Here is a 128975-nt window from a genome sequence, read left to right as displayed (position 1 = left end):
AAGACCTGCTATTGGATGTAGTAGACAAATATTTATTTTTTGTTGTTTTTTGGCCACACCCAGTGGTGCTCTGGATTTAGTGCTGACTGTGCTCAAGGATCACTCCTAGGAGGCAACGGGATCTAATCTGGGTCAGTCATGTGCAAGGCATGTTCTGTGCCATCCCCAGTGTGCTCTCTCCAGCACCCAGATACTGTGTGTTTTATTTATTTTTTTGGTTCCTCAGTGGTGGCTCAGGAGGCCTGGGGATTCCATTGGTATATCTCGGCCAATTGGGTCAGTGGTTATGTGTGGGCCTGGCTCTGCAGTGTTAAGGGGTCACCCAGACCACCCCAGCAGAGCACGGGCCTCAGCACTGCTCAGGCGACTGTGTGGTGTGGGATGGAAGCAGGTTTGGCTGCATGGAAGGCCCATGGCATCTCTGCCCTGAGTAGACAGACACTCTCATTTCTTTATTCTTGGCTTTGGGACCGTACCCCAGTGCTCAGTGAGCTCCTCCTGCCTCTGCAGTGAGTGCTCAGGGGAGGTTGCTGTGCCAGGAATTGAACCCAGGGCCTCACGTATATGAGTCAAGTGCCCTAACACTAAGCCACATCTCTCTGCCCCGTTCACAATGGTTGGAGACTCCCCCTGCACTAGTCTCAAGTTTTCCATCTCAGTCACTTAATTTAGGTCCAGACTTTTCATATTGGCTCTTTTGGGAGAGCAGATTTTTTTTTTAATTGAGGCACCATGTTTACAATTCTGATAATATCAACGCTTTATTTTTGCAGTTCTGTAGCATATGCCCAGCACCACAGCAAAGAGCCCCTCCTACCACTGCTGCTAGATGCTTCTCCCCACTGCCCCAGCCTTAAGGGCTGTTCCCAGGATGGTTATTGATTTCCTTTCTTCATTTTTGCTGTTTTTGGGATACCCAGGGGCCCTCAGAGGTCTGTTTCTGGCTCTGAGTCATCTAACTCTCGGCCCAAGCCTTGCTTTGCTTCTTTTCATTCCTCAGATAAGCAAGGTCACTTCACCATTTGTCTTTCTTTGAATTCACTAATGCAACACCCTCTACATCCATTCAAGTTGAAGGGAGATGTCAGATTTCTTTTCTCAAAGCTGAGTAGTAATTTCCTGCACTCACAGACCACAGTCTCTTTCCCATCTCTGTTTGAGGACACTAGCTTGTTCCCAGATCCTGGCTATTATAAATGCCTTTAATAAACACAACTCTGTAATTCTTACAGGGTCTTTGCTTACAATTTCTCTTTATTTTTTGTTTTTTGAAGGTTTTTTTTTTTGCATTTGGCGTGAGGCATCTTTCTTATATGACCCTTCACTTCACTCAACATACATTACCTTAGTTCTCTGCTCTATGTCCAACAGCTAATTCAATGTCTTTGTCTATTAAATTCACATTTGACCTTTGTCAGGGATGTTTTCCATTGACTGCTCCACTCCTATGGATGGGCCACACTTTTCTGTTTCTTTGTGTGTTTTGTCATATTTTTTGAGAACTGAACATTAAAACCAATAATTTAAGCAACATTGGTGACAATAGCGTTCATGTCTGTGGTTCAAGCTTTAGCTGCATCTTCCTGACCACTGTCCCTCCAACACATGCACTGCTTATTAATCAGTTTTGTGATTCATGGATTTGCCATTGCTCAGCTCCCTTGTTTTGTGTCTAGATTCCACAGATGGATGGTAATAATGACTCTGGTATCTGCCCTTCTCTGACTTGTGACTCCCTCCAGTTCTATCCCACATTGTGGCAAACTGCAAGATTTCATTCTTTTCTTACAGCTGTGTATACAGACCACAACTTCTTTATCCATTCTTCTGTCACTGGGAATTTAGGTTGTTTCCATACCTGGCGATTGCATTAAGTGCTGCAGTGAACATAGGTGTGCCTACATCTTTTTGAATGAATTTGTGTTGTGTGCGTATATGTGTGTGTGTGTGTGCGGGGGGGTCTATAGACACTAAGATGGAGCTGCTGGGTCAATGTGAGTTCTACTTTTCCAGAGGCTGAATCAGAAAACATTCCCACCAGCAGTGAACGAAGGCTCCTTTCCCACTGCATTCCTAACACACATTTTTCTGTTATTTTTGATATATACCTTTCTCACAGTCTCATTGTGATCTTGAAGTGCATTTTCCTGATATTTAATCCTACATGTGGCAACTCTGGAAATCAGATGAATCTCATTGTGAAATGTTATTGTTTATTGTTGCTATTAATGTTGGTTTTATGGATTATTTTCATGAGCTGCATCTGTGATGTCTCTGCTCCTGGCAGTATATGGACTTTGAAGTCAACAGCAGTGCTCCTAGTTATCTATTACTTGACTCACCCAGGTTTCCCTCAATGTCCTTACCCAGGTACTGGTGTGTATGGAATTCACATTTTAAGTGTTCACTTTGCAAATTTCATTTATTTTGGGGCCACATCTGGCGATGCTCTGGGATCACTTCCTGCTCGGGGAATACTATGCGGTGCTGGGGTTTGAAACGGGTCAGCTGAGTGCAAGGCCTGTGCCTTCCCTGCTGTATGTATCTCTGGCCCCCACTGGCAGATCTTTAAGTATCACCGCTTGTTCTCACAGGACCATCAGAGGGACCTTCTCAGGTGTTGTGTGTGGAGGCTGAAAAACTGTGCAGTTGCGCAGACACCACAAAAAGGAAAGTCAGTTTCTCAGAGCTTTCTTTGGACATCTCAGGATTTTTCTCTTTTGGGGGAGAATTGGGGCTCCTCCTGGCAATATTCAGCAGAGATACTTCAGTGCTAGGATCCAGTGAAGTACTGCTCAAACTTAGCAGGGTGGGGGCATGTTATGGGACTTTAGGGGTCATGTACTTGGATTGAACTCGGGCCTCAGACATATGAGCTAGTCCATTCCAGTCCCTGTTTAGTCCTTTGATCTCCTTATCTGGCCCAGTGGCCACCAACACTTCAGGAACATGTTGATTGTCAACAATTTCAATGTTTTACCATATTCTGCTACTGGGTCCACTGATTTCACACTGAATTAATCCAAATAAATACAAAATTCCTAGTGAATTAAGATCTTGCTGGGAGCTGCCAGAAAAGGCAACTACTGGTACTTCCCCAATGGAATTATGTTGTTGTTTACAAATCACCATACCTCGTCTTTATTACCCAGAAGTGAGTATGTGGGGAAAAGAAGTGTCAGAAGGGGGACTATTAAAACACTACCTAGTTCAGTAAGAGTCAACAGTTTTCTTGAGTGAATGTGTTTTTATTTTTTAAATCTTTTGCTAACTTATAAAATTAAGAAATTTGATTTTAACCTTTTCTGGTCAGGGTAGTTAATTTTATGGAGAAGAAAGTTGTGGAGGTTTTACTTTGATTTTCCAGAAGTACTTTTCCTACAATAATTTTTAGTTAATTTTATTTGGGGTTACCTGGATGTGCTCTGGGGGAAAGGAAACAATATGTAGCACCAGGTATTTGAACAGGAGTCAGCGGGATGCAAGGCCTTCACCGCAGTACTATCTCTCTGGCCCCAAGTATTGATCTTTAAATGTCAGACCAACTCTTCGACCTTTGAATTAGCCTCACTTGGAAAACAAAATCTTTATTTGTTTTGGCTTTTATTTACTAAAAAGTTTGATTAGAACTATTTGCATTCATGTTGATGAAAGGTAATTTGGTCTAGTTTTCTTTTTTCAATCTCCTGTTTTTGTATCAGGGTAATGCTGTCCATATAGACAGAGCTGGACAGTATTCCCTTTAATATTTAATTTCTAGAGAGTTGTGCAGAGTCAGTAGTACTTTTTTTATTTTTTTATTTTTTGTTTTTTTTTTGCTTTTTGGGTCACACCCGGCGATGCACAGGGGTTTCTCCTGGTTCTACACTCAGGAATTACTCCTGGCAGTGCTCAGGCGACCATATGGGATGCTGGGATTCGAACCCGGGTCGGCCGCGTGCAAGGCAAACGCCCTACCCGCTGTGCTATCGCTCCAGCCCCCAGTAGTACTTTTTTTAATTTCATGTGAAATTTTATAGGAATGAAGGTTATTTTTATATATATGGAAAAGGTTTGGGCTACAAATTCCATTTATTCCATTGAAATAGAACTTTCCAGATGACCTACTTCTTGATTAAATTGTTTAACTTGAGTCCTTCAAAGGTTTTTCTATACAACTTGCCAAAACTACCATCATACATCTTAAAATAAACTGTGTGGCCTTTTCACTGTAGGAACCTCTCAGACCTTCTCTGGAGCAGCCTGGTGGTGGAGGGAGGGAGGTAGTACAGTGCCAGAAATTTTAATGTCTGGCCTGCATTATCTCCTATAACTGCCTATAAAACCTTGAATGATGTTGCTTTTCATGGATCCAGAGAATGGTCTTTTGCTTCCTAGAACTTTACCAATATTATTTGGTAAATAATTGACCAGTTTTTCTATTTAGTGTATATTTTATTTTGTTCTTTTGTGATTGCCTTTTCCCCTGGGTTTAGTTTTCTATATTTAAGTTTGTTAAGGTAGATAAAACCATTGGTCAGTTTAAAATTTTTCTTCCTTTCTAATACAGACTTCCTCGGGGGTGGGTGGGTGGTGGACTCCAGGGGCCATTCCCGATGTTCCATGCTCTGGCCCAGCAAAGTGCTCAGGGACCACACATGTTGCTGGGGATAGAATCTGGGTGAGCCCTACACTAATTCTAGTCCCTATTTTTACATTTAGTTCAAAAATGGCAATTTCCAAGCTATTTTCCTCTTATTTCTTTCTTCTTTTTTGGTGGGCCACACCCCAGTAGTGGTCAGGAGGCCATGTGTGATACCCAGTAGTGGTCAGGAGGCCAAACTGTGATTGCAGCTCAGCAAGGCAAGCTCCTTACCTCCTGTCCTGTCTTCCTAAAGCCCTCACTTATTAGATTTTAAATTGTAGACTAAATATTTATTGATGGTATTTATGATCCATCTTTTAGTTGAAGAATATCTATAGCACAGGGAGCTGATTATTTTTTACCCTGACACTCCTATTCTATGTGCAAGAATGGCAGCAGAAGAAAAATTCAAATATTAATTTAGAAAATATAGAAAGAGTAATCACATCAAAACAAAATTTTCCATGTCTTTCTGTTACAGTTCACTGTCCATATCTTTCCTTAATAAATTTCAGTATCACTAATACTAATTAGTCTAGCTTATGTGAACACTTTATTTCAGTTGGCAACAAATACTTAAATGAAACACCAGACCTCTCGTTAATGTGAAAATTCTGTGTATTGTACCCATTTTCAGTTACCTCTGGTAGGGTTCAAACCCAGGTCAATAGCATGCAATCCTAAGTGCAATACCCACTATGTTATCTCCTCAGCTCTATTTTACTTACACTGACAATATAGGGAATACTGTCATTATGCTCTCAAGGAAAAAGCACTACTGACAGACACAAGTGACAATATATAAACAATGTTGCAGGGAATGTTTGTCAAGCGATCAGCACCAAAATAAGATGCTGTATAAACCTGCTTTAAGCAGCATACTGTTTCAAGCAATATTTTTCCTCATGGAACAATAACATTAATGTCAAGAACCCTCTACTGAATTCATCACTAGATCTACCTTCATGAAGTTTTGCTTTATTTTTAAAACAAAGCAAAACACCTTCTAGTATCATGAATTCTTGCCTTTATCAATGTGCAAGATAGTCCCAAATAATAATAGTTATCTTCTTTTAGACTTTTAAAAAATGCTTTAAAAGTATTAATGGAAATGGGCAAACCCTCATCTATGTTTGGTGAAATCAAGAGCATTAGTTAATAATGTTTCAATCTTTATTCATCATGGTTTTGGTAAGCAATCAGGCCTCAGACTTGGGCTGATCTAGAGAATGTTCCTTAGATGTATGTGTATACATAGCTGTATATCCATGTTTGACTCTGTAAGTACAACAGAGACATGTGTAGACTATCATCTGGATAAATATAAAATATTTGTAAGGTGGTTGGTACAAAATGAGTATACTGGTAGCTATTAGAGCATTCAGTAAGGTGATAATAATGTCTATGATGCATCTCCCATTTTACATTAGATTAAAATGATTAGTTTACTACTTCAACCTGTTACCATATCTTCTAGATCTATATTTTTGTTTTTGATTACACACAAGCATTCACTGCAAACAGTAAGAACAAAGATATGAAAAGAAACATTTATAAATCCAACGAACACCTATTTAAATTTGGGAAGAAATGCACATAATATTCAGAATCTTAAAAATTCCTGCTTTTCAAGTTACCTGGATTGATTTCTTCAATGTTGTCCACATATCCTTCCTGAATTAATGATCAGGCTTAAAATCTTGTTTGACTTATCAGATTCATCAAAATGTTTTCATAGCATATTTCCTGAATCTTAGTCCTCAAAATTTGACTTCAGTAATTGGAAGCAAAACGCTATTCTGGTATGACTGTCAGTATTATATGCTACTATAATATTGATTTGAGTGAATGTCTCTCTTTAAGATAATAATCCTCGAGCTAAAATAGTAATCATTAATATGCTTGAGACGTTTTAAACTTTCTATTGTAATATGCATGCAGAAAGTGCATGCATTCAAATTGTTCAGCATAATCTGTATCATGCATATTATCAGATCACAGATTAGTAAAATTACATAGCATATGTGAATGCAGTAATCTCAAAGTAGAGTGGATAGTTGAAAAATATCCAAATGTCTGGATATGAAGAAGTACCTTTCTAAGTAATCCACATTAGAAGAAAATAACGACGTTTCTATAAGTAAAAGAAAAGATGCAAATGTCAAATGGGCTCATGCAGCAGAGGTGCTTTTGGGGAATTAAGAGGTTAAGCGAGATATCAGGAAAGAAGAAGGTAAAAATCAATAAACTGGATTTCACAAAATCAACTGCAGAAGATTAAAAGGGAAGATTAATGAGGTTAAGAGTGGAAAATATAAAATGGGACTGAGCTGTAGCTAAATGGCAGAGAGCATGCTTGTCACATGTGTGCCCTGGGTTTGATCTCCGCACAACAAAACAACCCCCCCACCAAAACAAAACAAAACAAACACAAATAGTGATTTGAATATGATTGAAGTCCTCATCAATATTAATAAAGAATGAGAGTATATTAATATCTAAAAGACATACAAAATGAGAAGAGCATATCACTAACAAACTTACAACAATGGGTTTGATGTTTCAAATAAATGTTCATCAGGCTAGAATTTTGAGGAAATGATAAAGTCACAAAAAAAGTAAAACTACATAATTCAATTTTTATAAACTTAAAAAATCAGATAAATACATTTTCAGAAGGCAAACGCTTTGTGATAAAAGGGAGGTCTGTGCTATTCTAGTCATAGTCTTTTTCCATGTCAGTCCTATACTACTTAGATAATATAGGCAATTTGATGAATATAAGTACAACAATGTTTTTCTATATTCTTTAGCTTAAGACAATAGCTCCTACTCCAGGAATCTCTGGATCTACTAATGGTAACAAAGTTTAGTGAGAATGGGTTTTATAAATTTTAAAAAAGAAGTTTGCTAATAATTGAGGATCTAGAGGAATTTCATTAGCACAGCTAAATTCCTCTTTATAAAAATTATTTTTATGTTAGTTTGGGGGCCATACCCAGCACTGGGGATTAAAGTGGAGTTGGCTGTGTGCAAGGCAAGTGGTGTAAGCCCTGAGAAATCCCTCCCTTTGGCCCTGCTAACTTCCTACTTAGGCTAAGACTGTTAGTAATTGAACTTTTTAAAAAAAGTTATCCTTAGGGCATTATTTATTGGATCACAGATAATACCACTCTTTGTGATACATATCTGAAGTGTTAAGAAATAATGATGCTATATATAACAGTTCCATGTTTCTCCACTTGCTATCTTTCCATATATCCTTATGGCCCAATGCAGTGCTAGAAATCAAACTTTTTTATATTTTTTAGCTCTAACAATTATGTAAATTTTATAAATAACTTCCCATGGTTCAGACTGAGAAACCATGAATGCTAATTCTGAAAGATGAAAGCAGAAATATAATACAATACTGACACAAAGACCTGAATCACACAGTGTGCATCTGCAATCCCAATAAGTAAATAGATGAGGAAGATCTAAGAATATCTCGGCATATTTAGATTTCACTACAGTTTTGGGGACCAATATGTAACCATCCCCAGATTCTCTCAAATTCAACATTTCATCCACGAAGAAAAAAAAGTTAAAATGGAAAAAAAAAGGTTCTAAGAAGCCAATAGTGTAGTGTGACTAGGCTCTCAGTGAGAGAAAAACACATAAAAATATCATTGAAAAGTCCTCTGAAAATTTGAGTATAGAAACCTCAGTTCTGGTTTTAGTATATACAGTATAGGAATTTAAAAGAATATTTTTTGTAGTTACTTACCTAATGAAGTAGAAGATCTGATCCCAGCCTTCCTATCTCCGCAAAACACATCAAAAGAAAAACCAAAGACAGTCTTTAGAAATGCTCAGCAGTCAGAATAATAAAGAACTAAACTGGCCTCCATTGTAATTATCTAGAATCAACATCAGTATTCCTTTGCTGTCCCAAATGAATGAATCTTTCAGTGTCCAACCCTGTGCCCGTCCTTGTTTTCAGTCTTTTTTAAATGCATTACTCCAGAACATGGTTACAGCTCTGCTCAACATGAAGTTAGTCTGGGCTCACTGCTCATGTCTACAGATACATACAGCTTTTTATGGTAAGGTGTCCCAATGTGTGTTTCTGGGTGAAAACATACTAACAGGGTACTTGTTCACCAATACGACCAAGGCTCTGTGAGTCTTACGTCTTACTAGTGGTCACTCATCTGGACCTCAGATTGACATCTGGAATGAGTCCCTCAGCGTCCTCAGACAATTTTTCTCATCATTGATCCAGACAAGCACCCTTCCAAAAAATAAGCATGTTCATGGCCAGGCTTATTCTGGGTAAGTTTACTGCATTATAAAACAACAGTAAACATTTTATTTAGTATATGACTAATGGATCTTAGATATCATCATCATGATGATATAGTGACTAATAAAACCATGGCCTTAAATTAGTCTAGTAAAATTATATAAAATTTACTGGGGAAATGATAGTCACCTAAAATTTAAAATATATGAGGTAAGAAAAATAATATAGTAAAAACATCAAAAATAAAACTAGATTGAGATGGAGCAAGAGTACAGAGGGTGTAATATTTGCCTTGCACCTGGCCAACCAGGTTCAATCCCTAGCACCCCATCAGGTCTCCTAAGCACTACCAGGAATGATCTCTGAATGCAGAGCCAGGATAAGCCTTGAACACTGCAAGATGTGACTCTAAAAAAAAAAAAAAAAGAAAATACAAGTAGCAGCGTAATTGTTCTGAAATCTCCAGATAGATTTTAAAAACGCACATAACATACTTGGATTTTTCTAGGGTTTTATTTTTAACTAATGCAAAATGGTAAAAATAAATATGGCAAGGATTCTCCCCTAATATTAGTTTACTTGGAACACAGACTAGAAGGAGGGAAGAAAGAATAATGAGGATTCTTTGAAACATGTAGGGATACTCAGAGAAGAAAAATGTAAAACTATTATTCATTGGGTCTCTGAGAGAATAATTTACAGACTGACATTCTGACATCATTTACAGTTTATGAAACACAAGAATTTCAGAAGCACAAAGTTAGCTGCTTACCTTTCTTCCCTAAGAGCAACTAGTTCATTTGAAGGAAAATTAACTTGTTTCAGATTTTGACCTGTGGGAAAACATCAAAAGAAAATAGGTCAGATAATGTATTAAGCATATAGCATAACACTGGTTCTATTTTCACGAATCCCTGAGACCTCCCTGCTCTTCTAGCTCTTGTAACAAATCACAGTTGTTTTTTCCACTTCCACTGCTGTAATTTCATTGACTTACTTGCTTCCTTCCTGAATTATTTATTTTGCAAATAGCCAAAATCCCATGCAAATAAGTGGTATAGCAGTTGTCTCTTGAATGGAAAATCCTAAATTGTATTCCTTGTACTAAAGATAGAGGAGGGGACCATCAGTTTAACTGGTTTTGTGAGAGTAATCATCTTATGAGGAAGTCACTCAATTAGATCACAGCTTCTCCTCCTTCCAGTCTGCACTATCAACCAGTACATACAGCTTATACCACACTAACATCATGAACAATTTATCACTCACACTCAGCTTACAGACATTTGATTTGATTTTGATTTGGGTAAGTTTACTGCATTATAAAACAACAGTAAACATTTTATTTAGTATATGACTAATGGGAAAGATTCTGGGAAATCTGATTTTCCCAGAATCTTTCTCATGTTTTACATAAAATAATATTGATGGTGAATAGTTTCAATGATAGAGTTGTTTAATAAGCTATAAACCAAAAACTGAGTGATTAGATTATTTTTTAATAAAAATCAAAAAAATATGTGATTAGATCTTTTAAGTGATATGACCCTAAGTCAGTCACTTAAAAGACAAAATATGTAATGATCTATCTTGTGCAATACAGTAACATAATTGGACTACAGTCCTAAGCTAGAAGCTATATATGTTATACTGAAGCCATAATTTAATATATACCATTCTTCATTTTAAGTGACAAATAACAATTTCGTAGAAGAATAATACATAGAAACAAATTTTAGTTCATTAATTCTTGCCTTTTTCAACATGCAAAATAGTCCCCAACACCTTTTTTTGGTTTTGGGTGACATCCAGCGGTGTTCAGGGATCACTTCTGGTGGGCTCAGGGACCATATGGGGTACCAGGGAACACCTAGATTTTTAATGCATCCACTCTTAATTACTATTGTAAAACATACATTACTTTTTAGAAGCTATACAAAAATCTCCTTTAAAAGAGTGATTTTTGTCATTTTCTTGATTTAGCTGATTTCTCAACTTTGATTTTTATCAATGCATTATTTACAAGACAACCATATGTTACAAGAAATAATTTTTAAAAAGCATAATAAGCTATCTATGTGGGTCCTTTCTTCCTTCCTGAGGAATGCTTGGAGAGCTATAAATTTTCCCCTTAACACGGCTTTAGCTGCGTCCCATAGGTTTTGGTAGCTCGTGTCTTCATTCTCGTTAGTTTCTAAGTATCTTTTGATTTCTTCCTTGATTTCCTTCCTGACCCACTCATTGGCCAACATTGAATTGTTTAGTTTCCAGGTGTTTGATTTGATTTTCCGTGTTTGTGAGTGGTTAGCTTCTATCTTCAGCGCATCGTGGTCTGAAAAAATGGTTGATACAATTTCTATTTTTCCGATTCTATTGAGGTATGTTCTGGGGCCCAGTACATGGTCTATTTTAGAAAATGTTCCGTGTGCACTGGAAAAGAATGTGTATTCTTTCTTTTTGGGGTGTAAGGCCCTGTATAGGTCTATTAGGCCTCTCTCTTCTATTTCTTCTTTCAGAGTCAGTGTTTCCTTGTTGAGTTTTGTTCTTGTGGATCTATCTAGAGGCGATAAGGCCGTATTGAAGTCTCCGACTACAATTGTGCTGTTAGTGATGTCCTCTTTGAAGTCTGTTAGGAGTTGTTTTAAATATTTAGCCGGTCGTTCGTTAGGAGCATATACGTTTAAGAGTGTGATTTCTTCCTGTTGTACATATCCCTTGATAAACAGAAAATGACCTCATCTAATCTTTGATAAGGGAGCAAGAGATGTGAAGTGGAGCAAGGAAAGCCTCTTTAACAAATGGTGCTGGCACAACTGGACAACCACATGCAAAAAAATGGGTTTAGACCTTGACCTGACACCATGCACAAAAGTCAGATCAAAATGGATTAAAGACCTCAACATTAGACCACAAACCATAAGGTACATTGAAGACAAGGTCGGCGAAACCCTCCACGATATTGAAGATAAAGGTATCTTCAAAGGTGACACGGAACTAAGCAATCTAGTAAAAACAGAGATAAACAAATGGGACTACATTAAACTAAAAAGCTTCTGCACCGCAAGAGAGACAGTGACCAGAATCCAAAGACTATCCACAGAATGGGAAAGGATATTTACACAATACCCATCAGATAAGGGGTTGATATCAATGGTATATAAAGCACTGGTTGAACTCTACAAGAAGAAAACATCCAACCCCATCAAAACAATAGGGCGAAGAAATGAACAGAAACTTTACCAAGGAAGAGATACAAATGGCCAAAAGGCACATGAAAAAGTGCTCTGCATCACTAATCATCAGAGAAATGCAGATCAAAACAACCATGAGATACCACCTCACACCACAGAGACTGGCACACATCCAAAAGAACAAAAGCAACCGCTGTTGGAGAGGATGTGGGGAGAAAGGGACCCTTCTACACTGCTGGTGGGAATGCCGGCTAGTTCAGCCCTTTTGGAAAACAGTATGGACGATTCTCAGAAAACTAGAGGTTGAGCTCCCATTTGACCCAGCAATACCACTGCTGGGAATATATCCCAGAGAATCAAAAAAGTACAATCGAAACAACATCTGCACATGTATGTTCATCGCAGAACTGTTTACAATAGCCAGAATCTGGAAAAAACCCGAGAAGAGAGAGACAGACATAGAAAGACTGCACTCATCTATGGTATATAGAATATCAGAGTGGGAGACTAATACCCAAGAACCGTAGAAATAAGTACCAGGAGGTTGACCCCATGGCTTCGCGGCTGGCCTCACGTTCCGAGGAAAGGGCAACTCAGAGAAGCGATCACCAACTACATTGTAGTTGAAGGCCATGTGGGGGAAGGGAGTTGCGGGCTGAATGAGGGCTAGAGACTGAGCACAGCGGCCACTCAACACCTTTATTGCAAACCACAGCAGCTAATTAGAGAGAGAGAACAGAAGGGAATGCCCTGCCACAGTGGCAGGGTGGGGTGGGGCGGAGATGGGAGTGGGGAGGGTGGGAGGGACGCCGGGTTTACGGGTGGTGGAGAATGAGCACTGGTGAAGGGATGGGTTCCCGAACTTTGTATGAGGGAAGTATAAGCACAAAAGTGTATAAATCTGTAACTGTACCCTCACGGTGATTCTCTAATTAAAAATAAATAAATTATATAAAAAAAAGCATAATAAGTATATTGGGTTAACATTTAAAATATGAAATACTACATAAATAAAAGCAATGAGTTATTGATAATTATAGTCATACTAGAACCCAAAACACACTAGTGGTCAAATTTTAGATCAAAATCTCTCAAGCTACTGATTAGCAAAGAAAATATTTATTATCTAAATAGTATACACAAGAATAAAATAGATTTACTAGTAAGGGTAGAAATTGCAATAAAAAAGATACTTTTTAGTTCCAGTTAAACTTAACATAGAGTGAAGATTGATTAATTCCTCCTTTGAATAATTCTTTCAGATATTGTCTGAAAACAAAAGTGCAGAGCAATCTCTGAGGATCGTTGAATTTCTATAGTTTCTGTTGTAATGTCCCCCTTTTCATTTCTGATTCGGTTTGTTAGGGTTTTCTCTCTCCTTTTTTGGTGAGTCTCGATAGAGATTTATCAATCTTGTTTATTTTCTCAAACAACCAGCTCTTGGTTTCACTGATCTTTCGGATTGTTTTTTTGGGTTTCCATCTCGTTAATTTCTGCTCTGAGTTTTCTTATTTCCTTCCTCCTGTTCAGATTGGGCTTCTTTTGTTGGTAATTCTCCAAGTTCTTAAGCTGTGAGGTTAGGTTACTTATGTGGGCTCACTCCTCCTTCTTGAGGAATGCTTGAAGAGCTATAAACTTTCCTCTTAACACAGCTTTTTCTGTGTCCCATAAGTTTTGGTAACTCGTGTTCTCATTTTCGTTTGGATCCTCAGAGATTACTTTGAAAATCTTTATGCCACAAAACATGAAAACCTCAAGGAAATGGATAAATTCCTAGATTCCTATAGCCTCCCAAGACTTAACCAAGAAGACCTGGAATACCTGAGCAGACCTATCACCATCAAGGAAATTGAAATGGTAATAAAAAGTCTCACCAAGCACAAAAGTCCTGGCCCAGATGGACTCACTAGTGAATTCTTCCAAATCTTTAAAGAGGACTTACTCCCAATCCTCTTTAAGCTTTTCCAGGAAATTGAAGTATCAAAAAAACTTCTAAACAGTTTCTATGAAGCAAATATCACCCTGATACCAAAATCAGACAGAGATACCACAAAGAAAGAGAATTACAGACTGATATCCCTAATGAACACAGACACAGAGATCCTCAACAAAATATTAGCAAATAGAGTCCAAAACTCATCAAAAAGATCATACACCATGACCAAGTAGGATATATCCCAGGGATGCAAGGATGGTTTAACATTCGCAAATCAATCAACATAATTCATCATATCAATAAAAGAAATAATAAAAACCATATGATCATATCAATAGATGCAGAGAAAGCATTTGACAAGATCCAGCACCCGTTTATGATGAAAACTCTCAGCAAAATGGGCATCGAAGGAACTTTCCTCAATATAGTCAAAGCCATCTACCTCAAGCCCATGGCAAGTATCATTCTCAATGGGGAAAAACTAAAGCCTTTCCTCTGAAATTGTGCACAAGACAAGGTTGCCCGCTTTTGCCACTCCTATTCAATATAGTCCTGGAAGTCCTGGTCATAGCAGTTAGACAAGAAAAAGATATCAGGGCATACAGATAGGAAAGGAAGAAATCAAGCTATCACTATTTGCAGACAATATGATACTATACTTAGGAAACCCTAAAGACTAAAGAAAAGCTCCTAGAAACAATAGGTCGATATAGTAAAGTGGCAGGCTACACAATCCATGGCTTTCTTATATACAAATAATGAAAGAGAAGAAAGAGACATTAAAAAAAATCCCGTTCACAATTGTACCTCAGAAAATCACATGATTTCTTGGAGTCAGCTTAACCAAAGAGGCGGAGAACCTATACAAGGAAAATTACAAAACACTACTTCAAGAAATAAAAGAGGACACTAGGAAATGGAGACACATCCCCTGCCCATGTATAGGAAGAATTAATATGATCAAAGTGGCAATACTTCCCAAAGCACTATACAGATTTAATGTGGCCCCTATCAGGATACCCATGACATTTTTCAAAGAAATAGACAAAACACTCCTGAAATTCATATGGAACAATAAACCCCCACAAATAACTAAAGCAATCCTTGGGAAAGAGATGGGTGGCATCACCTTCCCCAACTTCAAACTCTACTACAAAGCAGTAGTAATTAAAACAGCATGGTAGTGGGCTAGAAACAGACCTGTAGACCAATGGAACAGAGTTGAATATCCTGTCACAGACCCCCAAATATATGGCCCCTTAATCTTTGACAAAGGAGCAAGAAATGTGAAGTGGAACAAGGAAAGTCTCTTCAACAAGTGGTGCTGGGAAAACTGGATAGCTATCTGCAAAAAAATGAACTCTGACCTCTGTCTAATGCCAGGCACAAAAGTCAGATCAAAGTGGATTAAAGACCTCAATATCAGACATGAAGGTACACAGAGAAAAATGTAGGCAGAACTCTCCATGACATTGAAGCTGAAAGCATCTTTATGGATGAAACGGCACTGACCATTTGAATGGAAACCAACATAAACAAATGGAACTACATCAAACTAAGAAGCTTCTGCACTTCAAAAGAAACAGTGACCAAAACAGAGAAAGAGCCCACAGGATGGGAAAGAATATTTACCCAATACCCATCTGATAAGGGATTAATATCCAGGATATACAAGACACTAGTATAATTGTACAAGAAAAAACCTCCAACCACATCAAAAAATGGGAGAAGAAATGAACAGAAGTTTCCTCAAAAAAGAGATACAAATGGCCAAAAGGCACATGAAAAAATGCTCCACATTGCTAGTCATCAGGGAGATGCAAATCAAAACAACAATGAGATATCATCTCACACTATACAGACTGGCACATATTCAAAAGAACAATAGCAACCAGTGCTAGCGTGGATGTGGGGAAGAAGGGACACTCTTTCACTGTTGGTGGAAATGCTGACTGGTTCAGCCTTTCTGGAAAACAACATGGACAGTCCTTCAAAAACTAGAAATTGAGCTTTCATATGACCCCGCAATACCAGTTCTGGGAATATATCCCAAGAATGTAAAAAAGCACAGTAGAAATGACATCTATACCTATATATGCATTGCAGCACTGTTCATAATAGCCCAAATATAGAAACAACCCAAGTGCCCTAGAACAGATGACTGGTTAAAGAAACTTTGGTACATCTACACAATGGAATACTATGTAGCTGTTAGGAGAGATCAAGTCATGAAATTTGCTTATAAATGGATAGACATGGAGAGTATCATGCTAAGTGAAATGAGTCAGAGAGGGACAGACATAGAAGGACCACTCATCTGTGGAGTATAGAATAACATCACATGAGGCTGACATCCAAGGACAGTAGATAGATACAAGGGCCAGGAGGATTGCCCCACTGCTTCATGACTGGAGGGGAGAAGGCAGATGGAATAGAGAAGCGATCACTAAGAAAATGATGGCTGAAGGAATCAGTCGGGATGGGAGATGTGTGCCGAAAGTAGGTAATGGACCAAACATGATGACCTCTCAGTGTCTGTGTTGCAAGCCATAATGCCCCAAAGTAGAGAGTATGGGGGATATTGTCTGCTATGGAGGCAGGGGGAGGGTGGGAAAAGTGGGGAGGTATACTGGGGATATTGATGATGGGGAATGTGCACTGATGGAGGAATGGGTATTTGATTATTGTGTGATTGTAACCCAAACATGAAAGCTTGTAACTATCTCACGGTGATTCAACAGAATTTAAAAAAATTAAAAAATAAAGTGCAGAGCAAATAAGAACGATACAATATGAGGCAAGAAAGTTATCCCATAATACTTAAACCTGACAGATGATCCAAGTTTGGAAGGAATTGAAAAAAATTAAAAAGATCTAGAGAATGCTTAGAAATTATGGCAAGAACATGTTACTAGATCTATTTCATCTGAAAAAAATTATAAAAATGAACCAGGTAAGAATATCATAAATCAAACCCACAATATATTTAATCAAAAGTAAATTGAAAGGAGCAAAATGACAGAACATCAGGTACTTATCTCATGTTCCCTCAGACAATGATTTAAAAGTGCCTCTGGTCAAAAGTGCCTTTGTGGATGCTTTGGGATTTAGGTAGGTAGGAAACCCTCTTATTTGTGCAACCCACCACAATCTCAGCGTAAGGAAAGCTGCCTTAAGAGAGCCTACCTATTCCAATGTTGACTCACTGCAAATTAGTCTTGTCCATTCAGTGACTCCCCCTGTTTCCCTGCAGTCTTGTCACCAATTCCACTCCCGAGAAAACCAGGAAGAACTGCCTTCTTTGTGACACAGCCTGCCAACTTTAAATCTGACTGAAGATGTGGAAGCAGCATTAGGACTTGGCTCCAGTGCTTTGCAACTGGAATCCTGCTCTATAGGCCAGGATTCATCCTGATCACTGGGGATGTTCAGGGATTTCTGGTAATACAACCATCAGCCTTGGTCTCGATTGTAGAAGCACATTATTATGTGGTTCTGGTGTCATACTTGCTTACCCTGCCCACCTCACTGTGATGGGCCTCAGAGCTGGTTCATTGGTCAGCTTTGACTGTAGACCTGAACCACCCCTATGACTCAGATACCCATTTTCTGTAGCTGTCAGGGTTAAAAGGAGAATTGTGACAGGAGCAAGAGAAAAAGATTCTTTAAAGAAAACTCCAATAGGTGATTAGCAGATTTCTCAGCAGAAGTCCTATTAAGAGTAGAATGTTATATTCCAATGTTAAAAAAATGCCAAATAAGGTATTTTTTGCCTGCAAAATGTGTTCACTAATGAAAGCAATATAGAGACTTCTTAGACCAACAAAAGCTGAAGAGATCATTGGGGCTGGAGAGACAGTACAGTGCATTCTATTCCTGGCACCTCATATGATCCCCTGAGCACTGCCAGGTGTGGCCCCCAAACAGTAATAGGCCAACCTATTAAAATATAAAAACCACAGGCATATTCAAATTAAGAATAATCAAAAACTGGGATGCTGATGTAAAATTACATTGACTTTAGTTAAAAACGAAAAGTTAGGAGATAATAGTATTAAAATAACTTTGCATAATTTGCTAATGATATAAATATAAAAAATACATTGTAAGATCAGTAACAGAATGCATGCATGTAAACAAGGACATGTTGAGAGTTAAAGGTGGGGTCTGGAGAGATTCTGTGTTTTCTTCTCCACCCACAGACTCATCACCATACAGTCCTATATGGAAAAATTCTCTCAATGGATTTCAGAAAGAAGTAACTAATTCCTTCACGTGAGAATGTCCATCCTAAAATGAGGAGAAGCAGAAATTAGGTCTGGCCTAGAACTCCACCCTTGGTAGGTGCTAGAAAAGAAACAAAAGACCATAAATGGAGCCCTAAGTCCTAGAGCCACCAAGACTGAATATTGAACCTGATGCAGTTTATCTCCCCTGTGTGTAATCCCTAGTAAAATGAGGTCATCCCCCAGTCATTACTAGTAAAGCAAGCTGTGGAAAGGCAAAGATTCAAAACAATCATTTGTGAAGATGTCATATGAGATGAGCCCATCCAGCAATCTCCATGGCAGCATTCACACTCAAAACTGAATAAAATACTTTACCTATATGTAAAGAAATTTACTTAATATGCAGAGCCAATTTTGCCAATACCTCTACAGACCAGAAGGGAATGGATGTGATTATCCAAAATCTTGTTGACAAAGACCCTTAGCCAATAATTGTCTTTCAAGGTTATCACTCACATGTGAGTGATAAAGTTTTCAGATAAACAAAAACAGCTAAATGCACCCATTGCTTCTAAACTAGCTCTGTGAGAAACACTAAATAGTCTTCTAATAAAACATAACAAAACCCCACCTGGATTCATAAAAATCATAAAAGGGGGGGAAGGAGATTGATAAGATCTTCCCAAATAAACTTGAGAATCACTTGCTTTATTTTTAGGAGGGACACATCCAGCTGTGCTCAGTGTTTCTTCCTGGCTCTGTGCTCAAGGATCACTCCTGAGAGTCTGAGGGGACCATGTGCAAGCAAGCACCTTACCTGCTTTATCTCTCTTGCCAAGACTTACTTGCTTTACATTTTAAAGGGGAAACAACATTAAAACGTTATATGCCCTACTATATGTTAATATAGAATCTAAACACATTTAGATGTAATGGCAAAAATAAAACAAGTACCACTACAATGTATATGGAAACATGAACCCATCAAGGACTAGCTGCATATGAGACACACATGCATCTAAACTATTTTAATGTTTTCTGCAGATGAACAGAACAGAGAATATTAGAGATTCTTTCAATAAAAGAATATTGGAAAATAGGAAGCAAGTGTGTGCTTCAGTCTGGGCAGGCCAATGGGGCTCGTCAGGTGCTGAATTTCTAGGTTCATGGACTTGGTGCTGGTTGGCTAGTATAAAAAAAGTTGAAAACCACTGGTCTACCATCTTAATTACAGCTGCCTGTACATGGACCAGAAGGCAGAACAGGTGCAGGCCTGCAGGTGTGAAAGGATTGAGTGCTGTTCTAGGTAGAAATAATGAATAGACCTTTCAAACAACTAGATCATGATCCTGCCATGGTGCTTCTACCATTCAAATCTTTCCATCAATGGGGAATTTACATGGTAAATAACAAAGTACTAAGAAAGTCTTTAAAAAGTACTCCACTTAAAATGATGAGCTCGTTATTGTGTAAATTTGTCCACGTGTCTTAATTCAGTCACAAGAAGACCATAGTGCCTAAAAGGGGAAAAAGGAGGGAGAGAGGGAGAGAGAAAGAGAAGGAAAGAGAGAGAGGAGGAAAAGTATGTTCCATAGAGGCAGGCTTGGGGTGCAAAAAGAAAACTGGGTATATTAGTGACAGAAAATGTACACTGGTGAAGGGATAGGTTTTGAAACATTGTATGACTGAAATCCAATCATGAACAACTTTGTAACTGTGTATCTCACAGTGATTTAATAAAAATTAAAGAACATATAAATGATAAAGAGCCTGTAATTAACGGATTTAAGGCAATATGTGTCAATTTGCATGAGCTACAATTAGGTTATGATAGAGGGACATAAACACAGACCCATTGATAATACTGTGCTTGAGGAACACAATGATCTTTTAAACACAATAAATGGAGAACCAAGATTCTGGAATATATAGAGAGAATCTATTATCTATCTTGGTTATCTCTGTAAAGCTTGGCTTGACTTCCTCTTAAAGTAGCTGTCTCAGTGAACAGTACATGTGTTACCTGACTTAAACTCACTTAGATGATTACCTGTTGAAACATAGAACATCTTTCTGCCCCCACTTCTTCAATGCAAGTACTAAAAATCAAAACAAATACTAAAAAATTGACCAATTATGTTCTTTAATTAGATAGAGACCTATAAATTGACATAAATATCTGGATGTTTAGCATCACGGAACCATTGATAAGATAATCATCAGTAGGTAGGCGGTTGCCCAACCTGGCATCCCAAATGGTCCCCTGTGTACTGCATTAAATAATTCTTGAGTGCAGAGCCAGGAGGAACCCCTGAGCATCACAAAAAGCAAAAAACAAAACAAATCACAACAAAAACCTCCCCCCAAAAATGCCCCCATCTAGACTCTCTCAAGCAATGAACTAACAGGAAATAAATGACTTCCTCTTGCTCTGTATAAAAATACCTGTCATTGCATATTTCCTCCTGCCCTGCAGTGATCTGGACATTGGTAGCACCCTTGACATCTATCCCTTCACCACATCTCCCTTATGATGAATTAGAATTCATATCATTGACCTGTCAAAAACAAAATAAAATAACACACTGCACATAACAACTTACCACAGATGGTTTCTGCGTATGAGCACAACAAGGTGAGCTGGAGATTCTCCTGATAAGAGGTGCAATACTTAGGATAAATGCATCAGGTTGGAGAAACTAATAGTGAACTAGAGATTCTCCTGATAAAAGATGCCATATTTAGAATGCCAGAGTATGTATACATCAGTTTGAACAAACTAATGGTGAACTGGAGATTCTTCTGATAAGAGGTGCTATACTTAGGATGTCAGAGTATGTATGCATCAGGGTGGACAAAATAATGGACTACATGAGTGGATATAATCTAGGTAGAGATGATGAGGACAATTATGAAAGTATAATACTATGCATGACAGTATCAAGGTATCTCTGACATGAAATTCCTTCTATCAAAGGATTATTGACATAGAAATACATTCACTCAAAAATACTAATGAAAGATAAAAATGCATTTCAATAAAAATAAGCTTGTTATCATGCAGATGTATCCTCCTGTAGATAATACAACATCGAAAATCTTAAACCAAACACAACCAAAACTAGACCAACATTCATTATTTCTATGCCATAATAAGTTATGAGTATATAATTATAAAATTAGCATATCAATACCAAAATGTAGCTTAACAAATGGAATCCTTCAGTCTTCATTTCTTCTGGGACAATGATCTATAGATAATGCAAGAGAGCACACCAACCAGGAACATATAAAGACCCATGAGACACATTCACCAGAAAACACATTTCTGTAATAAAGAGCATAGTGACTCGAACACACACACACGGCCAAAGTGAGTGAGGACTTAGAGAAAAGACTAGGAGATAATATCGTAAATATAAAATAGGGAAAATGTAAAGATAAAATAGGAAATATTTTTCTGCTTACAGCAGCTAAATAACACTGTCGTTTAATTTCCCTCCCAGCACTGAAAATGTTTAATAAACTTTTCAGGGATTGATGTCAACATGGAGATGAAAAACAGTGACAAGTACAAGCGCCCAATTGATCAGATCAGGAAAGGTAATGAGAAACAGCACAGAAAGGACTAAGACATAGCGTATGAATTTGAAGAGTGAGATGTGTTAAAATTTAACAGCTTCCATTAAGTGATTAGTCATTAAGTAGGGTCATCAACAAACTTTAGTATGCTGTTTCCTCAGGGATATCGAAGTACACACTGATCCTATAGATAGACTGATTAGATTTGAACATTGTTGAACTCAACCAAATGTTAAGTATTTTCTAATGAATATAATCACTCTTCTAAGTCCTATGTGTATGATGCTGAAGTATCCAGAAAGAAATAATTTGATGAGGAAGCCCACCATTATAATAAGAGGATGTTACCTGTTGGAGAACCAAAAGAAGCTTACAATTTAGTGAAAAAGTGTGAGACCCTGGACGGCCTCACATCTCGCCAGATCCCAGGTTAGTCATCCCAGGGAGCTGTGCATGTAAAAAAGAGCCTCAGGACTCACCGGAGACCAGGAACACAAGAGCAAAGCAGGCAAAGACCTTCACAAAGAACCCAAATAGTCAGAGAGGCCAAGCATGAGTCTTCTCCTGTAAGTCCAGTTTGCTTAGGGGCAGAAACCTCCATGGAGGTGCTTTGAAAGTTTTGCAGAAGGGATGGAATTACAGAAGATCAATCTACCCACATTCTGTGTAAACAAGACAGATGCACCCATTGTGGTTTTTGTTTGCCAATGTCCTTGCCAGATTGGGCCTCAGTGTGACACCCTTGAGCTAACCCTTTATGATCAGCATAGCTCCTTCAGAAGCAATGCCTGGGTTTCTCATCATTGACCCATGCAAGGACAGCTGCATATGAAACACACTGCATGGAAGAGCTTACCAGAGAAGGATGCAGACTGGAGGTTAAGTAGATGGATTGTATTGGAAAGGTGCTGGCTAACATGGCCAGATGCAATGAGTGGAGGATGCACATTTGTTGGGGGGCCGGGGGCCACAGCAGGCAGAGTGCCTAGGCAGAAAAAATGAAAACACATGTCACTAGAAATATTACGTGGCCCTTCCCCATGACCCAACCTTCCTGGAGCACTCCCTCAGCCAGTGGGGAGGCACAAGGAGGGATAACACATGCTTCCACGCAAAGCGGGCATCAGTGCAAGGGAATCCTGCATAATCAAGAGCACAAAATGGCACATCCTCCACCCACCTAGTATAGACATCCCAGGAGGGCACACTGCATGATTACTCTGTCATGGAAGTCATAAACGTAGCATATCTGAAACAGGTTATATCATAATGGACCCAGACAAAAGGAGTGTACTGGCAGAAACAATCACAGATGGTGACCTGAGCTAAGAGAACCATGGGATGAGGCAAGGGAGCTCTCCAACCATATCCTTGTGCAGAACCAGGAGCTCCTACACAAAACATTCATTTTCCAGGCATCTACTTGGGCTTTTACTACACTACTCTATACACATCACTCAGAACAACTGTGATACCAAAACAATTCTGGGGACTGCACGGTAAGACAGGTTCCGTGTGAGTGGAGAGACCCAGAGAGCATCTGGTCAGAATGCAGTGTGGACACAAGCAGCTCAGAGCAGCAAAGGAGTAGCACCAAGGTATGTCATACAGGTTTGTATTAGGAGTCAGAGATCAAAGAATCTCTATGGAAACTGCGGGTGTGCCCAATTCTAACAGGCTTGTGTGGTGATTAGACAAAGCTCAGTGATCTATAATAGGCCCCATGCAACTGCATCATTGAGCAGGTCCTCGGAAACACAGATCTGTCCACTTCTCTCACTCCATGCAGGACAGGATACCCATTGCAAGGAGCCAAATCATTTGAGCACTGTGTTCAACAAAGGACAGATACCATGCGCACACAACAAAACAAGGATATGTGATGGATGGACTGATGAATTCAGGCATGTTGGACAGAGATGCCCAACCTGGGCACGAAGCAAGATCCTCTGGTGTGACCAGAATCATGTACCCAAAGATAATCAAAGCTCATGCCAATGTGGAAGACATTGAAATGGCCTCACATCTTGACTGGCTCCAGGGCCAGTCATCTCTGGGGTCTGTGTCTGGTCCCAGAGGTTCACCTGAGACCATGATCAGGTCAAACCCAGCATAGGTCTTCGCATTGCAAGACACTAAAAGAAACCAAAGTGGTCAGAAGTGGCCGGGCATGGGGGTTTTGCAGTAAGTCCAGGCTCGGTCACAAGGTAGAAACACTGAGCATGTCTGGCAGCAAGAACATGCCTTAAAAGCCTTGCCAAATGGATGGATTGACAGAAGGTGAATCCCCCACATACTGGGTCCAACCAAACACATTCAGTAATTGTGGCATTTGATTCCCATCATCCTCGCTGAATTGGGCATCAATGTGACACCCTTGAGTTAACCTATAAGAACAGCATAGCTCCTTCAGAAGCAATGCATGGTTTCTCATCATTGACCCATGCAAGGTGAACTGCATATGGAACTCACTGTTTGGAAGAGTTTACCGGAGATAGATAAGGCTTGAAGCATACAGATATGGACTGTAGAGAGCCTGTTATGCCAATGCCAGAGGATGCATCTCTTCAGGTGGGGGCGCTTCTGGATGCAACTTTTAGGGTGGTAGAAGGTCTCCACTGGACAGTATGTAGGTAGAGGGTAAGGACAGATGTTCCAAGGAAATAGTGTGTCTCTTCCCCAGGCCTCCACCATTCTTTCTGGCACACTGAGTCAGCCAGCATGAGACTCTATAGAGGGGTCACAATGCCTCCACCCAAAGCAGCAGCTCACTAAAAGGAAAACTGCACCCATTGAAAATACAGCATAGCATGTCATTGGCTTACCCAGTTGGGCACATTATGCTTGGTGACCCTGTCATTGACAGTTATGGACTTAGCAAGCAAGTAGATGACTATTGATATCATCATGTTCACTGAGCAATGGAATCCCCAGTGTCCTGGCAGGAGCAACTTCAGGCTGCAGAGAGAGCCAGAATCAAGCTGTGTTGAGACAGGCAACACAGCTCTCCCTCCATGACCTGGGGAGTAGTCAGGGAACTGAGAATACTCAAATATTCAAAAACTGAGAATACCCAAAATACTTATTTCCAGGAATTATTCAGGCCTTTCCCGCATGCTCTCCACTCATCACTCAGATAAGTACGCAGGGACACTGAGCATCCATCCAGTGTTAACCAGTTCTTTTAATATGTAGGTGATCTTGGTGTCCATTGGAAAATCTGCTTAAGTAGGGGACCACTGTAGACTGATCCAGCCAAAGACTGAATTGACATCATGGACTTCACTAACACCACCAACACTGATACCATAGATAGTATCAGACTCCATAGCAAGGCCAAGTTACATCTGGGGATAACAGAACAGGACATTTGTCCAGAAACCTAGTTATGCAGTGATGACACAACAGCCAAGGTAGCTGTGCATGGGGACCAAGAAGAATCATATGAGCTTGAATTTGGACCATGGTTACACAGCTCTTATGTGGGAAAGAGTGAGATTGCCCAATTCCAACAGTCTCCTTTGGTGACTAAAGAATAAGCAAACTATTCAACATGTCTTGTGATATTCATTTCCTGGAAAGTTTTATGGAAATAAATCTCTGTCCACCTCCCTCACTGCATGTGAGAGATAACACAGGCTGCAGAAAGCTGAATCACCAGAACATTGTTCAACTGCACAATCGTCCCCTGGTCTACCTGACAGGAGTGAGCCCATGCATTGAGACGTAGTACAGGATTGAAGGATCCAGGCCTCCTTAGAGAACCAAATGACACACCACAGAGCAATAGCTTCCTCTGGAACAGAATCATACACCCACATATAATCAAGGCCCTGCAAATGTGGGAGACATGAGCAAACCTCACGTCTTGGCTGTCTCATGGCCAGATATCTCTAGGCTCTATGCAAATTAGGAGGGCACAAGCAACTCACCTGACACCAGGAATGCAGGAACAAAACCAGTGTAGACCTTGAACTGCAAGACACAAAAAATAACCCCAAGTGGTCAGAACACCAAGCATGGGTCTTCTCCTGTAAGGATAGTTTGCTCCAGGGCAGACACCCTGCACATATCTGGCAGAATGGAGGTGCTCTGAAAGGCTTATAGAAGGGTTGAACTGACAGAAGATCAGTTCCCCATATTCTGTTTAAACCAGACACGTGCACCCCAAGAAACAAAGCAAAATGGTGTTGTTTGCCATTGTCCTTTTCAGATTGGGCCTCAGTGTGACACCCTTGAGCTAACCCTTTATGATCAGCATAGCTCCTTCAGAAGCAATGCCTGGGTTTCTCATCATTGACCCATGCAAGGACAGCTGCACATGGAACACACAGCATGAAAGAGCTTACCGGAGAAGGATGCAGCTCTAGAGCCTAAGCAGGTAGAGTGGAGAAGGGCTGGATTTCATGCGAGGGCAGTGGATGACAGGAAGAGGCATCTGTTGGGGTCCCAGGGGGCCACTGCAGGTAGTTAGTGCCTAGGCAGACAGGATGAGGACACTTGTCACTGGAAATATTGTGTGGCCCTTTCTCATGTCCATCACTGTGCCTCCACCTAGAGCACTCCCTCAGCTTGTGGAAAGACACTAAGGAGGATACTATGGGCCTTGACCAAAAACAGGATAAGTGCAAGGGACCTTTACCATTAAGAGCACAACTTGATACATTCTTGTCCTACCATACATGGACAGTACAACTGGGAATGACATGAATGATAGAGACTGCCCCGATTTGCTTACAAAACAGGTTGTTCCAGTGTGATCAGAATCATGCACCCTAAGATAATCAAAGCTCTACCCATGTGGGACACATGGGAATGACCTCATGTCTTGGCTAGCTACAAAGTCAGTCACCTTTGGAGTCTGTACAGGTGAGGAGAGCATAGAAGCAGGAAGTCAAGGTAAAGCCCACATAGACCTTCACACTGCAAGACATAATAAGGAGCCAAAGTGGTCAGAAATGACCACGTATGTGTCTTTCCATAAGACCAAGCTCACTCAAGAGGCAGAAACCCTGAACATGTCTGGCAGCATGGACTTCCCTTGGCTTTTCCAATGGGATGGACTGACAGAAGATCAATTCCAAATGTCAGACAAACACGTTCACTTCTTGTGTTCTTTTAAATTTTGCATCAACCTCATCAATTGGGCCTCAGTGTGGCACCTTAGAATTATCTAATGATTAAATAAAATCAGCATAGCTCCTTTAGAAGTGATGCCTGGGTTTCTCAACATTGACCCAGGCAAGGCCAGCTACATATGGAACTCACTTCATGGAAGAGCTTCCACAGATGGATAAGGCTCACAGTCTCTGGGGGTGGAATGGAGAGAGCCAGAGGATGCATCAGTTGGGGCTGCAGGGGCTGCACTATGGAACAGGATTAGTCAAATAGGGTAAGAACAGATGTCCCAAGGAAAGTGTGATTCCTTTCCCTGTGCTGTGGGCCCCTCTCTCAGCCTGGAGAACTCAGGAAGCCACTGGCAGACACTAAGTAGGAATCACTACACCTCCACCCACAGCGAGGCTCACCATAAGAGAAAATTTTGCACCCATCAGGAGCACCACATGAAGTTCATCAGCTGATCCTGCATAGACATACCAGCTGGGCACATTACGCATGATGGCCTTGCCATGGTAGTTCATGGACTTAGTATTCAACCATGTGACTGGTGATGGAGCCCACCAGAGTCCTGGCATGATGAACTGCTGATTGTGACTAGAGCCAGAGTGAATCTTGGGATGAGGAAAAACATGTCTCCCACCAAGATCTAGGGGGTGACTGAAAGACCCTACATCAAAATACACATTTCTGGGACCTGAGCCAGCCTTTAATGAGAAGTTCTCCACACATCACTCAGATGAGTTCCAGAGGCACTACGCATCATCCAGTATCAATCAGCTAACCTACAACGTGGGTGATTTTGCATTCCATTGACAACTGCCTAATGTAGGGGACCATTGCTGATTGTCCAGCCAGAGAGAAAGTAACCATCATAAATTTGACCAACACCACTAACACTGACATGAAAGACAGTACAGGGGACTCTTTCAAGGTCAAGTTTCACTCTGGAGAGAGAACTAAATGCAGTTGTCCAGAAACCCAGTTGTGCTAAGGAGACACAAACAGCACTAGGGGCTGTCAGTGGAAACGAATGGAATCACACAAGTTTGAATTTGGACCTGAAAGAACTGAATAGAAATAATTCTTTCTAGTTCTATTATGTGGAAAGAACAAGACGTGCCCAAAGCCAATAGCCTTGTTTGGTGGCTAGAAAATAGGCAAAGTACTAAACAGATCCTATAACAATACATCTTCTGTAAAGGTCTATGGGGGTAAAATCTGTCCACTTTCCTCACTGCATGTGAGAGAGAACACTTGCTGTGGGGAGCCGAATCATCTGAACACAGTTCAAGTGCACGGCCAACTCCCTGTATGCAGAGTCAGGAGCGAGACATGCATTGAGACATACAAGACAGGCTTGAAGGATCCAGGCTTCCTTAGAGAACTGACTGACATACCACAAACCAATAGCCTCCTGTGAGACAGAATCATACACCCACAGATGATTGAGACCCTTCAAATGTGGGAGATATAAACTGACCTCATATATTGGCTGTTTCATGGGACAGTGATCTCTGGGGTCTGTACACATGAGAACACAAGCAACTTACCTGAGACCAGCAATGCAGAAACTAAGTAAGAGTAGACCTTCGCACTGCAAGACAAAAAGGAACCCAACTGGTCAGAGAGGACAAGCATGGATTTATCCTGTAAGGACAGTTTGCTCAATGGCAGAACCCCGAGCATATCTGGCAGCATGGAGGAGGTGCGTTGAAAGGCTTGTAGAAGGTTAAGATGACAGAAGATTAATACACCCACATTCTGATTAAACCATACAGATGCACCCACTGTGTAATTGTCATCATCCTTGCTGACTTGGGCCTCAGTGTGACACCCTTGAGCTAACCCTTTATGATCAGCATAGCTCCTTCAGAAGCAATGCCTGGGTTTCTCATCATTGACCCATGCAAGGACAACTGCATATGGAAAACATTGCACAGAAGAGCTTACCAGAAGAAGGATGCTGCCCATAGGCTAAGCAGGTGGATTGAATTGAAGAGGTGCTGGCTAACATGCCTGGCAGCAATGAGAGGAGGATACATTTGTTGGGGTGCCAGGAGGTGAAGCAGGCAGAGAATGCCTAGGCAGAAGGGATGATAACAAATGTCACCAAAATATTGTGTGGTCCTACCTCATATCCCCACCTTCCTGGAAAACCTTCTGCACCATCAAGAGCACATCACAGTGTTCACCCACCCAGTATAAACATCCAAGGGCACACTGCATGAAGACTTTCATGAAAGTCATGGATGTAGCATATCTGAAACAACCACAGATGGTGACCTGAGCTGAGATAACTGAGAGATGAGGCAAGAGAACCCTCCTACCATGTCCTCATGAGGAACCGGGGGCTCCTACACAAAATACTCATTTTCCAGGAGCTGACTCGGGCTTTTCCTGAAGTGTTCTGCACATATCACTCACACCGACTTTGGAATCAAAGCATTTCTGGGAACTGCATGGTAAGGCAGGTTCCAAGTGGGTACATTGACATGGAGAGTAACATGCCAGAACACAAAGTCCTGCAGCATGGAAACAAGCAGCCCAGAGCAGCCAGTGAGTGGACACCACAGAAAGTCACAGGGTTTGTGTTAGAAGTCAGAGATCACAGAATCTCTGTGAAAAGTGTGGTATGTGCCCAAATATAACATGCTTGAGTGGTTACGAGCGCCTAAGCTCAGTGATCAACAGGTCCCCAGGAGACACAGCTCTGTCCACCTCCCTCAATCCATGCAGGAAAACCACCCACTGCCAGGGAACTGAATCATCTGATCACTGTGTTTGACACAGGGCAGTATCTATGATTAAACTACAAAACAAGTAGGTGTGATTGGCTTGATGAATGCAGGCACTTTGGACAGGGAGGCCCCAACTTGTCTGCAAAACAAGATCATCAATTATGACCAGAACCACGTGGTCAAAGATAATCAAGCCTCTGCAATGTGGGAGACATTGGGACAGCCTCACATCTTGATTGGCTCCAGGGCCAGTCTTCTCTGGGGTCTGTGCATGATCCCCAACACTCACCTGAGACCACTGACTCAGGAAAAACCCAGCATAGACCTTCACACTGCAAGAAATACAAGGAGGAATCCAAGTGGTCAGAAGTGGCCAAGCACATCAGTTCTGAAATAATCCTAGGCTCGTACACAAGGCAGAAAGGCAGAAATCCTGAGCATGTCCTGCAGCAAGGACATGTCTTGAAGCCTTGCCATAAGGATGGATTGACAGAAGATCAATCCTCCATATGCTGGGTCCAACCAGACATGTTCACCCATTGTGGCTGTTTTTTTACTATATCCTTGCTGACTTGGGCCTCAGTGTGACACCCTTGAGCTAACCCTTTATGATCAGCATAGCTCCTTCAGAAGCAATGCCTGGGTTTCTCATCATTGACCCATGCAAGGACAGCTGCATATGGAACACACTGCACAGAAGAGCTTACCGGAAGAAGGATGCTGCCCATAGGCTAAGCAGGTGGATTGAATTGATGAGGTGCTGGCTAACATGCCTGGCAGCAATGAGAGGAGGATACATTTGTTGGGGTGCCAGGAGGTGAAGCAGGCAGAGAATTCCTAGGCAGAAGGGATGATAACAAATGTCACCAAAATATTGTGTGGTCCTACCTCATATCCCCACCTTCCTGGAGAACTCCCTCAGTCAGTGGGGAGACACGAGAAGGGATAACACGTGCCTCCACCCAAAGCGGGCATCAGAGCAAGGGAACCTTCCACACCATCAAGAGCACAACAGCACATCCTCAAACCACCCAGTATAGATATGCCGAATAGGGTCATAGAAGTCATGCATGTAGCATATCTGAAATAGGTGATATCACCCCGGAACCAGGCAAAAGGAGCCCACCAGTGTCCTGGCAGAAAAAAACAACAGATGGTTACCTGAGTTGAGAGGACTGAGGGATGAGGCAAGAGAATCTCCAACCATGTCCTCATGAGGAACCAGGGGCTCCTACACAAAATACTCATTTTCCAGGAACTGATTCAGGCTCTTCCTGAACTGTTCTGGACACATCTCTTAGACAAATTCTGATATCAAAGCAATTCCAGGAACTACATGATAAGGCATGTTCCAAGTGGGTACACTGACCTGGAGAGCAACTTGCCAGAACACAAAGTCCCACAGTGAGGAAACAAACAGCCAAGAACAGCAAATGAGTGGGCACTAAAGATTGTCATATGGGCTTGTATTAGGAGTCAGAAATCACAAAATCTCAGGGCTGGAATGATAGTACAGCGGGTAGAGCCTTTGCCTTGCAAGCAGCCAACTTGGGTTTGATAACTGGAATCCCATATGGTTCTCCAAGCACTGCCAGGAATAATTCCTGAGTTCAGAGCCAGGAGTAACCCATGAACATCGCCGGGTGTGACCCAAAAAGAAAAAGAAAAAGAAAAAAATCAGAATCTCTGTGGAAAGTGTGGTATTTACCTACATCTAATATTCTTGAGTGTTGATGAGAGTCTAAGCTCATTGATCAACAGGTCTCATACAACTTCATCATTAACAGGTCCTTGCTTCCAAGAAGACACAGTTCTGTCCACCTCTCTCTCTCCATGCAGGACAACCACCCACTGAAGGGAGCCAAATCATCTGAACATTGTGTTCGACACAGGGCAGTCTTCATGCCCATTCTGCAAAATAAGTAGGTGTTAATTGCTGGAAGTATGCACGTGCTTTGGACAGGGAGGCCCCACCATGTGTGAAAACCAAGACCATCAATTGTGAGAAGAAACACGTGGCCAAAGATAATCAAGCCTCTGCAATATGCGAGACACTGGGACAGCCTCATATCTTGACTGGCTCCAGAACCAGTCTTCTCTGGGGTCTGTGCATGACTGACACTCACCTGAGACCATTGAATCAGGGCAAACCAGCATAGGCCTTTACACTGCAAAAAAAGCACAAAAATGAATCCAAGCGGTCAGAGTGGCCAAACACAGTCTGCAATAATCCTGGGCTCATTCATGAGGCAGAAACTTGAGCATATCTGGCAACAAGGATGTGCCTTGAAGCCTGGACAAAAGGATGAATTGAGAGAAGATCAATCTCTCTCATGTTGGATCCAGCCAGACATGGTCATCATTGTGGCTTGTTTTTCTTAAGCCATCATCCTCACTGATTTGGGCCTCAGTGTGACACCCTTGAGCTAACCCTTTATGATCAGCATAGCTCCTTCAGAAGCAATGCCTGGGTTTCTCATCATTGACCCATGCAAGGACAGCTGCATATGGAACACACTGCATGGAAGAGCTTACCAGAGAAGGATGCAGCCCAGAGCCTAAACATATGGACTGGATTAAAGAGGGGCTGGCTAACATGCCCGGCAGCAAGAGAGGAGGATGCTTTTGCTGGGGTACCAGGGGCTGCAGCAGCAGAGTGCCTAGTCAGAAAGGATGAGATCACGTGTCATCAGATATACTGCATGGCATTTCCCCATACCCCCACCTTCCTGGAGCACTCCCTCAGTCAGTGGAGGGACAAGAGGAAGGATAACACGTGCCTCAGCACAAAGTGGGCATCGGTGGAAAAGGACCTTCTGCATCACCAAGAGCACATCAGTGTTCACCCACCCAGTATAAACATCCAAGGGCACACTGCATGAAGACTTTCATGAAAGTCATGGATGTAGCATATCTGAAACAGATGATATCACTCTGGACCTGGCAAAAAGTAGCCCACCAGTGTCCGGGCAGAAACAACCACAGATGGTGACTGAGCTGAGATAACTGAGAGATGAGGCAAGAGAGCCCTCCTACCATGTCCTCATGAGGAACCAGGGGCTCCTACTCAAAATACTCATTTTCCAGGAGCTGACTCGGGCTTTTCCTGAAGTGTTCTGCACATATCACTCACACCGACTTTGACATCAACGCAGTTCTGGGGACAGCATGGTAAAGCAGGTTCCAAGTGGGTACATTGACATGGAGAGTAACATGCCAGAACACAAAGTCCTGCAGCACGGAAACAAGAAGCCCATAGCAGCCAGAGAGTGGGCACCACAGATTGTCATAAGGGTTTCTGTTAGAAGTCAGAGATCACAGAATCTCTGTGGAAGTGTGGTATGTGCCCAAATATAACATGCTTTAGGGGTCACGAGCGCCTAAGCTCAGTGATCAACAGGTCCCCAGGGGACACAGCTCTGTCCACCTCCCTCAATCCATGCAGGAAAACCACCCACTGCCAGGGAACTGAATCATCTGATCACTGTGTTTGACACAGGGCAGTATCTATGATTAAACTACAAAACAAGTAGGTGTGATTGGCTTGATGAATGCAGGCACTTTGGACAGGGTGGCCCCATCATGTCTGCAAAACAAGATCATCAACTGTGACCAGAATCACGTGGTCAAAGATAATCAAGCCTCTGCAGTGTGGGAGACATTGGGACAGCCTCACATCTTGATTGGCTCCAGGGCCAGTCTTCTCTGGGGTCTGTGCATGATTCGCAATACTCACCTGAGACCAGTGACTCAGGAAAAACCCAGCATAGACTGCAAGAAATACAAAGAGGAATCCAAGTGGTCAGAAGTGGCCAAGCACATCAGTTCTGAAATAATCCTGGTCTCGTACACGAGGCAGAAATCCTGAGCATGTCTGGCAGTAAGGACCTGCCTTGAAGCCTTGCCAAAAGGATAGACTGACAGATGGTCAATCCCGCATATGCTGGGTCCAACCAGACATGTTCACCCATGTGGCCTTTTTTTTACTATATCCTTGCTGACTTGGGCCTCAGTGTGACACCCTTGAGCTAACCCTTTATGATCAGCATAGCTCCTTCAGAAGCAATGCCTGGGTTTCTCATCATTGACCCATGCAAGGACAGCTACATATGAACACACTGCACAGAATAGCTTACCATTGATGAATAGATCCAAAGCATAAATTGGTGGACTGGAGATAGCCATATTTACAACATCAGAGGATGCATCTGATTGGTTGGGGGGCAGGTGGGGCCACTGGATGTATCTGTTAAGGTTATAGAAGACTGCTCCACGTGGATATTGCCTAGACAGAAAAGGAAAGGACAGATGTCTAAAGGAAATAGTGTTTCTCTTCCCATGGCCTCCACCTACTTTCTGGCATCTTGAATCAGCCAGTGTGAGGCACTACAGAAAGATCACAAATGCCTCCACCCAAAGTAGTGACTTACTACAAGGAAAACTTATACACCCATGAGACCGCCACATGGCATGTGATTGGCTCTCTAGTTGGCATATCATGCATGATGACCCCACCCTCGACAATCTTGGACTAGGTAGCAAGTACATGACTAGTGATATCACAAACTGCATATAGCCCAGAGTCAGCTTGTCAAGAGGCAATACAGTCACCCTCTATGACCTGGGGAGTGGTCAGGGAATTGAGAAGCAAAAAACTCATTTGCACAAATCAGTCATGTCTTTCCTCCATGCTATCCACACTTCATTCAGATAAGTCATCATGTGCACTGAGCATCATCAGATGCTAACCAGTTCTCTTAACATGTGGGTGATTTTGGTATCCAGTGGACAACTTGCTTAAGTAGGGGGCCACTGTAGACTGATCCATCCAGAGACTGAGCTGAAATCAGAAATTACCAACAACACCAACACTGATATCATAGATAGTGTTAGGGACTCCATGGCAAGGCCATGTTAATTTTGGGGTGAACAGAACAACATTTGTACAGAAACCCAGTTATGCTCAGGTGACACAACAGCCAGAGTAGCTTAGAATGGGAACCAAGAAGAATCATATGGGCTTGAATTTGGGCCAAGGTTACAAGTTCTTCCATGGAGAGAGTGAGATGTGCCCAAATGAAATAGTCTTATTTGTGACTAGAGAATAAGAAAACTTTTTAATGTGTCTGAGACATTTATTTTTTGGAAATTTCTATGGAAGTAAATTTGTCCACCTCCCTTACTGCATGTGAGAGAGAACACAGCTGCAGGAAGCGGATCCATCTGAACTGTTCAACTGTTCAACTGCAGGCCATCTCCTTGCCTCCGGAAACATGCATTGCCACATATAGTACAGGCTTGAAGCATCCAGGTTTCCTTAGAGAACCAACTGACACACACAAAGCATCAGTCTTTCATGGGACAGAATCATGCACTCAAAGATAACCAAGGTTTCTAAAATGTGGAAGACATGAACTAATGACACATCTTTGGCTGTCTCATGGGCCAGTCATTTCTGGGATCTATGTACATGAGGAGAGCCACAGTGACTCACCTAAGTTCAGGAATTCAGGAACAAAGCAAGTGTAGACCTTTGCACTGCAAGACACAAAAAAGGAACCCAAGTGGTCAGAGAGGCCAAGCCTGGGTCTTCTCCTGTAAGGACAGTTTGCTCAGTGGTAGAACCCTGAGCATATCTGGCAGCATGGAGGTGCTTTGAAAGGTTTTTAGAAGGGTAAAGCTGACAAAAGACCAATATACCCACATTCTGATTAAATCAGACAGATGCACCCATTGTGTTATTAATTGTCATCATCCTTGCCAGATTGGGCCTCAGTGTGACACCCTTGAGCTAACCCTTTATGATCAGCATAGCTCCTTCAGAAGCAATGCCTGGGTTTTTCATCATTGACCCATGCAAGGACAGCTGCATATGGAACACACTGCACGGAAGAGCTTACCAGAAGAAAGATGCTGCCCATAGGCTAAACAGGTGGATTGAATTGAAGAGGTGCTTGCTAACATGCCTGGCAGCAATGAGAGGAGGATGCATTTGTTGGGGTTCCAGGGGCCACAGCAGGTAGAGTGTGCCTAGTTAGAAAGGATAAGAACACACGTCACCAGAAATACTGTGTGGCCCTTCCCCACGGCCCCACCTTCCTGGCGCGCTCCCTCAATCAGTGGGAGGCATGAGGAGGGATAATATGTGCCTCCACCCAAAGCGGGCATCAGTGCAAGGGAAACTTGCGCACCATCAGGAGCACAACAGCACATCCTCAACCCACTCAGTATAGACACCCTAGCAGAGCACACTGCATGCTGACTGCCATGGAAGTCACTGATGTAGCATATCTGAAACAGTGATGTCACCCCTGAACTAGGCAAAAGGAGCCCACCAACTGTCCTGGCAGAAACAACCACAAATGGTGACCTGAGCTGAAAGGACCGAGAGATGAGGAAAGGGAACTCTTCAACCATATCCTCATGTGGAACCAGGAACTCCTACACAAAACACTCATTTCAAGGAAATGACTTGGGATTTTTCTGCACTGTTCTACACACATAACTCAGACCAACTGTGACATCAGAAACAGTTCTTGGGACTCCATGGTAGAGCAGGTTCCACATAGATGTAGAGACCTGCAGAGCAAATGAGTAGGCACAAAGGAGAGTCATATGGGTTTTATTAGGAGCAAGAAATCATAGAATCTCCATTGACAGTGTGGGATGTGCCCATAATAACAAATTCCATGTGGGGACTAGAGACTAAGAGAGATCAATAGGGCCCCTTCAACTCGTCATTGATCAGGTCCTTAGGAGACACAGCTCTGCCCACCTCCCTCACTCTATGCAGGACAGACCACCCCCTGCAGAGTGCTGAATCATCTGAGCATTGTGTTATAAACAGGCCAATCTCTATGCCCACACAGCCAAAGAAGTTATGGGCTTGATGGGTGCATGCATTTGGACAGGGATGGCCCACCTTGCCAACAAAGCAAGACCATCGAATATGGCCAGAATCACATGGCCAAAGATAATCAAGCCTCTGCCAATGTGGGCAACAGGGGACGGCCTCTGGGATCTGTGCCTATGAGGAGAGCCTGGCAACTCACCTGAGATCAGGAACTCAGAGTAAACCCTGCATAGACTTCGCACACAAAAAGGAATCCAAGTGGTCAGAAGTGGCTAAGAATGGGAGTTCAATAAGACCAGACTTTCTTTTTATTTTTTTTTGCTTTTTGGGTCACACCTGGCGATGCACAGGGGTTACTCCTGGCTTTGCACTCAGGAATTACCCCTGGCCGTGCTCAGGGGACCATATGGGATGCTGGCATTTGAACCCGGGTCGGCCGCGTGCAAGGCAAACGCCCTACCCGCTGTGCTATCTCTTCAGCCCCAAGACCAGACTTTCTAATGAGGCAGATACCCAGAGCATGTCTGGCAACAAAAACATGCTTTGATAGCCTTGCCAAAAGGACGGACTTGCAGACTATTAATTCCCCATGTTCTGAGTCCAACCAGAGACATATGGCATTTTTTCCCCTATTGTCCTTGCCTAATTAGTCTCAGTGTGAAAACCTTCAATTAACCCATAAGATCAGTATAGTTTCTTCAGAAGCGATGCCTGGGTTTCTCATCACTGACCCATGCAAGTGAGCTGCATATGGAACTCACTACTCGGAAGAGTTTACCATAGATGGATAAGGCCCAAAGCATATGGGATGGACTGGAGAGAGCCTATTATGCCAATGCCAGAGGACACATCTATTCAGGTGTAGTGGGCTGTTGGATGCATCTGTTAGGGTGGTGGTGGGTGCTCCATTGGACAGTGCCTAGGCAGAAGGATAAGGACAAATGTCCCAAGGAAATAGTGTGACTCTTCCCCATGGCCTCCAACCTTTTTTTCTGGCACACTGAGTGAGCCAGTATGAAAAACTACAGAGGGATCACAATGCCTCCAAACAAAGCAGCAGCTCAGTAGAAGGAAACATCCTGCACCCATTAAGAGCACCACATGGTATGTCTTTGGCTTATCCAGTTGAGCACATCATAGATGATGACTCTGCCATGAGCAGTCATGAACCTAGCAAGCACAAGCGAGCAGGTGACTACTGATATCACCACGGGCCCTGACCAATGGAGCCTCTAGGCTGCAGAGAGAACCAGAGTCAACCTTGAAACAGACAACACAACTCTCGAGTGGTCAGAGAACTGAGGAGCAAAATATTCATTTCTAGGAATCAGCCAGGCCTTTCTTGCAGGCTCTTCACACATGGCTCAGACAAGTTCCCAGGGGCACTGAGCATCATCCAATGTTAATCAGTTCTCTTAATATGTGGGCGATTTTGGTGTCCATTGGATAACCTGCTTAAGTAGGGTGACCACTGTAGACTGATCAGCTAGAGATTGAGCTGACATCACAGAGTTCACCAACAACACCAACACTGATATCATATACAGTATCAGGAACTCCATGATAAGACCATGTTAAATTTGGGGAGAACAGAACAGAACATCTGTCCAGAAACCCAGTTATGCAATGGTTATGTTCTTAACACAACAGCCAGAGTTGCTGTGAGTGGAGATTAAGAAGAAAGATATGGGCTTGATTTGGGCCAAGGTTACACAGCTCTTATGTAGGAAAGAGTGATATGTGCCCAAATCCTCTATTGACTAGAGAAATAGTAAGATCCACATAAGGACCTAGGAACTGCATCCCTCACGAGGCCCTCAGAAACCATATCTCTCTCCAACTCCCTCACTCTGTGCTCTAGGAAGCTGAATCACCTTAACAAGGTTCATCTGCACAGTTTTCTCCTGCCTGGAGGGACAGGAGTGAGTCTATGCACTGAGACATCCAGTACAGGATTAAGCAATCCAGGCCTCCTTAGAGAATGTACTGAGATACCACAAACAGCTTCTGTGGAAAAGAATTATGCACTCAAAGGTAACTGAGGCTCCTAATATGTGGGAGACATGAGCTGACCTCATGTCTTTGGCTGTCCCAGATATCCTGGGGTCTACGCTTGTGAGGAGAGCCCCAGGAACTCACCAAAGACCAGGAACACAGGAACAAAGGAAGAGAAGATCTTTATACTGTAAGACAGAAAAAGGAACCTAAGTGGTCAGATGTTGGATATCAACCCTAAGTGTTTTAGGCTTCACCAGTGAATTGCCCCTTTCCTCCACCCCAGAGAAGCTTACCATGCCCTTGCTAACATCCCTAAGTTGGTTAAAGTCTATCTTCAACCTTTCCTTTGTGTTAGATATTAACCCGAAGTGCTTTAGGCTTCATCAGTCAATTGCCCCCTTTCTTCCTCCCTGAGAGGTTTAACATGCCTCTGCTAGCATCCCTAACTTAGTTAAAGTTTATCTTTAACCTTTCCCTTGTATTTTACCTCTCATTGTCACAGTTCCCCAAGTCAGTCTTGATTACTTGTATGCCAAAACTTTCTGGTAATTCTGAACTTGTATTTGTACAGCTTTGTACTTGAAGTGTTGTATGTTTGTACCTGCTTTTCTATTTCCCCTATAGCCTTTTTATATTTTACTATAGAACAGTGTTCTTTGGTTAAACACAGAAAGACCATTAATGCTGTACTCTTAATATTTGGGAATTGATGGACGCTGAAATATATCTACTCCTGGGTATAATTACTTGGTCATAACTACTTGACTTGGGCTTCAGTTTCTATAGTCCCTAATACCCAAAAAGGGAGGTCCCGCCATGGGACTGGGATGGACCCGAGTGGCAAAACTACCTAGCATCGATATGGGACAGTCTAGAAAGCATAAATGCATGCTCTTGATGCAAACTGTTACAACCTAAGAGACAGGACCCCTATGGGAAGGACAAACCGAACTGGCCTGAGGAATTAGTCTGGGATTTAAGTTAAAAGCCTTGCTTGCTCTCAGCCCAGAGAACTAAGTGTTGGGATCTTTGTCTCTTACTGTGTTTATCCAAACATCTGCAAGTATTGATAATTAATACAACTAGAAGGATAGATAAAAGCAACACAGATGTCCCTGGGAGACAAAGTATCTTCTTGAGTTGATCTCCCGAAGAGAATTTCCTCAGCCAAATGTTTATCTATGTAAATGACCAATCACACCTGTCCTTACCTCAATACCCTTTCAGATGTTCTATAAGTATGCTAACAACTCTGCATTAAATGAGCCATTTCACCATCAGATTGTGCTTCCCAGCTTCCCCGTGTCCCCAGCTCTCTGTATCTCTCTTGGGGAGCACTGGGGAGGTGGGGAGGTGGCTCAGGGCCACCGAACACACACACATGTCCAGAAACAGCAGCAGCCACCAAGGATTACTTTGTGAATTTACAGTCAGAGAGGCCAAATATGGATCTTCTCCTGTAAGGCCAGTTTGCTCAGGAACAGATACCACGTACATGTCTAGCAGCATGGAAGTACTTTGAAAAGCTTGCTGAAGGAAAGGGACTATCCCCCCACATTCTATTCAAACTAAAGAAGTTCATCCACTGTGGTTTTGGGTTCATCCATCATTGTCATATTGGGGCTCAGTGTGATAACCTTGAGTTAACCCTTATGATCAGCATAGCTCCATCAGAAGAGATGCCTGGGTTTCTCATCATTGACACATGCAAGGACAGTTGCATTTGGAACACACTGCATGGAAGAGCTTACCAGAGAAGATGCAGCAAGCATCCTAAGTGGTGGACTGTAGAGGGAACAGATTTCATGGGTGCATCTATTGAGATGCTGGGCAGGGGGCAGTTTCAGGTATCTAAGCAGACAGGGTGAGGGCCCATGTCAGAAAGAAACACTGCAGGTCCCTTCCCTGTGCCCCACTTTCTGTCTTTCCCTGGATCACTCAGTCAGTGGGAAGACAATAAGGAGGAATAATATGTGCCTTAAATCAAAGAAGGGGACCAGTTCAAGGGAACCTTTTGCACCCATCAAGAGCACAACGTGGTTCATGCTAGGTTTACTCAGCAGAGACATCGAGGAAGGGCACAACATGCATGGTAATACTGTGGTGGAAGGACTTAACAGGCTCTGATGACATGGGTAACATAGCATGGGCCAAAGCCCATGGACCCCATCAGTGTCCTGGCAAGATGAACCAAAGACTAGACCTAACCCAGAGTGAACTTCTAGACAAGGCAAGATAGCTTTCAACTAATGAGGGACTGGGGCACCATGTACATGCAAACACTCATTTCCAAAAACCAAACAGGTCCTTTTCTGCTCTCCACACATCAGACAAGTTCTCAGGGGCATGAACATCAACCAATGTCATCCAGATCACCTACAATGCTTGTGAATTCAATGTCCACTGGGGAAAATGGTTAATATAGTGGACCACTGTTGACTGATCCAGTTGGAGACTGAGTTGTTGGCATTCACAAACTCAACCGACACTGTTGTCAAAGACAGTGCTGGAGATTCCAAGACCAGATGGTACATGGGATGGGGAGGTAGGGATGGGACCCAGAAAGAAGTCTGACTAGAACACCCAGTCATGATGCACAGAAATCAGCAGCCCAAAGTTGCAAGTCAGTGTAGACCAAGGAGAACCATATGGGTCTGAATTAGTGAGTTAAGACTATAGGACCACAGCAGCTTTTCTGGTCATAGAGTGAGACACGTGAAAATCCTCCAATCTCTGTGGGGTGATGAGCACCTAAGGAAGGTTGGCAATAAAATCCACGCACTGTTTCCTGGGTCATTCCCTCACCAGACAAAGCTCTGTGTACCTCCCTCATTTCATGTGAGAAAGACCACTGGCTGCAGGGCACCTAATCACCTGAAAACTCTGTTGAACTGCCTTGCAGACTCATGCCCACAGGAATAAGAATAAGCTCCCACATCCAGACAAATAGGTCTGACAGGTTTGATGGAACCAGTCCCCTCAAATAGTGACTGTCTCCAACATGTAAGCAAAGCAAGAGCCTCTGGTGTGATGACAATCATGCATCCAGAAAATCAAGGCTCTGCAAATATGGGGAACTTGGGATGACCTCAGATATGGCTGGTTCAGGAACCTCTGGGGACTGTGCATATGAGAAGAGGCCCAGTGACTCATCCGAGACCATGAAAACAGGAACAAACCAAGCAAGGACCTTTGCACTGCAAGACAGAAAAAGTAACCCAAGTGCTCAGAAGTGACCAAGTACAGATCCTTTCCTGTAAGACCAGACTCACTCTAGAGACATATATCCTAAGGATGTCAGGCACTATGGAGATGCCTTGAGTGGCATGCTGAAGGGATGGACTGACAACATCAATCTTCCATGTTCTGGATCAAACCAGACATGTTCACCCACTGTATTTTGTTTGCCATTTGAAGGATTGGACCTCAGTGTAACACCCTTGAATTGATCCAAAGATCAGCATAGCTCTTTCAGAAATGATGGCTGGTGTTCTCATCATTGACCCATGCAAGGACAGCTGCATATGGAAGACACTGAATGAAAGAGCTTTCCTGAGAAGGATGCCGCTGAGATCCTAAGCTGTTATATTGTAGAGGGGCTTCCAGGGAGTACCCTGGAGGATGCATCCGTTGGAGTACTGTGGAATAGCATTGTCAGGTTGATAGTGTCTAGGTGGCCAGGGTGAGGACAATACTTCATGGCCCTTCTCTGTTCTTCCTCTCTGTTTTCTTGGAGCCTCACAGAGCCAGTGGGACGGTACAAGGGAGGAATGACACGCTATCACAAAAAGCTGGGATCAGTGAAATGAAATCTGCACCTGTCAACTGCAAATATGGTGTAACCTTGGATTATCCACCACAGATATCCCAGCCTGGCACATTATGCATGTTGACACTGGCATGGAAGGTCAATGACTTAGTATGCACACATAAGACTGGTGACATCACCATGGGTCAATGCCCATGGAACTAACCAGCATCCTGGCACTACAAACCACAGATTGCAACCTGATCTAGAGTGAACTGTAGGATGGGTCAAGATAGCTCTCTAGGGGCCTGAGAGATATGCAGTGGGGAAAGTGTTTTCCTTGTACATGGCTGACCCGGGTTTAATCCTCGGCATCCCATATGGTCCCCTGAGCACTACCAGGATTAATTCTTGAGTGTAGAGCTAGGAGTAACCCCTAAGCAACAATATCTGTGACCCCCAAAAAAAACAACAACAAAAAGACAGCTCTCCAATCATGGTGAGAGCCCCAGATAACTGCACACCAAAACATTAGCCCAGGTCTTTCCTGCACTATTCTCACATCAGTCAGACAAGTTCTCAGGGGAACTGAGATAATTAATTGTCAACCAGCTACCAATACAGCTGTTGGTTTTGGTGTCCACTATGGAAAATACCTAACATAGGGGTCCATTGTTGACTGAGCCATCATCATGGAGTTTACAAACTCCACCAACACTGACATCAAAGTGTAGATTCCATGGCAAGGCCAGGTTACAAGAGGGGTCATGGACACAAAGGCAGTCTGGCCAAAAAACCCATTCATACTGTGAGGAATTAAGCAGCCAGAGTGACAAATCAGCGGAGACTAAGGAGAATCCTAAGCGTCTGAATCAGAACCAAGGGAGCACTATCTTCTGTAAAAATCAAAAGCCCAGGTTCAGATGGATTTACGAGTGAATTCTTCAAAACATTTAAAGAGAACCTATTGCCAGTTCTTTTCAAGCTTTTCCAGGAAAGTTTAGAAACAGAAACACTCCCAAACAGTTTCTATGAGACACATATCTCCCTAATACCAAAAGCAAACAGAGACACTACAAAATAAGAAAATTATAGGCCAATGTCCCTGATGAACATGGATGCAAAGATCCTCAACAAAATATTAGCAAATAGAATCCAACAAATCATCAAAAAGATCATATACCATGACAAAGTGGGATTCATCCTAGGAATGCAAGGATGGTTTAACATTCTTAAGTCAATCAACATAATCCATCATATCAATAAAAGAAAATATAAAAACCATATGATCATATCAATAGATGCAGAGAAAGCATTTGACACAATCCAGTATTCTTATATGATGAAAACTCTCACCAAAACAGGAATTGAAGGACCTTTCCTCAATATAGTCAAAGCCATCTACCACAAGGCCACAGCAAGCATTATCCTCAATGGGGAAAAGCTAAACACCTTCCCCCCAAGATCAGGAACAAGACAAGGATGCCACTCTCAATACTTCTATTCAATATAGTACTGGAAGTACTTGCCATAGCAGTTAGGCAAGAAAAATACATTAAAGGCACCCAGATAGGAAAGGAAGAAGTCAAGCTCTCACTATTTGCAGATGACATGATACTATATTTAGAGAATTCTAAGCCTCTACGAAGAAGCTCCTTGAAACAATAGACTTCTATTGTAAAGTTGCAGGCTATAAAATCAATACCCAAATGTTCATGGCTTTCCTATATGCACATAATGAGAGAAAAGAAACAAAGAGATTTGAAAAAAATCCCATTCACAATAATGCCTCAGCAAATCAAGTAGCTCAGAATCAGCTTAACTAAGGAGGAAAAGAACCTGTACAAAGTAAACTACAAAATGTTACTTCAAGAAATAGAAGGAAATGGAAACACATCCCCTACCCATGGATTGGGAGAATTAACATTGACAAAATGACAATACTTCCCAAAGCATTATACAGATTCAATGCAATCCCTATATGGGTTCCCATGACATTCTTCAAAGAAATTGATCAAACATTCCTGAAATTCATATGGAAACAAGCGCCCACAAATAGCTAAAGCAATTCTTGAGGAAAAAAGATGGGAGGAATTACCTTATCCAACTTCAAACTGCACTACAAAGCAGTAATAGTTAAAACAGCATGGTACTGGAACAAAGGCAGAGATGCAGACCAACAGAACAGGGTTGAATATCCTTACACACACTCTCAAATATATGATCATGTAATCCTTGATAAGGGATATAAGAAATATAAAGTGGAGCAAGGAAGTCATCTTTAACAAATGGTGCTGGCAAAACTGGACAGCTACATGCAAAAAATAGGCTCAGACCTCTACCTAACACCATGCACAAAAGTCAGATCAAAATGGATTAAATACCTCAACATCAGACCAGAATCCATCAGGTACATTGAAGACAAGATTGGCAAAACTCTCCACGACATTGAAGCTAAAGATATCTTCAAAGATGAAACGCCACTGACCAAGTAAGTGGAAACAGATAAGCAAATGGGGCTATCTTAAACTAAGAATCTTCTGTACCTCAAAAGAAACAGTGACCAGAATACAAAGACAGTCTACAGAATGGGAAAGAATATTCACCCAATACCCTTTTGATAAGAGTTAATATCAAGAATATACAAGGCACTGGTTGAACTCTAGAAGAAGAAAACATCCAACCTCAACAGAAAATGGGGCGATGAAATGAACAGAAACTTTCTCAAAGAAGAAATCCAAGTGGCCGAAAGTCACTTGAAAAAATGCTCTTTATTCCTAATCATCAGGGAGATGCAGATCAAAAAAACAATGGGATATCTCACAACACAGAAAATGGCACACATCCAAAAGAATAAAAGCAACTGATGTTGGTGTGGATGTGGAGAAAAGGGGACTCTCCTCACTGTTGGTGGGAATGCTGACTGGTTCAGCCTTTTTGGAAAACAATATGGACATTTCTCAAAAAACTAGAAATTAAGCTCCCATTTGACCCAGCAATACCACCTCTAGGAATATATTCCAGAGATGCAAAAAAGTAAAGTAGAAGTTACAGCTGAACTTATATGTTTATTGCAGCACTATTCACAATAGCCAGGATCTGGAAAATACCTGAGTGTCCAAGAACAGATGACTGGTTAAAGAAACTTCAGTACACCTACACAATGGAATACTATACAGCTGTTAGAAAAGATGAAATAATGAAATTTGCATATAAGTGGATCAACATGGAGAGTATCATGCTAAGTGAAATGTGTCAGAGAGAGAGGGACAGACATAGAATGACTGCACTCATTTGTGGAATATAAAGTAACAGAATGGGAGACTAACACCTAAGGATAGTAGAGATAAGAGCCAGGAGGATTGCTCCATGGCTTGGAAGCCGGCCTCACATGCTGGGAGAAAAGACAGCTGGGATAGTGAAGGGACCACTAAGTGAATGATGCTTGGAGGGCTTGCTAAGGATGGAAGATACATGTTGAAAATAGACTATAGACCAAACATGTTGGTCACTTACTACCTGCAATGCAAACCATAATACCCGAGAGAGAGAGAGAGAGAGAGAGAGAGAGAGAGAGAGAGAGAGAGAGAGAGAGAGAGAGAGAGAGAGAGAGAGAGAGGTAATGTGCCTGCCACAGAGGCAGGTGGGGAGATGATAAGGGGTTGCAGGAGGGATACTGGGAACATTGGTAAAGGAAAATGTGCACTGGTGGAGGATGGGTACTTAATTACTTTATGATTGAAGCGTAATCACTAAAGTTTGCAAGTCTGTTACTACACATCATGGTGATTCATTAAAAAATTTTAAAAATTTTAAAAAAAGAGTGAGATATGCCAAAATTCTCCATCTCCTCTGTGGTGATGAGAGCCTAAGCAAGATCAGCAGCAGGACCCAGACAACTGCTTCCTATGGCCTGCTTTCAGCAAACAGAGCTCTGCGCACATGCCTCACGAAAGACCAGCAACTCCTGGGAACCCAATCAACTGAGCAATCTGATGAGACATGCCAAGATCCTCTAGCCTCTGAAGTGATGCTAAACTCCTTGCCCACAGGGGAAGGAAGAAGACACAAAAGCAATTCAAGTTAGGGTTATTCACTTCAGACAGCTTTAAACAGAGACTGCCTCTGACTTGCTGGCAAAGCAAGAGCCTCCAGAGTGACAAGAATCACAACCCCAAAATAATCATGTCTCAGCAAGAAGACACTAGGTCTTGCTGGCTCATGTGCCAGTCGTGAGAAGGGTCTGTGCATGTGAAGAGAGTCCTGGTGACTAATGTGAAACCACAAATGCAGGAAAAAAACAAGCAAAGACCTTTGCACTGCAAAACAGAAACAAGAAACCAAGTGCTCAGGAGAGGCCCAGCATGGGTCTTCTCCAGAAAGACTGCTCACTCAAGAGGCAGACAACTGAGCATGTTTGGAAGGAAGAATGGGTTTAAAAAGGCTTGTCCTAGGATGGACTGATAGAAGACCAATCCTCCATGTTCTAAGTTAAACCAGACATGTTCAGCCATTGTGGTAGTTTTGGGTGGGCAGTGCCTAGACAGGATGAAGGCACATGTCATAAGAAATATTTTATGGCCCTTCCCTTGCCCCCTTCTCCATCTATGGCACACTACTCAAAAGTGGAAAGACACCAAGCAGGGACACATGTACCTTAGTCTTAATCAGGGGATCGATGCAAGAGTATCTCTCTTACTAGAATGCACCATTTTAGAGCACAAAATGGTGCATTCTAGTAATACCAACTTCAGATATCCCAGCTAGGCACACCATGCCTGAACACCCTGTAGTGGAAGGTCATGGACTTAACACACTTCCATGAGACTGGTGATATAACTATGGGCCAAGGTCCCACCAGTATCAAGCATAACAAACCACTGATAAAAACCTGAATCACAGGACACTGTGGATAATGCAATAAATACAGCTCTCCTACCATGGTGAGGGACTGAGAGATTGAGAACACACACACACAAACAAAATATCCAAGGACCAAAACATCAGTCAGACAATCTCCCAGGGGCACTGAGCATCACCCAATGTCAAGTAGCTTGGCTACACAGCTAGTTAGTTCATTGTCCACCGTGTAAAACAGCTAGAGTAAGGGAGCACTGTTGGGTTATCCAGCCAGATTTTAGTTCACCAACTCTATGGACTCTGAGTCACAGTATTGGTGACTCCAAGGCCAAGCCAGAAGCAATTCAGGAGAAGGGGCCCAGAGAGTTTGGCCAAATCTCCCACTCATTATTCCCACAAAAAAACAGCTTAAAGTAGCAAATCACTGGAGAACAAGGAGAGCCATAAGGTTTTGATTTAGGACCAATGGGAACACAGCTCTTCTGTGAAAACAGTAAGACATGCCAAGACCTCCCGTTTCTGTGCACTAATGATGGCCCAAAAAAGACTGGGATAAGGCATACAGATGACTCCTGGATTAGGTCCTCAGCAGAAAGAAATATACAACCACTCTCACTCTGTGTGAGAGACACCATGGCTGCATGGAGCTCAATCATCTTGAGCACTGTGTTCAACTGCCTGGCAGTCTTCTACAGAGGAAAAGGATCAATCCCCTATGACCAGACATATAAATATGATTGACAGACCTAAGCATCTTTAATGAGAGGCTTCCCCAAACATACATACAAAACAATAGCCTCTGTGTGAAGAATATCACACATCCCCCAAAAAATCAAGGCTCTACAAACATGGGAGATCTGGGAAAGGCCTCTTGTCTCTATGTCACTGCATGTGAAAAGAAGTCTGGTGACTCACCTGAGTCAAGAAACACAGGTCAAAAACAAGCAAAGATCTTCACACTGCAAGAGAGAGAAAACCAAATGATCAGAAAAAGTAGGCATGGATGATCCACACAGTAAGACTGGGCTCACTAAAAGGCAGAAATGCTGAGTATGTCTGGAATCAAGGACAGGCCAAGAAAGGCTTGGCCAAAGGCAGGAACTGACAAAAGATCAATCCCCCACCTTCGAGGGTGAACGTGATATTTCAATAATTGTGTCATTACTTTTGATAGTCCTCACCAGATTGGGCCTCAGTGTGACACCCTTGAGTTAACCCTTTGAATCAGCATAGCTCCTTCAGAAGCACCGCCTGGGTTTCTCATCATTGACCCATGCGAGGACAGCTGCGTTTGGAACATAGTTTAGTAAGGAACAGCAAACCAGTGATGGACTTGAAGACTGTGAGACTGAATTAGAAAGGGCTTGTGGGGCAAAGACCAGAGGATGTATATGAAGAGGTTTTGAGGGCTGGACTTGGTAGACAGTGCCACAAGGACAGATGTCAAAAGGAAATAAGAGTGTAGCCCTTCAGTGTGCCCTCCCCTTCACCCTGGAGCACTCAGTCATTGAGAAGATGCTGAGGAACAACATGTGTCTTCACCCAAAGTAGGGAACAGTACATGGGAACCAACGTACCAATCAAGTGCATCACATGGCATTACGTGTCCTCTGTTTATCCAGCACAGAATCCCAGCTACTGAAAGCATGTGTGACAAGCCTGCAATGGAGCGTCATGGACTTAGCATGCACCCATGAGACTGATGATGTCATTATGGACCAGGCCAATGAGCTCACAATATCCTGGAAAGACCAACCATGAATGGGTCCTGAGCCAGAGTGAATTTCAGGAAGATACAAGACAGCTCCAAACCCTGACTTCAGGATGGACAGGGAAGACTTCACCAAAACACTCATTTCTAGTCATTGACTCAGGCTTCTCTTTCACTACCTTTTACATATTCCTCACACACATACCGAGGAGCACTCAGCATCATACAATGTGCACCAGTATCCAGGACACAGGTGATTTCAGTGTCCACTGGACAAAAGAGCAAAGGTAGGGAATCACCATTTTATGATTTAGCCTGAGTATGAACCATGCCATGCAGTTCCCCTAGTCTATCAACACTGACATTGAAGATAGTGTAGTCCACTCCATGGAAGGCCCAGTTCTCTCAGTGAGAATGGAACTGAAGAGCAATCTGTCCAAATACCATGCAATGCTATAGAATAGCAAATGAGAGAAGACCAAGGAGGGACTGAGAGAAAATTCAGATTATAGGGTGCTGTTCCTGCAAGCAGCTGTCTTGGTTCAATCCCTGGCATTCCATATGATCCGATGTCAGGAGTAAATTCTGAGTACACAGTCAGAAGGAAACGTTGATCATTGCTGGGCACGGACCAATAAATCATACAACCCCATAAGGAAACAAACAAAAAGAAAACCAGCTGGAACAAGGAAATCATTAGATTTGAATTAGACCCAAGGGAACTCAGCTCTTCTTCAGAAAGAGTCAAGTCCTAATCCCAGTGCCTCTGAGCGGGAGTAAAGACTATCATGTGCATCAAACTGGTCTCATGCAACTGTGTCTCGGGACAGGACCTCAGCAAACAGAGCTCTGTCCACTCTGCTCACTCAACGCATCCAAGGACAACACTACCTGCAGTGAGCCTAGTCATCTGAACACCATGCTGAGCTGCAAGAAATAGTCTCCCTGCATGGGGGCTGGAGTGATAGCACAGCGGGTAGGGCGTTTGCCTTGCACGCGGCCGACCCGGGTTCGAATCCCAGCATCCCATATGGTCCCCCGAGCACCGCCAGGAGTAATTCCTGAGTGCATGAGCCAGGAGTGACCCCTGTGCATCGCTGGGTGTGACCCAAAAAAGCAAAAAAAAAAAAAAAAAAAAGAAATAGTCTCCCTGCAAACATGTACATAGTGAGCTGATGTGTCCAGACAACCAGGTGTGATGACTTGATGGATCCAGGCCTCTTAAGTCAGAGACTACAACAACTTGCACAAACAAAGGGAGCCTTTGTTGACAGGCAAACACTGAGGAAACCAAAGGTCTACAAAGTGAGGGTAACTTGCTATGCCTCATTTCTGACTGTCTTAGAAGTCAGTCATCTCTGGGATGGGAGAATGTGAAGACAGTCCAGTAACTCACCTGAAACCATGAAACAGGACCAAACCTGGCGAGGCCCTTTGCACTGCAAGACACAAAAAGAAACACAAATTTGCTCAGTAATGCTCAAGGCTAAGTCCTCTCTAGTAAGACTGGGCATGCTAAAGAAGCAAACCCCCTGAGCATGTCTGGTAATGGATGTGCCTTGATAGGCTTGTTGAAGGGATGAACTAACAGAGCTCAATCCCACACATTCTGGTTCAAACCACACATTTTCACTTTGAGGGGTTCTGATTGCCATCTTCTTTGCTTTATTGGGCCTCAGTGTGACACCCTTGAGCTAACCCTTTATGATCAGCATAGCTCCTTCAGAAGCAATGCCTGGGTTTCTCATCATTGACCCATGCAAGAACAGCTGCACATGAAACACACAGCATGGAAGAGCTTACCAAACTAGGATGCTGGCCAGGATCTCAAAAGTTGGACACTAGAGGTATTCCAGAGAACAGACTACATAGGAGGCATCCAGCTGGGAGCAGGGTGGCAAAGCATCAGGGGGAAAGTGCCTAGACAGGATGAATGCATACATCAGGATAAAGTATTGTATGGCCTCTCTCTCTGTCACCTCACTATTGATAGCTCTACTCAGATACTGGGAAGACAATAAAGGAGGGATTAACATGTGCCTGAAGTCCAATCAGGAAATCAGAGCAAGGGAACCTGTGAGCCTTCACGAGCACAATATGGCATGCCTTAATAATATCCACAACAGATATCCCTGCTAGGAACTTCTGAAATCTCTGTATTGGAACATCATGGACTCAGTACACTCCATGAGAGGGTGACATAAGCATGGACCAACACCCGTTGAGCCCACCACATCTGTGCACCAGAAACAACTGACCGCGACCTGAAACAGAGTAAATGTAGATGTGGCAGACAGCTCTCCAACCATGGTGAATCTGTACCAAAAAATACATGTTTCCAAGAAACAAATGGGCCCGTAATGTACTGCTTTTCATCAGTCAGACAAGTTCCCTGGGGTACCAAGCACCATCTTGTGCCAAGTAGCTCACCGTAAATGCCAGTGAATTTGATGTTCATGCAAAACTGATAATTTAAGGGAGCAATATTGGCTTATCAGCCAAAGACTGAGTCAGCACTTTAGTTCACAAACTCTATTGATTCTGAGTCAAGGACAGTGCCAGGACCCAGGACCTGGCCATGATACATGCCACGAGGAAGTACCCATAGACAATAGGACAAAAAAACTACCACTCATGATTCTCAGAAAATGAGAAAAGACAGCACAAAGTGGTAAATCACTGGAGAATAATGAGAACCGTAAGGGTTTATACTAGGAGCAAGGTTGCACAGCTTTTCTGTGAAAAGGGTGAGACATTAGAAGACCTCCAGCCTCTGTGCACTGATGATGGCTCAAATAAGGTGGTGTGGGGCAGTGTGAAAATGATTCCTGGATTAGACCCTCGGCAGACAGAGCTCTGTTTACTACCTTCACTGTGTGAGAGAGACACCATGGCTGCACAGAGCTTAATCATCTGAGCACTGTGTTTGACTTCATGGCAGTTCCCTTGTACAGACTGAAAGGAATAATCCCCTAGGAAAGGCATGTAAATCTGATTGAATGAGAGATTCAAGATATTTATGGCCCTGATGTTCCTACAAAGCAAGATCTTCCATGTGAAAAACATCACACACACATCCCCCACCACCCCAATCAAAAGGCTCTACCAACATGGGAAACCTTGGGAAGGTCTCTTGTCTGGGTTGTTCCATAAGACAAGAATTCTGGTGACTCACCTGAGACAAGGAACACAGGTCAAAACCAAAAAAAGACCTTCACACTGCAAGTCAAGAAAGAAACCCACAGCTGGAGCAATAGCACAGCGGGTAGGGTGTTTGCCTTGCAGGTGGCCAACCCGGGTTCGATTCCCAGCATCCCATATGGTCCCCTGAGCACCACCAGGAGTAATTCCTGAGTGCAGAGCCAGGAGTAACCCCTGTGCATCGCCGGATGTGACCCCCCCCAAAAAAAAAGCCAAAAAAAAGGGAAAGAAACCCAATGATAAGAACCAGGCATGGATCTTCCACAGTAAGAATTGGCTATTCAGATGTCAGAAATGCTGATCCTGTCTGCAATCAAGGAATGGTCACAAAGGCTAGACCTAGATATGAACTGACAGAAGATCTATCTCCCAATTCTGGGTCAAACCAGACAACTTCCAGCATTATGGCATTTTCTTTTTTGACATTGTCTTCGCTGGACTGGGCCCCAGTGTGACACCCTTGAGTTAACCATTTTGATCAGCATAGCTCCTTCAGAAGCAATGTCTGGCTTTCTTATCATTGACCCATGCAAGGACTGCTGCATTTGGAACATACTGTGAGGATGGTTATGAGTGATGGTTCTGGACCTGGATTCTATATGGTTGAATTAGAGAGGGCTTCTGGAGCAAAGGCCAGAGGATGCATCTGAATAGATCTTGAAGGGCTGGACCAGGTTGACAGTGTCAGAAGGACAGCTACAAAGAAGAAATAGAATGTGGCCTTTTCTGTGTCATTCTTCTCTCTCTTCGAGCACTCATTTGGTCAGAAGGGACAAACTGAGGAGGGATATGTGCCTTCACATAGAGTGAGGATCAGTACAACAACAGAACCTTCTGAACCCATCAAGAGCACCATATGGCGTGTCATCAATCTTTCCAGCACAGACATGCCAGCTAGTGACAGCATGCATGATGGCCCTGTTCCATAGTGTCATGGACTTAACATGCAGCCACGAGACTGATAATATCACCATAGGCCAGGCCAATGACCTCAGAATGTCCTGGAAAGACTAATCATGGGTTGGTCCTGAAGAGAGTGAATCTCAGGAAGATATAAGACAGCTCCAAACCCTGACCTCATGATGGAGAGGGAAGCCTCCACCAAAGCACTGATTTGCAGTCACTGACTCAGGCCTTGCACATAATCTCTCACACACATACTAAGGGGCACTCAGCATCATACAATGTCCACCAGTATCCAGGATACAGGTGATTTCAGTGTCCATTGGACAAAAGAGCAAATATAGGGAATCAACATTTTTTTTATCTATTCTGATTGTGAACCATCGTCTTGCAGTTCCCTGCTCCACCAATGCTGACATTAAAGAAAGTGCAGTGCAGTCCATGATAGGAATCAACTGCTCTCAGTGAACAAAAACTGGAAGATTTGTCTGTCCAAATACTATGACATGCCATGTAACAACAAAAAAGAGGCTCATGAGGGACTGGAGAAGTAGTACAGAAAGTAGGGTGCTATTGCTGCATGCAGCTGACCTGGTTCAATCCCGGGAATTCCATTTGATCAATGAGCACTTCAGTATTTCCTGGAGTATTTCCTGAGTACTCAGATAAAGGAAAGCTTGAGCATCACTGGGCATGGCCTAATAAACCGGCCACCTACAAAAAAGGAGCAAACTAAAATTGAAATCCAGTTGGGGCAAGTAAACCATTGGATTTGAATTAGGCCCAATGGAACACAGCTCTTTTGCTGAAAGAGATATGTCATAATCCAACTGCCTCTGAGCGGGACTAAAGACTATAATGGACATCAAACAGGTCCCATACAACTTTGACTTGGGACAGGACCTCAGCAGACAGAGCTTTGTCCACCCTGCTTAGCCAATGACTTCAAAGGACAACACTGCCTGCTGTGAGACTAGTCATCTGAACACTATGCTGAGCTGCATGAAATAGTCTCCCTGCACACATGCACACAGTGAGCCAATGAGTCCAGACAACCAGGTGCAACGAAATGATGGATTCAGACCACTTAAGTCAGAGAAACTACACTAACTTGTCAAAGAAACAAGAGATCCTTTGTGACAATCATGCACCAGAGACAACCAAAGAAAGTTCTGCAAAGTGGGAAGAAGTTGTTATGCCTCTTGTCTGACTGTATTAGAGGTCAGTCATCTCTGGGGTCTGTGCATGTGGAAAGAGCCCATAACTCACCTGAAACCATGAATGCAGCACCAAACCCAGCAAGACCCTTTGCACTGAAAGACAAAAAAAAAAAAAAAAAAAGAAACACAAGTGCTCAAAAGTGGTAAAGCTTGAGTCCTCTCTAGTAATAGTGAGCATGCTAGAGAATCAGACCCCCTGAGCATGTCTGGCAACATGGACATGCCTTGACAGGCTTGCTGAAGGGATGAACTGACAGATCAATCCTGCACACTCTGGGTCAAACCAGACATGTCAACCTTGAGGGATTTTGATTGTCATTTTCCTTGCAGTATTGGGCCTCAGTGTGACACCCTTGAGCTAACCCTTTATGATCAGCATAGCTCCTTCAGAAGCAATGCCTGGGTTTCTCATCATTGACCCATGCAAGGACAGCTGCATATGGAACACAATGCATGGAAAAACTTACCAAAATAGGATGCTGGTCAGGATCTTAAAAGTGTGGACAGTAGAGATGTTCCAGAGAACAGACTACAAGGAGTCAAGGAGTTATTCAGATGACTGCAGGGTAACTGGCTTCAGACGGACTGTGCCTAGACAAGACAAATAAATGCACACATTAGGAGAAAATATTGTATGGTCTCTCCCTGTGCCACCTCACAATACCTATACTCTGATACTGGGAAGACACCAAGGAAGGATTAATATGTGCTTGAGTCCAAATCAGGGATTCAGAACAAGGGGACCTGTGAACCTTCACGAGCACAGTATGGCATGCCCTAATGATACCCACCTCAGATATCCCTGCTTGCAACATCTGAGCTCTCTGTAGTGGAACATCATGAACTCAAATGCTCCATGAGAGGGTGACATAAGCATGGGCCAAATTCTTGGAGTCTACCACATCTGTGCATCAGAAACCACTAAATGCAACCTGAATCAGTGTCAATGCAGATGATGCAGACATCTCTTAAACCATGGTGACCGTGTGCCTCATAATACGAATTTTTTAAGAACCAATCAAGCCTTTCATTCATTGCTCTCCACACATCAGTCAGACAAGTTTCCTGCACACTAAGCATCATATTTTGCCAAGGAGTTCAAGTAAATGTTGGAGAATTTGATGTCTGTGTGCAAAACAGCTAATGTAGGAGAGCAATGTTGGCTTATCCAGCCAGAGACAGTGAGCACTTTAGTTCACTAATTTGACAAACACTGACTAAGGAGAGTGCCAGAGACTTCCAGGCCCAGGTACAATACATGCCATGGCAAGGGACCCAGAGAGCTTTCTGACAAACTTCCAGAAATAGTCCAAAATGGTAAATCATTGGAGAATAAGGAGAGAAACATAAGGGTTAGAATTAGAACCAACGTAGCACAGCTCTTCTGTAATAAGTGTGTGACGTGGCACAACCTCCAGCCTCTGTGCATAAGCATGACCCAAACAAGGATGAGGTGAGGTCCCATGCAAATGGTTCCTGGCTTAAGGCCTCTGAAGACTGAGCTCTGTAACACCTTCACACTGTGTGAGAGAGACCATGACTGTATGGAACTCAATCATCTGAGCACTCTGTTCAACTGCCTGGCAGTCTCCTTGCCCAGAATGAAAGGAACAATCGCCTGTGGCCAGACATGAAAATCTGATTGAATGAGAGATTCTAGATGTTTATGTCCATGAGATGCCTGCAAAGCAAGAGTCTTGGTGTGAAGAACATCACACCCCACCAAATAATCAAGACTCTAACAACATGGTAGACCTTGGGAAGGTCTCTTGTCTTTGGGTCTCTTCATGAGACAAGAATCCAGGTGACTCACCTGAGACTAGGAACACAAGTTGAAACCAAGCAATGACCTTCACACTGCAAAACAGAGAAAGAAACCCAAGTGATCAGAAGAGGCCAGGTATGGATCTTCTCCAGTAAGTATTGACTTGCTCACAAGGCAGAAACCCTGAGCATGTCTGTAATCAAGGACAGGCCAAGCAAGGCTGACAGAAAATAAATCTCCCACATTCAGGGTCAAACCAGACATGTACAGCATTTTTTGGCCCTGTCTTCACTGGATTGGGCCTCAGTGTGACACCCTTGAGCTAACCCTTTATGATCAGCATAGCTCCTTCAGAAGCAATGCCTGGGTTTCTCATCATTGACCCATGCAAGGACAGCTGCATATGGAACACACTGCACGAAAAAGCTTACCAAAATAGGATGCTTGTCAGGATCTTAAAGGTGTGGACATTAGAGGCATTCCAGAGAATAGCTACAGGATGTATGCAGGGTAGCACACTTTCAGGAGGACAGTTTCTAGACAAGACAAATACACACATTAGAAAATATGGTATAGTCTCTCCCTGTGCCACCTCATACTGATAGCTCTACACAGATACTGGGAATACACCAAGAAGGGATTAACATGTGCCTGAGTCCAAATCAGGGGTTCAGGAAGGGGACCTGTGAACCTTCACAAGTACAGTATGGCATGTACTAATTACATCCACCTCAGACATCCCTGCTCCAAACATCTGAGCTCTCTAGTGGAATGTCATGGACTCAAATACTCCATGAGAGGGTGACATAACCATGAGCTGAATCCTTGGAGTATGCCACATATGTGCATCACAAACCACTGATTGTAACCTGAATCAGAGTGAATACAGATGATGCAGGCAGCTCTCCAATGATGGTGACCCCATACCTCATAATATTATTTTTCCAAAAACCAATAAAACTCCATGCACCGCTCTCCACACATCAGTGAGAAAGGTTCCTTTGTCACCGAGCATCACATTTGCCAGGAATTCAAGTAAATGTTGGAGAACTTGATGTCTGTGTGCAAAACAGTTAATGCGTGGGAGCAATGTTGGCTGACTCAGCCAGGGAAAAATCAGCATTTCAGTTAACTAACTCAACCAACACTAAGTCAAGGACAGTGCCAGTGACTTCTAGGTCTGGCTATGCTACATGCCATGAGAAGGGACCTAGAGATCAGTATGACAAAAACTCCCACTCATGATCCTCAGAACTAAATAGCCCAATGTGGTAAATCATTGAAGAACAAGGAGGAGCAAGGTTTAGATTTAGGATGAAAGGAGAAACCTCTTTTGTAAAAATGGTGAGACATGCCAAATCTTAAGCTTCTGTGCACTGATGATGATTCAGAAAGGGCCGAGTGAGGCTGCATGGAACTTATCTTGGCTTAGGCCCTGGGCAGACAGTGCTCTGTCTCCCACCTCATTGTGTGAGAGAGACCATGGCTGCATGGAGCTTAATCATTTGAGCACTGTGTACAACTTCATGGAAATCCCATGTATAGAGTGAAGGGAACTATCTCCTAGGCAAGACATGTAAATCTGATTGAATGAGTGATTCAAGATATTTATGTCTCCACATTACTGCAAAGTAAGAGCCTCCACGTGAAGAACATCACCCCCTCCCCAAATAATGAAGGCTCTACCAACATGGAAGACCTTAGGAAGGTCTTGTCTCTGGGTCTCTGAAAGTGATAAGAATCCAGATAACTCACTTCAGATAAGTAACACTGGTTCAAACCAAGCAAAGACCTTCACATTACAAAACAGAGAAAGAAACCCAATGATCACAGAACAAGGCATGGATCATCCTCAGAAATAATTGGTTTGCTTATAAGGCAGAAACCCTGAGCATAACTTGAATCAAGAATAAGCAAAAGTCTACAAGGTTTGAACTGACAGGAGATCTTTCTCCCACATTCTTGGTCAAACCAGACAAGTTCAGCATTGTGGCATTTTCTTTTTTGACATCATCCTTGCTGGATTGGGCCTCAGTGTGACACCCTTGAATTAACCATTTTGATCCGCATAGCTCCTTCAGAAGAGTCAGACTAAAGACTATCATGGATATCAACAGGTCCTATGCAAGTGTGTCTCTGGACAGGACCTCAGCAGAGCTATGCCCACTCTGCTCACTCAATGCATTTGAAGGAGAACACTGCCTGCAGTGAGTCTAGTCATCTGCACACCATGCTGAGCTGCATGAAACACTTTCCCTGCAAACATGTAAACAGCGAGCCAAAGAGTCCAGACAACCAGGTTCAATGGTGTGATGGATCCAATCCGCTTTAGTCAGAGACTACACTAACTTGTCAAAACAGTAAGAACTGCTTTGTAAGAACAATGCATCAAAGATAACCAAAGAAAGTTTTGCAAAGTGGGAAGAAGTTGTTATGCCTCTTGTCTGACTGTGTGAGAAGTCAGTCATCTCTGGGGTCCTTGCATGTGGAAAGAGCCCATAACTCACCTGAAACCATGAATGCAGCACCAAACCCAGCAAGACCCTTTGCACTGAAAGACAAAAAGAAAAGTAACACAAGTGCTCAAATGTGGTAAAGCTTGAGTCCTCTCTAGTAATACTGAGCATGCTAGAGAAGTCAGACCCCCTGAGCATGTCTGGCACAATGGACAAGGCATGCCTTGACAGGCTTGCTGAAGGGATGAACTGACAGATCAATCCTGCACACTCTGGGTCAAACAAGACATGTTCACCTTGAGGGATTTTGATTACCATTTTCCTTGCTGTATTGGGCCTCAGTGTGACACCCTTGAGCTAACCCTTTATGATCAGCATAGCTCCTTCAGAAGCAATGCCTGGGTTTCTCATCATTGACCCATGCAAAGACAGCTGCATATGGAACACAATGCATGAAGAGCTTACCAAGTAAGATGCCAACAAGGATCTTAAAGGTTGGACAGTAGAGGTGTTCCAGGGAACAAACTACAGCGGATTTATCCAGCTGGATACTGTGCAGCCAGTTTTAAGGAGACAGTGTCTAGAAAGGACAAATGCACAAATCAGGAGAAAATACTCTGTGATTCTCCCTGTGACACCGCAATATCAGTAGCTCTACTGAGAAACTGGAAAAACACAAAGGAGGGAATAAGTTGTGCCTGAGCCCAAATGAGGGAATAAATGTAAGGGAATCTGTGTAACTACATGAGCACAATATAGTGTTCTCTAGTTATGTCCACCTGAGGTTTCCCCTCTGGGAACATCTGAACTCTCTGTAATGGAACGCCAAGGACTCAACATGCTCCATAAGAGGGTGACAAAACCATGGGCCGAATTTTTGGAGTCTATCACATCTGTGCATCACAAACAACTGATTGCAACTTGAATCAGAGTAAATGCAGATGAGGCAAAGAGCTCTCCTACAATGGTCACACTGTACATTATAATATTTGGTCTTTAATAACCAACCAGGCCTTTCATGCACTGTTATCCACACATCAGTGGGGCACTGAGCATCACCTTATGCCAAGAAGCTCATACCAAGCAGCTCACCTAGAGGCTGGTGACTTCTGTGTCAGCTGTGCAAAATAGCTTATGTAAGGGAACACTGTTGTTTGATCCAGCCAGAGATAAGTCACTATTTTAGTGCACCAACTCGACCGACTCTATGTCAAGGACAGTGCTGGGGACTTTATGGCCACCAAACTACATCAGAAACAGGGACCCAGAGAGCAGTCTGGCAAGTACTCTCACCCTGATGCCCAAAACTAAAGTCAAAAGTGATAAATCATTGACAAACAGGAAGAAACATAGGGTTTGAATTAGGACCAAAGGAGCACAGCTCTTCTGTGAAACAGTGAGACATGCCTCGACCTCCAGCCTCTGTGTAATGATGATGGCCATAAGAAGGGTTGCACTACGCAACTGATTCTTGGCTGAGACTCTCAGTATAGTTTTGTGTGAGAGACCATGGCTGCATGGAGCTTAATCATATGAGCGCCGTGTTCAATTCATGGCAGTCTCCTAATACAGAGTGAAAGGAAACTATCCCTTAGGCCAGACATGTAAATCTCATTGAATGAGATTCAAGAGACTTATGTTCATGCCATGCCTGCATAACAAGAGCCTTCATGTGAATTACATCACACACACCCAAAAATATCAAGGCTCTACTAACATGGGAGACCTCTGGGAAGGTCTCTTGTCTCTGGGAATCTGCATGTGACAAGAATCTCAGGAACTCACCTGAGACAAGGAACACATTTCCAAACCAAGCATAGACCTTCACACTACAAGACAGAGAAAGAAACACAGTGATCAGAGGCCAGGCATGGATCGTCCCCAGTAAGAACTGGCTGTCTCTCAAAGCAGAAATCCTGAGTATGTCTGGAATCAAGGACTGGCCAGAAAGCCTAAGGCAACTCATGATCTATCTCCCACATTCTGGGTCAAACCAGACATGTTCCAGCACTGTGGCATTTTCTTTTTTGACATCGTCCTCGCTGGATTGGGCCTCAGTGTGACACCCTTGAGTTAACCATTTTGATCAGCATAGCTCCTTCAGAAGCAATGCCTGGGTTTCTCATCATTGACCCATGCAAGGACAGCTGCATTTGGAACATACTGTGAGGAACAGCTTACCACTGATGGTTCTGGACCTGGATTCTATATGGTTGAATTAGAGAGGGCTCCTGGAATGAAGGCCAGAAGAAACATCTGAATAGGTCTCTAAGGGCTGGACCAGATCGACAATGTCAGAAGCACAGCTATAAAATGAAAATAGAATGTGGCCCTTCTCTGTGTCCTAATACTCTCTTCTGGAGCACTCGATCCATCAGTGGAAAGATACTGAGAAGGGAAAACATCTGCCTTCCCCCAAAGCAGGATCATGCAATGGAAATTTCTGCATGTATCAATAGTACCACATGGCATCTCCTCAATCTTTCCAGCACAGACATCCAAACTAATGACACTATGCAAGACAGCATTGTTATGGAATGTCATGGATTTACCATGCAGCCACGAGACTAATAATATCACCATAGGCCAGGCCAATGAGCCCACCAAGTCCTGGAAAGACCAACCATGGATGGGTCCTGAACCAGAGTGAATCCCAGGAAATTAAAATACAGCTCCAAACACTGAATTCATAATGGGAAGGTCTTTCTTCTCCAAAACTCTCATTTTCAGCCACAAACCCATGCTTCTCTTCCAATGCCTTCTACATATCCCTCACAAACAACCTTGGGGCACTCAGCATCATACAATGTCCACCAGTATCCAGGACAGGGGCGAATTCAGTGTCCATGGAACAAAAGAGCAAATGTAGGGAATCATCATTTTATGATCTATCTTGATTGTGTCTTGCAGTTCTCCAGCTCCACCAACACTGACATTAAAGACAGTACAGTGCACTCCATGGCAAGACCAGGTCATTCTCAGTGAGTCAGTGAGTGAGACTGAAAGAATAGTCTGTCCAAATACTCTGACATGCCAGGAATGGCTAATAAGAAGAGACCCAAAAGAGACTGGAGAGATAGTGCAGAAAGTAGGATACTATTACTGCATGCAGCTGACCTGTTCAATACCTGGCATTCCATATGATCCATGAGCACTGCAGGAAGAAATATCTGAGTACTCAGACAGAGGAAACCTTGAGCATCACTAGGGATGGCCCAATTAACCACACAACCTCCTAATAAGAAGCAAACTAAAATTAAAAGCCAGCTAGGGCAAGAAAATCATTAGCTTTGAACTAGACCAAAGGGAACGTAGCTCTTCTGTAGAAAGAGAAATTTCCTAATCCAACTGCCTCTAAGTGGGAGTAAAGACTATCATGGACATCAAACGGGTCCCATGCAAGTGTGAGTCAGGACAGGACCTCAGCAGACAGAGCTCTGTCCACTCTGCTCACTCAATGCATTTAAAGGAGAACACTGTCTGCAGTGAGTCTAGTCATCTGAACACCATGCTGAGGTGCATGAAATAGTCTCCCTGCCAACATGCACACAGTGAACCAATGCATCACACAAGCCATCACAAAACCAGATGTGATGGCTTGATGGATATGCTTAAGTCAGAGACTACACTAACTTTTCCAAATAGCAAGAGCCGCTGTTGACAACCATGCTCCAAAGACAATCAACTGTCTACAAAGTGGCGAGAATTTGTGATGCCTCCTGTCTGACTGCATTAGAGGTCTGTCATTTCCACAGTCTGGGCAGTGAAAAGACCAGATAACTCACCTGAAAGCTTGGATGCATCACCAAACCTAGCAAGGCCCTTGTACTGCAAGACAAAAAAAAGATACACAAGTGCTCAGTAGTGCTAAATCCTGATTCCTCTCTAGTAAGACTTGGCATGCTAAAGAGGCAGACCTCCGAGCATGTCTGGCAGCATGGACATGACTTGACAGGCTAGCCGAAGGGATGAACTGACAGATCAATCCTGCACACTCTGGGTCAAACCAGACATGTCAACCTTGAGGGATTTTGATTGTCATTTTCCTTGCAGTATTGGGCCTCAGTGTGACACCCTTGAGCTAACCCTTTATGATCAGCATAGCTCCTTCAGAAGCAATGCCTGGGTTTCTCATCATTGACCCATGCAAGGACAGCTGCATATGGAACACATGCATGGAAAAATAGGATCCTTACCAAAATAGGATGCTGGTCAGAATCTTAAGAGTGTGGACAGTAGAGATGTTCCAGAGAACAGACTACAAGGAGTCAAGGAGTTATTCAGATGGCTGCAGGGCAACTGGCTTCAGATGGACTGTGCCTAGACAAGACAAATAAATGCACACATTAGGAGGAAATATTGTATGGTCTCTCCCTGTGCCACCTCACTATCGATAGCTCTACTCAGATACTGGGAAGACACCAAGGAGGGATTAATATGTGCCTGAGGAGATCAGAGCAAGAAAAAGTCAAGAGATCCAAATCAGGAGATCAGAGCAAAGGAACCTGTGAGCCTTCATAAGCAGAGTATGGCATGGTCTAATGATACCCTCCTCAATTATCCCTCCTCAGAACATCTGAGCTCTCTGTAGTGGAACATTATGGATTCAAATTCTCCATGAAATGGTGACATAACCATGGTCTGAATCTGTGGAGTCTACCACATCTGTGCATCACAAACCATCTGTGCAACCTGAATCAGAGTGAATACAGGTGATGCAGGCAGCTCTTCAACCATGGATCTTCACCCCATACCTCATAATATTAATTTTTCAAGAATGAATAAAACTTCATGCACTGCTCTCCACACATCAGTGAAACAAGTTCCTTAGGAACTGAGTATCACCTTTGCCAGGAGTTCAAGTAAATGTTGGAGCACTTGATGTCTATGTGTAAAACAGCTAATGAATGAGAGCAATGCTGGCTAATACAGTTGGAGACAGTCAGCACTTCAGTTCACTAACTCAACTAACACTGAGTCAAGGACAGTGCAAGAGACTTCTAGGTCTGGCTGTGCCACATGCCATGAGAAGGGACCTAGAGATCAGTCTGACAAAAACTCCCACTCATGATTCCCAGAAAACACAGCCCAAAGTGGTAAATCAGTGGAGAATAAGGAGAAACATAAGGGTTAGATTTAGGACCAAGGGAGCAAGCTCTTCTATAAAAAGTGTGAGACATGCTAAGATCTCCAGCTTCTATGCACCGATGATGACCCATAAAAGGGTGGCATGAGGTCAGGTGCAATTGATTCCTGGGTAAGACCCTTGGCAGACAGATCTATGCCTACCAATCTCACTGTGTGAAAAAGACCATGGCTGCATGGAGCTTAATCATCTGAGCACTGTGTTCCACTTCATGGCAGTCCCATGTACAGAGTGAAAGGAACAATCCCCTAGGCCAGACATGTAAGTCTGATTGAATGACAGATCCAAGAGCTTTAGTCAGAGGCTAACCCTGACATGCCTGCAAAGTAACTGCCTCTGTGTGAATTAAATCATACACCCCAAAATAATTAAGGTTCTACCAACTGGGAGACCTTGGGAATGTCTTTTCTCCATGTATTTGCATTGACAAGAATCCCCGTGACTCACCTGAGATAAAGTCAAAATGAAGCAAAGACCTCCACACTGCAAGACAGAGAAAAATACCTAATGATCAAAAAGGCCAGGCATGGATCTTCCCCAGTAAGAACTGGCTTGCTCACAAGGCAGAAACAATGTCTGGAATCAAGGAATGGCCAACAAAAGCTAGGCCAAGGTATGAACTAACAGAAGATCTATCTCCTACATTTTTAGTCAAACCAGACACGTATCCACATTGTGACATTTTCTTTTTGTTTTGACATCATCTTTGCTCTTTTGGGCCTCAGTGTGACACCCTTGAGTTTACCATGTTGATCAGCATAGCTCCTTCAGAAGCAATGCCTGGGTTTCTCATCATTGACCCATGCAAGGACAGCTGCATTTGGAACATACTGTGAGGAACAGCTTACCACTTATGGCTCTGGACTTAGATTCTATATGGTTGAATTAGAGAGGGCTCCTGGAATGAAGGACGGAAGAAGCATCTAAATAGGTCTCTAAGGGCTGGACCAGGTTGACAGTGTTGGAAGGACAGCTATAAAAAGGAAATAGAATGTGACCTTTTGGTGACCTCTCCCTCTCTCCTGGAGTACTCAATCAGTGTGAAGACACTGAAGAGGGACACATGCCTTCACTCAGAGTAGAGATTGGTACAATGGAACCTTTTGCATGCATCAAGAGCACCACCTGGCGTGTCATCAGTCTTTCCACACAGACATGCTAGGTAGAGACAGCATGCATTATGGCCCTGTTACATGGTTTCATGGACTTAGTATGCAGCCATGAGACTGTTAATATCACCATAGGCCAGGCCAGTGAGCCCATCATGTCCTGGAAAGACCAACTATGGATGGGTCTTGATCCAAAGTGAATCTCAGAAAGATAAAATACAACTCCAAACCCTGAATTCATGATGGATGAGGTAGTCTCTTCCAAAACACTCATTTCCAGTCATTGACTCAGGCTTCTATTTCACTACCTTTTACTTATCCCTCACACACGTACTAAGTGGCACTCAGTGTCATATAATGTCCACCAGTCTCAGGACACAGGAGTCCTGATTTCAGTATCTTTAGACAAAAGAACAAACCTAGGTAATCACCATTTTATGATCTAGCCTGATTGTATCTTGCAGTTCTCAAGTTCCACCAACACTGACATTAAAGACAGTGCAGTGCACTCCATGGCAAGATTCAGTTTCACTCAGTGAGCAGGGACCAGAAGCACAGACTGGCAACCATGCATGGAACAGTAAATCAGAGGAGATCTAGTAGGGACTATTGAGATAGTCTAGAGAGTAGGATGCTATTACTGCATGCATCTGACCTGGTTCAATCCCTGGCATTCCATATAAACCCATAAGCATTGAAAGGAGTAATTTATGAGTACACATACAGAAGGAAACCATGAGATTGCTGGGCATGCCCAATAAACCACACAATAGCCAAGTAATAAACAAACAAAAATAAAACCATTTGATGCAAGGACAATCACTGTGTTTGCACTAGGCACAAGGGAGCAAAGCTCTTCTGCAGACAGAGACAGGCCTCTGGCTGGACTAAAGACTTGTATGGTGGGGGGTGATGTCCCGAGCCATGCAGCCAGGTGTGGGAAGAGCCTGCTTCCAAGACCAAATCTTCAAGGGATAGGAACACAGGTGGGCTGCGCCAAGCCAACTTTCAAGGACTTGCTTAATCTCCCCCTATCCAGGTACAGGCCCAGTAGGGGGTGGTCCAGAGCCACGGCTGCTAACACGGCCACAAATTATTCTTCCCTTCATATTCCATAAGAACCATAAATTAACCTCTTGGTGGAACTTTCACTAGGGCAGCATGATCATCAAAAACACATTAGGTGGCTGGAGCGATAGTACAGTCGGTAGGGCGTTTGCCTTGCATGCAGCCGACCTGGGTTCGATTCCCAGCATCCCATATGGTCCCCCGAGCACTTCCATGAGTAATTCCTGAGTGCAAAGCCAGGAGTAACCCCTATGCATCGCTGGGTATGACCCCAAGAGCAAAAACAAACAAACAAACAAACAAACAGAAAAACCACATTAGGCCAATAATTCATTAGCCTCATCTCAAATATTACACCAAAAACACAATAACAGTGAGCATGAAAGTCTAAACCACATAGGTCATAATGCTAAATCAACGTAGAAACCCACCAAGTTTAGTGAAGAAATTAGCTCAGAAGACTGAACCACTAATGAAGCATTAGAAAACCTCTTGACAAGGAATATAGAAGGAGCTACTGAGGATGTATACGGAGATAAAAGAAACAATGGAATGTACCGCCAATAAAATGCAAGAGGATTTGAGAGCAGAAATGTGGAGAATGCAAACAAAATTACAAACAGAAATGACAAATCTGAAAAACCTGGTAGGTAAATTGAAAAACTCAGTGAAAGGCCTCAGCAGCAGACTAAAAGCTGCTGAGAACAGAATCAGTGAGCTCCAAGATGAAGTGCAGGGAATCTCCAGACAACAGCAGAAAATGGGAAAGAGCCTCAAAATGAACCAACAGATGTGAAGAGAAAATCGGGATGAAGTAAAGAGGAATAATATAAGAATCATTGGAGTCCTAGAGGAACAAGAAGAATACCCTAACAAAGAAGAAACTGTTAAAAACATCATTGCTAAGACATTCCCAGAGTTGAAGAGCATATGTGACCACCAGATTCAGGAGGCCTGAAGGGTACCAGCTAGAAGAAATCCAAATAAAAATACCCAGGACACATCCTGATAAGAATGACGAAAACCTTACACAGAGACAAAATTCTGAAAGCATCAAGATCAAGGAAAGAAATCACCTATAGAGGAGCATTAAGATGCTCCTTAAGATTTACAGCCAACTTATCTGACGAAACCCTCAGGGAGGGCCCGAAGACAGTGGTGGGATATAGTGAAGAAACTCAATGAAATAAATGCTTCATCAAAAATACTTTACCCAGTTAGGTTCTCATTCATATCAGAAGGAAAAACACACAGTTTCACAGACAAACAACAACTCAGGAACTTAATAGACTCAAAACCATGGTTTATCAAAGTAGAGAGAGGGTATGGGGGAGATTGTCTGCTACACAAGCAGGAGAAGGGTTGGAGCAGTGGGGGGGTGGAATACTGGGGATTTTGGTGGTGGAAGGTGTGCACTGGTGAAGGGATGGGTGTTGGTGATTATATGACTGAAGCTCAAACATGAAAGTTTTGTAGCTGTATCTCACAGTGAATCAAAAAACGGGGTGGGGGCAGAGAATAAAATAATATAATAAAGTTAACATTCAGAATAGAATACAATAGTAATGTGGAGCTCATACCCATTCAATCAGCCTATTCAATGGCTGAATAAATAGCAGTACTCCTACATTATTTAAAAAAAGAAAAAAATACATGGTTACAAGAACAATTAAACAGACTACTTTAAGACAAGTCCTTCAAAAACACCAAACTTCGGCAGAAAGATGGGACAAAAAACCCCATAACAATAATCTCTCTCAACATCAATGGGCTAAACACACCAATTAAAAGACAGAGAGTGAAGGTAGGAGCAATAGCACAGTGGGTAGGGCGTTTGCCTTGCATGCCTTCTAGAGTTTGCCTTCTAGAGTTGGCCGTGTAGATGGCTGTGGTTCTAGAGTTGGCCGTGTAGATAGCCAAGGTTCTAGATTTGGCTGCGGGTACCAGGAAGGGGAGTAGTGAGTGCTGTGACAGGAAGTGTCAGGAGTGCTGCAAAAAGAGGTCAGGGTGACCCAAGAGTGTGTGTAGGCACTTGCCCTGCACGAGGCTGACCAATTCCATGCCCACCCGTCCTCCACAACAGGGAGACTTGGGGTGGGCATGGCATAGGCCGGGGCTGGGGAGGGGCTGGAGCACTAGAGCGTGTGTCGTGGGAGCCTGGATTCTCCCTTCCCTCACCGGCATCGCCTCCCCCTTGTATGCCACCTCCAGCCGACCCCAAGTGTTCCTTGCAGTCTCGGGACTGTGTGTGCCTAGCAAGCAGGTGACCTGGGCTGGATGCCGGCCTCCCACATGTCCCTGAGCCCTGCTGGGAGGAGTTCCTGAGTGCAGAGCCAGGGGTAGCCCCCGAGCATCACCCGTGTGGCCCCCAAACAAAACTACAACAAAGAGAACACCCTTTCTAATTTTCCCCCTCCCCATTTATAGTATAAATGAGGAAGCACTAGAGGGAGGGGGAAAAATTGATAAGGAACCAGCATTTGAGAGGTTTTGTTTTGCTTTTTGGGTCATACCTGGCGACGCTCAGGGGTTACTCCTGGCTCTGCACTCAGGAGTTACTCCTGGCGGTGCTCAGGAACCATATTGGATGCTGGGAATTGAACCCCAGTTGGTCCTGTGCAAGGCAAATGCCCTCCCCACTGCGCTATGGCTCCGGCTCCGCATTTGATAATTTTAGAAAACTTCAGTCTATCTTGATTTCAGAAAAAGTCGTGGCTCACTGTTGGCATTGGTCCAGAAGAAAGACAGCAGGTGGGTCTGAACTCGCTCCTGCTAGAGCTAAAGGGATCATCATGCATGTGGTCCACGGGGTCTCGACCATTGAAACAAAAGCCGGACAGTGTGAGGCTATCCAGGAAGTATTGGGGGGGGAGCCCTTGTCGAGTGACCTGCTGGACTCAGGCAAGCTGTGATATTTCTGAGACTGTTTCTTTGGCAGAGATGGTGACAGGAGGGCATGAGGACTAGGGATAGGGATGCCAGGGTCCACTCAGGGGACAGGCAGTGCGCAAGTCAGGCGCGTGGGGAGGTGCCGGCCTCTGAAGGTGGAACTGGTGCATGTCTAGAAGCCAAGAAAAGTTGGCAGCCACTGGGAGTTGAGGGAGAGTGTGAGGGAAGGATGGGTATCGCCCCTGGAGCTGTGGGCTCACAGCACCTTCCCAGCACCTTCATGGGGCCCAGGGTGCCAAGGGTGGGCTCTGTGCCCAGAGAGAGTCCGGGTAGCCGTGTTCAGTCCCAGTGGCCTGCCGGTCACAGAGACTTAACGGTGGGTAGGTCCTGGGACCTGGGACCAGCACTGGTTGTAGAGGAATCTCAACATGCTTCTGTTTTAAGATGGAAAACATAGGGTGGCACCACATACGAGTTCCAGTTCATCATTTTAAGTTGAAATGAAATGGTGGTACGGCTAGGTGGGAGTTCTCACCTAGAAAGAGGCTCACTCCCAGCTGTGGAAAGCTGACTGATGGTTATATGAATGTATTCTAGGCAACACAGATATTGCCAGCCATCAATATATGGATTTTTGTATGATGGCTTGAAGGACAGAAATAAAGCCAGGGGCCGGAGCCATATTAGAGGGGAGAGGCTCTTCCTGTGCATGTGGCCCACCCAGATCTGATCCCCGGCAGTCCAGGTGGTCCCCTGAGTGGACAGCTATCTGGGGGTGAGGCTTGGGCACCAGCAGGTATGGCCCCCAAACAGAAAGAAACAGGAAAGCCACTGATGGCTAGTCAAGGATGGGCTTGAATTGGCCAGGCGGCAGGCAGTGGATGCCGTCAGGAGAAAAGATAAGTGGGTTAGTGATGCAGGAGTTTAGGAGAGGAGGAGGATGAAGGCCAGGAAAGAAATGCTGTAGGACACAGAGCCCTCCTGGTGTAGTGGTGTGGACAGCCTGTGTTGGTCAGCAGGAAATGTCCCCTGAAGATAATAAATGGCCAGGACAGAAGACGCGACCTTGGGGAAAAGAGTGTTTAGGATGCGGAAGATTAAAGGAACCACAGCCCATGGATGCAGTTTGTTTGTTGTCAAATATATTTTGTTTATATTTATAGCACAGCGGGTGGGGCATTTGCCTTGCATGCAGCTGACCTGGGTTCGAGTCCTCTGTTCCTCTTGGAGAGCCTGGCAAGCTACAGAGGGTATCCCATCCACACAGCAGAGCCTGGCAAGCTACCCGTGGCATATTCATATGCCAAAAACAGTAACAAGTCTCAAAATGAAAACGTTACTGGTGCTCACTCGAGCAAATTGATGAACAATGGGATGATAGTGCTACAGTGCAGCCAACCTGGGTTCAATTCCCATATGGTCCCCTGGAGTAACTCCTGAGTGCATGAGTCAGGAGTAACCCCTGTGCATCACCGAGTGTGACCCAAACAGCAAAAAAAAAAAAAAAAGACAGTGGCAGGACGGATAAGAAAATTGAACCCAAACTTTTTTGCCTGCAAGAAACATATCTGAATAGTCAGAACATACACAGATTCAAAGTCAAAAGCTGGAAAACAATTCCACAGGCCAAAAACTCACTCAAAAAAGCTGGGGTGGCCATTCTGCTATCAGACCACATTGATTTCAGACTGAAGAAGGTCACAAAAGACAGTGAAGGTCATTTCTTAATGATCAAGGGATCTGTTTTCATCAGGAAGAACTTACACTCCTAAATGTATTTGCACCTAATGAGGAACCAGCAAAATACTTAAGAAACTACTCATAGACTTGAAGAAAGACATCGATAGCAACACAATACTAGTGGGAGATTTCAACACCGTTTGATCACCTCTCAATAGATCAACCAGACTCAAGCTTAATAAGGACATAATTTATCTGAGGGAATAAATGGAAGAGAGGGGCTTAGTAGATATATACAGGACATTTCATCCTCAAAAAGCTGAATACACATTCTTTTCAAGTGTGCACGGGACATTCTCCAAGATAGAGCACACACTGGGCCACAAAACATACCTCCATAAAATTAAATAGAGATTATATCAATGATCTTCTCAGACCATGATATGCTGAAAATAGAAGTTAATCACACACACAAACAGAAAATCAAATCAAATTTGTGGGGGTTTGTAATTTTTAATTTTTAATTTTTGTAATTTTTAATTTGTACTGGAAATTAAACAGCTCACTAATAAACAACGAGTAGCTTGGGAAGGAAATCAAAGAAGAAATCAAAAGATTCCTAGAAACAAAAATGAAGATGTGAGTTACCAGAACTTATGAGGCATGGCAAAAGCTGTGTTAAGAGGAATATTAATAGCTCTACAAGAATTCCGCAAGAAGAAAGAGTGAGCACACATAACTAACCTAACCTCACAGCTTAAGACTTTGGAGAATGACCAACATAAGGAGCCCAGCCCAGGCAGAATATAATAAATAATAAATAATAATAAAACATAATAAAACCTAGAGCAAAAATTAATGAAATGGAAGCCAAAAAAACAATCCAAAAGATCAATGAAACCTCAGAAAATCAAGTACCTCGGAATCAGCTTAACTAAAGGTTAAGTATAAGATGAAAGACCTATACAAGGAAAATTACAAAACACTACACAAAAGCAACCGCTGTTGGAGAGGATGTGGGGAGAAAGGGACCCTTCTTCACTGCTGGTGGGAATGCCGACTGGTTCAGCCCTTCTGGAAAACAATTTGGACGACTCTCAAAAAATTAGATATTGAATTCCCATTTGACCCAGCAATACCACTGCTGGGAATATATCCCAGAGAGGCAAAAAAGTACAATCGAAACAACATCTGCACATGTATGTTCATCGCAGCACTGTTTACAATAGCCAGAATCTGGAAAAAACCCGAATGCCCCAGAACGGATGACTGGTTGAGGAAACTTTGGTACATCTATACAATGGAATACTATGCAGCTGTTAGAAAAAAGGAAGTCAAGAATTTTGTAGTTAAGTGGATGGGCATGAAAAGTTTCATGCTGAGTGAAATGAGTCAGAAAGAGAGAGACAGACATAGAAAGATTGCACTCATCTATGGAATATAGAATAACAGAGTGGGAGACTAACACCCAAGAACTGTAGAAATAAGTACCAGGAGGTTGACTCCATGGCTTCGAGGCTGGCCTCACGTTCCGGGGAAAGGTCAACTCAGAGAAGCGATCACCAACTACATTGTAGTCGAAGGCCATGTGGGGGAAGGGAGTTGCGGGCTGAATGAGGGCTAGAGACTGAGAACAGCGGCCACTCAACACCTTTATTGCAAACCACAACAGCTAATTAGAGAGAGAGAACAGAAGGGAATGCCTTGCCACAGTGGCAGGGTGGGGTGGGGGGGAGATGGGATTGGGGAGGGTGGGAGGGACGCTGGGTTTACGGGTGGTGGAGAATGGGCACTGGTGAAGGGATGGGTTCCTGAGCTTTGTATGAGGGAAGTATGAGCACAAAAGTGTATGGATCTGTAACTGTACCCTCACGGTGATTCTCTAATTAAAAATAAATAAATTAAATAAAAAAAAACCAAAAGAAAAAAAAAGAAATAAAAGAGGACAATAGGAAATGGAGACATACTCTGCTCATGGATAGAGAAGATTAACATTATCAAAATGACAATACTCCCCAAAGCACTGTACAGATTTTATGATAGGGAGACCTATCAGGATACCCACAACATTTTTCAAAGAAATGGACAAAACACTCCTGAAATTCATATGCAACAGTAAACCCCCACAAATAGCTAATGCAATCCTTGAGAAAAAGTAGATGGGTGACATCACCTTCCAGAACTTCAAATTGTACTACAAAGCAGTAGTAATTAAAACAGCATGGTATTGGACTAGACAGACCTGCAGACCAATGGAACAGAGTTGAATATTCTGTCACAGACTAAAATACACGATCACTTATCTATGATAAAAGAGCAAGAAATGTAAAGTGGAACAAGGAAAGCCTCCTCAACAAGTGGTGCTGGAAAACTGGACAGCTACCTGCAAAAAAATGAACTCTGACCTCTGTCTAACGCCAGGTACAAAAGTCAGATCAAAGTGGATTAAAGAACTCAATATCAGACTTGAACCCATAAGGTACACGGAAGAAAATATAGGAAGAACCCTCCATGACATTGAAGCTAAAAGCATCTTTAAGGATGAAACACCACTGATCAGGCAAGTGGAAACCAACATAAACAAATGGGGCTACATTAAATTAAACTTCTGCACTTCAGAAGAAACAGTGACCAAAATACAGAGAGAACCCACAGAATGGGAAAGAATATTTAACCAATACTCATCTGAGGATATATAAGACACTAGTATAATTGTTTTTAAAAACTATTTTAAATTTTAAAAACTATTTAAAACAAGACAACCTCCAACCCCATCAAAAAATGGGGAGAAGAAATAAACAGAAGCTTCCTCAAAAAAGAAATATAAATGACCAAAAGGCACATGGAAAAATGCTCTACATTGCTAATCATCCGGGAGATGGAAATCTAAACAACAATGAGATATCATATCACACAACAGAGACTGGCAAACATTCAAAAGAAAAGCAACCAGTATTGGCATGGATGTGGGGAGAAAGGGACATTCTTTCACTGTTGGTGGGAATGCCGACTAGTCCAGCATTTTTGGAAAACAATATGGGCATCCCTTCAAAAATTAGAAATTGAGTTTCCCTATGACCCTGCAATACAACTTTGGGGAATATACCCCGAGGGTGCAAAAAAGCACAGCTGAAATGACATCTGCACCTGTGTGTTCATTGAAGCACTGTTCACAATAGCCAGAATGTGGAAACAACCCAAGTGCTGAGAATAGACGACTGGTTAAAGAAACTTTGGTACACAAAGTAATTAATGCTTGGAGGGCTCACTCAGGATAGGAGATGTGTGCTGAAAGTAGACTATGGACCGGACATTATGGCCACTTAGTACCCATATTATGAACCATAACACCCAAGAGGAGAGAGGGAGAGTGTAAAAGGAAATGTGCCTGCCACAGAGGCGGCTGGGGATGGGGAGGGGGTGTGGGGGGGATACTGGGAACATTGGTGCTGGAGAATGGCACTGGTGGAGGGATGGGTACTTGATCATTGTATGACTGAAATGTAATCACAAAAGTTTGTAAATATGTGATTGTATCTCATGCGATTTATTAAAAAAATTTTAAAAACTAAAATTTTTTATGTTGTACATCAAATGTACAGATGTTGTACATTTGATGTACAACATCTTATGTTGTACATAAAATGTACAAGAAATTGGTACATCTACAGAATTGAATACTATGCAGCTGTTAGAAAAGATGAAGTCATGAAATTTGCTTATAAGTGGATGGTCACAGAGAGTATCATGCTAAGTGAAATGAGACAGATAGAGTGGGACAAGCATAGAATGACTGCGCTGATTTGTGGAATATAAAATAACATAATATGAGACTGACACCCAAGGATAGTACACAAAAGGGCCAGGAATATTGCTCCATAGTTGGAAGCCAGTCTCATGAGCTGGGGGAGAAGGCAGCTGGAATAGAGAAGTGATTACCAAGTCAATGACTGTTGGAAGAATCATTTGGAATGGGAGATGTGTGCTGAAAGTAGATAAAGGACCAAACATGATAACCTCTCAGTATCTATATTTCAAACCATAATGCCCAAAAGTAGAGAGAGAGTATGGGGGAAATTTTCTGCCATAGAGGCAGTAGGAGGGTTGAGAAGGGGGAGGATACTGGGGACATTGGTGGTACAAAGTGTGCACAGGTGGAGGGATGGGTGTTCAATCATTGTATAACCCAAACTCAAACATGAAAGCTTTGTAACTATATCTCACAATGATTCAATAACAACAACAATAATAATTTAGCCCCCAAAAAGCAGGAGCGATAGCCCAGAGGGTAGAGTGTTTGCCTTGCACACTGCCAACCCAGGTTTGATTCCTCTGTCCCTCTTGGAGAGCCCGGCAAGCTACCAAGACTATTCCGCCTGCATGGCAGTGCCTGGCAAGCTACCCATAGTGTATTCTATATGCCCAAAACAGTAACAACAAGTCTCACAATGAGATGTTACTGGTGCCTATTGATGATAGGCAAATTGATGAACAGTAGGACAACAGTGCTACAGTGCTACCCCCCCCCACCACATAAATAAGTAAAAAGACTTGCATGGTATCAAACAGGCCCCATGCAACTGTATGGACAAGACTTTGGCAGACAGAGCTCTGTCCACCTTTCTCACCAACGTCTTAGAGAACAGCACTGACTTCAGTTATCTGAACGCTATATTGAAGTGCATGAAAAAGCCTCTTGCACACATGTAGATCAAGGAGTCAATGTGTCCAGACAACCAGGTGCAACTTCTTGGTGGATTCAGGCCACTTAAGTCAGAGACTACATTGACTTGCACAAACAGCAAGAGCCACAATCAAAAGTCTGCAAAGTGGAGACAACTTACTACAGCCTCCTGTCTGACTATCTTAGAGATCAGTCATCTCTGAGGTCTGGGAATGCGAAGTCAGCCCAGTAACTCACTTGAAAGCATGAGTGCAGCACCAAACCTGAAAGGCTCTCGGAACTGCAAGACACAAAAAGGAACACAAGTGCTCAGATGTGGGCAAGATTGAGTCCTCTTAGTGAGTCTGGGCACACTAGAGACAGACCCCTGAACATGTCTGGCACCATGGATGTGCCTTGACATTATTGATGAAAGGATGAACTGATAGAAGATCAATCCCACATGTTCTGGGTCAAACAAGACATGTTCACTTTTAGGGGTTTTGATTGTCATTTTCCTTACTGTATTGGGCCTCAGTGTGACACCCTTGAGCTAACCCTTTATGATCAGCATAGCTCCTTCAGAAGCAATGCCTGGGTTTCTCATCATTGACCCATGCAAAGAGCTGCATATGGAACACACTGCACAGAAGAGCTTACCCGACTAAGATGCTGGCCAGGTTTTTAAAGTTGTGGACAGTAGAGGGTTCCAAGGAGCAGACTCCAGAGTATGTGTGCTAGGCAGCACAGTATCAGGGAGACAGTGCCTAGATAGAATGAATGCACACATGAGGAGAAAATAATGTATAGCCTTTTCCTGAGTACCTCACTATAGATACCTCTACTGAGACACTGGGAAACACCAAGGAGGGATTAACATGTGCCTGAGCCTAAATCAGGGAATCAGAGAAAGGCCACCTGTGCACCTTACCAACACAATATGCTGTACCCTAGTTATAGCCACATCAAATATCCCAGTATCTGTACATCACAAACCAGTGACTGCAACCTAAATCAGAGTAAATGCCGATGAGGCAGACATCTCTCCAACAATGGTGACCACATACCCCAAAATACTCATCTCCAAGAATCAACCAGGCCTTTCCTGCAATTCTTTCCACATTCAGTCAGTTCCCAGGAGTACTGAGCATCACCTAGTGCCAAATAGCTCACTACAATCCTGGTGAGTTGGATATTTGCTGTGCAAAACAGCTAATGTAGGAGAGTGTTACTGGCTAATGCAGCAGAGACTGATTCAGTATTTTAGTTCACTAACTCTATTGACTAAGTCAAAGACAGTAACAGTAGTACATGTATTGGCCAGGCTACATGTAGTAGAAGGGGTCCAGAGAGCAGTCTGGCCCAAACTCTCACTCATATCACTCACAATGCCCAGAAACAAACAGCCCAAAGTGGCAAATTAGTGGAGAACAAGGGAAACAAAGGCTGGAAAAGGACCAAGGGAGCACAGCTCTTCTGTGAAAAGTGTGAGACATGCCAAGACCTCCAGCCTCTCTGCACTGATAATGGCCCAAAAAACGGTGGGGTGAGGCTGTATGCAACTGATTCCTGCTTAGGCCCTCAGCAGAAAGAAAACTGCCATCACCTTCGCTTTATGTGAGTGACATCATGGCTGCATAGAGCTTAATAATCTGAGCACTGTGTTCAACTCCGTGGAAGTTTTTTGTCCATAGTGAATGGACAATCCAATGGAGTAATCCAATGTGGTTAGATATGTAAATGTGATTGAATGACAGATCCAATTGCTTTAGTTAGAAGCTTCCCCGAACATACCTGCAAAGTAAGTGCCGCTGTGTGAAGAAAATCACACACCCCAAAATAACCAAGAAAACCAACACAGGAGACCTTTGGAGGCCTCTTATCTCTGGGTCCCTGCATGTGACAAGAAACCCCATGATTCACCTGACACAAGGACAACAGGTGAAAACCAAGCAAAGACCTTCAAAAATACAAGACAGAAAGAAACCCAAGTGATCAGAAGTGACCAAGATTAAATCTTCCCATTAAGACTGGGCTTACTCACAAGGTAAAAACCCTGAGCATGTCTGAAATCAAGGGCAGGCCAAGAAAGGGTTTAAGGCATGGATTGACAGAAGATCAAACCCTCCATTCTGGGTAAAACCAGATTCTCTCATGAGTTGTGGCATTTTTTGTTTTTGTTTTTTGACAATGTCCTTGTTGGTTAGGTCTCAGTGTGACATCTTTGAGTTAACCCTTTTGATCAGCAGAGCTCCTGCAGAAGCAATGTCTGAGTTTCTCATCATTGACTCATGTAAGGACCTCTATATTTGGAACATGTTGTAAAGAACAGCTTATCAGTGATGGTTCTGGACTTGGAAACTATGAGGCTTAATTAGAGAGGGCTCCTGGAGCAAAGGCCAGAGGATGCATCTGAATATGTCAAGAAGGGCTGGACAAGGTGGATGGTGCCTGTAAGAGAAGCTGTTTAATGGAAATAGAGTGTGGCCCTTCCCTGTGCCCTCCCACTTTTCCCTTGGAGAACTCAGTTAGTGGGAAGATAGTGAGGAGAGACAACATGTTCCTTCATTCAAAGCATGGGATCAGTACACAGGAACCTTCTGCATGATCAAGAGTAACACATGGCGTGTCCTCAGTCTATCCAGTACAGAAATTCCAGCAAGTGAAAGAATGCATGACAACCCTGTCACAGTGTCATGGACTTGTCGTGCACCCATGAAACTGGTGATATCACCATAGGTCAGGCCAATGAGTTCACAATGTCCTGGCAGCACCAACCATGGACTGTGTCCTGAACCAGAGTAAATCTCAGGAAGATACAAGAAAACTCAAAACCCCGAACTCATGATGGACAGGGAAGCCTCAAACAAAATCTCATTTCTAGTCACTAGACAGGCTTCTCCTGAACTGCCCTCTAATATCACTCACACAGGTGCCCAAGGCACTCAGCAACATATAATGTCCACCAGTATCCAAGATACAGGTGATTTCAGTGTCCACTGGACAAAAGAGCAAAGGTAGGGAATCACTATTTTGGGATCTAGCTTGAGTGTCAGCCATTATCATGCAGTTCCCCAGCACCACCAACATGGCATTAAAGAGTGCAATGCAGGCTACAGCAAGACCCAATTTCTCTTGGTGAGCAAGGACCCAAAGAGCAGTCTATGCAAATACCCTGCCATGCTGTGGAATAGTACATCAGAGGAGATCCAGGAGGGACTGAGAGATAGTCCATTAAGTAGAACATTTTTCCTGCAAGATGCTGGCCTTGGTTCAAAACCTGGCATTCCATATAATCCCATGAGCAGTTCCAAAAAATTTCTGAGTACACAGACAGAAGGAAACCCTGAGCATCACTGGGCATAACTAAATAAATGACACCACCAATAAATAATCACTGGATCACTTTGCTCATTGATTTGCTTGAGCAGGCACCAGTTACGTCTCCATTGTGAGACTTGTTGTTACTGTTTTTGGCGTATCAAATACACCACAGATAGCTTGCCAGGCTCTGCCGTGCAGGTGAGATACTCTCAGTAGCTTGCCAGGCTCTCCGAGAGGGGCAGAAGAATTGAATCCACGTCGACCATGTGCAAGGCAAATGCCCTACTCGCTGTGCTATCATTCAAGACCAATAAATAATAAACAGACAAAAAAAAAAGAAAACCAGCTAGGACAAGGAAATCATTGGGTTTCAATTAGTCCCAAGGAAACACAGCTCTTCTGTAGAAAGAGACGTGCCCTAATTCACCACGTCTGAGTGGGATGAAAAATCTCATGGGTTCTCCAACCACACTTTACTTGCCACAGAGGTGGGGTGGGGTGGGGGTATAGGATTGGGGGGTGGGAGGGATACTGGGACCATCGGTTGTGAAGAATGGGCACTGGTGGAGGAATGAGTTTCCGAGCATTGTATGACTGAAACACAAGCATGAAAATATGTAAATCTCTAACTGTACCCTCACGTGAGTCACTAATGAAAAATAAACTGAATCTCATGAGCATCAAACAGGTTCCATGCAACTGTGACTCGGGCACTGTCTGTATAGTGACTAGAAATGAGATTTTGTTTGAGGTTTCCCTGTCCATCACGAGTTCAGGGTTTTGAGTTTTCTTATATCTTGTATCTTGCACTGGGACAGGATCTCAGCAGACAGAGCTTTGTCAACCCTACTCGGACAAGGCTATTAGGACAACACTGCCTGTATTGAGCCTAGCTATCTGAACTGATCTACATGAAGTAGGTGCCATAGTTATACCCACGTCCTTCCACATATGCATATCAGTAAGCCAAAGCATGCAGACAACCAGGTGCAAGGGCTTGATGGATCCAGGCTGATTAAGTCAGAGACTAACTTGCACAGACAGCAAGTGCCACTATGTGAAAACCATGAACCAAAGACAGTTAAGGGTCTCAAAGTTCAAGGTACCGGCTATGGCCTTCTGTCTGGCTGTTTTATAAGCTAGTCATATCTGGGGTCTGGGCATGTGAAAAGAGCCCAGTAACTCACCTGAAAACATGAATGCAGCAAAAACCCAGCAAAGCCCCTTGCACTGAAACACACAAAAAGAAACACAAGTGGTCAGTAGTGCTCAAGACTAAGTCATCTCTAATATGACTGGACACAAAAAGAGGCAGAACCCTGAGTATGTCTGGCAATGTGTACACATCCTGACAGGCTTGTGGAAGGGAAGAACTAACAGAAGATCAATCCCATACATTCTGAGTCAAACCAGACATGTTCACCTTAAGAAGTTTTTATTGCCATTTTCCTTGCAGTATCGGGCCTCAGTGTGACACCCTTGAGCTAACCCTTTATGATCAGCATAGCTCCTTCAGAAGCAATGCCTGGGTTTCTCATCATTGACCCATGCAAGGACAGTTGCATATGGAACACACTGCATGGAAGCGCTTACCAGACTAGGATACTGGCCAGGATCTTAAAGATGTGGACAGTAGAGGTGTTCTAGAGAATAGACTACAGAGGAGGTATCCAGCTGGCTGCTGGACAGCACACTTTCAGGCGCACTGTGCCTAGACAAGACAAATGCACACATTAGGAGAAAATATTGTATGGTCTCTATTTGTGTCACCTCACTTTCAATAGCTCTATTCAGATACAGGTAAAACACCAAGGAGGGATTAACATGTGCCTAAGTCCTAATCAGAAGTTCAGAGCAAGAGGACCTGTGAACCTTCACAAGCACAGTATGGCATGCCATAACGATACCCACCCTCAGATATCCATGCTCACAAATCTGAACTCTCTGTAGTAGAACATCATGGACTCAAATGCTCCATAAAAGTGTGACATAACAATGAGCCAAACCTTTGGGGTCTACCACATCTGTGCATCACAAACCACTGACTGCAACCTGAATCAGAATCAATGCAGATGATGCAGACAGCTCTTCAACCATGGTGACCCCATACCTCATAATACTCATTTTTTAAGAACCAATAAAACTTTTAATACACTGCTTTCCACACATCTGTGAGAAAAGATCCTTTGGCACTGAGCATCACCTTTTTCAAGAATTCAAGTAATGTTGGAGAATTTGATATCTGTGTACAAAACAGCTAATACAGGAGAGCAATATTGGCTGATCCAGCTAGAGACAGTCAGCACTTTAGTTCACTAACTCAACAAATACTAAGGAGAGTGCTGAGACATTCAGGCCCAGGTATGCTAGATGTGTTGCCATGGAGAGCTTTCTGACAAAACCTCCCACTCATGACTCCTAGAAATAAATGGTCCAAAGTGGTAAATCATGAGGAATAAGGAGAAACATAAGGGTTAGAATTAGGACCAAGGGAGCAAAGCTCTCCTGCAAAAAGTATGTGACATGCCACAACCTCTAGCCTCTGTGCACAGAAAATGACCCAAACAAAGGTGGGGTGAGGGCCCATGCAAATGGTTCCTGGCTTAGGGCCTCTGAAGACTGAGCTCTGTAACACCTTCACACTGTGTGAGAGAGACCATGACTGTATGGAGCTTAATCATCAGAGCACTCTGTTCAACTGCCTGGCAGTCTCCTTGCCCAGAATGAAAGGAACAATCGCCTGTGGCCAGACATATAAATCTGATTGAATGAGAGATTCTAGATGTTTATGTCCATGAGATGCCTGCAAAGCAAGAGTCTTGGTGTGAAGAACATCACACCCCACCAAATAATCAAGACTCTAACAACATGGTAGACCTTGGGAAGGCCTCTTGTCTTTGGGTCTCTTCATGAGACAAGAATCCAGGTGACTCACCTGAGACTAGGAACACAAGTTGAAACCAAGCAATGACCTTCACACTGCAAAACAGAGAAAGAAACCCAAGTGATCAGAAGAGGCCAGGTATGGATCTTCCCCAGTAAGTATTGACTTGCTCACAAGGCAGAAACCCTGAGCATGCCTAGAATCAAGGACAGGCCAGGCAAGGATTGGCCAAGGCATAAGCTGACAGAAATGTATCTCCCATTTTCAGGGTCAAACTAGACATGGTCATGCATTGTGGCATTTTTTTATCTTTTCCTTGCTGGATTGGGCCTCAGTGTGACACCCTTGAGCTAACCCTTTATGATCAGCATAGCTCCTTCAGAAGCAATGCCTGGGTTTCTCATCATTGACCCATGCAAGGACAGCTGCATTTGGAACATACTGTATGGAACAGCTTACCAATGAGTAGCTGGACTTGGAGTCTATAAGGTTGAATTAGAGAGGGCTCCTGGAGTGAAGGCCTGAGGATGTATCAAAATAGGTCTCGAAGGGCTGGACCAGAAGGATATTGCCATAAGGATGGCTATAAAAGGAAATATATTGTGAACCTTGCATGTGCCCTCCCCTGCACTCCTGGAACACTCATTCCATCAGTGGGAAGATACTGAGGAGAGACAACATATGCTTTCACCCAAATCAGGATCATACAATGGAACCTTCCCCACCCATTAAGAGCACCATGTGGCATCTTCACAATCTTTCCAACATAGATATCTCAGCTGGTGACAGCATGCATGACAATCATGTCATAGAGTATCATAGACTTAGCATGGATCATGACACAGGTGATATGCATGAGCCAGGCCTTGTGCTCATAATGTCATGGTAGCACCAACCGTGGATTGTGTTCTGAGTCAGAGCAAATCTCAGGAAAGTACAAGACAGTTCCAAATTCTGAACTCATGATGGACAGGGAAACCTCAAACAAAATCCCATTTCCAGTACTAACACAGACTTCTCCTGAACTGCACTCCACATATCACTCACAGATGTGCTCGGGGCACTCAGCATCATACAATGTCCACCAGTCATCCTGGACACTACTGATATCAGTGTCTATTGGACAAAAGAGCAAAGGTAGGGAATCACCATTTTATGATCTAGCCTGATTGTGCGCCATCCTCTAGCACTATGCCAGAATCACCAACACTGACATTAAAGATAATGCAGTGCATTCCAAGGCAAGACCAGGTTTCTCTCAGTGAGCAAGGAGAGGAAGAGTAGTCTATCCAAATACCTTGCCATGCCATGGAATAGCATATCTCTCAGAAGAGACTGAGAGATAGTCCAGAAAGTAGGGTGCTTTTTCTGCAAACAGCTGGCCTGGGTTGAAAACCTAGCATTCCATATGATCCCATGAGCAGCGCAAAGAAAAATTTCTGAGTACACAGCCAGAAGGAACCCCTGATCATCACTGGGCATGTATGACCCAACAAATCACACAACTGCAAAATAATAAACGACAAAGAAATTAATTGAGGTAAAAAAATTATTAGGTTTGATTTAGGCCCAAGAAACACAGCTCTTCTGCAGAAATAGCCAAGTTCTAATCAAACTGCCATTGAGCGGGACCTAAGACTGTCATAGGCATCAAACAGGTCCCATGCAACTGTGACTCAGGGAAGGACCTCAGCAGACAGACTCCTGTACACCCTGCTCGCTCAATGCTTTGAAGGACAATACTGCCTGTAGTGAGCCTCATCATCTGAACACCATGCTGAGCTGCATGACATAGCTCCTTGCACAGAAGCACAAAGTGAGTAAATGCACCCAGACAACAAGGTGCAATCGATTAATGAATCCAGGCCACTTAAGTCAGAGTCTACATTAACTTGTACAAATAGCAAGTACTGCTGTGACAACCATGAAGCAAAGACAGTTAAGGGTCTACAAAGTTTGGGCTACTGACTATGGCCTGCGGTCTGGGTGTCTATCTTTCAAGCTAGTCATATCTGCAATCTGGGCATGTGAAGAGAGATGGTAACTCACCTGAAAGCATGATTGCAGCACCAAATCCAGCAGGGCCCTTTGCACTGCAAGACATAAAAAGGAACAGAAGTGCTCAGCAGTGCTCAAGTTCAAGTTCAGTCCTCTCTAGTAAGACTGGACATGCTAAGAGGCAGACCCACTAAGCATATCTTGAAGCATGTATGTGCAGGCTTGCTGAGGGGATGAACTGACAGAAGATCAATTCTGCACGTTCTGGGTCAAACAAGACATGATCACCTCGTAGGGTTTTATTGCCATTTTCCTTGCTGTTTTGGGCCTCAGTGTGACACCCTTGAGTTAACCCTTTATAATCAGCATAGCTCCTTCAGAAGCAATGCCTGGCTTTCTCATCATTGACCCAAGCAAGGACATCTGCATATGGAACACACTGTGTTGAGCTTACCAGAGCAGGCTTCTGCCCAGAATCTTAAAAGTGTGGACAGAAGATGGTCCCAGGGAGTAGATTCCAGAGGAGGCATCCAACTGGGTTTGGGCGAGCACAGAACCAGGGGACAGTGCCTATACAGGATGAATGCACTGGTAAAAAGAAAATATTCTGAGTAAAGAATCCTGGCTGGCGGGCAACGCAACACCGGAGAATGCTCTAAGCCCCAAACTGAGCCGATAACATCAGGTGCTCCAGATGGAGGAGGTGCAGTCTCCTTGCCTTCTTCAGATGGAATCCCGGTTATGCTTCTACAAATATGGTTCCAGTATGTGGGGACCAGGACTATTTTTCTGAACTGCATGGGGACACTGGAACCGGGAAGTTCCACCCCAGCCTCCAGCCTGCCTCTGACCCAGAAGGCACACCCTCAACCTGACCCCGGTGCCATCTTGCTGCACTCAGCAAGAATCCTGGCTTGCAGGCAACTCAACACCGGAGAATGCTCCGGGTCCCAAACCGAGTTGATAACACTGGGGTGGTCCCAGATGGAGGAGGTGCATTCTCCAGATGGATCCCGGCGACACTGAGCTTCTACAAATATGGCTCTGGTATGTCAGGACCAGGACTATATCTCCAAATACAAAGTGATATACAAAGTGAGCAATGGGAAATAGATGATCTAGCATCTGCCCCTAGAAGGCAGGCTTGAATGGTGGTGTTGAATATCCAAGCAAAATATAATGCCCAAAACTATAGAGAGAGCCCCAGAGGCACACAAACCAAGTTCGGAAACCAGCGGCTTCTTGCAGAAATGCCTCTAGGCTGTGAACTAAGCTACGGCCCAATACCACCCTGGGAGGGGAAAGATTTTGTCCCTCGGCCAATCCTTTTGGCGGCGGTGGCATGGTGACCACCATCTTTCAGAGGCCATTGGACAGAGGTACAAGTTTGCAGTGATGGGGTGCATGGAAAATCTTGGGATGGGGGGGCAGTACTGGTGCTGCTCCCCACCCATTCGAGACCTTGAGCAGCTGCCCACAAATGGCTCCTCCGCTCCTGAATGGCCATGAAACCAGAGGCACACAAACCAACTTCAGAACCCAGCAGCTTCTGGCAGATATCACTCTGGACTTAATTACTAAAATACCAGAAACCAAAAATCATATATTCTTCATTACCAGCAATAGAAAACAAATTATCAAATGATGCCTTTTCGGCAGGTCTGATTGTTGGGAGAACATTCTAAATAATAATAGTGGGTTTTCTGTCAAAAATTGAATGTAATCAAAGAAAAGAGAGAGTAAAGTGAAAATCATCTGCCACATAAGCAGGGCAGGGGGGTGGGACGTGGGGTATACTGGGGTTCTTGGTGGTGGAACATGTGCACTGGTGAAAGGATGGGTGTTTGATCATTGTATGACTGAGACTTAAACCCGAAAGACTTGTAACTGTTCTCACAGTGATTCAATTAAAAAAAAAACAGAAGTCTCACAATGGAGATGTTACTGGTGCCCTCTTGAGTAAATCAATAAGCAATGGGATGACAGTGACAGTGACAGTGATAGAAAGGACCTAAGGGATAGTACAGCAATAGGACATTTGCCTTGCGGATGGCTGACCTATTTTATCCCTAGCATTCACATGGTTCCTTGAGACTGCTAGTATAATCCCTGAGCACATCGCAGGAGCAAGTCCTAGAAACCACTGAGTGCGGACCAAAAAACAAGAAAAATAACAAATGAAAATCTTAAAAAGCAAGAAATTGTGACTCAAAGTATAAATGCAATTATCATGGTATTTACTACTTTCAGTTATTGTTATTTGATGCTAGTCAGTTTTGCTCATTTCAAAATGTAGAGCTCTTTGAAATAAAAATGATACGTCTGCAATTTGGCACAGTGCTCTATTTAGAGGATAAGTAAATAATATGGAGTAGCTATGAAAACCCTTTTCTAACACATAGGGATATTTTTTAGCAATATAAAACTAACATGAAGTGTGTTTCTCAAAATGATGCACATATACACATATATCTTTCTATATAATCCTAGAAAATTATGCCCCAAGTGAAATAGATTTTCTAAGACAGAAAATATAAGTAAGTATTTATTCCATTATGGGGTGGTATAATGGAACATTTGACTATTCTTGTATCTAGTTACTCATTATGTCCCAGTTACCAATTATGTTTCATGAGTAAATGATTATTGTTAAATACATTCTGGATACTAACTTGATGTTTAAATGATAATAGGAAAAGAAAATATTCTATAGCCTCTCCCTATGCCACCTCACTATAGATACCTCTACTGAGATACTGGGAGACTGAAATTGACATGTGCCTGAGCCCTAACCATGGGTCAAGGCAAGGGAACTGCTGCACCTTCAGGAACACATACTTTGTACCCTAGTTATCCCACTTCAGATATCCTTGCTGGCAACATCTGAAAGCTCTGTAGTGGAATGTCACGAACTCAACAAGTTTCCATGACACTGGTCAAACAATCATGAGCTAAGATTCATGGAACTCACAAGCATCTTTTTAGGTGACTGTGACTAAATCAGAGTAAATGCTGATGAGTCAGACAGTTCTCCAACCATGTTGACCCCATCACCCAAAATACTTGTTTCCAAAAACCAACTGGGCCTTTCATGCACGGCTCTCTACACATGGTCCAGACAGGCTACCAGGGGCACCAAACATCATCTTGTGCCAAGAAGCTCACTTAAAATGCTGCTGAGTTTGATGATCACTGTGTAAAATAGAAAATTTAGGAGAGCACCACACATTACATGCCATGAGAAGGGATCCAGAGAGCAGTCTGGCAAGCATTCCCACTCATGATGCCTAGAAGCAAACAGCCCAAAGTGGTAAATCACTGGTGAACAAGGAGAAATATAAGGGTTTAAAATAGGACTAAGGGAGCACAGCTCTTCTATTAAAGTGTGCGACATGTCACAACCTCCAGCCTCTGTGCACTGGTCATGACCCAAACAAGGGTGAGGTGAAGTCCCATGCAAATAATTCCTGGATTAGGGCCTCTGTAGACTGAATTTTGTCTACCACCTCACACTGTCTGAGAAAGACCATGGCTGCATGGAACTTAATCATCTGAGCACTCTGTTCAACTGCCTGGCAGTCTCCTTGCCCAGAATGAAAGGAACAATTCCCTGTGGCCAGACATGTAAGTCTGATTGAATGAGAGATTCTAGATGTTTATGTCCATGAGATGCCTGCAAAGCAAGAGTCTCTGTGTGAAGAGCATCACACCCCACCAAATAATCAAGGCTCTACCAACATGGGAGACCTTGGGAATGTCTCTTATCTCTGAGTCTCTTCATGTAACAAGAATCCAGGAGACTCACCTGATACAAGAAACACAAGTCCAAAACAAGTAAAGCTTCCACACTTCAAAGCAGAAAAAGAAACCCAAGTGATCACAAAAGGCTAAGCATGAATCTTCTGCAGTAAGACAGAAGGCAGAAATCACAAGGCAGAAATCCCGTGCATGTCTGGAATTAAGGAATGGCCAAGAAAGTCTTGGCCAAGCTATGAACCAACAGCAGATCTATCCCTCACATTATGTTTCTGGGTCAAATTAGACATGATTCTGCATTGTGGCATTTTCAATTTTTACCTGTCCTTGCTGGATTGGGCCTCAGTGTGACACCCTTGAGTTAACCATTTTGATCAGCATAGCTCCTTCAGAAGCAATGCCTGGGTTTCTCATCATTGACCCATGCAAGGACAGCTGCATTTGGAACATATTGTATGAAACAGCTTACCAGTGATGGATCTGGATTTGGAGGCTATGAGGTTGAATTAGAGAGGGCTCCTGTTGTAAAGACCAGTGGATGCATCTGAATAGGTCTCAAAGGGCTGGAACCGGTAGACAGTCCTCTAAGAATAGCTGTCAAAAGGAAATAGAGTTTGCCATTCCTTGTGCCTTGTGCCATCCGCCCTCCTGGAGCACTCCTCCATCAGTTGGAAGACACTGAGGAAGGATAAAATGTGACTTTACCCAATGCAGGGGATCTGTACATGGGAAAATTCTGCCCCCATCCAGAGCCTCATATGGATATACCACAGACATCCCAGTTATTATGTATCATGGCCCTGTCATGAAGTGTCATATGCTTAGCATGCACCCAGGACTGGTGATATCACCATGAGCCAGGTCAATGAACGCACAATGTTCTGTCAGGACACACCATAAATTGTGTCCTGAGCTAGAGTGAACCTCAGGAAGGCATGAGACAGCTCCAAACCCTGAACTCATGATGTACAGGGAAGCCTCCATCAACCACTCATTTCTAGTCAATAACCCAGGATTCTCTTTCACTTCTCTCCTCATATCACTTACACAGATGCCAAGGGGCACTCAGCATCATACAATGTCCACTACTCATCCATGACACATTTTATATCAGTGTCCATTGGACAAAAGAGCAATAGCAGGAATTTTATGATCATCATTTTATGATCAAGCCTGAGTGTGAACCATCATCTTGCAGTTCCTCAGTTCTACCAACACTGACATTAAAGACAGTGCAATGCATTCCATGACAAGACCCCACTTCTCTCAGTGAGCAGGATCCCGAAGAGCAGTCTGTCCAAATATACTGCCATGCTATGGAAAAGCAAATCAGAGGAGACCCAGGAGTGACTGGATATATAGTCCCCAAAGTAGGGTGCTATTCTTGCATGCAGCTCATCTGCTTTTATCTCCGGCCTCAAGTATTGTCGGGAATAATTTCTTAGTGCACAGTCAGAAGAAACCGGGAGCTTGGTGGGCATGGCCCAATAAACCACACCCCTGCAAAATAACAAAAATATAAAACCAGAGAGAGTACGGACAGTTACTGGGTTAGAATTAGGCCCAAGGGAGCAAAGCTCTTCTTCAGAAAGAGATATGGCCTAAATCAACCTTTGTGTGGGTACTAAAAACTAGCATGAGTATCAACAGGCCCCATGCACTGTCTTTGGACAGGACCTCAACAGGGTTCTGTATACCTCGCTCACTCAATGTGAAGGACAACTTTGCCCTCAGTGAGCCTAGTCATCTGAACACTATGTTGAATTAAATCAAAACATCTCTCTGCACACATGAACATCAGTAAGCCAATGATCCAGACAATCAGGTCAATGGTTTGATGGATCCAGGCCACGTAAGTCAAAGACTACACCAACTTGCCCAAGCAGCAAGAACCGCTGTGTGAAAATCATGCACCAAAGACAGTCAAAGGTTTGCAAAGTGCGGGAACTTGCTATGGCCTCTTGTCTGGCTGTCTTAGAGGTTAGTCATCTCTGTGGTCTGGACATGCTAAGACAGCCTGGTAACTCACCTGAAACCATGAATGCAGCACCAAACCTGCAAGGCCCTTTGAACTGCAAGACACAAAAAGAAACACAAGTCCTCAGAAGTCTAGAGCCTGAGTCCTCTCTAGTAAGACTGGGCATGCTAAAGAGGCAGATCCCCGTGCATGTCTAGCAGCACGGACGTGCCTGGACAGGCTTGCTGAAGGGATGAACTTACAGAAGATCAATCCTGCACGTTCTGAGTCAAACCAGACATGTTCACCTTCAGGGGTTTTGTTTGCCACTTTCCTTGCTGTTTGGGGCCTCAGTGTGACACCCTTGAGCTAACCCTTTATGATCAGCATAGCTCCTTCAGAAGCAATGCCTGGGTTTCTCATCATTGACCCATGCAAGGACACTGCATATAGAATACAGTGCACAAAAGAGCTTACCGAAGAACGTTGTGGAGCTGGAGATTCAGTGGGCCAAAATGAGATGGGCTGGATAACAGGGCTCAGGGAGCAAACATGTCTAGGTGGTGCAGGAGGCTGCAGAAATGTTCGGGATGAATATCATACAGAAATAATGCATGGCCCTTCTCCTTGTCCCTTCCTGCAGCAGTCACTGAGCCTATGGGAGATACTAAGGAGGGGTAATATGTATCTTTGCCCAAAGCAGGTGCTCAGTGGAAGAAACCTCCTGCACCTCCGTAAGAAACCTCCATAATAGCATCGCATGGTAAATACTTGGTCTACCCACCACAGATGTATAAGCTGGGGACACGATGTGTGAAGACACTGTCATGGGAGGTCATGGACTTAGCAAGTATGCATGAGACTGGTGACATCTCCATGAGCCCAGGCCTATGGCCTAACGATGCTGTAGTAGGAAGAACCACAGATTGTGACCTGAGCCAGAGTGAACTATTGGACAAGACAAAGGGTTCTCCTACCACAAACTGGTGACAGACTGAATGACTCCATAAACCAAAACACTTATTTAGGAAGTGACCCGAGACTTTCTCACTGCTCCCCATATATCATTCAGACAAGTTCCCATGGTCAGGTGAATCATCATGTGTCCACCAGCTCAACCAAGATGTAGGAGATTTTGTATTCACTGCCAAAACATCCCAGGTGTGGATTATCATTAACAGATCTAGTCCGAGAATAATCCATCATCACAAAGTTCACTAACTCTACCAACATTGCTGTCAACATCAGTGCCAGAGACTCCAAGGCAAGACTACATTATGTTCAAGGAGCACTGATAAGGAGAGGAGTCAGAGCAGAAAACCCACTCATGATGCAAGGAAAGAAGCCCTGAGTGGCAAACAGATGGGGAAAAAGTCATATGGGCTTGAATTGAAACCAATAGAGCACAATTCTTTTTTATTGGGGCAGTGGGGGAAGGCGTTGGATCACACACAGTGGTACTCAGGGATTAGTCCTGGCTCTGAACTCTGGAATCACTCCTGGCAGTGCTTTCAGGATCATATGGGATGCTGGGAATGAATATGGGTCAGCCCCATGCAAGGCAAACACCCTACCTGTTGTACTATTGCCCTGGCCCTGAGCACAGCTCTTTTGTGTGAAGAATGAGGTGTGCCCAAATACTCTAACCTCCTCTAACCTCTGTGTGGTGACAAGTTGGCAACAGGACCCATGAAACTGCTTCTTGGGACACACCCTCAGCAGAAAAAGCTCTGTCCACCTCCCTAAGTCCATGTCAAAGAGACCAACAGCTCAGGGAGCATAATCATCTGAACACTGTTCAAATGCAGGGCAGTTTCCTTGCCCATAGCAGTAGATATGAGTCCCTGTGTCCAGACACATAGTTCTCAGTAACTTATTAGTTCCAGGCAGTTTTAGGTGTGGTTCCAACTTGCCCAAGGCAAGAACCTCCTTTAGAGACTTCTCAGACTTGTAGTGAGCCCAAAGACTCCACTGTGATAAGAATCATGTATCCCAAAATAGTTAAGGTTCTGCAAACCTGGGGAACATAGGAGGCCTCATGTTTCAGCTGGCTCATGGCCAATTATCTGTGGGGTCTGTACATATGAGCAGATTTCCGGTGACTCACCCGATACCAGGAACACAGGAACAAATTAAGCAAAGACCTTTGCACTGCAAGACACAGAAAGGACCCCAAGCCTAAGAGGTGGCCGAGCACATGTCTTCTCCAGTAAGACCAGACTCACTCAAGAGGCAGACAACCAGAGCATGTGTGATAGCATGGATGAGCCTTGAAAGGCTTGCCAAAATGATGGACAGACAGAGATCAATCTCGTACATTCTTGGTCAAACCAGACATTTCACCTCAAGTGGTTTTGATTTTCCTCACTGGATTGGGCCTCAGTGTGACACCCTTGAGTTAACCATTATGATCAGCATAGCTCCTTCAGAAGCCATGCCTGGGTTTCTCATCAGTGATCCCTATAAAGACATCTGCATTTTTGAACATACTGCATGGAAGCCTTGCCAGAAAACTATGTGGTCATTATCCTAAGTGGATGAAACAGAGAAGAGGGTTCCAGGGAGCAGTCACCAGATGAGGTATGCAGTGGAGTGCAGGGGTGGCAGCATCAGGTGGACAGTGTCTAGACAGGCAGGACAAAGGCATAAGGCAAAGGCATTATGGCTCTCTGTGCCCCCTTGCTTTTCCTAGAGCTCTACTCAGAGAGTGACAAGAAACTAAGGAGGGACAACATATGCCTTAGCCCAGATGCAGAGATTAGTGCAAGTGAATCTCTGTACCCTTCCAGAGCACGATTTGACTGGTCCTATACTTAATCACCACAGATATCCCAGTTGAGTATACCATGCATGAATACCCAGTAGTGGATGGTCATGGATTTTAATGCTTCCATGAGACTGGTGACACAACCATAGGCCAAAGTGCATGGAGCCCATCAGCCTCCTAATCTGATCTAGAGTGAACTGTTGGAAGATACAAGACAGCTCTGCAACCAACAGGAGAGACTACACAAAAATACTCATTTCCAATAACTGACCATGGCCTTTCCTTCTCTACTCTGCACAACAGCTGAACAAGTTCCCAGGGGGCACTGAGCATCATCATCATTCACTGTCAAACAGCTCATACACACATATGTATGTATGTATGTATGTATGTATGTACTGGCTTTTAGGGTCACTCCTGGCAGTGCTCAGGTGTTACTCCTGGCTCTGCAATCAGAAATTACTCCTGGCAGTGCTCGGGAATAGGGGATATGGTCAAAAATGCATACAAGGCAAATACCCTACCCAATATACTATCGCTCCAAGTCCCTCAGCTCACCTATATGGTGATAAGTTCAATGTCCACTGTATAAAATGGCTAATTTAGGGGACTACCATTGACTGGTTGAGCCAGAGATTGAGCTGTTGTCATGGAGTTCACCAACTCCACCCAGAGACTTCGTGGCATGGCTAGGTTACACACCAAGGGCAGGGGGCTGAAGAGCAGTCTGGCCAAAACTCCCACTCATGATGCCCCAAAACAGTCCAAAATGGCATGTCAGTGGATAATGAAGAGAATAATACAGGTTTGAATTAGGACCAAGAGAGCAAAGCTTTTATAAATTTTTTTTAAATGAATCACTGTGAGGTAGAGTTACAGACTTAGAAACTTTCGTGCTTATGTTTCAGTCATACAATGATCACATACACATCCCTCCACTAGTGCCCATTCTCCACCACCAGTGATCCCAATATCCCTCCCACCAACCCCACTCCATCCCCCCAACCCACCTCTGTGACAGGGAATTCCCTTTTGGAGAGCACAGCTCTTATGTGTCAAGATTCTCCAGGCTCTGTGCAGTGATTATGGCCTGAGGCAAAGGCAGCAACAGGCCTCATACAACTGCTTCCTGGGTCATTCCCTCAACATACAGAACTCTGTCTACCTCCCTCACACCATGAGAGATAGAGATAGAGAGAGAGAGAGAGAGAGAGAGAGAGAGAGAGATCACCAACTGTATGAAGCATGATCATCTGAAAAATATGTTCAAATGCATGGCAAACTCCTCCTCTGGAGTAAAAGGAATAATCCTCTGCAGCCAGAGGATCTTATTGAATGAAAGACGCAAGCAGCTTTAGTTAGTGGCTGCCCCTGACATGCCTGCAAAGCAGAAAACTCTGTGTGATGAGAATCATGCACCACAAAATAATCAAAGCTCTACCAATCATGGTGGAATATGTGCACTGGTGAAGGGATGGATGTTTGAGCATTGTGTAACTGAGACTTAAGCCTGAAATCTTTGTAACTTTCCACATCGTGATTCAATAAAAAATAAATAAATAAATAAATAAATAAAATTTTAAAAAAAAGCTCTACCAATCAAGAGACTGTGGGATACCCTCATGTCTTAGCTGCTCCTTGGGTCATCTATGGGGTCTATGAATGTGAAGGGAGCCCTGGAGACTCACCTGAGACTAGGAATGCAGAACAAACCCAGCAAAGAACTTCACACTGCAAGACAGAAAAAGAAACCCAAGTGTTCAGAAGTGGTCAAGCATAGATCTTCTCCAGTAAGACTGAGCTCACTCACAAGACAGATACCCTGAGCATATCTGGCAGCAGGGACAGGACAACAAATGCTTGCAAAAGGCATGTCCTGAAAGTCTTATTAAAAGGATGGACTGACAGAAGATCAATCCCCACATTCTGGGTCCAACCAGACATGTTCACCGATTGTGGCTGTTTTTATTTTACAATCATCCTTGCTGACTTGGGCCTCAGTGTGACACCCTTGAGCTAACCCTTTGTGATCAGCATAGCTCCTTCAGAAGCAATGCCTGGGTTTCTCATCATTGACCCATGAGGACAGCTGCATGTAGAATACAATGCAGAGAAGAGCTTACCTGAGATGGACATGATCTTGGAGACTAAGGACTGGATTAGAGAGGCCTCGTGGAGCAGATGCCATAGGATGCATCTGTTGGTGTTGCAAGGAGCTGTACTAGGTGGAGAGTGCCTATACAGAGATTAAGGACAAATGTCACAAGGACGTATTGTGTGCCCTCCCTCTCCTTCTGGAGTGCTCTGCTAGTTGGAAGACTAAGTGGGGGTGGGGGTGGGGGATAATATGTGCTTTAGCCAAAAGTAGGGGATCAGCACAGAGAACCTTCTGTACTTGTCAAGAGCATTACACGGTGCTTACTTGCTATATCCAGCACAGATGTCTTAGCATGGATGACAGCCCTGTCATGGATAGTCTTGGATTTATTACGCACATATGAGACTGGTGATATCACCATTGGCCTTAGTCAATGGAGTCCACAGTGTCCTGGGAGGGCCAAGCAGAGATTGAGACTGGTGCCTAAGTGAATTGCAGGAAGATACAAGACATCTCTCCCACCATGGCTTAATGAGGGTCAGCCGATACCCAAATACTCATTTCCAGTAACTGAAATGGGCTTTTCCTGTAGTGCCTTTTATATATCACTCGATAAATTTCAGGGTACTGAGCATCAAACAATGTCCAATGACAACCCAGGACTTTGGTGATTTTGGTGTCAACTGGACAAAATATCTATGGTAAGGAGCCACTGTTTTTCAATCCAACCAGAATCTGAGCGTCATCAGAATTCACCCCCTCTACCAAGGCAATGTCAAAGATAGAGCAGTGGACTCCATATCAAGGCCAGGTTACACTCAGGTAATGGGAATACACCCTGTTATGTCACAGCAAAAAATAAAAGAGTCCAGAGTGGCAAATCTGTGAGGACAAGGGGAATCATTTGGGTTTGAATTAGGAGCAGGGGAGCACAGTTCTTCTGCAAAAAGAGTGATACATGCTCAAATCCAAAAACCTTGGTTGTTGGACTAGGCATGGTCATCACCAGGGCCCATGGAACTGTGTCAACTGACAGGCCCTCAGCTGTAGACAGGGTCTGAATCTCCATGTCCAGACACATAGGTCTCAGTGGCTTACTGGATCCACAATGGCTTTGGCAGAGATGCTCCTGATTTGCCAACAAAGCAAGAGACCCTGGTGTGATGACAATCATGTACCCAAAGATAATCATGATTCTACAAATGTGGGAAACACTGGGATGGGGTCATATTGGCTGTCTATTGAACCAGTTATCTCTGGGGTCTGTGCTTGTAAGAAGAGCCCCAGAAACTCACCTGGGACCATGAACGCACGACCAAATCCAGCAAAGGTCTTCTCACTGCAAGACACAGAAAGGAACCCAAGTACTCAGAAGTGGCCAAGCATAGGTCTTCTCTAGTAAGAGAAGGTTAACTGCAGAGTCAAAGACCCTGAGCATGTCTGGCAGCATGGATGTGATTTGGAAGGTTTTGAGAAGGGATAGACTGTCAGAAGAGCAATACTCCATGTTCTGGATCAAACCAGAACATATTTTTTTATATTGTCCTTGCCAGATTGGGCCTCAGTGTGACACCCTTGAGCTAACCCTTTATGATCAGCATAGCTCCTTCAGAAGCAATGCCTGGGTTTCTCATCATTGACCCATGCAAGGACAATGGAACACACTGCATGGAAGAGCTTACCTAAGAAAGATGCAGCCAGGATACTAAAGGGTGGATTGTAGAGGGAGTGAGGGAGTTTCAAGCAGCTGAGGCCAGGTACTACATCCACTGGGGTGATGGAAGCATCAAGTGGATAGTGCCTAAGTGAACAGGGTAAGGGAACATATGAAAAGGAAATATTTCATGACCTTTCCCGATGCCCTCTCTCTGTTTTCATGGAGCAGTACTTAGACAATGATAAGACATGAAGGACAAGGGGGTGAGAAAGATAGTACAGCAGGCAGGACCTTTGCCTTGCATGCAGCCTACCAGGAGTAATTCTTGAGCACAGAGCCAGGAGTAACTCTTAAATATCACTGGGTGTGGCCCCCAAACAAATGAAAATACATGAAGGCATGAAGGAGAAATAAAATTATCTTTAGCCCAAAGCAGGGATCAGTGTAAGAGAATCTTCTGAATCTTCCTAAGCACAAAATGGGAAGGTAGTGGACTTAACTGGTGACATAACCATGAGAAAAGGCCAAGCTTTGTAATCTATAATAAGTTATAGATTGTGAACAGATCCAGAATGAAATGTGAGATGAGGCAAGATAGCGTTTAAACCAAGGGGGTGACTGAGGGACCCTGTGCACCAAAACCATCATTTCCCTCAACCAAACTGGTCCTTTCCTGCACTGCCCTCCACACATCAGTCAGACTTGTTCCCAGGGTACTGAGCATCATCCAACGTCAGCCAGGCTCACATACACTGCTGGTGAGTTTGATATGCACTGAGCAAAACAGCTAAGTTAGGAGAGAACCACTGGCTGATTCAGCCAGAAACTGAGCTGTCATTTTGGACTTTACCAAGTCCTCCGACAATGACATCAAAGGAAGAGCCATAAACTCCATGGAAAAGCCAGGATGCATGTTGGGGTAGGAACCAAGAAAGCAATCTGGCCAGAATACCCAGTCATGCTATAAAAAGCAAGCAGCTCAAAGTGGGAAATCAGTGAAGACCAAGGAGAATATGGGTTAGAATCAGGACCAAGGAAGCATAGCTTTTCTGGGTACAGAGTGAGACATGCCGAAGTCCTCCATCCTTCATGCAGTGATGAGAACCTAAGTAAAGACTACAAGCGGAACACCCTTAGCAGACAGAGTTCTGTCCACTTACCTCAGTTCATGTAAAAGAAACCATGGATGAGGATTAGAGCATATATCTGAAGGGAATATTGCTTGTCACTTCTCCATGCCTCCCTCTCTGTTTTCTTGGAGCACTCATTCCACCAGTGGGAAGACACTAAGGGGATCAACAGAATGGGGATCAACAGAATCTGTACCTATCAAGGGTCGAACATGGTACATCCTGGGTTTACCCACCACAGATATCCCAGCTGATCACACCATGCACGATGACCCAGTGGTGGAAGGTCATGTTCTTAACATGCTCCCATGTGACTGGTGACATAACCATGGGCTATACTGCCCTCGGAGACAATCAGCTGTCTAGCATCATGGAGTGTTGATTGCCATCTGAATCAAGAGTAAACTGTGGGATTAGGCAAGTCAGTTCTCCAACCATAGTGAGGAACCAAGGGACCCCATCCACCAAAAGACTGCAACATATGACCAGGGTCTTTCCTGTACTGTTCTTCAGTCACCAGACAGACATGTTCTCAGGAACATGGGACATCATCCAATGTTAACTAACTTCACTGAGCAAAAGTGCTAATGGAAGGAGGCATCACTGATTGACCCAGTCAGAGACATGAAATTCACAAAGTCCACCATAAATGACATCCTATTGCAAAGAGTTTACAGCAAGGCCATGTTACATGAGGAAGGGCAAAGGCCCACAGAACAGTCTGGCCAGAACTCCATTCATCCTGCGTGGAAATAAGCAGCCCACATTGACAAATCAGTGGAGACCAAGAAGAATCATAGGGTTTGAATTAGCACTAAGGAACACAGCTCTTCTGTGGATGTGCTAATATCCTCCAACCTCTGTGTAGTCACAAGAACCTAAGCAAGGTCAGCAACAATCCCCCTACAACTGATTCCTGGGGCATATCCTCAGCATACAGAAGATATGCTCAGTCCACCTTCCTCAATTCATGAAAGAGACCATGGGCTTTAGGGAGTCTCATCATCTGAACACTCTGACATAATCTCCATAGGACTGGACCTCAGTGTGACACTCTTGAATTAATCCATATGATCAGCATAGCTTCTTCAGTAGCAATGCCTGGGGTGTTCATTATGGGACACACCACACAGGAACTTACCAGAGATGGATCTGGCCAGGAGCCTAAGGGCTTGAATAAAAAAGGCTGGTGGAGTGGATACCAGAGGAAGCATCTGTTTAGGTTGTGGGGGACTGGAGAAGATATACAATGACTATGCAGGCAAATAAGGGCAGATTTCAAAAGGAAATGTGGTGTGACCTGTCCCTGTGACCTTCCATTAATATAGAATCAGAGGGAATCTTTTGCACTCATCAAAATAGACATGGTGCGTCCTCTGTCTATCGAGTACAGACATCCCAGCTGGTCACAGCATGTATGACAGCCCTAGCATGGAAGTTCATGAATTTAGCATGCACCCATTAGACTTGTCATATTATTATGGGCTTACACCAACTGAGTACAAAGTTCTGGCAAAATGAATCACAGATGATGCCCAAATGAGAGAGCATCATAGGACCAGGGCAGCCTCATTTCTCTTAATTGACCTGGACTACTCCTGCACTTTTCTCCACATATCACTCAGACAAGGGCCCTGGGGGACTAGCATCATACAATTTCTGCTGATCACCCCAGATACGGGTGATTTTGGTGTCCATAAGACAAAAAGTTAAGGCTGGGAATCACTATTTTGTTGGTTTATTTTTTTGTTTTTTCACTTGTTTATATGTTTATTGAAATTATGACCCAATAAATCAGAAGACCAACTTTATCATCCATTATTCAACTTTCCAACCACCCATCCATCCAATATTATGTCCATCCATCCATTCATCTACTTACCCAACCATTTAACCATTTAAGCAAGTGCTAACTGGAGCTTTATTTTACATATTAGGTAATTGAACTGAATTTTAAGCTTAGTATGTAAAATGTATTATAACTTTTACCTTATAGCTAGATAATAATATATTTATTGTTGATTTCCATAATGCAGAACCCAATTAATGCTTTTATTTATTATTTATTATTGAATCACCCATGAAGGAACTGGCAAAGGAATCCAGGTATGCAGGACCTGTGGCTGAGATCTCCAAGCCTGCTTGAATTGGGACTGGGCCTCCTCCACCCAGATCCCCAGTTTTCCAATAGCTTGGCAGTCACACCCACATACTGTCCCTCCTGCCATGTAATTTCATAAAGGCCAAGATCCAGAGACAATAAAACAAAGCTCCTGGGAGAGAGCAATGCAGAATCTCACACGGCAGAGCATGGCAAGCTATCTGTGGCGTATTTGGTATGCCAAAAACAGTAACAATAATGGGCCTCATTCCCCTGAATGCGATAGGGAAGAATAGAGACGTTACTGGCACCTACTCGAGCAAATCGATGAGCAATGGGACAACAGTGATAGAGTGATTGAATCACTATACCATAGACCTTACAAATCTGTCCATGGTTAGGTTTCAGTTGCACTGGGGAATCACTACTTTCATATCCATCTAGAGTGTGAGGTGTTATCATGGAGTTTGTCAACTCCACCAATATAGATGTCAAATATATTGAAGTGGACTCCATGGTAGGGCCAGGTTACACTCAGGGACCCCAAAGAACAGTTTGTCCAGATACCCATGCTGCTCAGGCAACAAAAGCAGTGCAGTGGAGCAGTGGAGACCAAGGAGAATCATCTGGGATTGAATTAGGACCAAAAGAGAATAGCTCTTTTGTGGAAAGAGTGAGAGGTGCCCAAATCCAACAGCCTCCATGTGGGAACTAGAGACTAAGAATGGTCCTCAAAAGGTTCCATGAAACTGTGCCAATTGACAGACCCTCAGCTGACAAAGTTCTGTTCAGCTCCCTCACTCCATACAAAGAACATCAATGTCAGGGAGCCTAATCATCTGAACACTCTGTTCAACCGCATAAAAAAGTTTCCTTGTGTACAGGGATATCAGTGAGTCAATTAGTCCAGACAACCAGGTGTGAAGACCTTGATAGATCCAGACCGCGTTAGACAGAGCCTGCCCCTAATTTGCAACAAATAGCAAGAGCATTTAAGTGTGAGAATCATGCACCCAAAGATAAATCTTTTCAAACTTGGGAGACCTTTGGATGGTCTCATGTCTTGACTAGCTAACTGGCCAATCATTTCTGGGTTCTCTAAACATGAAGATTGCCCCACTCATTCTCCTTTGTTGATGGCCACAGGATCAAAAATAACAAAGATCTTATTTCTGCAAGACATAAGAAGGATACCAGTCCTAAAAAGTAGTCAAGCATGTCTTCTCCTGTCTGAACATACTCCCTGAGAGGCATACGGCTTGAGCATGTCTGGAAGCATGGTAGCACCTTGAAAGGATTAATGAAAGGATGGAATACAAAAAACTAATTGCCTATGTTAAGGTTAAAGCAGATATAGACACACTTGTGATTTTTCTTTATTGCCATCTTCCTTGTCATACTGGGCCTCAACTTGACATAAGCCAAAAGGTTAACAGAGCTCCTTCAGTACTGATACTTGGGTTTCTCATCATTGACCCAAGGCCAGCTACATGTGAATCACACTTTGTGGTTGAGCTTACCAGAGAAAGATACTGCCAGGATCCTAAGTGGGTGGACTAGACATGTGCTGGGTAATAGGGCACGGGCAGCAAACTCCAAAGGATGAAGCCATTGAGTCTTGTGTAGGCTGCTCAGGTGGGTAGTGCCTAGGTGAAAATGATGGGGACATATATCACAAGGAAATAGTCCATGGCCCTTCTCTGAGTTCTCCATACCCCCTTCCTAGAGCAGTCATTCAGCCAGTGGGAAGAAAATGAAGGAGGGAAAACATGTGGCCCCATCCTAAGCAGCTTCTCACTGAAAGAAACCTTCTATACCCATCAGTTATTAGCACAACACAGCACGTACTTGGCCTACCTACCAGACATCCAAGCTGAGTGCATCATGCATGATAACACTGTCATGGACTTAGCATGTGACCAGTGACATCATAAAGGGACCAGACCTATGAAAACCAACAGTGTCCTGGCAGGAAGAATCATAAATCACTACCTGAGCCTGAGTGGAACCTTTTGATGAGGCAAAAACAGTTCTTCTACCATAACCAGTTAGGGACTCCTCCACCAAAACACTACTGAAACTGACCCCGGCCTTTTTGCACTGCTCCCCATATATCACTCAGACAATTTCCCATGGCCAGAAGCATCATCCAATGTCCACAAACTCAACTGAAACATGGGAGGATTCTATATCCACTGGTCAAAATATCTAATGTGAGATACCATCATTTACTGATCAAACCAGAGGTAACCATCATCATGTAGTTCACCAACTTCACCAACCCTAGTGTCAAAGATTCCATGGCAAGGCCAAGTTATATGTCCCAAGGGTCAGGGACAAGGATAGTAGTTGGGTAAAACACCTACATTTGCCAAAGGGATACAAGGAGCCATGAAGGGCAAATTGTTGGAGACCAAGGAGTATCACATGAGTTTGAATTGAAAACAAGGAAACATGTATTTTCTATGGAAAGAAAAAGAAAGCAGTCTTGCCAGAACACCCAGTCATACCACGAGAAAATAAGCAGCCCAAAGTTGCAATTAACGAGACCAGGAAGAATAATAGGGGTTTGAATTAGGACCAAGAGAGCACAAATCTACTGTGGAAAGAGTAAGATGTAGAAAAATCCCCTAAATTCTCTGCAGTAATGAAAAGCTTAGCATGGCCATCAATAGCCCAATAAAACCACTTCCTGGGTCATGCCCTGAGCTCACAGACCTCCCTCCACCCCTTTTCATGAGCAAGAGACCACTGGCTACATAAGACTAATCTTCTGAACACCGTACTCAAGTGTAGGGCAGAGTCTTTGTTCACATAGAAAGGAATAAGTCCCCATAACCAGACATGTAGGTCTGAAAGGCCTGATGCATCCAGGCCTTGTTAGACTACACCCAATCATGCAAGCATAGATGATCAGGGTTCAGCAAACTTGGGGGAATTTGGGATGACCTCGCATCTTATCTGACTCACAACTGGTATGCTATGCATGTGCATGTGAAAAGAGCTCTAGTGACTCACCTGGGACCATGAATGAAGGAACAAAACAAGTGAAGACTTTTGCACTGCAAGACAGAAAAAGAACCCAAGTGCTCAGAAGTGGTCAAGTATGGGTCTTCTCCAGTAAGATGGGGCTTGCTTAAGAGACATACACCTTGAACATGTCTGGCATGAGGGACATGCCTTGAGTAGCTTCCCCTAGTGATAGATTGGCAGAAGATCAATCCCTCAGGTTCTGGGTAAAATCAGATATGACCAATCATTGTAGTTTTATTGGCATGGTCCTTGTCCGATTGGGCCTCAGTGTGACACCCTTGAGTTGACCCTTATGATCAGCATAGCTCCTTCAGAAGCGATGCCTGGGGTTCTCATCATTGACCCACGCAAGGATAGCTGCACATGGAACACACTCCAAAGAAGAGCTTACCAAGAAGGATGTGGCAGGAATCCAAAACTTGTAGATAAAGGATGGATAACACGGCCAGGTCTGCAAACTCCAGCGATGCACCTATTGGGGTTTCAGGGGCTACAGCAGGTAGATAGTGCCTAGGTGGAAATAACAGAGACAGATATCACAAGGAAATAATGTGTGGTCCTTCCCCCATGTCCCCATTTCTGGAGACACTAAGAAAAGATAACATTGGTTCTGCCAAAAGCAGGTACTCAATGGAAGTAACACCTGCATCCATAAATAGCATGGCATGGTGAGTCTTTGGCCTACCTACGACAGATGTAACAGCTAGGGACACCATTCATAAAAGCAGTCATGGAAGATCATGGACTTATCCTGTGTCCATGATACTGGTAACACCATCCTGGGCCAAGATCTATGGAGCCCAATAGTGTCATGGAAGGAAGAACCACAGATTAAAGACCTGAACCAGAGTAATCCATCAGCCAGAATAAACCAACAGGCAAAACAGTTCTCCCACTATGACCCAGTGAGGTGACCCTGTATACCAAAACACTCGTTTCTGGGAACTGACCTGGAACTTTCTGCACTACTTCCCATATAGTGCTCAACAAGTTCCCATGTCCATAAGCATCAGCCAATGATCACCAGTTCAACTATGGTGCAGGATATTTCAGTGTCCACTGGCCAAAATTTCTAAGATAGGGGCCCATAACTCATTATCTAGATTAAGAATGAGCCATCATTATGGAATTCACCAATTGCATAAACACTGAAATCAAATGCAGTGCCTGAGACTCCATGGTATGGCCGAGTTACATGCAAGGAACAAGGACAAAAAGAGTAGTCAGACTGGATCACCCTCTCATACTGCAGGGACATAAGGAACACAGAGTGGAAAATTGGAAGAGATAAAGGAGAATCACAGGGATTGAATTGGGACCAAAGGAGCACAGCCCTTCTGGAGAATGTTTGAGACATGGCCAACCAACACCCTCTTGATGTGATTTGGGACTAAGCTCACTCAGCAACAAGCCTCATGTTGTTGAGGCATTAAGCCTCAAAAAAACTATTTTCTGAGGAACACACTCAGTAGTCAGAGCTCTGTCCACTTCCCTCACTCCATGCATGAGAGACCACAGGCTGAAGGAAGACCAAATATATGAAAACTCTGTTCAACACAGACAGTTCCTTTGCCCAAAGAGACAGATGTGAGCCAAATATCCAGACAAGAAGGGGTGATGAACTTGATGGATACAGCAGGCTTTAAACAGAGACTGCTCAACTTGTCTGCAAATAATGAGCCTCTGTGTGATGAGACTCATGCACCCAAAGGTTTTCAGGGAGTAAGAATTTGGGGGACTTTGATCTGATTCATGTCCTGACTGGTTTATGGGATAGATAATAATGTCTGGGGCTTGTGCATGTGACAAGAGCTCAGGCAACTCACCTGAGACCATGAATGCAGGACCAAACCAAAGACCTTCACACTGCAAGACACAAAAAGGAAGCCAAGTGCTCAAAAGTGGCCAAGTGTTGGTCTTCCCCAGTAAGATGGGATTTGCTCAAGAGGAATAAACTCTGAGCATCTTTGACACTCTGAAAGGCTTGCCAAAGAATGGACTGACAGGGGATCAACCCGCCAAATTCTGGGTCAAAGCAGACATGTTCACCCATGGTTTTTTTATTTGCTGTTGTCCTGCAGATTGGGCCTCAGTGTGACACCCTTGAGTTGACCCTTATGATCAGCATAGCTCCTTCAGAAGCGATGCCTGGGGTTCTCATCATTGACCCATGCAAGGACAGCTGCATATGGAATACACTGCATGGAAGAGCTTACCAGAGAAAAATGCAGTCCAGTATCTAAGCGTGTGGATCCTAAGGGGTTCCTGGTGAGTATACACAGGTGGATGCATTTACTGAGGTGCTTAGAAACATCAACAGGTGGATAGTACCTGAGGATAAGGACACATGTCAGGAGGAAATATTACATGGTACTTCCCCATGTCTGCTAACTCCCCCACATCTCTCTCTATTGTTTTCCTGGATAATTTGCTCAACATTGGGAAGACACTTAGGAGGGACAACATGTGCCTACACACAAGGCAGGGGATCAGTGTGAGGGTCCCTTCTGTACCCATCAAGAACACCGAATGCACCTCCTTGGCTTATCCAACAAAGACACCACAGTCTCTGCATCACACATGATGACATTGCTGTGGAAGGTCATGGACTTGGAAGTGCCATCAGACTAGTGTCAACACCATATGAAGTCCTATGGACCCCCCAGCATCCTGGTAGCATGAACATAGATTTTAAGCTGAACCTGAATGAAGTATGAAACAAAGCCAGACAATTCACCATCCATGACCCAGTGTTGAACAAAGGACTCCATACACCAAACACTCATTTCTCAAATCCGACCAGGGCCTTCACTGCACTGCTCTCCACACATCGTTCACACAAGTTCCTGGGGCACTCAGCATTACCCACATCAACCAGATCACAACTCGGTATTTTCGTCATCTACTAGACAAAACGGCTAATGTGGAGAGTGGGGAACACTATGACTGATCCATTCAGACTGGCTGTTGTCATGGAGTTCACCAACAGACTTTAAAGACAATGCTGGGGACTCCAGGGAAGGGCCAGAATACACTAGGTGGCAGGAATCAGGATAGCAGTCTGACCAGAACACCCCTCATGACAAAGGCAAACCAGTAGTCCAGATTAGCAAATCAGTGGAGACCAAGAGAATCATATGCGTTTGACTGGGTCTAAGGGAGCATAGCTCTTCTATGAGGGGAGTGCAATGGATCCAAATACAATAGTCTTATATGATTAAAGACCAGCATGATTGTCTAAAGGCCCCAGGCAACTGCATTCTCAGGCACTTCCGAAGCCGAGAGACCTCTTGTCCAACTCCATCACTCCACAGAGTGAAAGCACCAGCTGCAAGAAGTCTAATCATTGAACGCTAAGTTCAGCTGCATGGCAGTCTCCTTGCCTACATGGACAGGAGTGAGTCTATGAGTCGAGATGAGCAGGTGTGATGGGCTTGATGGATCCAGACCCCTCTGGACACAGACTGAACCTGACTTGTCCATAGAGCTAGATTCATTAATGTGATAAACATGATCTACCATAAGGTAATAAGGCTCAACTAACATAGGAAACCTTGGGACAACCTCACATCTTAGCTGGCTCCTGGGTAGATCATCTCTGGTTCTGTGCATGTGAGGAGAGCCCTAGTAACTCCCCTGACACCACAATCATTGAAACAAATCAGCAAAGCTCTTTGAACTGCAAGACACAAAAGAAAGCAAGTACTAAGAAGTGTCCAAGAACACCATATTTTCCAGTAATACCAGGATCACTCAAGAGGCAGACACTTGAACACTTGGCAATATGGACACATCTTGAAAGGCTTGTCAAAGGTATGAACTGAAAGACCAGTCCCCCATGGTCTTGGTCAAATCCACATGTTCACCCACTGTGGGTTTTTTGCCAAACACCCCTGTTGGATTGGACCTCAGTGTGACACCTTTGAATTAACCCATAAGATGAGCAGAGCTCCTTCAGAAGTAATGCCTGGGTTTATCATCATTGACTAATGCAAGGGCAGCTGCATATGAGACTTACTGCATGGGATGTGAAGCAGGTAGATTGAAGTGGGTCAAGAGAGGGATGCCAGAGGGTGCATCAACTGGAGAGTAGTTGTATTAGGTGGAGAGTGCCTCGGAAGACAGGATGAGAACACCTAGTTGGTATTTTCTCCATCTCTTGGAGCCAGTGGGGAGAGACTATGGAGAGCTAATGCATCTTCTCACAAAACAGGAAATGAGTGCCAGGGGATCCTATGTACCCTAATTGAGCACAACATGTGCATCTAGGCTTACCCACAAGATATCCCATCTGTGCACAACATGCATTAACAGTCTCGGGTGGAATATCATGGCCTTTGCATATGCCCATAAGACTGGCTATACGACCATGTGCTAAGGCCTTGGAGCCCACAGCATCCTTCCAAGCCATAGATTGTGACCTGAGCAAGTAAAAATCATAGGATTAGCCAAGACATCTCTCTAACAGTGACCCAGGGAGGGGCCAGGGAGCAGAACATCAAAAATCTCTTTTCTGAGAAGCAAACAGGCCTTTCCTTTTTTTTTAATTTTTAAAATGTTATTGAGTCACTGTGAGATAGTTAAAAGCTTTCATGTCTGGGTTACAATCTCACAATGATCAAACACCCATCCCTCCACCAGTGCACATTCCCCACCACCAATATCCCGGGTATACCCCCCTTTCCCACCCTCCCCTGCCTCTAAGTCAGACAATATTCCCCATACTCTCTCTCTACTTTTGGGCATTAAAGCTTGCAACACAGACACTGAGAGGTCATCATGTTTCGTCCATTATCTACTTTCGGCACACATCTCCCATCCCAACTGGTTCCTCTAGCCATCATTTTCTTAGTGATCCCTTCTCTATTCCATCTGCCTTCTTCCCTCTGCTCATGAAGCAGTCTTCCAGCTATGGGGCAGTCTCCCTGGCCCTTGTATCTATGGTCCTTGGGTGTCAGCCTCATGTGATGCTACCCTACACTCCACAAATGAGTGCAGTCCCTCTATGTCTGTCCCTCTCTTTTTGACTCATTTCACTTAGCATGATGCTCTCCATGTTTATCCATTTATAACCAAATTTCATGAATTCATCTCTCCTAACAGCTGCATAGTATTCCATTGTGTAGATGTACCAAAGTTTCTTTAACCAGTCATCTGTTTTAGGGCACTCGGGCTATTTCTATATTTTGGCTATTTTGGCAATGAATATATAGGTACAGATATCATTTCTACTGTGCTCTTTTGCATCCTCGGGACATATTCCCAGAAATGGTATTGTGTGGTCATATGGAAGCTCAATTTCTAGTTGCAAACAGGCCTTTCCAATGCTGCTCTCCACATGTCAGTTAGACAATTACCTAGCGGCTTTGAGCATTATCTGATATCAACCAACTCTCTTTATTTGTGTGATTTAGATGTCACTGGCATAATAGCTAAGGTATGGAACTACTATTGACTGATGCAGCAAGACAGCGAGCTGTCATCATGGAACTCACCAACACTGCCTCGAAGGCAGTGTCAGAGACTCCATGGCAAGCCCAGGTCGGGCAGGGGCAGGGACCTAGAGATGAGTTGGGCCAGGACAGCCACTCATGCATCAGGGACACTAGCAATCCAAAGTGGCAAATCACTGGAGACCAGGAGAATCTCCATTCTGTGATGAGAGCCTAAGTAAGATCAGGAACAGTCCCTATGCAACTGCTTCCCAGGGCACATCCTTGGGCGACAGAGCCCTGTTCACTTCCCTGACTGTGTGGCTTCAGGAAGCCTAATCATCTGAATATCCTGTTCAACTGGATGGCAATCTCCCTGCCCACAGGGACAGGAGTCAGCCATGCATTCAGACAAAAAGGGATGATGAGCTTGATGACACAGTCTGCTAGTACAAAGGCTGCCTCTGATTTTCCCCAAAAAGCAAAGCCTCTGGTGTGATGAGAATAATGCACCCCAGGGAAATCAAGGTTATGCAAATGTGGGATACCCTAGGACTGACTCATGTCTGGTGGCTTACAGGCCATTCATCTCTGGACTGTGCATGTGTACAGACAACTCACTGAGATCAGAAACACAACACCAAACCAAAAAAGGCCTTCAAACTGCAACACAGAAAAAAGAAACCAAGATCTCAGAAGTGACCAAGCATGGGTCTTCTCCTATAAAACCAGGTTTGCTCAGTGGCAGTCACCCTGGGCATGTCTGGCAGCATGAATGAGCCTTGACAGGCTTGCCAAGGGATAAACTAGAAGAGCAACAAATCTCCACAATCCCCCAAGACTAATGACATCCCTCAAGGTCCTGGCAGGACAAATCCTAGATTACGACATAAACCAGAATGAAGCATAGAACTAGGCCAGACAGTTCCTCCAAAATGATGTAATGATGGATGGATGACTGTACACCAAGAAACTTTTCCGTGAACCTACCCCAGCTTTTTCTGCACCATTTTCAACACATTACTCAGACAAGTTCCCAGTGTCCTGAGTGTGACCCAAGATCAAGCAACTCACCCTAGCATAAGTGATTTCAGTGGCCACATGGCAAAAATGTCAAAGTAGGGGACCATAATTGAATGATACAGTCAGAGAGTAAACCATCATCAGAGTTCACCAATCCCACCTACACTATTTTCATTAGATACTGGGGAATACATGGAAAGGTCAGGCTACACAGGAGGCAGGGAACCAGAAAACAGTCTACCAAAACACACCCCCAGGCCAAGGAACACAAGCAATCCAGAATGGCAAATCAGTGAAGACCAAGAAAAATCATGTGGGTTTCAATTAAGATCAAAGAAGCACAGATCTTCCACAGAGAAAGTGAGATGTGTTCCTCCATGCAGTGACAAAAGACTAAGCATAATCCTCAACAGACTACATGCAACTACATCATCAGACAAGTTCTCAGAAGAGTTCTGTCCACCTCCCTCACTTCATGCTTCCCTACAACGGATGTAGGAGCCCAACCATGTGAATACCACTCAACTGTACAACAGTCTCCTTGCCCACAGGAACAGGAGTATCCCACATCTCTGGACCAGTGTGATGGACTTGATGAAATCAGTCTGCCTTAGACTCATGCTCCCACTAGCTCACAAAACAAGAGCCTCCAATGTGATGAGAGTCACACACCCCAAAATAATGGATGCTCTGCCAACAAGGGAGATAGAGACAGATAGAGATATGTCTTAGTTGGCTCACAAGCCAGTCATATCTGGGGTCTGTGCATGTGAGGGAAGCCCCTGTGACTCACCTGAGACCAGGAATGCATAATAAAGCAAACAAAGACCTTTGAACTACAAGACACAAAAAGGAAGCTGAGGAGTGGCCAAGCATGGGTCTACTCCAGTAAGAAGGGCTAGCACAAGAGGTAGACAACATGAGCATGTCTGTCAGCAAGGATGTGCCTTAAAAGTTAGGTTGAAGAGAAGGAATGACAGGAGATCAATCCCTCATGTTCTGGCTCTAACCTACATATGATTTTGTCAGCCATTTTCCTCATTGGATTGGGCCTCAGTGTAACACCCTTGAATTAACCCATAAGATCAGCATAGCTCCTTCAGAAATGATGCCTGGGTTTCTCATCATTGACCCATGCAAGGACAGATACATTTGGAACACACTACATGAAAGAGCTTACCAGTGAAAAAAGGGGGATGAGACCCAAAGAAAGTGGATAATAGAAGGGGGCCCAGAGAGCTTACTCTAGAGGATGCATTCATTTGATGCTGGGGTCTGCATTAGGTGAAGAGTACTGAGGCAGACAGGAGGAGGACACATATCAGGAAATATTGCACAGCCCTTATATATATATAGCATCATGCAATCCAGTAGGAAGACACTAAACAGGATAATATGTCCCTTATTGTGGGGGATCAGTGCAAGGGAAACTTCTGTACTGGTAAAGAGCATCCAAAGCTTACCCAGCACATTCATCCCAGCTAGGAAAAGCATGCATGACATACTTGTCCTGATCAGACATGAACCAAAAATATGCCTATAATACTGGTGACACCATGACAGAACAAAGCTCATGGAGCCCACCAGCATTCCTGTGGAATGAGTCACATATTGGAACCTGAGACCAAGTGAACTTTGAGATGAGGCAAGCTCTTCAACATGACCCAGTACACCAAAAATTTTATTTATGGAAATGGAACTGGGTCATCTCCACACCTCTCCACACATCACTTAAACAAGTTACATGGCACTGAGTATAATCAAGTGGCAAGAGGCTTACCACCATCCAGGATATTATGATGTCCACTGGGAAAAACAGCTAAGGTAGGGAACAATCACTGACTCATCCTACCAGAGAGTGAGCTGTGAGCTATTATACTGGAATTCACCAATGAAAAAAATACTGACATTAAAGTCAGTGCTGGAATTCCATAGCAAGGCCAGGTTGCATCTAACGGGCAAGGGGTCAGAGTACACTCTGATCATACCAGCATAGATGGGCAAATAGATGGAGAACAAAGAGAATCATTAGGTTTGAATTGGGAACAAAAGAGCAGAGCTGTGCTGTGGAGTGAAACATGCCAAATCCAACAGCCTCTAACATGATTAGATTGTAAGCATGGTCATGAATAGGCCCATGAAGCTGCCTCATCAGGCATGAGTTCAACCGACAGATCACATGGATTTATCTATGTGATAGAGAAACAGGTTGCAGGAAGCAAATAATCTGAACACTCTGCTCACCTGCATGGCAGTCTCCATGCCTACAGTGACTGAAGTGAATCTTATGTCCAGACAAGTAGGTGTGGTGGGCTTGATGGATCCAGGCTTATTTATACCAAGATTATTCCTGACTCGGCAATAAAGCAACAGCCCCTAATGTTATGACAATAACACACCCCAAGATAATCAAAACACTGAAAAAGTGGGATACACTGGGATAGACTCATGTCTTAGCTGACTCAAGGGCCAGTCGTGTCTGGATTAGTTTGTGCAAGGAAAACTCTGGGCAACTCACCTGAGACCATGTGTGCAGGACCAAACCAAGCAAAGAACATTGCACTGAAAGACAGAAAAAGGAACCCAGGAGTTCAGAACTGGTAAATCATGGGTCTTCTCCAGAAAAATCAAACTGGCTCAAGAGGTAGACTTCCTGAGCATACCTGGCAGGATGGCTGCACCTTGAAAGTTTTGCCAAATAGATGGACTGAGAGAATATCAATCCCCCACATTCTGGCTCAAGTGCACATGAGCACAAAAAACCGTTGTGGGTTTTTGCAATGGTTCTTGGCATATTGGGCCTCAGTGTGACACCCTTGAGTTAACCCTTTATGATCAGCATAGCTCCTTCAGAAGCAATGCCTGGGTTTCTCATCATTGATCCATGAAAGGACAGCTTCACATGGAGTATGATGCATGCAAGAGCTTACCAGAGAAAAAGGGGACCCAGGATCCTACACATGTGGGTTGGAGAGGGCTCAGGGAGCAGATACCAGACGGTGCATCCACTGTGGAGCTGGGTGGCTTTTTCAGGTGGAGAGTGCCTATGTGAACAGGATAAGAAAACATGAAAAAAGGAAACACTGCATGGAAGTTCCCTATGTGCCCACTCTTTCTTTTTTATGGTATTCACTAAGTGGGAGACACTAGGAAGGGATAACTTGTGCTTCCACCCAAAGCAGGAGATCAGTGCAAGGGAAACTCTGCACCTGTCAAGATCACAACATGCACATACTTTGCTTTCCCACCACAGACATCACAGCTGGGCGCACCATGCATGCTGTTGACCATGTCATGGAAAGTCAGGGACTTAGCATGTGCTCACAGACTCGTAACATCATTATGGGCTAAGTCTCAAAGACCTACCAACAGTTAGGCAAAGCAAACTGACAGCAACCAGAGCTAGAGTGAACAATAGGACTAGGGCACATAGCTTTCTCATCATGTCTTAGTGCTGAACTGGGTGACACTGTACACCAAGAAAGTCTTCTCTGGAAGTCTCCCAGGGGTTTTTCTATACTGTTCTCCACATATCACTCAGACAAGTTCCTGCATCATCCGGCATCATCAAATGACAACTGATTCAACACAGCTCAGGTTATTTTGGTGTGCACTGTGAAAATGGCCAAAATATGGGATCATCATTGACTGATCCAACCAGTGAGTAGCCATCAGAGAGTCCACCACCTCCTTGAACACTGACATCAAAGGCAGTGCTTGGGAATTACCTGCACAGGGCAAAAAAACAGAAAACATTCAGGCCAGAAAACCACCCATGCTATAGGAACACAAGCAGTCCAGAGTAGCACATTGGTTGATTATGCTATGTCTTGGGGTCTTTTTATTAGGGTCTCTTTTAGCTGATAAAAGAGATTTTCTTGGATCTGGATGCTTGCATTTTCCAGCTCTCAGAACTTCTCAGCAATGATATCTTTAACTGTTGCTACTTCATTGGGATTGCCTCCCTGATCATCTTCTTGTACTCAGATGATTCTTATGTTGTTCCTCTTGAATTCATCCCATAGGTCTCTTATTCGCCCAAGCACTATTTTGAGGTCTTTCCCCATTATATGTTGTTTTCTGTATGCTTTCTGCAGCTCATCTTCAAGTTCACTGGTTCTGTCTTTGGCTGTTGCCATTCTACTGGTGAGTGCACCCACTGAGTTTTTAATTTCATCTACCTAATCATTTATTAGTGACACCTCTATTTGTAGCTTTCTTATATCTGCTCTCATTTCTTCCTGTATTTTGTTGGATGTCCGTTCCACTATTTCTTTCATGTACTCCTTTAACTTACTGGATACCTGACTACCATTTCTTTGAGCTCACTGAACATCCTTAACATTTTATCTCTGAATTCTTTATCAGAGAAATTGTATTTGTGGGTATTCCCTGTTGAGGCTGCAGGGCTCTTTTCTTCATCCACTCCTTGTGGTGGGGATCTGCACTGTTTCTTCATGTTGCTGTGGTAGTATAAAAGTGGGTCCCTCAGTTCACTATTAGTGACCCCCTCTCACTGCAAGGGAGGATTCTAGATGGGCTTGGTTGATGGTGGTCTCCCTTTTCCCCTTTAAGAACACTACCTCTTTGGTACTCCTCTGTACCTTATGTGAGGCCACTAGTACAACTTCAGGGGATGTGTTCTTTTACATTAGGCTTGTTCAGATTCTTGTGTTCACTGTTATTTTGATGAGTTTTGGAAATATTTTGACTGGAATAGGCTGTGGGTTATTGGCCTAATATGTTTGGGATAGCGAGGCCGTCCTTGTCAGAATTAGGTAATGGAGGCTGAGATGTGAGTCCAAAGCACTGGGAAGGGGAAAAATAAATGTGGTCGCATGAGTGGTCACCACCTGGGGGCCACACTCGCTGCTGTACCCATGAAGGGAGGGGCCGCTTCGGTGCCTGTTTGGGGCTTACAGTTCACTTCTGACGCATTCCTAAGGCTTGCGGGGGTCCCTTTGGCCAAGTTCTCAGAGGGCACCTCGGCCAAGAAGGGGGTTCTTCAGGTTCTCTGGGTCTAGTACCTGGGCATGCCACCCCAGAGGCCACACCCACCGCACTGTTGAGCACATTAATTGAGGTTTGAATCATTCAGGTCTGAATTAGGATCATAGACTCACAGCTCTTCTACAGGGAGAGTGAAATGTGCTCATATCCAAAACCCCACGGAATGATTAGAAACTAACTAAGGCTGTCAACAAGCCCCAGGAAGCTGCTCCCTCACATGCAGTGATCATATACAATCTGTCTACCACTCTCACTCCATATAAGAGAGCTGCAGGAATCTAATCATGTGACTCCTCTGCTTAAATGTATGACAGCCTCTTGGTCACAAAGAAAGCCATTCATGCAGACAAGGTGTGATGGGCTTCATGAACCAGGATGATTTTAGATTGAGAATGTTCCTGATTTGGCTGTAGAGAAAGAGGTTCTATTGTGATGAAAATAATGTACCCCTAAGATAAACAGACACTGCAAATATGGGATACATGGATGGCCTCGCATCTTAGCTATGTCAGGGGCCAAATATCTCTAGGTTAGAGCATATGAGGAGAACTCCAGTGACAAACCTGAAACTATGTATGCCAGATGACACCAACCAAAGACCTTCATAGCGCAGGACAGAAAAGAAACACAAGTGGTGGATCTTCTCCAATAACACTGGGCTTGCTCAAGAGGAAGACACCCTGAGCATGTCTTTTATTGAAGGGACAGACTGCCAACATATCAATCCCATACATTCTGCATTAAACCAGACACGTTCATCATTGGAATTTTGTTTTCCATTATTCTTGCCAGATTGGGCCTCAGTGTGACAACCTTGAGATAACACATATGATCAGCATAGCTGCCTGTAGAAGTGATGCCTGGTTTCTCACCAATGCCCATACAAGGACAGCTACATATGGAATGTATGGCACAAAAGAGTTTATTGGAGAAGGATGCAGCCTGAAGGCTAAGCAGGTTGATCTGATTGAAGAGGGGCTGGATAACATGCCTGAAAGCAATGAAAGGAGGATGCATTTGTTGGGGCGTCAGGGACTGTAATAGGCAAAGAGTGCCTGGGAGAAAGGATAATAACACATGTCACCAGATATATTGCATTGCCCTTTCCCATGTGCCTACCTTCCTAGAGAGCTCCCTCAGCCAATGGGGAGACACGAGGAGGAATAACAGGAGCCTTTGCCCAAAGCAGGCACCAGTGCAAGGGAATCTTCCGCACAATCAAGACCACAACACAGTGCATCCTCCACCCACCTAGTCTAGACATCCCAATGAGCCCTGAAACAGGAAATATCACCACAGAACTAGACAAAAGGAGCCCATCAGTGTCTGGCAGAAACAACCACAGATGAACTGAGCTGAGAGAACTGAGAAATGAGGTAAGGAAGCTCTCCAGCCATGTGCTCATGAAAAAACGGCGGCTCCTACACAAAATATTCATTTCCAGGAACCAACTTGGCTTTTCCTGCACTGCTCTGCACACATCACTCAGTCCAACCTGGACAGCAAAATAGTTCTGGGGACAGCACGATAAGGCAGGTTCCAAGTGGTTGCATTGAGCTGGAGAGCAACTGGCCAGAACACAAAGTCCCTCAGAATGACACAAGCAGCCCAAAGAAGTAAATGAGTGGGTACTAAAAACTGTTATATGGGTTTGTATTAGGAGCCAGAGATCACAGAATCTCTGTGAAAAGTGTGATATGTGCCCAACTCTAACACGCTTGTGAGGTGATTAGCGCCTAAACTCAGTGATCAACAGGCCCTATGCAACTGCATCATTGACAGATCCTCTGAAGACACAGCTCTATCTCCCTCAGTCCATGGAGGACAACCACCCACTGCAGGGAGCAGAATCATCTGAGCATTGTGTCTGACACAGGGCTGTCTCCATGCCCATGCTGCAAAAAAAGCAGGTGTGATGGGTTTGATGGATACAGGTGCTTTGGACAAGGAGACCCCATCCTGCCTCCAAAGCAAGACCATTGATTGTGACCAGAATCACGTGGCCAAAGATAATCAAGCAAAGGCTTGATTATCTTCCCAATATAGGAGACACTGGGATGGCTTCATGTCTTGACTGGCAACAGGGCCAGTCTTCTCTGGGATCTGTGCAGGATCCTTGTGACTCACCTAAGAAAATGGACTCAGAGCAAAACCAGCATGGGCCTTCGTGCTGCAAGAGACACAAAAAGGAATCCAAGCAGTCAGAAGTGGTCAAGCAGAGGAACTCTGCAATAAGTTTGGGTTCACTCATCAGGCAGAAATCTTGAGCAGGTCTAGCAACAAGGACGTGCCTTGAAAGCCTTACCAAAAGGATGGACTAACAGAAGATCAATCCCCCACATTTTGGGTCCAATCAGACATGATCAACCATTGTGGTTTATATTTTTACCATCATCCTTGTTGAACTGGGCCTCAGTGTGACACCCTTGAGCTAACCCTTTATGATCAGCATAGCTCCTTCAGAAGCAATGCCTGGGTTTCTCATCATAGACCCATGCAAGGATAACTGCATATGGAACATACTGCACAGGGGAACTTACCACTTATGAATAATCCAGAAGCATAAGTAGGTGGACTAGAGAGAGCCATGACTCAAATGGCAGAGGATGCATCTGATTGGTCATGGGGCTGCTGGGGGGAAATGCTGCTGAATGCATCTCTTGTGGTTATCAGAGGATGCTCCAAGTGGATAGTGCCTAGGCATAAAGGAAATGACAGATGTCCTAAGAAAATAGTTTCTCTTTCCATGGCATCCACCCTTCTTACTGGCATATTGAATCAGCCATTGTGAGACACAATGCAGAGATCACAATGTCTCCACCCAAAGAAGAGGTTCACTAGCAGGTCTCACTGTACCCATGAGACCACCACATGGCATATGATCATCAAAACAGTGGGCATATCGTACATGATGATCCCACCATGGACAGTAATGGATCTAGTAAGACAGCAGGTGATTAATGATATCATAAGCTGCATATAGACTAGGATCAACTAGACATGAGAAACACAGTTCTTCCTCCATGACCTAGGAAATGGTTTACAGGAAATTGAGAAGCAAAATACTCATTTCCAGGAATCAGTCAGGCCTTTCCTACATGCTCTCCACACATCACTCAGATAAGTTTCCAGGGGCACTGAGCATCATCCAATGATAAACAGTTCTTTTAATATGTGGGTTATTTTGGTGTCCTTTGGACAACCTGCTTAAGTAGGGGACCACTGTAGACTGATCCAGCCAGAAACTGAGCTGTCCTCACAGAGTTCACCAACAACACCAACACTGCTATCATAGTGTCAGGGACTCCATGGCAAGGCCAAGTTAAATTCAGAGAGAACAGAACCAAACAGTATTTGTCCAGAAACCCAGTTATGCAGTGGTGACACAACAGCCAGAATAACTGCGAGTGGGGACCAAGAACAATCATATGGACTTGAATTTGGACCAAGGTTACAAACTCTTACATGGGAAACAATGAGATTTCCCAATTCCAATAGTGTCCTTTGGTGACTGGAGAATAAGCAAACTATTTAATGGTTTCCACGACATTCACTTCCTGGAAAGTTGTATGGAAATAAACCTCTGTCCACCTCCCTCACTGCATGTGAGAGAGAATACAAGGCTGCAGAAAGCTGAATCACCTGAACAATGTTCAACTTTACAGCCATCTTCTGGTCTAGTGGGATAGGAGTGAGCCCACTAAGCACTGAGACATATAGTACAAGATTGAAGGATTCAGGCCTCTTTAGAGGACCAACTGATTACCACAAAGCAACAGCCTCCTGTGGGACAGAATCATGCACCCAAAGATAACTGAGGCTCCTAAAATGTGGGAGACATGAGCTGAGCTCACATCTTTGACTCTCTCAGTAGCCAGTCATCTCTGGGGTCTGTGAGAAGAGAGCCACAGCAACTCACCTGAGACCAGGAATGCAGGAATAAGCAAGAATAGACCTTCGCACTGCAAGACACAAAAAGGAACCCGAGTGGTCAGAGAGGCTAAACATGGGTGTTCTTCTGTAAGGCCGGTATGCTCAGGGGCAGACACCCTGAGCATGTCTGGCAGCTTGGAGGTGCTTTGAAAGGCTTGCAGAAGTATTGGACTGACAGAAGATCAATCCACCCATATTCTGTTTAAACCAGACACGTGAACCCATTGTGGTTTTGTTTGCCATTGTCCTTGCCAGATTGGGCCTCAGTGTGACACCCTTGAGTTAACCGTTTATGATCAGCATAGCTCCTTCAGAAGCAATGCCTGGCTTTCTCATCATTGACCCTTGATTCACAATCTGCATATGGAACATAGTGCATGGAATAGCTTACCATAGAATGATCCTAAGGGTATCATATGGAGATAGCTCAGTAGTGGATACCAGTGGGGTATCCATTGGAGAGCTTTAAGGCTGTGCCAAGGGGGTAGTACCTAGAGTGGACAGGATGCAGACATGTCAGAAGATAAAAGATAAAGTTAAAACTGAAGAAGATAAAACTGCATGGCCCTTTCCAGTGCCCTATTCTCTCCCTTTTCCTGAGTCACTCATTCAACCACTGAGAAGACTCTAAGAAGGGATAATACATGCCCCCACCCAAAGCAGGGAATCAGTGCAAGAAACTTTCTGCACCAGTGAAGAGCACAACATGGCATATTCTACCCTCCCACAGGTCTTCCCAGCTGCGCACACCATGAATGATGACACTGGTAAGGAAGATCATGGACTTATTATGTGCCCATGAGACTGGTTACATAACCATGGGCCAATTCCCATGGATCCCAGAGAAATCTGACAGATGGCAACATGAGCCCAAGTGAACTGAAGGACTATGCCAAACAGCTCTTTATTTTTTTTTTTAAATTTATTTATTTTTAATTAGAGAATCACCGTGAGGGTACAGTTACAGATTTATACACTTTTGTGCTTATACTTCCCTCATACAAAGTTTGGAACCCATCCCTTCACCAGTGCTCATTCTCCACCACCCGTAAACCCAGTGTCCCTCCCACCCACCCCAATCCCATCTCCCCCCCACCCCACCCTGCCACTGTGGCAAGGCATTCCCTTCTGTTTTCTCTCTCTAATTAGCTGTTGTGGTTTGCAATAAAGGTGTTGAGTGGCCGCTGTGCTCAGTCTCTAGCCCTCATTCAGCCCGCAACTCCCTTCCCCCACATGGCCTTCGACTACAATGTAGTTGGTGATCGCTTCTCTGAGTTGACCTTTCCCCAGAACGTGAGGCCAGCCTCGAAGCCATGGAGTCAACCTCCTGGTACTTATTTCTACAGTTCTTGGGTGTTAGTCTCCCACTCTGTTATTCTATATACCATAGATGAGTGCAATCTTTCTATGTCTGTCTCTCTCTTTCTGACTCATTTCACTCAGCATGAAACTTTTCATGCCCATCCACTTGACTACAAAATTCTTGACCTCCTTTTTTCTAATAGCTGCATAGTATTCCATTGTATAGATGTACCAAAGTTTCCTCAACCAGTCATCCGTTCTGGGGCATTCGGGTTTTTTCCAGATTCTGGCTATTGTAAACAGTGCTGCGATGAACATACATGTGCAGATGTTGTTTCGATTGTACTTTTTTGCCTCTCTGGGATATATTCCCAGCAGTGGTATTGCTGGGTCAAATGGGAATTCAATATCTAATTTTTTGAGAGTCGTCCATATTGTTTTCCAGAAGGGCTGAACCAGTCGGCATTCCCACCAGCAGTGAAGAAGGGTCCCTTTCTCCCCACATCCTCTCCAACAGCGGTTGCTTTTGTTCTTTTGGATGTGTGCTAGTCTCTGTGGTGTGAGGTGGTATCTCAAAGTTGTTTTGATCTGCATCTCTCTGATGATTAGTGACGCAGAGCACTTTTTCATGTGCCTTTTGGCCATTCGTATTTCTTCCTTGGTAAAGTTTCTGTTCATTTCTTCGCCCCATTTTTTGATGGGGTTGGATGTTTTCTTCTTGTAGAGTTCAACCAGTGCTTTATATACCATTGATATCAACCCCTTATCTGATGGGTATTGTGTAAATATCCTTTCCCATTCTGTGGATAGTCTTTGGATTCTGGTCACTGTATCTCTTGCGGTGCAGAAGCTTTTTAGTTTAATGTAGTCCCATTTGTTGATCTCTGTTTTTACTAGATTGCTTAGTTCCGTGTCACGTTTGAAGATACCTTTATCTTCAATATCGTGGAGGGTTTCGCCGACCTTGTCTTCAATGTACCTTATGGTTTGTGGTCTAATGTTGAGGTCTTTAATCCATTTTGATCTGACTTTTGTGCATGGTGTCAGGTCAAGGTCTAAACCCATTTTTTTGCATGTGCTTGTCCAGTTGTGCCAGCACCATTTGTTAAAGAGGCTTTCCTTGCTCCACTTCACATCTCTTGCTCCCTTATCAAAGATTAGATGGTCATACATTTGAGGTTGTGTGTAGGGATATTCCACCCTGTTCCATTGGTCTACGGCTCTGCCTTTGTTCCAGTACCATGCTGTTTTAATTGTTACTGCTTTGTAGTAAAGTTTGAGGTTGGGGATGGTGATGCCTCCCATCATCTTTTTCCCAAGAATTGTTTTAGCTATCCTTGGACGTTTGTTATTCCATATGAATTTTAGGATTGCTTGATCCATTTCTTTGAAGAATGTCATGGGTATACTTATAGGGATCGCATTGAATCTGTATAATGCTTTAGGGAGTATTGCCATTTTGACAACATTGATTCTCCCTATCCACGAGCAGGGTATATGTTTCCATTTCCTCATGTCCTCTTTGATTTCATGGAGTAGCGTTATGTAGTTTTCTTTGTAAAGGTCTTTTACTTCCTTGGTTAAGCTGATTCCGAGGTACCTGATTTTCTGGGGCACGATTCCAAACAGCTCTTTAGACATTGCCTGGTGATAAGAGAGCAGTGCACCTTGACCCTTCCTACATTTCTTTCCAAATATTGCTCACAAGAGTTTCCAGGGGAACTTAGCATCATTCAAAGTCAACCCACTCACCACAATGCAGATTATTTTGGTGTCCACTGGGAAAAATGGATAATCTAGGGTGTGGGATTCATCACCCTAACAAAAAAATCCTAGGGAAGGCATATACCTCTCAGTAAAATAGACTAGGTATTAGAATGCAAAGGGTTTACAAAAGTGCATCCAGGAAAGAATATACCAGGAAACAATATAAAAAATATCTTCTGTCTGTAAATATGCATAGGCAAATATAGAAAAAGATTGTTTAGGGTCTTTTTAGAGATAGGAGCAGCATGGGCAAAAATAGAATAGGAAACTGTCGGGAATTTTTATTTTAAGGGTGCCTTTTGATAGCTATGTAAAATAGCCCAACCTCTCATCTTCATGTATCTACTGAATGCTGATGTGCTTATAACTGTCCTTAGTGTCTCTGTCAATAATATTCAGCTTTTTCAAGTCTACTGAGAATGGGGAGCAATACCGTATTGAGTAAATTGTTGGCCTATGAGACCAACAAAGATAGTCAGGTGATCTATAGCTTGGACAAGTCCATGTGAGTTTGTCTGTCTCCTTATGTATTTGTTTATATCATTCTCTGTGAACAATCTATGCTGGACAGAGGGCAAACACGTCAATAAATTGCATTAGAAAGTGGAAAAGCACCATTGACTGATCCAGCCAGCAACTGAGCTGTCATCATGAAGTTCACCAACTCTACCAGCACTAATGTCCAAGACACTGCTCGATACTGCAAGGCCAGGCCAGCATAAACCTGGGGCAGGGACTCGAAGACAGTCTAGAGAGAGCACCCACTTGTGTTGTGAGGAAAAAATCAGTCAGAAGGACAGATCTGAGGAGATGAAGCAGAATCATATGGGTTTGGATTGGGTACAAGGGAGCACAGCTCTTCTTCAGAGAGTGAGACATTCCCAAATCCAACAGTCATGTGATGTGATTAGGGACTAAGCATGATTGTAAACAGGTCCCATGCAGCCACTTCCTCAGGCACAATCTAAGAAGACAGAACTCTCTCCACCTCCCTCATTCCATGTGTGACAGACCACAGGCTGCAGGGACTGTAGTCATTGAATAGAACATGAATAACATGTTCAACTGCATGGCAGTCTCATGTTCACACATCCAGAGAAGTAAGTGTGATGAGCTTGATCAATTCAGGCTACTTTAGAATGAACTTGACTGCTAAAAGATCCTCCAGTGTGATGAGAATCATGCATCTCAAGATAATTAGGGGTCTGCAAACATGGAAGATCTTGGAATGGATCTTATATTACAAGAACCTGGTAACTCACCTGAGACCATGAACACAGGACCACACCAAGCAAAGACCTTTGCACTACAAGATACAAAAAGAAACCCAAGTGCTCAGCAGTGGTCAAGAATGGGTCTTCTCCTGTAAGACTAGGCTTACTCAATAGGTATAAATCCTGAGCATGTTTGGCAGCATTGACACATCTAGAAAGGCTGTCAAAAGGATGTATTGACGGAATATCAATCCTCAATCCTATACATTCTCCCATTGAGATTTTATTTGCCATTGTCCTTGCTTGATTGGGCCTCAGTGTGACACCCTTGAGTTGACCCTTATGATCAGCACAGCTCCTTCAGAAGCGATGCCTGGGGTTCTCATCATTGACCCATGCAAGGCCAGCAGCATGTGTGACAAAATACTGGGAAGGTCTTACCAGAAAAAAATGTGGCAGGGATCCTAGGAAAACGGGCCAAAGCAGGCCAGAGGATGCACCCATTGCGCAGCTGGGAGGCAGAAATAGGTGGACAGTGGCTAAGAGGATAGGAAAAGAACATGTGTCAGAAGGAAATATTGCATGGTCCTTCCCCATGCTACTCCCCTTTCCCTGGAGCATTTACTCAGCTAACGGGAAGACACTAAGGAGGAATAACATATGCTTCTTCCCAATGAAGTATCAGTGGGAGGGAACCCTCTGCTCTCATCAAAGCACATTGTATGTCCCAATCTTACCCACCACAGATGTCCAGGTGGCCATACCATGCATAATGACCCTACTGTAGAAGGTCACGGACTTAGCAAGAGCCCATGAGACTGGTGACATCATCATGGGCCAATGCACATGGAGCCCACCAGAGTCCTAGAAGTATGAGCCACAGATTATAACCAGAGCCCAAGACAGCTCTCTAAACGTGACCCAGTGATGACTAGGAAAGCCTGTACACCAAAATATTCATTTCTGTGAATGGATGTTGGCCATTCCTGCAATTATTTCCACATATCCATCAGACAAGTACCTAGGTGCACTGAGAACCATCCAATGTTATCCAGTGTGCCTAAAACATAGGTGATTTTGGCATCCACTGGCAAAATGACTAAGTCAAAAGTAGAAGACCATCATTGACTGGTCTAGCCAAAGACTTAGCCGACACAGTGTAGGCTTCTCCATTGGTGGAGTTTACCAACTCCACCAATACTGACATCAAAAACAGTGCTGGCCACTCCATGACAAGGCCAGGTTAAACGTGGGCAGTAGGGACCCAGAAAGTGGTTTGGCCAGTATAAACAGTCATTCTACAGAGATACAAGGAATCCAGAGTGAAACATTAATGGAGATCAAGTAAATCATACAATTTTTAATTGGGAGCAAGGAAACACAGCTATTCTGCAGAAAGAGTAAAATGTGCCAAGTCCTTTGGCCCCTGTGCAGTGACAAAATTTAAGCATGGTTCTCAACTGGTCACAGAACAGTGCTTTCTGGGGCATGTCCTCAGCATGCAAATCTTTATCTATCCCCCTCACTTGAGGTGAGAGGTGATCAGCTGCATAGAGCCTTATCATCTGAACACTATGTTCAGAGCATGACAGTCTCCTTGCTTACAATTACAGGAGTAATCCCATGCATCCAGAGAAGTGGTATGATGGGCTTGATGGATCCAGGCTATGTCAGACAGAGACAGTCCAAGACTTGTGCACAACAGCCTCAAGTGTGATGAGAATGAAATACCAAAGATAATGCTGGCATTTTAGACATGAGGTAACTTGTGACAGACTCACAGGCCAGTCCTCTTTTTTTATGTTTATTTTTTAATTTTTTGTAATGGATCCCCATGAGGTACAGTTACAGACTTACAAACTTTTGTGGTTACATTTCAGTCATACAATGCTCAGCATCTATCCCTCCCACCAGTGCCCATTCTTCACCACCAATGATCCCAGTGAGCCCCCTCTACTCCATCCCCCCACTCTGCCCTGCTTCTGTAGCAGGGCATAAACTTTTGCTCTCTCTCATTTTGGGTGTTGTGGTTTGCAATAGAGGTATTGAGTGGTCATCGTGTTCGGTCTATACTCTATTTTCAGAACTCATCTCCCATCCCAAGCAGGCCCTCCAAGCACCCTTTACTTGGTGGTCCCTTATCTATCCGAACTGCCTTTTCCCCCAGTGTGTGAGACAGGCCAGTCCTCTTAATTATCTGTGCATACATGTGACTCACCAGAGACCAGGAACAGAGGACCAAACCAAGCTAAAACCTTTGCACTGCAAGACAGAAAAAGAAATCCAAAGAGGTCAGAAGTGGCTAAGCATGAGTGATCTCCAGTAATACCAGGCTGGCTCAAAAGAACACACCTGAGCATGTCTGAAAGCATGGATATGGCTTGAATAGATGGGTTGACAGAGGTCAAATTCCCATATTCTGGGTCAAACCAAACTTGTTCATCCATTTGGTTTTTTCACTGTCCACATGGAATTGGGCCTCAGGGTGACACCCTTGAGCTAACCCTTTATGATCAGCATAGCTCCTTCAGAAGCAATGCCTGGGTTTCTCATCATTGACCCATGCAAGGACAGCTGAATATGGAACACACTGCATGGAAGAGCTTACCTGAGAAGGATGCATCCCTGGAGGCAAAGTAAGTGGAATGGATTGGAGAGGGGCTGGTTAACATGGCCGGCAGCAAAGAGAGGAGGAAGCATTTATTGGGGTGCCAGGGGCCGCAGTAAGCAGAGAGTGCTTGGGAGAAAGGATGAGAACACATGTCACCAGATATATTGTGTGGCCCTTTCCCATATATCTACCTTCCTGGAGAATTCCCTCAACCACTGGGGAGACATGAGGAAGTATAACATGTGCCTCAGCACAAAGCAGGCATCAATGCAAGGAAACCTTCCACACCATCAAGAGTACAACAGCCCATCCTACACCCACCCAGTATAGATATCCAAGGGCATACTGCATGATGACTCTGTCATGGAAGTCATGTATGCAGCATATCTGAAACAGGTGATATCATCCAAGAACCAGGCAAAAGGAGCCCACCAGTGTCCTGGAAGAAACAACCACAGATGGTGACCTGAGCTGAGAGGACTAAGAAATAAGCAAGGGAACCATCCAACCATGTCCTTATGAGGAACTAAGGGCTTCTACACAAAATAATCATTTTCCAGGAACCAACTCGGGCTTTTTCTGAACTCTTCTGAACACATCACTAAACCAACTCTGACATCAAAAAGTTCTCGGGACTGCATAATAAGGCAGGTTCCATGTGGGTGCACTGACCTGGACAGAAACTGGCCAGAACACAAAGTCTCAAAGCATGGACAAAATCAGCCCAGAGCAGCAAATGAGTGGGCATCAAAGATTGTCATAAAGGTTTGTATTAGGATCCAGAGATCACAGAATCTCTGTGTAAAGTGTGGGATGTACCCAAATCAAACAAGTTTGAGTGGTGCCAAAAGCCTAAGGTCAGTGATCGACAGGCCCAATGCAATTGTGCCATTGGCAGGTTTTTGGGAGACATAGCTGTCCACATCCCTCATTGTGTGAAAGACAACCATCCACTGCCATGGAGCTGAATCATCTGAGCACTGTGTTCGACAAAGGGCAATCTCTGTGCCCACACAGGCAACCAGTAGGTGTGATGGATTTGATGGTTGCAGGCGCTTGGCACAGGGATGCCCCACGTTGTCCACAAAGCAAGACAATAGATTGTAACCAGAATTATGTGGCCAAAGATAATCAAACCTCTGCCAATGTAGGAGACACCGGAACAGACTCACATCTAGATTGGCACCAGGGCCAGTCATCTCTGGGGTTGTGCATGATTCTTGTGACTCACCTGAGACCAATGACTCAGGGAAAACCTAGCATAGGCCTTCAAACTGCAAGACATACACAAAAAAATTCCAAGGAGTCAGAAGTGGCCAAGCACAGGAAATCTGCAATGAACTTGGACTCATTTATGAGGCAGAAATCCAAAGCATGTCCAGAAGCAAGGATGCACCTTGAGAGCCTTGTTAAAAAAATGGACTGACCAAAGATCAATCCTCACATTCTGTGTCCACCTAAACATGTTCACGGGTTGTGACTTTATTTAAAAAAAAAAAACCAACATCCTGCTGACATGGGCCTCAGTGTGACACCCATGAGCTAACCCGTTATGATCAGCATAGCTCCTTCAGAAGCAATGCCTGGGATTCTCATCATTGACCCGTGCAAGGACAGCTGCATATGCAACACACTGCATGGAAGAGCTAACAAGAGAAGGATGCAGCCCAGAGCCTAAACAGGTGGACAGGATTGGAGAGGGGCTGGCTAACATGGCCGGCAGCAAGAGAGGAGGATGCATTTGCTGGTGTGCCAGGGGCTGCAGCAGGCAGAGTGCCTAGTCAGAAAGGATGAGATCACATGTCATCAGAAACACTGCCTGGCGTTTCCCCATACCCCCACCTTCCTGGAGCACTCCCTCAGTCACTGGAGGGACAAGATGAAGGAAAACATGTGCCTCAGCACAAAGTGGGCATCGGTGGAAAAGAACCTTCTGCATCATCAAGAGCACATCACAGTGTACACCCACCCAGTATATACATCCAAGGGCACACGGCACGAAGACTTTCATGAAAGTTATGGATGTAGCATATCTGAAACAGATGATATCACTCTGGACCTGGCAAAAGTAGACCACAGGTGTCCTGGAAGAAACAACCACAGATGGTGACCTGAGCTGAGATGACAGAGAAGAGGCAAGAGAACACTCCAACCATGTCCACAGGAAGAACCGGGGGCTCCTATACAAAATACTCATTTTCCAGGAGCTGAATCAGGCTTTTCCTGAAGTGTTCTGCACATATCAATCACACCGACTTTGACATCAACGCAGTTCCGGCGACAGCATGGTAAAGCAGGTTCCAAGTAGGTATATTCACCTGGAGAGTAACATGCCAGAACACAAAGTCCTGCAGCACGGAAACAAGCAGCCCAGAACAGCCAGAGAGTGGGCACCACAGATTGTCATAGAGGTTTGTGTTAGAAGTCAGAGATCACAGAATCTCAGTGGAAGTGTGGTATGTGCCCAAATATAACATGCTTTAGGGGTCACGAGGGCCTAAGCTCAGTGATCAACAGGTCCCCGGGAGACACAGCTCTGTCCACCTCCCTCAGTCCATGCAGGACGACCACCCGCTGTCAGAAAACTGAATCATCTGATCACTGTGTTTGACACAGGGTAGTCTCTATGTTTACAGTACAAAACAAGTAGGTGTGATGGGCTTGATAAATGCACGCACCTTGGACAGGGAGGCCCCATCTTGTCTGCAAAACAAGACCATCAATTGTGACCAAAATCATGAGACCAAAGATAATCAAGCCTCTGCAATGTGGGAGACATTGGGACAGCCTCACATCTTGACTGGCTCCAGGGCCAGTCTTCTCTGGGGTCTGTGCATGATCCCCAACACTCACCTGAGACCACTGACTCAGGAAAAACCCAGCATAGAGCTTCACACTGCAAGAAATACAGAGAGGAATCCACGTGGTCAGAAGTGGCCAAGCACATCAGTTCTGAAATAATCCTGGTCTCGTACACGAGGCAGAAATCCTGAGCATGTCTGGCAGTAAGGACCTGCCTTCAGGCCTTGCCAAAAGGATAGACTGAGAGATGGTCAATCCCCCATATGCTGGGTCCAACCAGACATGTTCACCCGTTGTGGCCTATTTTTTACTATATCCTTGCTGACTTGGGCCTCAGTGTGACACCCTTGAGCTAACCCTTTATGATCAGCATAGCTCCTTCAGAAGCAATGCCTGGGTTTCTCATCATTGACCCGTGCAAGGACAGCTGCTTATGGAACACACGGCATGGAAGAGCTTACCAGAGAAGGATGCAGCCCAGAGCCTAAACAGGTGGACTGGATTGGAGAGGGGCTGGCTAACATGGCCGGCAGCAAGAGAGGAGGATGCGTTTGCTGGGGTGCCAGGGGCTGCAGCAGGCAGAGTGCCTAGTCAGAAAGGATGAGATCACGTGTCATCAGAAATACTGCCTGGCGTTTCCCCATAACCCCACCTTCCTGGAGCACTCCCTCAGTCACTGGAGGGACAAGATGAAGGAAATCATGTGCCTCAGCACAAAGTGGGCATCGGTGGAAAAGAACCTTCTGCATCATCAAGAGCACATCACGGTGTACACCCACCCAGTATATACATCCAAGGGCACACGGCACGAAGACTTTCATGAAAGTCATGGATGTAGCATATCTGAAACAGATGATATCACTCTGGACCTGGCAAAAGTAGCCCACCAGTGTCCTGGCAGAAAAAACCACAGATGGTGAGCTGAGCTGAGATAACTGAGAGATGAGGCAAGAGAACCCTCCAACCATGTCCTCATGAGGAACCGGGGGCTCCTACAGAAAATACTCATTTTCCAGGAGCTGAATCGGGCTTTTCCTGAAGTGTTCTGCACATATCACTCACACCGACTTTGACATCAACGCAGTTCTGGGGACAGCATGGTAAAGCAGGTTCCAAGTGGGTACATTGACACGGAGAGTAACATGCCAGAACACAAAGTCCTGCAGCACGGAAACAAGCAGCCCATAGCAGCCAGAGAGTGGGCACCACAGATTGTCATAAGGGTTTCTGTTAGAAGTCAGAGATCACAGAATCTCAGTGGAAGTGTGGTATGTGCCCAAATATAACATGCTTTAGGGGTCACGAGCGCCTAAGCTCAGTGATCAACAGGTCCCCGGGAGACACAGCTCTGTCCACCTCCCTCAGTCCATGCAGGACAACCACCCGCTGTCAGAAAACTGAATCATCTGATCACTGTGTTTGACACAGGGTAGTCTCTATGATTACACTACAAAACAAGTAGGTGTGATGGGCTTGATAAATGCAGGCACCTTGGACAGGGAGGCCCCATCTTGTCGGCAAAACAAGACCATCAATTGTGACCAAAATCATGAGACCAAAGATAATCAAGCCTCTGCAATGTGGGAGACATTGGGACAGCCTCACATCTTGACTGGCTCCAGGGCCAGTCTTCTCTGGGGTCTGTGCATGATCCCCAACACTCACCTGAGACCACTGACTCAGGAAAAACCCAGCATAGAGCTTCACACTGCAAGAAATACAGAGAGGAATCCACGTGGGCAGAAGTGGCCAAGCACATCAGTTCTGAAATAATCCTGGTCTCGTACACGAGGCAGAAATCCTGAGCATGTCTGGCAGTAAGGACCTGCCTTCAGGCCTTGCCAAAAGGATAGACTGAGAGATGGTCAATCCCCCATATGCTGGGTCCAACCAGACATGTTCACCCGTTGTGGCCTATTTTTTAATATATCCTTGCTGACTTGGGCCTCAGTGTGACACCCTTGAGCTAACCCTTTATGATCAGCATAGCTCCTTCAGAAGCAATGCCTGGGTTTCTCATCATTGACCCGTGCAAGGACAGCTGCTTATGGAACACACGGCATGGAAGAGCTTACCAGAGAAGGATGCAGCCCAGAGCCTAAACAGGTGGACTGGATTGGAGAGGGGCTGGCTAACATGGCCGGCAGCAAGAGAGGAGGATGCGTTTGCTGGGGTGCCAGGGGCTGCAGCAGGCAGA

At 43.9% G+C, this 128975-nt stretch overlaps 1 long non-coding RNA gene and 1 other non-coding gene across 2 annotated transcripts; both read right to left on the bottom strand.

Moving 5' to 3' along the window:
• Positions 1–8822: 8822 nt before the first annotated feature.
• Positions 8823–8889, bottom strand: LOC129406394 (small nucleolar RNA SNORD109A). The gene has a single exon (XR_008630987.1). It is a non-coding gene; the product is annotated as a small nucleolar RNA SNORD109A (small nucleolar RNA).
• A 13815-nt stretch (positions 8890–22704) lies between these two features.
• Positions 22705–101877, bottom strand: LOC129405538 (uncharacterized). The gene is made up of 44 exons (XR_008630632.1): positions 101670–101877; positions 100172–100297; positions 96581–96706; positions 95446–95564; positions 95059–95102; positions 93789–93901; positions 93354–93396; positions 88971–89013; positions 87411–87535; positions 83640–83773; positions 83237–83280; positions 81239–81282; positions 79897–80014; positions 79491–79533; positions 75640–75746; positions 75161–75280; positions 64018–64053; positions 62621–62744; positions 62210–62252; positions 60210–60253; positions 58890–59004; positions 58476–58519; positions 56400–56504; positions 56017–56060; positions 54671–54794; positions 54253–54296; positions 53575–53697; positions 50683–50799; positions 50276–50318; positions 48084–48127; positions 35610–35739; positions 35204–35247; positions 33846–33994; positions 33446–33480; positions 32245–32369; positions 31836–31877; positions 31418–31620; positions 30417–30546; positions 29999–30041; positions 28922–29051; positions 28522–28565; positions 26200–26327; positions 25783–25825; positions 22705–22835 (listed from the first exon to the last, which is right to left on the bottom strand). It is a non-coding gene; the product is annotated as an uncharacterized LOC129405538 (long non-coding RNA).
• Positions 101878–128975: the final 27098 nt, after the last annotated feature.

This window comes from Sorex araneus, chromosome 6 (assembly GCF_027595985.1).
Source record: "Sorex araneus isolate mSorAra2 chromosome 6, mSorAra2.pri, whole genome shotgun sequence".
In the NCBI taxonomy this organism is placed as follows: domain Eukaryota; kingdom Metazoa; phylum Chordata; class Mammalia; order Eulipotyphla; family Soricidae; genus Sorex; species Sorex araneus.
Note: the sequence above shows the minus strand (reverse complement) of the source record. Positions and strands in the feature narration are given on the sequence as shown.